This window comes from Rhipicephalus microplus, chromosome 3, assembly GCF_043290135.1.
Source record: "Rhipicephalus microplus isolate Deutch F79 chromosome 3, USDA_Rmic, whole genome shotgun sequence".
Classification (NCBI taxonomy): domain Eukaryota; kingdom Metazoa; phylum Arthropoda; class Arachnida; order Ixodida; family Ixodidae; genus Rhipicephalus; species Rhipicephalus microplus.
The window spans coordinates 136,166,468-136,310,646 of record NC_134702.1 but is presented as its reverse complement, the minus strand read 5'-3'; the positions used below and the strand labels follow the sequence as shown (position 1 = coordinate 136,310,646).

At 43.7% G+C, this 144,179-nt stretch overlaps 3 protein-coding genes across 9 annotated transcripts in view; all 3 read left to right on the top strand.

The window, feature by feature from the left end:
* Window positions 1-13,103, top strand: part of LOC119171278 (uncharacterized) — a 19,452-nt gene extending 6,349 nt beyond the window's left edge. Inside the window, exons 2-5 of one of the 5 annotated variants that reach the window (XR_012894381.1) lie at window positions 6,952-7,001; window positions 7,612-7,654; window positions 8,102-8,191; window positions 9,554-13,103. Coding sequence is in view for 3 of the 5 variants with exons in the window: in XM_037422202.2 (XP_037278099.2) it covers window positions 7,826-7,914; window positions 8,102-8,191; window positions 9,554-9,620 (246 nt within the window). In the remaining 2 variants the exon portion in view is untranslated. Of the gene's footprint in view, window positions 1-6,951; window positions 7,002-7,611; window positions 7,655-7,691; window positions 7,915-8,101; window positions 8,192-8,470; window positions 8,594-9,553 lie in introns of those variants that run through there. The other 4 variants (XM_075890302.1, XR_012894380.1, XM_037422202.2 and 1 more) reach the window with 4 other exon arrangements.
* Window positions 13,104-30,107: 17,004 nt separating this feature from the next.
* Window positions 30,108-94,091, top strand: LOC119171335 (uncharacterized). 3 transcript variants are annotated; one of them, XM_037422205.2, is made up of 4 exons: window positions 30,108-30,253; window positions 83,353-83,411; window positions 84,636-84,731; window positions 93,501-94,091. In XM_037422205.2, exons 1-4 carry the CDS (start codon window positions 30,184-30,186, stop codon window positions 93,885-93,887), a joined length of 612 nt encoding a protein of 203 aa, XP_037278102.2. In that variant the 5' UTR covers window positions 30,108-30,183; the 3' UTR covers window positions 93,888-94,091. The 3 variants fall into 3 exon arrangements, with proteins under 3 accessions (XP_037278102.2, XP_075746416.1, XP_037278104.2); XM_075890301.1 differs by lacking the exon at window positions 30,108-30,253 and adding an exon at window positions 31,613-31,687; XM_037422207.2 differs by lacking the exon at window positions 30,108-30,253 and adding an exon at window positions 71,116-71,261.
* A 26,773-nt stretch (window positions 94,092-120,864) lies between these two features.
* LOC119171359 (uncharacterized) lies at window positions 120,865-127,518 on the top strand. The gene is made up of 4 exons (XM_037422214.2): window positions 120,865-120,970; window positions 122,957-123,003; window positions 123,951-124,040; window positions 126,584-127,518. Exons 1-4 carry the CDS (start codon window positions 120,904-120,906, stop codon window positions 127,226-127,228), a joined length of 849 nt encoding a protein of 282 aa, XP_037278111.2. The 5' UTR covers window positions 120,865-120,903; the 3' UTR covers window positions 127,229-127,518.
* Window positions 127,519-144,179: the final 16,661 nt, after the last annotated feature.

Below are 144,179 nucleotides of genomic sequence, written 5' to 3'. Positions count from 1 at the left end.
GAAGCAGGGCTATAAGACTTCGTCTTTGTCGGCCACATCCTTGTCATGTACTAAACGTAGAAATAAGACACAGTGTCTGTATGCTAGGCCACCTGTTCTTATTCTGGTCTTCGTTCTCCTTGTCTTTACCGACAAGTGCTTGTGCTTGTGTTAATTGTGCTTGTGCGCCATTGGGCCGGTTTTGCTTTACGTTCCTACAATACGTGAATTGATCGGGTAGGTGCTATAGATGAGCAAAGCAGCGTGTTTGGTATTGGCTGAAATGCGATGCTCACCCAATTCCCCTTTCTGGTTTCATTATTGAAATGGGAAAGATCTACAGTAGTGGTTTGTTTAACTTGGTGAAAAAAATATTAGAAGTGTCGGATATTCTTTTGCCATGTGTAAAATATACTGATAGGGCTTCATGGGTTGCTGACTAAAGTGTTACACTACTCTACAATACACCTGAAGGCACGCACAAGGTCACACAATAAATTGAGTTTTAATGTCGTAGATTGGCAGTAAAACTACGACTTGAGCAGACATCTTGGATGTGCAGCTATCAGCCATGTAAATCTTTAATTCTAGCCTTCCTGAATTCGCAAAATCTGGGGTTGTGGTATCTCGCCTTAGTACCACTTCGTTGTAATAATATCTGCAGTCGACCTTGCGTTCGGAGGTCAAAAACAATGAACGTGGACCACTTATTTCAAATGGCGCTCTCTAGTGACAATATTTTGTTGTCCGCCAAACTGTTTGACTGAAAACTGCAAGCTTCCCTGAACACATTATCAGTACAACCGCTCAGAAAGCTAAAAAGGAGGGCTCGGGTTGTCATTTCTAAAAGGCCCACAGGAACATATAAAAGAGGTGACAGAAAAATGGTGCTGTACTTTCTAATCGGCTCGATTATGCAGAGTGCTCAAAGACGACACGTTCGTACCCCCTGTTAATCGCACAATTGCTTTGATGAATAAAGCTGAATAACCTAGACCAAATGGAAATTAAAGACGGCAAGCTTTCTAATAACCTCGCAGTGATGTGTGGTCTGCATGAAGCGAATAATAACGTGATTGCGCTCAATAGCTCTTGTCGTGGAAATTATGATTTTGGCGTCAAAGACGTCAGATGTGCGCTGCAATTCGCGAATTCAGTAATCGAAAAAGCACGAATGATTCAAACAATAAAAATCACGTGTCCAAGCCGGAATCAAACCTCGGCCATCCCCTTGATAAGATTGCGTTTTTTCACAGAGCTATTTGAGTGCTTGAAAACTACTTCGGAAGCAAACCCTATGTGAGTGTCATGTAGTGCTAGAATTCCCCTTATTTAAGAGCACTATTGAACCACGCGTCACACTATGTCAGTGTCGCACAGTGATTGAGTGATATATTGGGGTACCCATTACAAAGTGCTGTAGAGTACTTTATCATGAGCGCCACTATCATAACCATCACAATCCTCACCATAATCTTCAGAACCAACAGCATTAATGAATTGCTCGAATGTATACGCACTGTAATTGCAATAGGGAAGTATTCTATGTATTACAGTTTAAAGTGGCGAAACCTGACATGCACTGATGTTCCTCTCCCCAAGTCACGATTCATGTGTTAACCGAGATGGAAGTTGGGCAAGCGTATGAGACGATGCGAATGGGATCCAGTGACGCTATTGCGTCAACTCTTAAATAGGAACCCCACGTGACCTAACGTTTTCGTTGCTACAAGACTTGCATTGCAGTTTTTGAAAGCCACTTTGCAAAGTTCTAATTAATGTACCATAACAAACATAATACAAGATTAAAAAAAGCATTGAATGCATGTCTATGCAAATAACACGTTCATAAGCGACACATAAGTCGTGTGTACATGTTGCTTTTTGTGTCGGTATGAATGTCTGCTAAACAGCTCGCTGCGTTAAAACTAGCTGACTGAACAGTGACAAAGGCAAAGCCAATAAACCTACTCAAGCGTTCCTAATGGGTTAGCTAATGAGTGTAAAAGTTAATATTTTAGTCGTTGCTTTTGTAGCACGGAAGTTTTTGATGCCAGTAAATACAATTTTTACAATAAAGCTTAGTATGCCTCTCTTAGATAAATACTGCAGACCTACAAATATAAGTGAACAATAGGTCACGTTGTCTGGTAATTGCGGTGAGTTTTTCAACACTACCAAAGCTTTAATGTGCCTATTTTTAGCATTGTTTGTTAGTTCCTAGTTATTCTTGAACAGTCTCAATAGCATGAAACCAGTTATGTATGCAGCTACGAGTATACGTCTATTTATGCCAAAATTTCCTCTACTTCACTCATTTGATTAGCACTATCCCGATAGCGAAGCAAGAGCGGCAATATACAACGCTCCTATGTACGTCAAAGTACCCTACTCGCGAGGTGACGTCAACACATTGTTGAGATCACTCATGTGCGAATACGCTGCCACTTACTGGTCGCTACCAGATCACCAGAACAAGCGCCTGCGGGAAACAGACCCCGGTATGACTTTTCGTCTTCCAGATAAAATCAGCCGAAGACATGCTAATATACTGCACCGAATTCGCCTGGGCGTCGCCTTCACTCGCCACTACACCCACCTAATCGGCCGTGCGGACAGCCCAAATTGTGAACGCTGCCAAGCGCGCGAAACGATAGCTCACATATTTTGTGACTGTGCATTATACGTGGCGCAAAGAAAAATGCTAACTGCAACGTTGGCAAGCATTGGACGAACACTATTAAGTGAAAGCCACATATTGTCAGCAATGAACGACCAAACAGTATCAAAAACTGCTACAAAGGCTGTTCTAGACTTTATAAAAACCACTGGACTAGAAACTAGACTGTAGGGTACTATGCTAAGTGGCTACTGTACATACGCACCACCTCTTCTTGTCCCCATCCTCACCCTTCATCCCACTTTCCTTCCCCTTTTTCTTATCCCCTGTGTAGAGTAGCAGGCTAGAGCGAACTAGCTCAGGCCGACCTCTCTGCCTTCTAATAAATTCTCACTCACTACACTCACTCACTAGCACTATCCCCCATGACTGGGAACTCTTAGAAACTGACTGTTCTGTGTTAATAATTTCTGTGAGCGCACTCGATTGAGGGATTGATTGATATGATTTATATGTGGGGTTTAACGTCCCAAATCCACCTTACGATTATGAGAGACGCCGTAGTGGAGGGCTCCGGAAATTTCAACCACCTGGGATTCTTTAATGTGCACACAAATGTGAGAACACGGGCCTACAACATTTCCGTCTCCATCGAAAATGCAGCCGCCACAGCTGGGATTTGAACCCGCGACCTGCGGGTCAGCAGCTGTGTATCTTAGCCACTTGACCACCGCGGCGGGGCTCCCATTCAGGGAGAACAGACAAATAATGAAGGCGATTGGGATAAGAAGCGTGTTTATTTATATTGGATCAATTTGGATTTCTCAGCAGCACTATGATTTCTACATTAATCTTTCGTCTCTATCTCTCTTTTCCGCTTTAGAAAATCAGTACTCCCAAACTTTGTGTCATAATCATAAACGGAGGCGTCCCTACTCATGCTTGTGAGATTTAGACATTTATTGAACAAGTTAAAGTGAGTTTTACCTGCTTGCTTCTCTATCATTTTATTAAGTCTCTCTGTAATAAAGCACGTTACTAATGAAGATTGATTATACGCAACGTGGTTTTGTGCATTTCAAGTTTGAGGTGAATAGACAACGAATAAACCGGACGTCGGTACTACACGGTGCCCCGTGGTGGACCATATTGTACTAGGGTGCATTTAATGCCAAATCAACCAGAGTTTTCCTTATCTTCACGACTATGGTAGAAAGAATTTCCACAAGCTTTTCAAAGTTTCAAGCTCCTGCTCGTTTATTTCCGTTGCTCACAATTTTCTCGCCAATCCACGAGTCTTATTACAGGTCAGCCAGTCTTCCTTGAGCGCTTACAGGAGACGATTGTCGCATGGGTATTTCAAATGTCGCACTCGTATTCTATTATACAGTATTATTTGATGGAGATAATATAGGATTTAAAACATTGTTTAACTTTCTGGTGCTATTTTTTAATGTCTAGCGCCACCTGTTGTGACGTGTGAAGTTCTACAAGATTCGTGACTCCGCTTTTTGTACCTCGAGCTTAAGTTAGAACCTCAGCGTTTCTGTTGCTCTTATGCAGCACATGCAGAAAAAAACTTTGTGTCATTTCAGTCAGCTACACTAAGCTTTTAAGGAGATCAATGATGAGGGCTTGTTTCACAAACGTTTTGCGTAAGTCGTGCGTGCACAGCATTGACACAAGCTTTCTGAAGCAAACTGAGCACCTGCCTTTGCAGGGTATCCTTCCCACGTGCTATCAGCCGTAGCAGAAAGTTTGTTTGCAGGCACGAAATGTGCCGACAGAGTGCAGGATCAAGTGCCAACTCCTAGAAAGAGAACCGCAATTGCACCATACATGCATGGGGTGTTACAAAACCCGGGAAACTTCGCCCACCATTGGGACGTGAGGCTGGCACTTACTGCCCCCGAGAAACTCTCCGGGTTGTCGGTGAATGCTTTCCCCAGCGGCAACGACATGTATGAAACAAAGTACCGCCATCCTTTTGAGTAGTGTCAGCGAGGAATCGAGTATTACACGCCACTCTCATGGGGCAAGTACTACGTCAGACAAATGCGCCTGTGTCTCAAGCATCACTCCGTAGAGCACCGCAAGAACTTGTCAGTGGTAGTCTGCAGTGATTTAGCGATACACTATCGAGTCATTGGCTGCTGCCCCTACTTCGAGGATAGCACTGTCTTTGCCAGGCATGAGGGGTGAATTGATTGTCAGGGAAATTTTATAAGCAGTAAAATTCTAAAAACTATGTGACAGATGTTTCAGCAGTATCTCCTTTTCCTTCAACAATATAGGATATAAGTTACCTACAGCGCTTAACTTTTTAATAGTGTTTAAGTCCCTGTTTTATATCTTTTAAATACTTATTTTACGCTTTTTGGTATTTTAGATATCTTATATTTTTTACTGTGTTGCTAACTTCTTTTCTCTGGCTTCAACGTGTTTGCCAGTTGGTTTAAAATAAATAATTGTGTTCCCTTTTTCCAACACTGGTGGAGTACTTGTTGGTTTAAAATATTCGGACTACACTGTCACTTTTCATTCGTTAATTTAACGCGATTGCGTTAAAAAGCTTGTTTCGCCGGCGTCGGTGTCTGCGTCATTGGTTGTGGATGAAAAATCATCTTTTGAGTGAGCGATAAATTGGAAGAGATGCAAATAAAATTAATTTTAAAAATTGCCACTACGAGTGAGTATCAAAAACCGGGTCGTTTCCTGTAAGAAAGTGTCCTACCTCACAGCCACGCGTCCGCTTTGAAACAAAGCGAAAATAACTTCGTGTGCTTGGAAATACAGTGAACTTAACTTTCATGCTGTAAAAACACGTGCATCATGAATATACTATTCACAATACAACATGTAATATTGCACTATTTATGCGTGAAAGCAGCGTTCACTGCAATCGGACGTCGGAACATGTGAATATTATAGTGACTTCATTGTTCGAAGCTGGCCACCCACTACCAAGGTCCCCACGTTACTGCGGCTATTCCCTTAAGGCCACAGAAAGGTTGCATAACAGGTTAAAAAATATTGCACTTCATAATTGCTTGTGGTTTAAAGTTTTCTTTTCATTACAGAGTATGCAGCCATATGCAAAAGCTCCATTGACACAAACCACTTTCAATTTTATTGAGCACGTTGTATCAATCTACACTTAGGCTTCTCGAGCAACATAATGCAATGAAATATATGCAAAAAGTCTTTGAAGTACGCACTAAAGACCGACTACTTCTTTCGCATTAAGCTATTGAAGCGAAGCCCAATGGTCCCCATTTTTTAGTAAGTGGCTGTGGGGAGGCTCTTTATCACCTCTTTTCACCATGTTATCTTATTGTCGCTTCGAGGCATTTCAAGGAAAAAGCCTTGCGTTCGAAGTGACTAATCAAAGTTGTTAATTCAGCGCTGTGTTGCTTCTTGGGGCTTTCGCCTTTTCGCACTAATAAATTTATCCAAACTCTACGCCACCGACCTTATCACAACGATGCCAAGTTTGGAGGGCAATCACAGCTGTCATGACTGTCGTATCGAGTAACAGCTGCCTCTTTCGTTTGTCTAGCTAGCGACCATGTGCGTTCACATTAACCTTTCCAGTAAGATACGTTTCTAACAACGCAGTAATCAGCAATCACCAATCTAAAGGTGCGTTGCGACCTCACCACAATAGAGGTTCGCATGTTTGGCCACGACTGGGCTGGTTCGGCTAAGTGAGTGACGTGACGCGCGTTCTAGTCTGGCAAGTCCTCTATTCTAGCCTGGCAAGCCCTCTAGTCTGGCATGCCCTCTATACTGGCAAGCGAAATGCACAGACATGTTACTCGATGGCTTCCAAGAGATGCATAAAAACGTGGGATCTGGGGAACCTGAAGCCCCGCGAACAGAAAGTGAAAACCTAACCAGCTTTGCTCATTCGTCGTACGTAGGTAAACGGTCGCATCAGCAGTTGTCGTACAAGTCGGGGGCCCACAAACCTTTACGCCCCAAAGGTTAAGTAGTTTACACAAAATTCAACGCCATTGGAACAACCCATTATGTTGCTTGCGTTCGCACTAACGATTCTCACCGAAGATTTGCACGTAGCACGCGTAGTCTGAAGGAGAGAGTATGATCCGAAATGCCGGTAGTATTACGCCTTTCAAGCACCCGATTTGTATGGTTTGCGTTTACCATTTACGAAAGCCTTGATATACAGGATTGATGTGTTTTTGCAAAAAAAATATTTCAGTGTCTTTTCAGCGTGAACTTTTATAATACTGCAACTGATCTATAATATTGCAACCACCAGTTTGAATATAAACACAGACATCAATGATGCCCTTCAAAAGTGATGCTTAAAGGTCTGATATTTACAGCTCGGCCGATGGAAGAGTCTGGTGGTGCCAAGTGCAAGAGAGCATTGCTGGTACGTGAATAGAGAGAATGGAAGCACAACTTAAAATTTCTCAACAACTGCACGTAGTATGTGTCGCTGCTCATTCGTATGCTTTATAACGGCTTACTTGGAACTTCTTCTGTTGCCTTTCTTCAAAAGAGGTGGTAATAGTTCACAGCCGTGATAATGAAATAAAATTTTTGCTGCAACCAAAATCCAATGGAAAATTGTCGATGAAGAATTTTTTTCCTTTCCAAAAGTTGCCAACATTTTTGTGATGAATATATTCGCATAGGGAGCCTTAAACGTACATTCATAAAAAATAATACTGCATATAGAAAGATCATAGGGCAGGAATAAACAGAACGGCAACGTTTGGACAAAACTGTGAAATGTCTCGAGAAATATTGTTTAACCACACAAGAATTTTCATTTTTGACTGTAGCGTTTCAAGTAAAATTACTTCATTTACAACAATATAGGATGAATTTCTTGTTGGTGAAACACAGGCATGGTTTTCATAGTAGTGTCTGTTTCACGGAAGTAAGATATTTGACGGGAACAACCACAATACCGCTTGACGCATCTCTTGCTGGTAGTCACGGTAGTTAATTTTTCTTTTTTTTTGTTTTCTTCATAGTTCCGTAGGCGACAGGCTGTTGTGCTTCGGCCATATGAATGAGGTATCCTTAAACTTCTTGAGTTCTATTCAATGATACGTTGTTCTAAATAAAAGTTTGGTGAGAGAGTATCAACAACCTTTTTTATCTTATTATATTTTGTCTTTTCGTATCGCATCTTGATGAATGTTCAGTTGATGTGAAAACAAGTATTTCCGTGATGTTGAACGCCGTATGATTTGTGACACAACACGGAAGGAATCGAGAAGTCAAAAGACAGAGAACGATAAAGAAGAGGCACAGAGGATGACTGGATGTTATTGGTACATAAATTAATTACTCTTGCATTTTCCTAATATTTTGGACAACCAATTTGTTTTTTCATTCTTGTAATTTTTGAATTTCCCCGCTTTTAATAAACGTCGGTTTTTTGGCCAATATTTCTTCGTTATAAACAGCTAAAATTTGAAAGTCCTGCAAACAAGCAAACTGTCTTGACGGTGTGCGCAGGCTGAAGGATCTTACACGAGATTTTGCACCTATATGTCTTCTTGGTGGCCTCCCCGCATTGAAAATGAACCTGACGGGATTCCTTGTGGCGTAAGTATTTCGGCCACTATTCTCACGCTTTTACAACCTAAAACACACGTTTTCACTGGAACTTATTATTCGATTTTTATTTACCCAACTTGTTGAACATGTCCACACTACTTTGCGTGAATCTTACCAGAACGTGTTAGAGCCTTTTCATTTTAAGTACTTTTCGATATGCATCAAACGTGATTGACCAATTGCGTTTATTCAAAAACTAACTTTGCTATCAACAATAATGCCAGAATCTTCTTTGTCACATGAAAAATTCATCGTGATTTATTGCAGTTCAGATTATTGGACGACCTGCAATTTCATGCGCCGACGTCATTGAAACCACAAAGCCACGCCATATCTTGAGAATCTTTGAAAAAAACCCCGTACAAGCGGCACGTCGGGTAAAGTCTCACGGTAAAAATGTCACTTAATGTGGTGAAAAAGTAGAATAACGACCAGGCATCACGCAATGTGAACTACGGGACAAGTGTGTGGCTTTCAACCTGCTACAAAGTCATCGGCCCTCAATGATTATTGTCCGCAGCCACATCATCAAAGTAAAATAATGCCGTACAAAAGCGCAGCGGGTTCCTCACGTTTCCGCGAAATGACCACTAATGCCACTGTGGATGCATCTCTACGTCGCAAAAATTATGTATACTGCAGTGGATAGTTTGCAAGTTTACTTCTATTAGTAGCGCAAAGAAAATAAAACCAGGTTTTAGTAAGGCCAATCTACCAGCTTTCACTGTAACTGGGTTGCGCCTGCCCTGTAAGCCTGGCGTTTCATCAAGATAGCGTGCGCCTAAGCTCTAAAAAGATTCAGAATATTAATGTAGGTCTGGATATCTAGCATCCTCTTTTTTTAATTGCGATCAAGATGCTTGCGGATGTTCTTATATTGAGAAGATACCAATTTTTAAAATTTAGTGACAGTGACCCTCCTGTAACTTTGTCATACGAACTCAGCGTTGAGACAGAAATGCTTTGCGTAGCTAAATAGAAATTGGGGCGAATACTAATCTAAAATTTTATAAATGTGTTCCTAAATATTGAATTAGGGCAGCCATCAGTATAGTGCCAGTTTATTAAATTAATATTGACAAGAGACGTAGCAAGCACCAGAAAATGAATTCAGGAGCACATAGAGAGCAGTTTGTCATGTTTGAACGAATTATTATTGGTATGACTTATATGGAGCAGTGAGCATTTGCGCATTTTTTTCACCATATTACTTCTGCAGTCTCTCCAGGACAAAGTATGTTAACTTACGATCATGCAGTGTTAGTTCACTTGCTTTTATTTAACTGATGTATATTTCGTCTTCATGAATTTGGAATGACACGTTTCATAATTTACCGTTTATCCTTACAGTTATTGCCAAGCACCAGGAAAAATCACGTCTGCCAACACGGAAAATGTGTTCATGTTGACGATGTAACATGTCTACCAATTGATGAAAAAGAAACATTTGTGACAAGTGGCACACCTGAGCGGCGGGTTCCGGTGGCTTCCACGGAACGTATAGTTATTAAAACAAAAAACAGGACACAGCATGCGAAAGAAGATAACATAGCGGAGAATGTCTCAACATTAAACACCACAGAGAATGCAACCAAATTAAGTACGGAATACGATGCAACAACTGGAAATGCAGTGAACGAAAATTCAACTGAACGCAAAACAATGAGTGTTGGAACGGAAAAAAATACACTAATATTTGGAACACAGCATTCCACCACAGCATCTGTATATACAAGAATTTGGGGGACGAACGAAACAACTGAAGATACAGCGACCAATATGACGACAAAACATGCAATGAAAACTAACACACAGAACACAACGAATACACCTACAATGACAGATAAAATGAAAAATGAAATCATGACAAATTCAACACAGATATCAACAACAAAAATAACAATTGAAACTCTCGCAACAGAAAATACCACAGGTTATGAAGAAACAAAAGGTACGAAAAATAAAGCCACTAGAGTCTTTACATTACAAAGTGCAGCGATTTCAAATGTGACCATGTACTCATCTCCTAGGTATCAAACGGATAAAGCAACGCCAAACAAAACTGACCACGCAGAAACCCAGAGTGAAATGGGGCATACCACTACAGAAAGTATGACTAATGGTACTCCTGATTATGGATCCCAGGATGATAGCGTAACAAATACGACAGGCAGGACAACATTCAAAACTGTAGCAGAACTTGTAAAACCAGAAGAAGCAAAAAATATTTCGACAACAAGAAATGCTACCACTAATGCAACAAGAAAGCCCTCAGAAATTTATGAACAAAAGGAAACTTCAGAGGCGCACGGAAAAGTGGAACTTGCAACGGAGCATTCACTCAATTATACAAGATTAGGGAGTTTGACGAATCATACAATAACAAGAATTACAATGGAGTCTTCAACAGCAGACGTTACAGCGAAGTACGCAGCTCAAAATACAACTGAGAATGCCCCGAATGTTTATATAACGAAGGTGACCACAATTAGAATTCAAGAGGAAACTGCACAGACTGATAATACAAGGCAGGCTTCAATAACAGAAAGCTATGCCGAGAATGCAACAACACATAATGATTGTACAACAGAATATACACCGACGCAAAACACAACACCATACGTCACTACAAGTTTTACAAGTAATGTTGCAACAGTAGAAACAAAAAAGCAATATGGAGGAATGAAAAATCTGACAGAGAATGCAACAAGAACAAATAGACTGCAGCAAGAAAAAGAAAGTGTTGTGGTGAGTACCACAATGAAAAACGCAAAGGGTGAGCTAACGACAAATATTACAGTGGAGTATCCAACAAAAACAGCAGTGCATGATTCAACAATTGAAAAGAAACCAGCCAATTCACGTACAGAAAATACAACTACGCAAGATACAACAAAATATAGTACAGGGATTGCAAAAACAGAGACTAATTTTTTTATACCGACCAATAATACTGCAAAGAATTTTGAAAAATATGCAACAGAGTATGTAACAGAAAATACAACAAAGCAAACAAAGATGGAAAGTGTCATAAGGGATGGAGCAACAAAAAGTATAGCGGCAAAGTCAACAAGTCACAACGAATTACAGACAGCGACATCAAAATTTGCAAATGTTCACAGAAAAACATCTCATACGAGAAACCATGCCACAACTGCACTTACGAGCGAATACAAATACACAGACACTGAAGGAAGACTGGGGAATGCTAAAAGTGAAAGTGGAACAGAGCCTGCAACTTCAGAGTATACAAAGCTGCATAAAACGAAAATTCAAAATGTTCCAGGAACTGCTACAACCCCAACAACTAAGCAGTACTCAACAATTAAAAGCACAGCAGGCCCTACAACAATCGAAAGTACCCCAGATTATTCAAGAATTGAAAGTGGAACACAGACTGCCGCATCAAAGTATGCAACTGAGCATACAAAAATGAAAAAAGCGACAGGGAATGCAAGAGCCCCAACTACAATAGAGTACACAACAACCGAAAACACAGCAAGCCATGGAAGAAGTGAAAAGAAAACGCAAACTGCGCCATCAAAATCCACAAATGTGCATGTATTAATAGAAAATGCAACAGGAAATGCCTCAATTTCATCTGCAAGAGAGTACACAGCAACCAAAAGAACAGCGGAATATTCAACAACTGAAGGGGGAAGACTGACTGCAGCATCGAAAAATACAACTGTGCACATAACAATGGAAAATGAGAGAAGGAATGCCACAACCTTAATAACAAGACAGTACACAAAAACTGAAAGCACATCGGGGCATGCAACAAGTGAAAAAGGAAGACAGGCGGCGACATCAACATATACAACTGTGCAGACAAAATTAAAAAATGTTACAAGAAATCCTACAACCACGAGGGCAAGAGAGCATACAACAACCGAAAGAAAAACAGGTAATTCAACGAGGAAATTCGACAAAAAAACTGCAACATCCGACTATACAACCCTGAATGTAAAAAGAGAAAATTCGACAGGGAATGCCATCACACCTAAAACTAAGTACACAACAACTGGAAGTACAGTGGGCAATTCAACAAGTGGAAAAGTAAGGGAGACTGAAAGAGCTGATTATGTAGCTGTGCATAAAGAAATAGAAAATGCGACAGGCACTGCCACAACGCAAAGTATAACGGAGTACACAGACACTGAAAGTACAGTGGGCCATTCAACAAGTGGAACACTGACACCAGCATCTGAATATCACGGTGTATTACACCGTGCTGAATATACAACGTTGCATAAGGAAATGGAAAAAGCAACAAGAAATCTCACTTCAAGCACAAGAGTGTTCAGAACGACCCTTAGTGCACCGAGTAATTCAACAAGTGAAAGTGGAACACCAATTACAACTTCGGGGTATACAACTGTGCGGCAAGAAATGGAAAGTGCTACAGGGAACACCACAATAACAAGTACAATAAAACATACAGCAGAAACTGGAGTAGAGAATCCAAAAGCTGAATATACAGTTGTAATCGCTACAAAAGAAAAGACAACAGAGATGGAGCCAACAAGCAAAAGGGCAGCCATGATTTCAAGAGCCCTCACTACTAAGCCTTGCTCCACTAAAGAACCCAGCACTCTGGAGGACACAACGACCGTGAATGAAGAAGTGACGACTGACTTCGCTGAAGATAAAACTGACAGTCGGACTACAAGCACCGTCAGTGAGTCAGACACTTCACCCAACCAGCCCACTGAGGGTAGTCGAATTGAACCTAAGACATTAGCGTCTTCCCATAGTACCGTAAGTGGATCATACAGTTACCTTCTCAGTAGTCGCATAAGCAATGTGATATTTCTCTGTGTCCTTGGCCTTTGCGCAGGCAATATAAGTGCCTTATAGAATCTGCCACGCAAGTGCCTAATAAATGGAAGGAAATTTTCGTCGTTGTTTTCTTGATTGAGACTCGTCAGGGTAGTGTAGTGGTCATGGTGCTCGAGTGCTGACCCGAAAGTCACCGGATCCAATCCCTGCCACGGTGAGTATGCTACGATGGAGATGAAATGCTCCAGCCCCACGTACTTTAGTTTAGCAGAACGGTAAAAAATTGCAGATAGTCAGAAGTTTCAGAGAACCACCGTACAACGTCCCTCATAATAGTAGCGTGGTTATGAGATGTAAGAAGTTCACATTATTATTGTTCTTTTTCTGGTGCTGGTACACTAATACAATGTGGCCATAATAAAGTATGAAGGGGCACTTGCTATTTTTAGCATAGTACGAACACAAAAAAAATGTGTGTGATGATGTGGATTGTGTGGCCCGTGACGGGGCGAAGAGGGAACGGCAGTTCTGCTCTGCGGTACGCCTTGGAGGCAAAGACGAGGAAAAGGAAGCGCGAGCGGGGCGTGCGGCTCGGGCAGTTGGAGCGTGACACAGTTCGAACGGCAGCTGCTGGTCCGCGGTTCGGGTCGCGACATCGCTTAACCAGGAATCCGGCAGCCTTGCGGACCTGGTGAGCTGGCTTCCTGCTTCGGGCTGCGTCACTCAACCAGGTGTCCGGCAGCCTTGCGGACCTGATGAGCTGGCTTCCCGCTCTGTGGCCGGCGCTGACACGGGGACCAGCAGCATAGTCTGTTCGTGGCCTGAGGTCCTGGGGCCCGAGTGGTGGCACGAGGTGGCCGCGGCTCATGTTGGCGACGGGCCATTAACCTGCACTGCAGTGGCCTGGTGATCTACCGGCCTGCAGCACCACCATCACCACCACCACCACCTCACCACGGTCAAGGCAGCGTGACTGCACAAGGAACACCGGTGACGACCGACCTCGCCGCAGCGGCAACAGTCATAACGGCGAGTAGGACAGTTCGTGTGCCGAGGCGCGTAGGACGTTTGGCATGTAAATAAGGAACGCTATAGTGCGTTGTGTGTGAATCGTGAGAGTTATCGGTTGTGTTAAAGTCTGTGTTGTGTTTACAGAGTCACCTGACTGCCGGTTGATTTATTCCGGATCCTGGGCCCACATTACACCATAACAATGTGAAAAGCACGCTTACAGTAAAGTCAGCCTTGAAACAATACTTGATTGTTTTCGCAGTATCTCATTGACAAAAGTGTTCCTGTTTTTACATTGTATGGAACAACGAAAACGTTAGTAATACTATGTGAGTCATAGAAACATGTGTAATATAAAGGCATATAAACTTCTGGATTTCATATTGGTCCCTGTAAGGTGACATTGTGGGCACCCCAATCCCTTTCTTCGATTTTGCATGTCGACATTTATGTGCTGCAGTCTGGATTGCTGGATTTTTTCATCCAATTATTTTTCGAACCTGCCTGCGCAGTCTTGGCTGGTGTGAAAGACTGAGGGCAACGCACAATGGTTCGGCAAGACCGGGAATTAAAGAAGCGTCCTTTCATTCCCTAAAAGCTGGTCGTTTATGGTCACTGGGAGGGTTGCTGTAGCCCCAAGTGTGGGTCAAACTATTTATTTTCTGTAAATAGTTTTACGTGTACATACAGTTTTGTTTGCCTAAACGTTCAAAGCCGAAGACGTCTTCTTCCGCGTGAACGTCTCGAAGACCACAGCGGTCTCGATCACCCTGCGTGAACTTCCGAAAATAACCGGTCTCAATTCTGGAAAAGTTCAGATAAAATAGATCTTTCTAACAATCACAGCATTCCCCGTGAGCCTGCGGAGCACAATAGGAAGAGTGTGTACCCCGAGTGAGCCACGTGTTCCGGCGCCCACTGCTCCTTGGCTTCATGCAAGCACGAAGCGAAAAGAACGCGATGCTGTTTGTTGCGTAACATGAAATCTCCAATTTAGGTATGCTCGAACACAACTGTATGGTTCTCTGCACATGAATTGCGGAAGGAATTATGCAGTCAGTGTCAGTGTAGGTATCACTGGGTGGATGCACGTCGAATGCAGCAGCTGAGCGGCAGGTGAGCTGGTGCGTACTGACACATGTTGTGAAGGCTTGCTATCGTGAGGAACGTGAGCTGTAAAACTGAATCTATACTTACTCTACAATTAACCGTGCTCAACATGGAATGTGAACTTGAACACTGAAATCATACTTATGCAACGGTGAACTGTTCACGAGCGGCCATGTGCTGTGACATTTAAGACTATCGTGGTTTCATCGGACACTTTACACCAAATTGCAGTGAAGCTTTTTATAATTATTTGAAGTTTAATGCCTATTACCGCGTAGAAAAAAGTGTTCATTTTAAACGGCCTAAGCACGAAGAGATGAAATAAAAATTCACTTGAGAGGTACCCTGCTCTGCAATGTGGTGTCTGTTCATAGATTCTTATGTGTCACTAGTGAGCCCGTTTGATGGCAGTACAATCCGCGTTCAGCGGAAGCACTGTTAAATATCACGTCGGTGCATTCCGATATTGTTTAATGAAAAATTATGGCGTGCTTACGCTTGTCATAAAAGAAAAAAAAGCTTTGCCAAATAATTTCAGCAATGGTTTCCTGCTGCAAACTGCTCGACTAGAAGAGGCATGGTATCCTGCAATCATATTTTATCGGTTCGTCAAAAGGTCATTCACATAAAATAATAAAGGGAGGATGAATACGGGTGTCCTTCAGGCAGGAAGAAACTAGAAATAATGCATTTATTTCATGTATACATCAGTTGCACAGTTCGAAAAAAAAAGTTGGGTAGCGATACGGGGTGAGTGCTGTGTTTCTCAAATCATAAGCTTAGCGACATCTGTTCCCTAGAGCACAAAAGGTCAGATTGGCATCCAGTGTGATTAGAAAAATACTATCAGAGGCATACCAACAGTTCTTTATTTTGTTTTTCAGGATGTCTGACCACTATTCTTTTTTTGTGTTCTTATATCTATACAAGGATCACACTGCCTGGTGTATTGACACGAACCTCAGAAAGCATCTAAATTCATTTCATTAGAGCCATTTCATCGCACCTCGCGTTCAGTGAGGCAAATATAATTTTATCTCTGAAGGCAGAGTAATTTTGCCATTCACCATGATGCCAGCGGCGCTCAAGTGGTCGAGTGAAAATATCTTATTTCTTGAAATTCCGGTGATTTCTAGACAACATTTCAAATACCGAAACCTTACAGTTTGCTCGCCAACAGTGTCAATGGAGAGTGCTTCTTAATTGATCAAACACTTGTGGAACACTCTAACACCTTTTATGTAACCAAGTTGTATTCTTTTTTTATTTATGTCGAAGATGTTCTCCGCTAATGGGTAATAATAAAACAGATGCTTCTGAGCTGCACACTTGGTATAACTGTAGGAAAGTGGAAATCGTAGACAAGCCGCCGCAAATAAATACTTAGGATAGTCAGTGAACCACGCATTGATATGTCACGTTTTGCCAAGTTCAGTTCATCTGATACGCGCTTCCACGGTGCAAACGGTAAGTTGAATTGTGAAGCCCGCGTGCTCATTGGCACGGCTGCACACACTTTTACAATGAGTGCTCACAGGTCACGCTCCTTTGCTTTGAAAAGGTATATTTACTGCCACACTGCAATAAATATAGGCTTCTTGTATCGCAAACACATAGCTCTTAAGCGCCTGTGCAAGTGTTTCTCTCAGTCGGCGCAACGAAGCTAACGAGTTATATAAACAGGATAGTACATAGCGAACGTGCAGAGAAGTGAATAATAAGTCAGAACGGTAGAAAAAACCCTGCTTTGCGTAGCAGACGGATTCAGTGCGTGCTTTCTCCTACGGGGCGACGAGGACGTGCGCACAATTCAGTTTTGTCACCTCCATACAGCGCGTTGACGTGATTATTGAGCAACAAGGAGGTCGATGTGGGGCACGTCAGATGCTTCAAGCACCGGCGGCTTGAAATCAAAAGGCGATACTTGAGTCATTAGACAGTAGCTGCAATTATTGCTGAACTTGTCACTGGTGAGTTCTGACGAGTTGGCACAGCTTGATTACGCTTCGGATGACGTTGCCCATTTTCTTTAGCACGTCTAAAGAGGTACGTGCGCTATGTTTACACCTTTTCCAGACGTATCGGTGTGCAGGGGATTTCGGGACGTCTTTCGATACGGATTTCGTTACACCATTTGATACTCATCAAGGTGGACGGATAGTCTTTCCGTTTTGATTACTGCTTTGACTCATCGTTATTGCCTAATTATAATTATTGACAGTTGTCTGGACAAAAGAAACCACATTAGTTCTTCCAAAACTGTCAATACTATTCAGAAACGACATTATCTTAATATGGTCCAAATTGCCCCAGAGTTCCCTTTGAGAGCAGTGTGCGTGGGGCTGACGGGACTATCAGTACATGTCCTTATACGAGAAGCTTCGAATACTTCGAGTAATTCATGAGTGCGTTTGTTTCGATAATCTGGTTGATCAATGAAATTAGAGCCGTGAGACATTATCGTATTTTGATGTACAGTGGGTTATGTAGGAGTGACCTGTTCATTGCCTTAACAGGAAATCACTACGCTGGTTTTAGCAAGACGCTGTCCTGTCATCTGTAATAGTCTTTCCCCTCCTTCGTTGCAAAGGCGGAGCACATTAAAGGCCCCACTTGTAAATCCTTGCACTCCATATGGCGTGATACCACCCACAGCAAAGAGCACAATGCAGACCAGAACAAGGCCAGCAAAGCTCAAATCCAGGTGAAATTGAAGGAAAGATGTCTAAATTATTATAACTGAAAGAAACCACCAAGAAGTAATCTACATTGTCAACTTTGAATTGGTAAATGATTTTCAGCCGTTTGCTGCTCACTACTTTGCCACAGAAGAGACCAGTGCATAGCATCACTGATCAAGGGATTGCCCCTGCAGCAGCGATTTCCCGGTGCTGCGTCGCTACATAAATTGCGCGAGACAACCTGACGGAACCGGCTCGAGATGGCGCGTATCCTAACTGCCATTAAAAAGAGGCAGTTGATGAAACGCAACCTAAAGTAACGCGTATAACATGTACTTAGTTTGCGAATATGCCTAGAAAAATTATACTCGCTCCGAATAGACCCATCACGCATTCCTGAAACATTGGCGTCATCGACGTTCTGGTAAACGGAGAAATCGGAAGTCTACGTAGGAAAATTGCTGGGTACCCCTGCACGTACTTCCTTGGGTGTCAAAGCAGTAAAACTTTCATGCGCTTTTTCTTTAATGCACGCGCAATCACGACAACTTGTTCAGTGCGAGCATTCTTACTGGAAGTCAAGCATTTCCAGTGATCAGACAATGCAGGCCTAAAGTATACAATTGACACTCCAAATAATGATAACACAGGGCAACCCACTACTACCTTTTAAATTGGCCAAGTACAACGAATAATGTATCGTCCACGGAGCGAAAAATCTTTGGTTGGTTGGACTTATAACTGCATAAAAACTGGTTAGCGAACGTCGGATGATGTTATTGTGCGCAAAATTTTATGTCGCAATTCTATGTTTCGCCCCGAAGCTGTGGTCTAGTGGCTAAGGTACTCGGCCGCTGACAAGCAGGTCATGGGAAGAAATCCTGGATGTGGTGGCTGCATTTGCGATGGAGGCGGGAATGTTGTAGGCCCGTGCGCTCAGATTTGGGTGCACGTTAAAAAACTTCAGGTGGTCGAAATTTCTGGAACCCTCCAATACGACGTCTCTCATAATCATATGGTGAATTCGGGACGTTAAACCCCACATATCAATCAATTTTACGTTTCCACCACCCAAGCCCATGAACTAGGCAACAATACATATCTTATCAATAATTCGTGTGAATGCCCACTAGAACGCGATTGACGGCTGGATCTCGTTACGTAGCACTCATGAAAACGCCTCAGTAATCACGCCATTTTGCATTTCGTCACACATTTGCCCTTCTCTCTACTACTCATCAATGGCTGGTGTACTCCTGTTTCGGTACTGCTGCCTTGTTGCATATGGTAAATCTTTCTCTTCATTGCCGGTGCACTCAGTAAAGAAACTGCAGTGATATGTATAATGAAGATGAAATTTTTTTGCTAAATATATTTTATTTCAATGAGATACTAGAACAGAAACTCAAAAAGGTGATACAAGGTCCGAACTACGGGGAAATCTGATCGTTCTCTACAAATGACAATGCAGTGTTTTCCATCCCATCTGAAGGTCTCTCAGCGTAATGACATATATTAAGCTCAATTATGAAAAAAAAACAATTGAGTGAGCCGATATTAACAATAGAATCGAACTGTACGTTGTCCAGGAGGGTATTTCGCATATATATATATATATATATATATATATATATATATATATATATATATATATATATATATATATATATATATATATATATATATATATATATATATATCTGTTCTTCACAAGATAATGCATGAGAATAGATTGATAATACCTTGTCCTTTATTGGCTTTTCTGCGTAAGAGAGGAAAATCGTTCACCTTTTGGGTGCTATAACTGTGACTCGTACTCATCTGCTCTATTGCGCGTTCTTGTTTTATTATCAACTGATAATTGTTCTTCAAGATATCGTCGAAGTGACGGCACAATGATGGAGCACGCTGCGTCAAAACTTAATATAATGCCTCTCTTTCCTTGTGTTCACTTTAGCTGCTCAAAGGAAGCGAAGGCATGGCATTAACGAGGGTCTCGTACTGGCAAACTTGGTGTCATTAGGTTGTATACGAGAGACGATTGGTCAGCTGCCCGCTCGTGATTAATTCACGAGCTACGTGACGCCACACATGCGCATAAAAGGGTGTTTCACACTCACCGCTTGGCTTATAGATGGCGCTGACTGACACTCCAACTTCTAAATTCACATATAAATCCCCCCAAAAAACTGGATGGAGGGATGACCGCTGTGATAGCTCAGTGGTTAGAACATCGAACGCATTATTCGAAGGTCGTAGGTTCAATTCCTACTCACGGCTGGGTAATTTTTCACCCACTTATCTTTCTTCTTATTTACATTCCATTTGTTCTAACTTCCCCTATACATTCCTTGACTTTATTGTCTGTTAGATCTCTCTCTCTCTCTCTCTCTCTCTATATATATATATATATATATATATAAAGATATATATATATATATATATATTTATTTATTTATATATGCTGTCCCACATAAACTGAGTCAAAAGTTTGAAAGTAAAAGGCACTTAGGAGGTGCATCGAACCAAACGCATACTACTCGCACTAGCATGAAGGGATTTCTCCCAATATTAAATTTTTATTATTTCTTATTTTCTTTTCTTTAATTAGGGGCTGGAAACCCAAAATATGAACACTGAGATGTCGAGCACTTTCAGAAACTACCGACTGAATTGTGTTCCTGTATGATACGTCTCACGCTGTTATTTTTTCCATGTTGTGACCGTAGTCCGCGAATGTAAAAGAAAGCCATGTGAAGGACCGCGAGCGTACTGCTATAGTGCTGCTATACGCTTTTTTTACAACACGGGAAAATAACAGCGTTAGACATATCTTACAGGAAACAATTTAGTCCGTAGTTTCTGAAAGTGTCAGTGTTCTTTTGTTCATATCTCAGTGTTCATATTTTGGGTTTCCAGCCCAAAATAAAAAATTGTTAATTATAATTATTGAGTATGGGGAGAAATCGCAAAGTGGGGTTCTTGTCCTCGGCTGCGAAACCCACCTTGCGGCATTTGTCACTGTCCGTCGCAGAGCTTTCTGCAAAATTTACTGAGAAGTCGCTGTTGGACACAAATGCACCGTCACGGCAGTGCCACTCAGGAACTCAGCATCTGAGAGGGAGAGAACGCTGGTGCAGGACGCAGCTGTAGCGTCGGGATGGGGCTCTCGACAATAGGGGTTATCAAGGCAAGGAAATCTGATGGAGGCCCAAGCTGCACTAGTTATGTTGGCCGTCTCGCAGCCCTGAGTTATAACAGACGATGGGTAGGCAGAGAGCCAGTCGCAAGTACTCGAGAGAAAGCGAAAGTTACATGTGAACATCGCACACCATTCAGACCAGGACCACTGCCTGACCCCTTCGTATGCATGTCATGCTTTGGTGGCATCGCAAAGGTGATCAAAGGCAACCCACCATTTCCGCTGGTCCCTCAAGCCATGGCGCTTACCAAACGAGTTGATGGTATTGATTGAAATGAATACGTCGTCCTGAAAACCTGGGAACTCCGGCAATTCCAATACAGCCGTAGAAGGCAACGTGGTTTGGCATAATCCGAAAAATCTCCTGCCGAAACGTACCAGCGTTTCCGCGAGCCAGGATATGTCGTCCGCATGACGTCCGTCAGGTGGTTGTGCAACGAACCCGGTCTGGAGGTCGTATCCGCGGACGGTAGGGGCACCGGAACCCCCGGAGGCGGTCCAGGACCGGCTGTTGGGAGACGGCAAGCTGCTCAGCTGTTGCGGCAGGTGTGTGGCTGCGCGGATGATCTGCGCTGCATCGTCGGGTGAGCCAACCTGATAACTCCTGGTGACTGCCGCATAATATGTGGTCCTTGCAGCATTCAGTGTAGTGGCGATGTCCTGAATCGTCAGAGCGGAGTGCGCGGTAGCCACGGCACTCACGTTGGCAGGATCCATGGTCGAGGACGCGTGGATGGCGTTCTTTGCCATGGACAGGTGTAGTTGGGAGCCGCCCAGGAGGCCTAGACGCCATCCCCGAACAGTGGTAGCAGCAGAGCAGGTGAACAGGTGCCGAGGAGGCCTCTACGCCGTCCTGTGCTTACCACGGCTGGACGTTGCTGGGTCTTGCTTGCTGGCTTGGTCCTTTTTCGTGGCTCGCACCCAATAAGGGGGATTAACCAAGAAGCCGGCGGTTAATGGAAGTGAATACCTTAAGATTACCCAGGCTAGGAAAATTGGACTGCTTTGTTTTCACTTGGCGAAATTATTTTGGCACATTGTGGAAAAAGTGAAAAAAAAAGAAATAATTTTGTTGAATAATTGAAGTGTAACCGTTATATGAAACTCTTCTCATGAACGAGAAAGCGCGGGTGCGAGACTTCGTCTTTGTCGGCTGTGCAATTGTCATGTTCTAAACGGAGAAATAGGCTAGACAGGAAGTTCTTTGTTTGTTTGTTTCTTTCCTTCAATAATTGGCACGTACCCACTTTGGAGAATCGGCCAAGAAGGCAACGTTGAGACTTTTAGGTGTTAATTTAGGCAAATGTCGTGATTCAAATAAAAAATTAAGAAATGAATTTGCAGTGGTATGTCATATAATCAATTAAAAATACAAGTAGCAGGCTAACCAGATGGGAACATTTTGAAAACTTAGTTATACTTCGCTCTATAGAAACGACGAAGAATTCAAAATACCAGATTGAAATTCTGGTCTTTGTTCTGCTCGTCATCGCTGATAAAGAACTTGTAAATATATATATATATATATATATATATATATATATATATATATATATATATATATATATATATATATATATATATATATATATATGCAGGCATGGTGGTTGATTGGCCGTAGCGTTGCATATAGTCAAGTAGATCCTCCGTGAGCGGTCACATCGTGCTTTTTTCGACGTTTTGACCTAGAGTCTGGCCTTCATCAGGATTGAAGCATTCATCAGGAATGATCAATTCTGATGAAGGCCAGACTCTAGGCCGAAACGTCAAAACAAACCACGTTGTGACCGCTCACGGAGGATCTACTTGACTATATATATATATATATATATATATATATATATATATATATATATATATATATTTATATATGACACTATGATGAATGGGTGACGTGGCCTGGCTCTTAGCTATGTTTATTCCGTTCTGACTCCTTCCTCCTCTGCTTCTACCAACCATCGCTTCATATCTTACATGATTCCCCCTCCCCCCGAAAGATGGCACCGTTTATAAGCTACAAAAAATTGAAGAAGCCAATGAACAGACAATGTCCCAATTCGCAGTATCACATCCCGACGAATTCCACAGTCTCATTAAATCTTCAAGCCCCAGGGAGCAGTCCGGTGAACTCTATAACAACTCTGGTGGGTGTGGCTGACTGTTGCGTTCCGGACAGAGTGGGATACACGTGGACACTGACAGTACTGCTAGAACTCTTGTTCGGCAGACCAAATTTAGAACGCCTTTGCATCGGCAGCTCGGATGTCATCAGGGTTGTATTTTTCGCCGTGAATGGTGCAATCCTGATGCTTCTTGCTTGTGTGCTTCTTGATAGACTGTGAAGGAGTGCCTGAGTGCTTGCGGTTTGCAAGCAGTGCTTCCACATCTTTCTCGGCGCTTTCTGTGGTGTTGCAGTCGGCGGAATAGCAGGCGCTGGGAGCGTTTCTGGCGACTTTTCTTTGTCCGAAAGTGTCTGGCGTCTTGTTGGTTTGGAGATCCTATTTTTCGATGTTCTTCAACTGGTGAGTGTGCTTCCGTTGAATTTCGCGTTCGTCGATGCCTTCGTTGCAGTCTATTTTATTGTGGCATGAGGTTGCGCGCTTGGCTATGCTTGCTTTGCTGAAGCTGCTCAGGAGATGGCTGTAGTGACAAGCCTTCCGGAATGAGACATTCATTTACTTTGAGGTTTGGCACGTCCTTTAGACAGCTGATGCATGGTGAACAGGTTTCTTGCTTATCGGTGATGGTTGGTGGTGCGCCATCATTGCTAGCCTGCTCTTCAGAGGCTTCTGTGACGTGGTTGATTACGGACGCTTCTGAAAGACAACTGTATGCGAGGTTTGATGTATGATTTGCTTCTGAATTGGTTCGATTCTTATACCGGTGACCACTGCATGAGGGTACCACATGTTACTTCGCATCACCAGGTTGAAAATTCAAATTTCGGCAAGTCTGCGGTGCCGTGGAAATGAATTCTTGCGACAAAAAACATTCAGAGTTGACAGATAGTTCATCAGGGGCTTCTTCGCGGCTCACTATGAGTGGTTCGTGCGCCTGGAAGCATGCGACGTTCGATGCGTCTGAGCCTTCTGTGTTAGGAGTTTCTGGTGGCTGCGCACTGGACGGCAACACCGCAACAGGGGTGGTTCGGTAAGGTTTGAGCTGTGAATGGCCCTCTTTCTGTGCAACTAACGATGCGAGCTGTTCTGGCGCATGAACCTGGGTGGTAAGTCCAGGGCTTGGCGTAGCATCGTCCGAGCTCCGCAGCTCTGTCCCGACCGTTGTGAGCGTGCTAGATGTGAGGTGGACATTGTGAGTCACGAAAGAGCCAAGCGATGGAAAAGCAGGAGGCGGGCCAAGTCTGCGAGATGAGGAGTAAGCTGCTCCAATGCGTGAAGACAGATTTTCACTCTTTGAGTCATCTTGGCGTTGTTTAGAATTTTCCCCATGTGTCAGCTGGTCTACCATGAACAAGGCGTCCTTATGACACGAATAGTGACCGTTAGGAGCCTTTGAAGAGCTGCGTCGTAGAAAACCAGATGGTGGACCATGTACGCGAGACGAAGCATGAAAGGCATCAGTAGGGTGAGCGACATCTCGTGTCGTATGTTGGTGCCACGACTTTGGAAATGCCGACTTTCGTGAAGAGAAACCTGGTGGAACGCCACGTTTCTTGAGGAAAAAGCGTGGACTGTGATGGTCGAGTGTGGTTGTATGCAGATGGTCGGTAATGAGGAAGTCCTTGTCATAGTCATTAAAACGGGCAATCATCTCTTCCCTAATCTTTTGCCATGATTCGTCGTTTTCGAATATGTGTGTCAGGTAAAACTTGAATGTCTCACCGGAGATGCAGTCCGTGAAGTTGGTGATCATTTCCCGTTCCGACCATGATGCAGCGGTTGCGTGGTGCTCAAACAGGTCGAACCAGTCCTGTACAGGTTCATCGTCCGCTGATACAGTGTACTTGGGGATGGGAAGGTCGTCTGAAGGTGCTGTCATAATGCTGGTCTTGGTGTAGTGTTGGGATGTACTTTCGTGGTCCACGTTCGGTCACTGCGTTTTGCTGAGACGTTCGGAGATGGTGGCTGGTTGATGAAGTGGCCGCCAGGTCTTCATCCTGTCGACTCGTGTGACGCTATGATGATTGACAGACGTGGCCTGGCTCATACCCCATGTCTTGTCTTGTCTTGTCTCCTAGAAGATCTTGGCTCATACCCACATGGGGGATTGGCCACACTGTACCTCATAATAGATCATTTTTTACGAAGCTTGCTAAACAAATAAAGAGAAATTAGATAGGAACAATAATAATGTTCCTTTGAAAAAACGTGAAAAATTGCAGAATAATGCAATAAACCAGAATATATAAAACAAATTAACAAGAATGAGGAAGGCGGAAAAAAAATTGGATATATCTGACAGTACCACTAGCAGCGTATCCTTCCGGTTGCTTGAATGAATTTATGTAGCGCTGACAGAATAGCACTGCGGCCCACACCCAACTGACTGGCTCCAAACGATAATAGGGTGGATGTATTGACTGGCAATTCGAGCATACCAATCGGTCTTTCAAGAATTATTCAGCGCAGTGAGGCGAAGCGGCGGCATGTGAGAAGAAAGTGAACTATTGTTTCCGGTTCATTGCAAACTACACATAGGTTAGTTAATGAAAATCCTGATTTGTTGAGATAAAAGTTTAACAGACCATGTTTATTCCGTTCTGCACTTCTTCCTCCTCTGCTTCTACCAACCATGGCTTTATACCTCACATATCTATGGAACGCTTATTTTTTAAGGGGCTGACTTGTATCAGTTAGGCAGCTGCTATACATGAGCAAAACAATGTGTTTGGTATTGGCTGATATGCTCAACTAGTCCCGATTTCGGTTCTTCATTATTCAAATAGGCAAAATCATCAGTAGTGGTTGGCCTAACTTCGTGATAAAAAGTTTTCAGGTTGCCTGTCGGTCTGTACATCTGTGCGTGCGTCCATTCGTTCGTCCATCCATCCGTGTGTCCGTCGATCCATGCGTGCGTCCGATCGCGTTTGAGAATGCAGAGGGTGCGCAGGTAACACTTACGAGACGCGAGCCGAAAAAAAAAAACCGTGCGCAAGCGTCTTCAACCTGCCCGCCGCTCTGCTTCGTCCATGCGCCACTAACATCCGCCAAGTACGGCGACTGTCTAAGAAACTGAGGGAGGCACTCCTCTTTCACACACTTAGGAAAAAACGCGCGCAGCAGCCAATCGAAGAGTAGTGGCACTTTGGAGAGTAGCGGTATAGTAACGCCATATGGAAATCAGACGTGAAATTGTGATCTATTGTACTGTTCGGAAAATACTGCCGGTTACGCCTGACACGTGACAAGGTTAGACTAAGAGAAGCTTCGCCTCTAAAACACATGTCAAAACCAGGATCGAATAAAACCCTCCCTTTGCAAAGCGGGAGCTTTTTCACAGAGCTACTTCAGTCCTTAAAACTTCTTCGGAAACAAAGCTTATACTAGTGCCATGTAGTGAAAAAATCCTACCTTACATAAGAGCACCACTCATCGAGGTGTCACACTAGATCATTGTTGCATAGTTATTGAGTAGCATATTGGTTTACCCAGTACAAAGTTCTGTGGTGTAGTTTACCATGATCATCACCTACATTATTATCACAATTACCACCACCATCTTCCCAACGAACAGCATCAACGAATTGCTCAAATGTATACGTACTGTTCTTGCATTAGGCAAGTATTGTCCGTGTTGTGTTTAGAGTCGCCAAATCCAACATGAAGTAATGTTCCTCTCTCCAAGTCATGGTTGTTGGGTCGAGTTTTCGCAAGAGCATGAGATGATGCGAATGTTTCCAGTGACGCTATTGCGTTCTACTGTTGAATGGGAAGCTCACCTGTTCTCAATTTTGCGTTGCCACAAGACTGGTGTTGAAGTTATTAGGAGCCACTGTGAAAATTTACAATTATAGTACAGTTCGCTCAGGAGAATTTCAAAACAACCCGCGGCTTAAGAAGAAGCCTTGAACGTGCTTCTATGGAAAATTCCACGTTCATAAGATTCAGAATAGTGGGTATGTACTGTTGTTTTTGATTGAATGATATGTGGGGTTTAACATCGCAAAACCAACATATGATTATGAGAGACGCCGTAGTTGAGGGCTCCGGAAATTTCGACCACCTGGTGTTGTTTAACGTGCACCCCATGTTGCTTTTTAAATGCGAAGAATTTCCTGGCGAACTTCAACAACTTCGAGCGTTGAAGTTCGCCTCTATCTATCTATCTATCTATCTATCTATCTATCTATCTATCTATCTATCTATCTATCTATCTATCTATCTATCTATCTATCTATCTATCTATCTATCTATCTATCTATCTATCTATCTATCTATCTATCTATCTATCTATCTATCCACCTGTGACTTTTAGCTCTACTGGCTATTTCAATAAAGGTATTGATACAGAATTGATACGGAATAATTTGACGGTATGACAAGCATAAGTGACGAGTTATAACATAGGCGTCATGACATGTGTGTCATGAATGCCATGATTTACAATTCATGGTCTTGCTGCTCTCGCGGTGGTTTCGTTCACATACGTATTGCATAACTGGTACGGTATGACATGACTGGGGGACAAACATAGGTGAGAGACCCTAAAGTGGAAATCATGATATGCATGTATTGTAAGTCATGAATACGTGCGACGCACATGGTGTGCTCGTGGTTGTGTCACTAGCTTCACATATACAAAAATTGAAATTACGGCACGTGAATGGATGACGGGGGTAATGACACGTCCAAACATAATAATCATGACATGCGTATTATGTAAAGCATCACTATATGCCATGCTCTTTATGCGCTCGCGGTTGTTTTGCTAGCTTCAAATATACCAAATCTAGTATTACGTGACACGAACGGACGACTCTTGTAAATGTCACGTACAAGCACAATTATCGTGACATGCGTGTCATGTAAAACATGACTACATGCGAAACTCATAGTGTGCTCGCAGTTGTTTCGCTAACTTCACATATAATAAATTTGGTGTTACATGACGTCAATTGTTGAGAAAGGTAAATTAGACGTGTAATTAAGATAATCATGATATGTGTGTCTTGTAAAACATCCCTACATTCTACACATGTAACTTGTTCGCGGCTGTTTCGCTAGCTCAACGGGACCAAAATTCAATTCATGGTACGTGAATAAACGACGAGGGTAACACACACGTTCAAACATAATAATCTTGGCATGGAAGTCATGTATGGCATAATATACATACGCCTCGTGAGGTCGTGCTGATTTTGAAGTAACATAACAACAATTTTCATTCGTGCTTCGCATATCACCGATTCCCGCTGTATTTGAGAATTGCCTTTTTTTTAACTGGAATGGACGACTGCTAAACCGCTGCCTGTGTAAACACTGGCTGGCAGAACCTTAACAGCGGCAAAGCCAAGAAAACTACTCGCACATAGTTATTGAGTGTAAAAGTCATTGATTTAATCCTTGCTTTTGGAACACTAAAACTTTTGTGATAATAAATACAAATTTTCTCAGCAGAGCTAAGTGAAGCGTTTTATAGATTAAAACTCTACGGCTACAATGGTAGGTGAACAATCGGTTACGTTGTCTGGGTATTGCTGTGACTTTAGGAACACCACCTACAAATGTATGCATTTGTCGCAGTTTTCATTAGTGTCGAGTTATTTCTCACACAGTCTCTATTGCATGAACCAGTTATGTATAAGAGTACTTGTATACACTGCGGCGGCTGCATTTCCCATGATACCGGAAATGTTGTAGGCCAGTGTGCTCATCTTTGGGTGCACGTTAAAAAAAACCAGGTGGTCGAAATTTCCGGAGCGCTCCACTACGGCGTCTTTCATAATCATATGGTGGTTTGGGGACGTTAAAACCCACCAAATAATCAATACTTGTATACCTGTATATATGCCGAGATCTCGTGTATTGCGCTCATTCTATTAGTTCTGTCTCGCACGACTATTGCTTAGAAATAAAAGCTGCGTGCTCTGTGCTTTTATTTTCTTCTAGCGTATCCCATTCAGAGAGAGAAAATACATAGAATGAAGGGGATTGGAATAAGGAACATGTTTATGTAAATTTTATTACTGCAGAATACTCAGTAGCACTAAAATATCTACATGAACCTGTTGTCTCTACGTCTCTCTTTCACCTTCGAAAATCAATACTCAAGGACTTTGTCTCGCACAAAGTCGCATCCCTGCTCATGCTTTTGATATTTCAGGATTTATTGAACAAGACCAAAGGGAGCTTTACTTCTTTACCTCTCATTTTAAGTGATTTTATTGATATGTGAGGTTTAACGTCCCAAAACCACCATATGATTTGGAGAGACGCTGTAGTCGAGGGCTCCGGAAATTTTGACCTCCTGGGGTTTTTTAACGTGCAGCCAAATCTGAGCGCACGGGCCTACAAAACTTCGCCTCCACCGGAAATTCAGCCGCCGTAGCCGGGATAGCCTCCCATTTTACTAAATCTCTATGTAATGAACCACGTTACTTATGAAGCAATATTATACAAAATGCAGTTTTGGGCATTTCATAGTTGCGGTGAAAAGACAGCAAATCAGCAGGATATCGGTGTATAGGTGTATAGCAGGAGAGCAGGACAGCAGGATAGCGGATATATTCATCATAAAGTTTCCTTGCTAAATATATTTAACTCAGATGAGATACTGGAAAATAAGTTCGGGAAAGTGATACAAGGTCTAATGTACGGTAAAATCTAAACATTCAATACAAATGAAAACACCGTCATGGCCAGCCTAGCTCAAAGCTCAATAATCAAAAAACAATTGATTCAGCCGAAGTTAACAATGGCAAAGACCTTTTCATTGTTCTGCAGGTAATTTCATATATATCTGTTCTTCTCAGGAAAACGCGCGAGATTTTGTCGATAATACTTTGTCTTTAATTGCCTTTTGTGCTAAGAGAGGGAAATCGTTCAACTATTGGATGCTGTAACGACGATTCGTACTTATCTGTTTCATTGCAACTTATCTTGCTTTATTTCAGACTGATGATTGTGTGTTCAAGCTATCGTTGAAGTGGTGGCTCGGAAATCCAGCACATTGCATCGAAACTTATGCTAAGACCTCATTTCCCGGTCATTCACTATAGATAACCAAAGGGAGCGATGGCATGGCTCAGTTTTCTCCCGACTTGGATTTTCGTTGCTTCTATAGCATGCACAGCCGTGTCAAAAGGTACGATTACTTTTAGTATGCGCATAATCTGTTTTCGATTTCACTTTGTTAGGGCTTCTGGTTAATGGGTGAAATTCACATATTCTGGCATCAAAGCCATCTGTCATTTGGAGTGATAAACTGTCTCCATGAGCATGAAAAACACTAGCCAAGGTTGAGTATGGTGCCATTTAAAAAGACTACAAAATCTTATTTTGTCCGTGTTGTGTTCTCAAAGCGTAAAGTTTAAAGCATTGTGCTTGAAACATGTTCTATATTTCAAGCCAACGGCAAAAAATAGTGAACAAATTTTACAGGTAAAGAGAATGTGCTATTTCAGAGAGAATTTCTTGCACTAAAAATTTGTGATTTGCTGACGCCTCCGACTTTTCGTGAAGTGTGACTTTTCTAAAGTTTTCCCTAAAAGAGTGTGACAAGACCATGCTAAATTTTGTTGTGTTATGGTTTATTCATTGTGTTATTTGTATATTTCTGTGTGTTATTTGTTGTGTTATATATTTATTTCTGAAAACATTTGCGACAGATTGAGCGGCCTGCGTGCCAAACTGTATTTAGGAGCAGAGGCCCCATGTCAGGCTGTATAGCCTTTAGCCTCTGCTCCTGTTCCTGTAAGAATTTCAGGACAAATACACTTCAATTCAATACAATTCAATCCAATTCAATAATCATCAAGCGTTATACCACGTGGCGTTTTGGTGCGACCATCGAGTCTCATAGAAGGGCGCTGATCGACCCAAGACACGAACTACTAAGCAATACTAGTACGAAGAGTATTTCAAAGGGGTGACTTCGCATTTGCTACAAAGCAAGGCGCTCAGCAAAGTTCGGGCATTGACCCTGAATGTGAGGAACGAGAACTTTAGCGACGACACATGTCGGCTGGTAAATTTCCGCGTTAAACACTAGCGTTTCTTTCTCGCTTGGCGGAAAGATTCGCGGGTATACATTTCCTGTGTATCCATTCAGGTACCGGCAAGTCGCGCTCGTTCAGTTTCTTCTTATGCGCGCGAGATTTCTCACGTTTGTGATTGAACCCATACGGAAAGCTGGTAGTTTCTGTCGCGTTTTTATGAGATGCCACAAACTTGACTGAACGTAAAGAAGGTAACAGCAGTTCTATGAAGTTCCAACGATTGGCATCAGAATGCCTGAAACAGACGACCAACAGGCATGGAGGGTGCACAGTTCTGCGTATGTAAACGCGTGTTGCATGCGCTGGCGGTTCTCGTTGGAGTTCACGTGTTTTGAGAAATTGATTATGGTGCACTACGTTCTGTGTAACTCTAGAGTTCATTCCTTTATCACTGGGGAACCGATCACTGAAAATTTTGTGTGGTTCAAGGCTGCTCGTGTTCACGCAGATGTAAGTGCTGGAAACATGAATGCACGTATGCTGCGTGGTGAACTATTCTGTACAGTTCTGGATCTCTTCAGGTAAAACGAAAAGTTGCCTGCACCCTTGCAAAGAATGGAAAACGCCTTGCAGTAACGCTATCCATTCAGGGAGCCGAGTGAAGAAAGCTACAAAAAATACTAGCACACACCCCGTTTCTAGCACGTATTTGGGTGTTCTAGCACATATCCGTAGCGACCAAATTTTATCTGAGTTGGTTTAGTTCGGTCGTACATGAACTTTTGATTGAGACGAAGTAAATATTAATCATTAAATGATTACCTTGCCTTCGCAGATTGCACGATAAAACATCTACGATTGGAGTACTTCATTGCTATCAATATTCCCAGTGCAACTGAAAGTCTGCCCAGAAAATGATGTGTGCAGAATGGTGTTGCCGACATTGCAGAATATCTTACAAAAATTTACTTATCGCGTATAGTAAGCATGCTTCGATGCATGCAGTAAAGTAAAAAAAATGTTCAAGCAATAACATAAAAATGAATCCCATAGGCATGAAGTCATAGGCATCGACAAAGAAATTTACTCAGCAAACAAAGCAAAACAAAAATGTAATCATGACTGTACGAAAACACGCTGCATATACCTATTATTGCTTGTTGTAAGCGGAACCCTCCTTGACCTGTCAAGCGCACTTCAACCCGATGAGGACTACGCCATCTACGCTTAACAAAGATTAAAAAATACTGATTTCTTTTCCAACCAGATTTGTAATCACAATATCGCGTTTTCGAATAATAGTACATCCAGTGGTGTGGCGAGAGGCCATTGATTCAAACGGTCACTGTACCTGTCGTTATTTACAGTACTTCTTGCAGTACTGCCCCGCCGCCGTGGTATAGTGGCTAAGGTACTCGGCTGCTAGCCCGCAAATTTAGGGAGTGAATCATGACTGCAGTGGCTGCATTTTCGATAGACGCGAAAATTCTATAGACCGGTGTGCTCAGATTTGGGTGCACGTCGAAGAGTTCGAGGTGGTCGAAATTTTTAAATTCCTTCACTACGACGTCTCTCATAACAATAAGGTGATTTTAGGACGTGAAACCCGAAATATCCATAAATCATTCTTACAGTACTTTTACTTACTCTCTTCACAAACAAGCGCATGAAGAAAGAGGAATATCATGACTTGATATACATGCATGTGCACCATCTGTTACACTACCGCCGATTGTGACTTTACAGAGAAAAGTTGATATCTGTGCCCCCACCCCGTCGAGTCTGTGTGAATCCCCCCCCCCCCCCCCGAGAAAAACTTCTCGCTACGCTCCTGGTGACACCTGTCAAACAAAATGCGTTAAATCGACTCCTTTCACTACATGGCTTTATGTAGTGTTTTTTTCCCGAAGCAGCTGCAAGTAGCATCGTGGTTTTGTGGTAGGACACCTTTTTGCCGCGAGAGCGGCAGCGGGTTTATTCCTCAATGTGATTGAAATTTTTATTCTTTATTTTATTTGTCTCTTTCTCGATGTTTCTAACACTACCAACGGTGCCGACACTGACGGCGGAATTTTTGCGACACGAGCTGTCTAACGCCATCGCGTTAATATGAGGGCAATCCGCACAACCGCCAGCACTCCGCTAATGATGGACAGCGAAGCAGCCGTCAGAGCCGGCTTCCTCGCCCCTCTATATATGCCAGCGCCGTGGCGCTGTATGTGTGAGTGGCGTATGAAGCTCTCCCATTTAGTGACGTGGCAGTTTCATGACCAGAAAAAAAGTAATAAATTACCATGTTATTTCTGAGTGAGGTTCTGTATTGCGTCGGAAATGGCCTCACCTTCACAGGTTGCTGATTCTAGATTTCCCCGAAGTGCACCTCGGGAACTCCGCCTAGAAGTGTTCGAGGATGTACCTGGGCTTGGTTTATGATAAATTAGTGGCACTTTCGACCGCGACTCACGCTGTTGCTGGGAGTGAAGAACTTGTCACGTTGACTGACACTATTCGATTTCAGATGGACATTCTTCATTTCTTGGCCATTGAGGGTTTACGCGAAACCCCTGAAGTCCTGCTGGCCGGTGTTTTCACATTCGGTAAAATTTGCCAGCTTCGCCGATGTGATAATGAAGTGGTATTCGATCAGGAGTGTGCCATATATACACTATTCGAAATTTCACCTCCGGCAGGGGTGGTGTGAACTTTGTGGCTGGCGGCCGGAACGAAAGCAGGTGTGGAGGTTCCTCTCACTGCCACAGCATACGAGCGTTCTGGCTGCACAGGTAATGACACCTAATGATGTGTTTGCGGCTGTGTGCCTTAATTCCTCGCGAATCACCTCCTCCAACGACGCGACCGGTGCCGGGCTGCCGTTCAGCGATTGCCTCTGCAGCTCTTCTGAAACAGGATCAAGTATCGCAACATGTCAATGCTACATTCGAAGACCTCGGGAACTGCGTCTACAATTGCATTGTTCACATCGCAGTTGTAGTACCTCGTCCACCATTGAAGGGTTCTTTTCACTTCCATCGCCTTGGAGTCAAATCCGTGATGGTTCTCTGAGAGCTTGCTACCAAACCAGCATAAATCTCCTGTTTCACGCCCCGCATCAGATGCCGACGCTACTTAACGTCGCTCATATTTGTCGCTCATAAACAAGCTGGGCACGTCTCCGACATACGTTGCCGCACTGTAGTTCTTTCACCGATTCCTTGATTGCAAAGCAGATTCAGCTCTTTTTGTGTGGACTGTGTCCGGGTAAGTAACCAGGAGCTCAAGTCGGAAATTGTTCAAAGCCCGAAGGGCACCTTCTTGCTTTTTGAACCACGTTCGTACATTGTCTTGCAACATGATATAGATGGGGCAGAGCTTCTTGTCGTCGTTCCACCCCTTGCAGTCAACAACACACTCAAAATCCTTTAGCCAGTCTTTGGCGACTTCGTAGGAGTCACCATGAACACGCGTTCAGGCGTCCGCGCCTGATCAAGGACGACGTTAGTTGTGGCACTCTGGCACGTAATCAGTACTATTACTGAAAACAGCTGATGCTATGATTGGCTCTGGAAACAGAGGAAGTTCGGGAAGCTCACCACGCTGACGACAGCTGGTGGGCTGGTGGACAGGCATGAACTCGTTTGGTTCGAGTCGTGGGCGCTTCAGGCTACTCTATTTACCTTGAACTGGGTTTAGCATTCAGGCAGCCCCCGAATAACTGTTTGATACGGGGCAAAAATATGCCTGAAAAGTAATAAAAGGGGCGTGCAGTTTTCTATGCAAGAGACTAATGAAACAAAGATCAGTTTTTCGAGAGTTTCTTTGGTAGTTGACATTGACTGTGTCATCGTAGACAGTCTTGCATGCGCTCTCACTTGTCTTGCCGGGCTGTCCGAAATTTTGGGGATGGCACTGGCTGTGTAAGAGTGGTTTTTGAAGGCATTGATCGCCCTGTTACATAACGCGGTGAGCGGCAGCAGATGAGACATGTGGCATGTACATCTTCCACGTCTTCAAGCCAAGCTCTCGTCTGATTGCGTCATCAATGGCCACTACTTTGGCATCGAACGCTCGTGACACATATTCGAATTCAGCAGCCTTGTTTCTATAATCAGCCTCGATCAACGAGACATCGTTGAACGGGATGGGAACGTCACTGCCAACAAATATCTGGGCCAGGGTGCGAGAGGGCGGGACCGTTGAATCTGGAATCGTGAATGTGGCGACCTTGTTGCGGATTAAGTTGTTGTCAGGTAGCAGGGAACTTCGCATGTGGCGAACATCCGCAAGCTCGGCTAATGACTGTGGTGATGGTCGGGCTGATTAGGAGTCGGCTAATGCCGCAACACCGTAGGCAGATTCAATCAAGCACTGTCACGCTGGCCAGCTCCGAAGCAGGCTACCTAGTTCTTGTGACTTGGAGGCAGCTTTGGTTCGTGTCGTTCCCAGTTGTCAAGTGGGTCACAAAGTGTAGTTCTGGTCCTGGGCTGCAAAACCCACCTTGCGGCCTTTGTCGCTGCCCGTCGCGAGGTGTTCCGGGAAGCTTACTGAGAGTTCGCCGCTGGACAAAGATGCACCGTAACGGCAGTGGCAATAAGAAACTTGGTATCTGAGCGAGAACACTTGTGCAGGATACAGCCATAGTGTCGAAGTGGTTAATGGAGGCGAAGTGGAGGCGTTGGATGTGCGCAGAAATGCGCGAATTCAGTAATCAAAAAAGCACGAATGATTCAAACAATAAAAATCAAGTGTCCAAGTCGGAATCAAACTTGGGCCATCCCCTGGAAAAGATTGTGTTTCTTCACAGAGGTATTTGAGTGCTTGAAACCACTTCGTAAGCAAACCCTATGCAAGTCTAATGTAGTGCTGGAATTTCCCTTATATAAGAGCACTATTGAACCAGGCATCACACTATGTCAGTGTCGCCCAGTATATAATTGATATATTTTGAGTGATATTTTTGAGTGATATTTGATATATAGTTGAGTGATAGATTTGGGTACCCATTACAAAGTGCTGTAGAGTATATTATCATGATCGCCACTATCCTAATCATCGCAATCCCCACCATATTCTTCAGAACTAGCAGCATTATTGAATTGCTCTAAAGTATACGCACTGTAATTGCAATAGGCAAGTATTCCATATATTACAGTTTAAAGTGGCTAAACCTGACGTGCACTGATGTTCCTCTCCCCAAGTCACGATTTATGTGTCAACTGAAATGTGAAGTTTGGCAAGCGTATCAGACAATGCGAATAGGATCCAGTGATGCTATTGCGTCTGATTCTTAAACGGGAACCTCACGTGACCTCACGTTTTCGTTGCTACAAGACTGGCATTGCAGATTTTGAGAGCCACTGTGAAAAGTTCCGTTTAATGCACCCTAACAAAAACAATACGAGACTAAAAAAGCATTTATTGCACATCTATGCAAATACCAGGTTCATAAGGGACACATAAGTCGTGTGTACATGTTGCTTTTTTGTGTCGGTATGAATGTCTGCTAAATCACTCGCTGCGTTAAAACTGGCTGACAGAACAGTGACAACGGCAAAGCCAATAAACCTACTCGCGCGTGCCTAATGGGCTAGCTAATGATTGTAAAAGTGAATGTTTTAATCGTTGCTTTTGTGGCACGGAAGTTTTTGATGCTAATTATTACAATTTTTACACTACAGCTCAGTATGCCTTTTCTGGACTAATACTGCACAACTACAAATATAAGTGAACAAAGGGTCACGTTGTCTGGTAATTGCGGGTAGTTTTTGAACACTACCAAAGCTTTAATGAGCCTATTTTTAGCATTATTGGTTAGTTCCTAGTTATTCTTGAACAGTCTCAATAGCGTGAAACCGTTATGTATGGAGCTGCGAGTATACATGTATATATGCTAAAATTTCCTGTACTTCGCTCATTTGATTAGCACTATCCTGTACGACAGCTAACACTTAGAAACTGAGTGTTCTGTGGTAATAATTTCTGTAAGCGCATCTCATTCAGGGAGAAAAGACAAAGAATGAAGGCGTTTGGAATAAGGAGCGTGTTAATTTAAATTGGATCAATTCAGATTTCTCAGCAGCAGTATTTTGTGTACATGAACTTTTCGTCTCTATCTTTTTTTTTCGCTTTAGAAATCAACACTCACAAACTTTGTGTCGTAATCATAAGCAGCTGCGTCCCTGCTCATGCTTGTGAGATTTACACCATTATTGGACAAGTTAAAAGTTAGTTTTTATCTGCTTCCTTCTTTCTCATTTTAATAACTATCTCTGTAATAAAGCACGCTACTAATGAAGCTAGATTATATGAAACGTGGTTTTGTGCATCTCAATTTCGCGGCCAATAGACAACAAATCAACCGGACATTGGTGCTACACGGTGCCCCACGGTGGGCGATATTGGTAGGAGGATGCATTTCATGCCAAATCAACCAGCGTTTTCCTTATCTTCACGAATATGGTAGAAAGAATTTCAAGAAGCTTTTCAAAGTTTCAGGCTTCTGCTCGTTTATTTCCGTTGCTCACAATTTTCTCGCCAACCTACGAGTTTTATTAAAGTTGAGTTAGTCTTCCCTGAGCGCTTACAGGAGACGAATGTCTCATGGGTATTTCAAATGTCGCACACGTATTTTATGATACAGTATTATTCGATCGAGATAATATAGGATTTTGAACATTGTTTAACTGTCTGCTGGCGATTTTTTTAATATCTAGCGCCAATTTTTGTGACGTGTGAAGTTCTACAAGATTGGTGCATCCGCCTTTTGTACCTCGAGCTTAAGTTAGAACCTCAGCGTGGCTGTTGGTCTTATGCAGCACACGCAGAAAAAACTTTGTGTCATTTGAGTCAGTGCACACTAAGCTTTTAAGGAGGTCATTGATGAGGGCTCGTTTCACAAACGTTTTGCGTAAGTCGTGCGTGCACAGCATTGACACAAGCTTTCTGAAATGAAACTAAGCACCTCTATGCAGAGTATCCTTCCCACGTGCTATCAGCCATAGCGGAAAGCTTCTTTGCAGGCACTAAATGTGTCGACAGAGTTCAGGAGCAAGTGTGCCAACTCCTAGAAAGAGAACCACAATAGTACCGTACATGCATGGGTTGTTACAAAACTAGGGAAACTTCGCCCACCGTTGCGACATGAGGGTGGCACTTACTGCCCCCGAGAAACTCTCCGGTTTGTCGGTGAACGCTTTCCCCAGGGGACACGACATGTATGAAACAAAGTACCGCCATCTTTTTGAGACGTGTCAGCAAGGAGTCGAGTGTTACACGCCACTCTCATGGGGCAAGTACTACGTCAGACAAATGTGCCTGTGTCTAAAGCACGACTCTGTAGAGCGCCGCAAGAACTTCTCAGTGGTAGCCTGCAGTGATCTAGCAATACAGTGTCGAGTCGTTGGCTGCTGCCCGCACTTCGAGGATAGAACTGTCTTTGCCAGGCATAGTGGGTGAATTATTAGGGAAATTTTAGAAGCAGTGGAATTCTAAAAGCTATGTGACAGATGTGTCAGCAGTATCTCCTTTTCCTTCTGCGATATAGGATGTAAGGTACCGACAGCGCATGACTTTTTAATTGTTTTCAAGTCCGTGTTTTATAAATTTTAAACACTTGTTTACCCTTTTTGAAATTTTCGCTATCTTATCATTTTGACTGTGTTTCTGACTTGCCTTCTTTGGCTTTAACGTGTTTGCGAGTTGGCTTAAAAGAAATAATCGGGTTCCTTTTTTCCTACACCGGTGGAGTACTTGGTGGTTTAAAATATTTGGACTTCACTGTCACTTTTCGTTCATTCATTTAACGTGATTGCGTTAAAAAGCTCGGTTCGCACAAATTCCGGCGTCGGTGCCTGCGTCATTGGTTGTGGATGAAAAATCATGTTTTGAGTGAGCGAAAAATTGGAAGAGATGCAAATAAAATTATTTTTAAAAATTGCCACTTCGAGTGAGTATCAAAAGCCTGGTAATTTCCGGTAAGAAAGTGTCCTACCCCACAGCCACACGTCCGCTTTGAAACAAAGCGAAAATAACTTCTTCTGCTTGGAAATACAGTGAAGCTAACTTTCATGCTGTAAAAACACGTGCATCCTGAATATACGATTCACAATAAAACATGTAATATTGCAATATTTATGCGTGAAAGCAGTGTTCACTGCAATCGAACGTAGGAACAAGTGATTATTATAGTGACTTCATTGTTCAAAGCTGGCCCCCACTACAAAGGCACACACGTTACCGCGGCTATTCTCTTAAGGCCACACAATGGAGGCATAGCAGGTTCAAAAATATTGCACTTCGTAATTACTTGTGGTTTAAATTTTTCTTCTCATTACACAGTATGTAGCCATATGCAAAAGCTCCATTGACACAAACCACTTTCAATTTTATTGAGCACGTTGTATCAATCTACAATTAAGCTTCTCGAGTAACGTCATACAATGAAAAGTATGCACAAAGTCTTTAAAGTACGCACCAGGGACCGACTATTTCTTTCGCGTTAAGCTAATAAAGCGAAGCCTAATGGTCTCCATTTTTTCAATAAGCGGCTGTGTGGAGGCTCTTCATCACCTCTTTTCACCATGTTATCTTTTTGTTGCTTCGAGGCATTCCAAGAAAAAAGTCCTGCGTTCGAAGTGATTAATCAAAGATGTGAATTCAGTGCTGTTTTTTGCTTCTTCAGTGTTTCGCCTTTTCGCCCTAGTGAATTTGTCCAAACTCTATGGCACCCACCTTATCACACCAAAGCCAAGTTCGGAGGGCAATCACAGCTGTCATAACTGTCGTATCGTGTAACAGCTGCCTCTTTCGTTTGCGCACCTAGTGACCATGTACGTTCACATTGATCTTTCCAGTAAGACACGTTTCTAACAACGCAGTTATCATCAATCACCAATCTGAAGGTGCGTTGTGACCTCACCACAATAGAGCTTCGCGTGTTTGGCCATGACTCTGCTGGTTCGGTTAAATGAGAGACGTGAGGCGCGCTCTCCTTAACGCCTGTCGTACATGCCTTCTAGTCTGGCAAGCCAAATGCACAGAAATGTTACTCGATGGCTTCCAAGACATGCATAAAGACGTGGAATCTGGGGAACCTAAAGCCCCGCGAACGGAAAGTGAAAACCGAACCGCCTTTGCTCATTTGTCGTAGGTAACGGTCACATCAGTTGTTGCCGTACAAGTCGGAGGCCCAGAAATCTTTACACCCCAAAGGCTAAGTAGTTTACGCAAAATTCAACACCATGGGAACAACCAATTGTGTTGCTTGGGTTCGCTATTACGATCCTCACTGAAGATTTTTACGTAACGCACGTAGCCTGAAGAAGGGATTATGATCCGAAATGCAGGTAGTATTACGCCGTTCAAGCACCCAATTTGTATGGTTTGCGGTTACAATGTACCTCCACCACGCGTCACCTGCCCGCAACCTGCGGGTCAGCAGCCGAGTACCTTAGCCACTAGACCACCGCGGCGGGGCTATCGAGGCGTCACACAAGATCATTGTTGCAAAGTAATTGAGTGGCATATTGGTCAGCCCATTACAAAGTTCTCTGGTGTACTTTATCACGACCATCACCTACATTATCATCACATTTACCACCACCATCTTCCCAACGAACAGCATCAATGACTTCCTCAAATGTATACGTATAGTACTTGCATTAGGCAACTATTCTACGTGATAGAGTTTAATGTCGCCAAATCCAACGTGCAGTGATGTTCCGCTCTCCAAGTCATGGTTGATGTGTGGTCAGAGATGTGAGTTTTCGCAAGTGTATGAGATGATACGAGTGCGACCCAGTAACGCCATTGCGTTCAACTGTTCAATGGAAAACTCACCTGTGCTCAAGTTTTTGTTACCACAAGACTGGTTTTTAGGTTATTGAGAGGCACTGTGAAAAGTTCCAATTATAGTGCAGTTCGCTAACGAAAAAATTGAAAACTACCCGCGACTGAACAAGAAGCATTGAACGTGCTTCTATGGAAAACGCCACGTCCAGAGAATTGAGAACAGTGGGTATGTAGACGTTGCTATTTGATTAATTTATGCGTGGGGTTTAACGTCCCAAAACCAATATGATATTATGACAGACGCCGTATTTGAAGGCTCCGGAAATTTCGACCACCTTGGGTGCTTTAACGTGCACCCCATGCTGCTTTTTAAATGCAAAAAAATTCTTTGCGAACTTCATTGACACTGAGCGTATTTCTATCTATCTATCTATCTATCTATCTATCTATCTATCTATCTATCTATCTATCTATCTATCTATCTATCTATCTATCTATCTATCTATCTATCTATCTATCTATCTATCTATCTATCTATCTATCTATCTATCTATATATTTATCTATCTATCTATCTATCTATCTATCTATCTATCCATCTATCTATCTATCTATCTATCTATCCACCTGTGACTTTTAGCTCTCCTGGCCATTTTGATAATGGTATCGATACAAAATTTGATACGGAACAATTTGACGGCATGACAAGCATAAGTGGTGATTAATAACACAAACGTCATGACATGTAGGCCATGAATGCCATGATTTACATTTCACGGTCTTGCTGCTCTCGCGGTGGTTTCGTTTGCATGACATATTGCATAACTGTCACGGTATGACGTGACTGCATGAGAAACATAAGTGTGAGACCCCAACATCAAAATCATGATATCCATGCCATGTAATTCATGAACACACGCGACGCTCATGGTGTGCTCGCGGTAGTATCACTAGCTTATACAAAACTTGAAATTACAGCACGTGAATGAATGGCCAGAGTAAATGACACGTGCAAACATAATAATCATGGCATGCATATTATGTAAAGCATCACTACATGTCATATATCGAATCACAAATCAGTCACATATACCAAATCTAGTATTACAAGATGCAAGAGGATGACTCTGGTAAATGTCACGTCCAAGGACGACTATCATGACATGCAGTCATGTAAAACATGTCTACATGCTGAACTCATAGTGCTTTCGCAGTTGTTTCGCTCACTTCGCACATAACAAATTTGGTGTTACGTGACGTCAGTGACTGACAAAGCTGAATGACACGTCTAATCATGATAATCATGACATGCGTGTCATGTAAAACATCATTACATGCTACACACATAGCGCGCTCGCGGCCGTTTCGCTAGCTCAGCGGGACCAAATTTTGTTTCATGGTAAGTGAATAAACGAAGAGGGTAAATGACACGTCCAAACCTAACAAACTTGGCATGGAAGTCATGTATGGCATAATATACATCCGCCTAGTAACGTCGTGCTGATTTTAAAGTAACATAACAACATTTTTCATTCGTGCCTCACATATCACTTATTCCCGCTGTGCTTGAGAATTGCCTTTTTTTTTTACCGGAATGGACGAGTGCAAACCGCTGTCTGTGTTAACACTGGACGACAGAACAGTAACAGCAGCAAAGCCAAGAAAACTACTCGCACGTAGTTCATGATTGTAAAAGTCAGTTATTTAATCCTTGCTCTTGTAACACTAGGCTTTTTCATGCTAATATATACAAATTTTCTCAACAGAACTAAGTGAAGCGTTTCAAGGATTAAAACTCTACAGCTACATTGGAAGGTGAACAATCGGTCACGTTGTCTGGTTGTTGCGGTGAGTTTAAGAACACCACCTACAAATGTATGCATTTGTAGCAGTTCTCGTTAGTGTCGAGTTATTTCTCACACAGTCTCCATAGCATGAACCAATTATGTATGAGACTACGTGTATACTTGTATATATGCCAAGATTTCCTATATTTCGCTCATTCGATTAGTTCTGTCTCACACGACTGTTGCTCAGACCTGAAAGCTGTGTGCTCTGTATTTTTTTCTTCTAGCATATTCCATTCAGGGAGAGAAAAGATATAGAATGAAGGCGAGCGGAATGAGGAACAAGTTTACTTAAATTTTATTATTGCAGAATACTCAGCAGCACTCAAATGGCTACATGAGCCTGTCGTCTCTATCTCTCTCTTTCGCCCTCAAAAATAAATACTCAAGGATTTTTCTCACAAACAGTCGCATCCCCGCTCAAGCTTTCGAGATTTCAAGATTTATTGAACAAGATCAAAGGGAGCTTTACTTCTTTGCCCCGCATTTTACTAAATCTTTCCATAATGAAGCACGTTACTTATGAAGCAATATCATACACAATGCAGTTTTGGGCATTTGATAATTGCGGTGAAAAGACAGCAAATCAGCAGTATATGGGTACTACATGGTGCCCCGTGGTTGCCCGTATTCATACAAAGCTCCATTTCATGCCGAATCAACCAGCGTATTTCTGATCCTCTCGAATGCGGTTTAAAATTTTCCACGTGTATCTCCAAGTTCAAAACTTCTGCTTCTTCGTTTCCATTGCGCAAAATTTTCTTGCCGAATCATGAGAGTCTTTGAGAGTTTAGCCAGTCTGAACCAGTTGTTGCCTGAGCGCTTACAGGAGACGAATGTCGCACGGATACTTACATTTATATACTATTATTGGGTACTATTTTATAGAGATGCTATAGGATTTGCAACAGTATTTGAAGTTCCACAAGATTCACGCATCCACTTCTTGTACATCGAGGTTAAGTTGGAACCTAAGCAAATCTGTTGGTCGTATGCAGCACACACAAAAAAAACTTTGTTTCCATTGGAGTAAGCCTAGTCTAAGCTCGTAGAGAGGTCAATGGTGACGGCTTGTTTCAGAAACCCTTTGCGTAAGTTGTGGCAGCACTGCATTTACACATGCTTTCAGAAGCAAACTGAGCCTCTGGCTCTGACAGGATGCAATTCCCACGTGCTAACAGCCGTTGGGGTAAGCTTGTTCACTGGCGCTAAACGTGCCGACAGGGTGCAGGATCAGGTGCCCACTCCAAGAAAGAGTAAAGTGGTCTTGCCGTAGCTGCTTAAGTTTCCACAAAACCTGAAAAGTCTACCCCAGCGTTGCGAGATGAAGGTGGCATTTGTCACCCCTGAGAAACTCTCCAGGTTGTCGATGAACACTCCTCCTGCGGACAATGACGTGTGTGAAAAAAGCGCCTCCATTCTTGTTTGTCATGTGCGAAAGGAGTCGAGTAGTCCACAACACTCTCACCCGGCAAGTACTACGAAGGACAAATGCGTTAGTGTCTTAATCTCCGCCTCACAGAGCACCATAGGAACCTCTCAGTGGTCTTCTGCAGACATTTACGCATACACTCTCGAGGCTTTAGCAGCAGTCCGCATATCGGTGGTAGCACGGCTTTGGCTAGGTATGGCTAGCTAATTGCTAGAGAAGTTTCATAACCAGTCGAAATTCGGAAGTTGCTTGACAGGTGTGTATACAGGTTCCTATTTTCCCCTTCCAATAAGGAGGTAGGCTGCCTACAGAGCATGTCTTTTCAATAGTTTTTAAGCCCATGTTTCATATATCTTCAATACTTCATATACCTTCTTGGCATTTTATTATTTAATATTTTAGTGCCGCTGCCGTGCCTTCTCTTGCTTTAACTTGTTGGCCCGTTGGTATTCGAATATATTGTCATGTTCACTTTTCTCGTCCATCTGAGCAGTACTTGGTGGTCTAAATTGTTTCGACTGCAACGTCACTTTTCGTTCACTATTTTTCCGTGGTAGTATTGAAGAGCTCGTTTGCCAGAAATTCCGGTGTTGGTGTTGGCATCATTGGTTCTGAATGAAAATCATCATAATGGGAGGAATCGAAATTGTGAGAAAGATATAATTATAATAAAAACTAAAGATTGCCAGTTCGAGTGAGAATCAAATCCGGGTTATTTGTGTGGTAAGTAGGTGTCCTACCAGGCAGCCAGGCGTCTGCTTTAAAATGTTGGGAAAATAACATCGTCTGCTTGAAAATGCAGTGAAAGTAACTTTTAAGCGTTACACACACGTGCGTCCTGTTCATATCCTTAGCAATATATCATGTAATGTCGCAGTAATATTGCGCTGTACAAGCTCAAACTGCCATCGGGCGTCGGATCATGTTCACCGGGCGTCGGTTTCAACCATAAAGACTTCATGGTTGAAACCCAGCTACCCACTACAAAATGAACACACGTAACTGCACCTCTTTCATTGTGGCCACGCAGTGGGTGCATAGCGTGTTCGAAAAGATTTCAAGCGCATAATTGCTCGTGGTTCAACGCACGCCAGCTATTACACAGTTTGCAGTTATCTGCAAAAGCTCCATTGACACAAACCACTTTCAATTTTATTGACTACACTGCAGCAATCTCTAATATAAGCTTCTCGGGTATTATCATACAATAAGAAGTATGCACTAAGTCTTTGAAGTGCGAACTAGGGTCTAAATATGCCTATCACGTTCAACTATTGAATTGAACCTTAAGGGTTCCCAATTTTTTTTCAGCAAGCGACTGTCTCGAGGTTCTTCATCACTTGTTTTCACAATGTTATCTTTTTGTTGCTTTGATGCGTGCCAAGATAAAAACCTTGCTTTCAGATTGATTAATGAAAGTTTTGAACACACGCTGTGTTGCTTCTCAAGTATTTCTTCTTTTTACGCTGCCAAATTTATCAGAACAATTTGGCACAGACCTTATCGCAGCCAAGTTAAGTTTTGAGGGCAATCACAGCTGACATAATTGTGGCATCGCATAGCAGCTGCAACATTCATTTGCGTAGCTAGTGACCTTGTATGTTTGCCTTCACTTTTATAGTAAGATACGTTTCTTACGTCACCCCAGCCACCCCTCTGATTGTGCGTTGCGTCTTCACTACAACCAAGGTTTGCATGTTTGGCCAAGGCTGGGCTCTTTCAGCTAAATGAGAGACTTGACGCGCTCTCATTAACGTCCATCGCGTATATCTTCTACTCCTGCAAACAAACTGAATACCTGAGGGCTTTTCTGAAATGCATGAAGACGTGGAATCTGGGGAAGCTTAAAGCCCCGCGAAAGAAATGCGGAAACCAAAGTGGCTTTCCCTACTGGTTGTACGTAACGGTAACATCAGTATTTATTTGTTGATTGTTTGATTGATTGATACGTAATGTTTGACGTCCCAAAACCACCATATGATTATGAGAAACGCCATAGTGGAGGGCTCCGGAAATGTCGAGCACTTTGGGTACCTTAACGTACAATGAAACCTAAGCACATGGACCTACAGCATTTTCGCCTCCATCAAAAATGCTGCCACCGCTGCTGGGATTCGATCCAGCAACCTGCGGGTCAGCATCCGACTACCTTTACCACTAAACCATTGCTTCAGGGTGCATCAGTATTTGTCACAACAAACGTTACGTAGTTTATGCCCGAAACGTTAGGTAGTTTACGCAAATATCAGCAGCATCTAAACAACTCAATATGTTCCTTGCATTTACTCTCACAATTTTCACCAAAGATCCGCACATAATGCACGTAGTCTGAATAAGAGTGTACAATTAGAAAAGCAGGTAGTATTACATCTTTCAACGCTCAATTTTTCTGGTTTTCATTGACAGTGTACGAAAACCTTGGTCTACAGAGCTGTTGTGTTTTTGCAAAATTGTAAAAAATTATTTCTCCAATTTTTCAGGGTACGTTTTTACAATTTTGTTGATCTTCCTTTCATGTGTGCTATTCTTGAGACGTCGTGTGTTGTTTTGCAACCGCCAGTTGAAAAATATCAACAGAAACATCAAGGATGCCAGGGAAAAGTGATGCTTAAAAATATTATATTTAAAGCTCGGACGATGGAGGACTCTGAAGGGGCCCAGTGCAAGAGAACGTTGCTGGTAGTTGAAAAGAGGGTATGAAAGCACACCTTAAAATTTCTCAAACGCTACACGTAGCTTGGGTCGCTGCTCATTCACATGTTCTAATACGACCGACTTAAAACTTCTTCCATTCCTTTTCTTCCAAGAAGATGATAATACTGCGCAGTCGTCTTAATAAAATAAATTCTAGCAGCAATCAACATCGGATAGAAAATGTCTGATTCCGTATTTTTTTTCATTTTGTTCTGTTCTCTTGAATAACTAAAAGAATAATTAATTGCGATACAAAAATAGGTCTGCAAAACAGATTTTTTCATCGAAGCAATTTTTCTGCTGAATGTTGTACTATGTGCCTTCCTACGCCAAGTTGTTCGTTTACTTTTTTTGCGACTCCAAATTTTGTGCGAAAGGAGAGTGCTAGCACTAGGTATTCGAGCTAACCTATACTAACATGCATTATAAAAAATAACAGACATCTAGTAGGTCATTCAACATTAATGTTATTACGATGCATGGAGGTAGTAAAATACACTAGGGTGAAGAGATTTTGAGCTCACGCAGTGCTTTTTGGATACCTTCAAGCTATATAATGAAAATGTTGATTGTCTACGCGAACATAGGAAGTACGGAACATAGGAACATAGGAAGTAGGCATACATGCAATATTTTGTGAGGAAATGTTTGTTGCTGTGAATGCGCTATGAATTTAACTCAGGCTAGTGAACACATTGTCCTCCAAATAATCCATAAAGTTTTATAACTTGAAGCAGTTACTGCTGAATATCGTTCTTCCTTATTACAAGAAGGCCTTTCTTACTTGACAATTACAGTTTTGGAGTGTTTGTAATTGTTAACTTTGTTTTTCACCACAAGAAGTTATTACCTGTTCAAGGATATTCCACCTTCTTTATAAAAGTACATAAGTGTTTCGTGAAGAATTTATTCGTATTAGGAGGCTTATAGGCAGATTTGCTAAGAGAAATGATACTAAAGGAATAAATGGAGTGGTAACCTCTGGACAAAGCTGTGACATATTTAAAAAAATTATCTTTAAACTTACACTGAACATTTTGTTTTTAATTATTTTGTGACGTAGTATTACAAGTAAAAGTACTAGCTTAACTCAATATAAGGAGCACGCCGCTCTGGTAATCCACACAGAAGGTTTTCAGGGTGAATTTTGGTTTAAGCAAGTAAAATACTTGATGTGAACAACCACGATACCGCACGACGCATCTCTTCCCAGCAGCCACGGTAGTTCATTTTCCTTTTTGTTTTTAGGGGCGAAGCTCCTTAGGGCGTGGGCTGTGCGTCCCCTGTAGCCTGTATGTAGCCACCTCTAGTTCAGTTCTTGCAGTGTTCACTAGATGGCGGTACCGTCCCCTGTATGTAGCCAACTCTAGTTTAGTTCTTGCAGTGTTCCCTAGATGGCGGTACCGGCTCCTGTATGTAGCCACCTCTCGTTTAGTTCTTGTAGTGTTTACTAGATGGTGGTACTTGTAGCTGATGATGAAAAGATGCAAGATGTTATAAACTAGAAAGCGGTACTTGTAGTTGATGAAAGACGCGAGATCTTATAAAATAGGAATGATGTCACATATGGTGCGTGTCATTGGTTGAAGGCAATCGTTCGATTTAGTGCGGCGACGTACGCTAGGGGGAGCGATGTAATAAAATCGAGTGGGCAAAATGTACAGAGGATTCATGGTTTACCAGGTTTACCTCCGGAGCTTCGCCCACTCATCATCATTCACTTCGTGGATATGGCGGATAGGCGACAAGCTGTTGTGCTTCAGCCATATGAATGAGGTCTCCTTAAAATTATTGAGCTCTATTCAATGATCGGTTGTTTTGAATAAAAGTTCAGAGAGAGAGATGTCCACAACCTCCCTTATCCTATTATTTTTCTGTCTTTCCATGTCACATCTTGACGAATGTTCAGTTCATGTGAAAACAAGTCTTTCAGTGATGTTGAACTCAGTATCAGTTGCGACACAACGCGGAAGGAATGGAGAAGTCAAAAGACGGAGAACGATAAAAGAGAGACAAACAGGATGACTGGATGTTATTGGTACATAAACTAATTACTCTTCCATTTTCTTATTATCTTGGACAACCAATTTGTTCTCTTTCCTTTTCTAAATTTTAAGTATACCGTCTCATATTAAACGTTGGTTTTTGGCCAATATCTCTTCGTCATAAACAGCTGAAATTTAAGAGTCATGCAAACAAGCAAACTGTCTTGACGGTGTGCGACGGCTGAACGATCTTACACGAAACAATGTACCTACGTGTGTTCTTGGTGGCCCCTCCGCATTAGAAACAAACCTGGCGGAATCCCTTGTGGGGTGAGTATTTTGCCGACTATTCTCACGCTTTTCCAACCTAAACACACGTTTTTACGGGCCCTTCCTTTTCTATTCTTTGTTTACCAAGCCTATCCCACATGTATACACTACCTGGCATAAACCTTTCACGAATGTCTAGAAGCTTTTTTATGTTCAGGACATTCTGGTGTGCGTCCGACGCGATCGAGGGAGGAGGCGAAATCAACTGTTTTGAGAAAGAAGGCGCGGTACTCAAGGTGCCTCCATGTGAGCGGTGACCCTTTAGGCCCGGGCAGCAATATCGATTAAACAACAGGTTTTATTCAAAGACTAATCCACCATCAAATATACAGCCCGAATATTTTATCTACAACTAAAAAAACCGACGTGCTATATCGCATATTAGATAATTGGACGACCCGCAACTTTGTGCGCCGACCTCATTGAAACCGCAGAGCTACACCCATACTTGACACTATTTCAAAAATAGCACCATCAAATATATAGCCGGAGTCTTTTACCTCATATCTAAAAAAACCGACGTGCTACATTGCATATCAGATAATTGGACGACCAGCAACTTTATGTGCCGACCTCATAGAAACCGCGGAGCTACGCCAATATTTGGCACTAATTCAAAAAGACCTAGTTCAGGCGTCATGCGGGGCAACAAATTGCGTTAACAAATGTCACGTAGAGTGGTAAAAAAGTAGGAGAACGACCAAGCTTCACAGAATGCGAATCGGGGAGTGTGTGGTTTAAAGCTTTCCACCTATTACAAAGTCATCATCCCTCAGTGTTCTTGTCATCAGCCACATCATCATATTGCAAACACCGCCTTACAAATGTGCAGCTGGTACTCCACTTCTCCTTATAATCACGAATAATGCCAATGTGTGTGCTTTCTTACTTCACAAACATCGTTATGTACAGCGTAATGAATACGTTACGAGTGTACATCTATAAGTAGCGCAAAGAAAGTTTACAACAGGCTCTAGGAAGGCCATTCTACCAGATTTCAGTGTGACTCTGCAATGCCTGCCCTGCAAGCCTGGTGTTTCTTCAAGTTAGCCTGTGCCTATAGGCTATATAGAATTCACATTATTATTGTAATATAGCTACCTAGCTTCCGCTTTTCGTAAATTCAGATAAATTTCTCTATGGGTGTTTTTTTATTGCGTGGATACCGTGTTTATTAAATTAGTTACACTGAACCTTCAATCGTTTTGCTATGCGAACTCTACGTCAAAACAGAAATATTTTGTCGGAGATAAATTGAAATTGGTGCTAATACCTAGCAATAATTTGATGACTAATTTCTGCATTATTGAATTAAGGCAGCCTTTAGTATCATACCAGTGAACACAATGAATTATCAACAAGAGGCGTAGCAAGCACCAGAGCACAAAGTCAAGAGCACAAAGAGAGGGGTTTGTTATGTACGAACGACCTCTTAGTGATCTGTGTTAAATGGAACAGTGAGGATTTGCGCTATTTCCTTCACCATATTACTTCTGCATTCTATTCAGGACAAAGTAGGTTAACTTATGATCATGCAGTGTTAGTTCACTTGCTTTTATTTAACTGATGTATATTTTGTCTTCATGAATTTATAATGACACATTTCATAATTTACCGTTTATCTTTACAGTTACGGGCAACCACCAGGAAGGATCACGTCTGCCGAAACAGAAAATGTGTTCATGTTGGCGATGTAACGTGTCCACCAATTGACAAAAAACAAACATTTGCGACAAGTGGCTTACCTGAGCGGAGGGTTCCGGCGGCTTCCACGGAACGTATAGTTACTAGAACAAAAGACAGAACACAGCATCCGAAAACAATTAACACGCGGAGAACGCCACAACACTAAACACCACAGAGAATGCAACCAGATTAATTATGAAAGACGATGCAACAACTGGAGGTGCAGTGAACGAAAATTCAACTGAACGCACAACAATGAGAGTTTGAACGGTAAAAAATTTAATATTATTTGGAAAACACCATTCCACCACAGCATCAGTATATGCCACAATTTGGGGGACGAACGGAACAACTGAAAATACAACTAACAATATGGCGATGAAAAATGCAATGAAAACTCACACAGAGAACACAACAAATACACCCACATTGAAACACAAAACAGGAAATGAAACCATGACAAATTCAACACAGCTACCAACAACAAAATTATCAATTGAGACACTCACAACCGAAAATGCGACCGAGTATGAACAAACATAAAGTAAGATAAATAAAGCCACCAGAGATTTTACTACAGAAATGGCAGCAAATGGAAATGCGACAGAGTACTCAGCTCTTAAATATCAAACAGAAAACGCAACGACAAAGAATACCGACAGCGCGAAAACGCAAAAAGAAATGGGGTATGACACCACAGAAAATACAGCGATTGCTATTCCTGATGATGCGTTTTAGAACAATACTCTAACAAATAGAACTGACAAAAGAACGTTCAAAATTATAGTAGAACCTTCAAAAACGGAAAATACAAAAGAAAATGCCACTATAAGAAATGCTACCAAGAATGTAAAAACAAAGCCTAGACAAAGTTACGAGCAAACAGAAACTCCATTGGTGTACACAAAAGCGGAAACTGCAACGGAAATTTCAGTAAATTATACGAGAATAGAGAGTGCAACGGTGAAGGCAACAACAAGGGCTAGAATGGAGTCTTGAACAGCAGAAGATACAACTAAGCACGCAACTCAAAATACAACGGATCATATATCCATTGAATGTTTAACAAAGATGGCCACAATTAAAATACAAAAGGAAACTCCACAGACTGAAAATACTACGCAAGTTACAACAACGGCAAGTACGGTCGAGACTGCAACAACAGATGATGAATGTACAAGAGAATAAACACTGACAGAAAACACAACACCATACGTCCCCATGCAATATTCAAGTAGGGTTGCCACCGCAGAAACAACAACGGAATATACAGCAATAAAAAATGCGACCAAGAATGCAACAAGAACAACTACACTGCATCAAGCAAGAGAAAATACCGTGGCGAATACCACAATAGAAAATGCGAAGAGCAGGATAACCGAAAAATGTACAGTGGAGTGCGCAACAAAATTGTGGTGCGCAATTCAACACATGAAAGGGCAACAGTAAATTTGACTCCAGAAAAGACAACTGATCATTATTTATCTAAAAATAGCACAAGGAATGCAACAGCAGACCCTAATGTTTTTATAATTGGTAATACAGCAAAAAAACTAAAAAAACTATGGCACAGAAAATGCAATAGGAAATGCAAAAAAGTACACAAATATGGAAAGTGGCACTGAGGTTGAAGCAACAAAAAATGCAGTCGATCATACAACAACAAGAAGTAAAGCGGTTATTTAAAGAAGTGAAAATTGAACACAAATTGTCACATCAAACTATACAAACGTTCACAGAAAAATGGTAAATGCGTCAAACAACGCCGCGACATCAATTACGATCAAATACACAAACACCGAAAAAACAGCAGGGAATGCAGAAAGTGGAAGGGGAACAGAGACTGAAACATCAGAATTTACAATGCTGCATAGAACAAAAATAGAAAATGCACCAGGAAATAATACAACACCCTACAAAACAGTTCTCAACAATTAAAAGTAGAGCGTGCCATACAACAACCGAAAGTACACCGGGTCATTCAAGTATTCAAAGTGTAACACAGATTACAACCTCAAGACATTAAACTGAGCATAAAAAAGTGGCAATGCTTCAGGCAATGCTAGAGCCGCGACTACAAGAGAGTACACCGCAACCAGACGTACAGCGGGCCATTCAACAACTAAAAGGAGAACACAGACTGTGACATTCAAATATACAGTTGTGCATGCAAAAAGACAAACTGCGAAAGAGAATGCCTCAAACCGAACTACAAGAGAATAACCAACAACCGAAATCACAGCGTGTCATACAAGAAGGACAAGTGAAACAGAAACTGCAACATCTAATTATATAACCCTGCATGTAACAACCGAAAATGTGACAGGGAATGCCGTGACCTCTAAAACAAAGTACATAACAAATGGAAGTACAGTGAACGGAAGTGAAAGCGAAGGAGTGAGAGAGACTGAAGCAGCAGAATATGCAACTGTTCATAAATAAATAGAAAATTTGACAGGTAATTCGACAGCAGGCCATTGAACAAGTGTAAGGGCAACAAAGACTGCAGCATCTGAATATGCAACTTTCCCTAGAAAAGTAAAGAAAACAACAGGAAGGGTCATTCTAGGCACAAGAGGCTACAAAACAAACCATAGCGCACCAAGTGAGTCCAAAAGTGACGTCGGAACACTGATTGCAACATGTGAAAAATAGGCAGTGCTACAAGGAATGCCACAACGAAAAGTACAATAGAATATACAACAGAACTCCAGTACATAATTGAAAAGCTGAATTTACAATGGCCAGTGCAAGAAAAGACAATAGAGATGGAACTAACAAGAAAGAGGGACGGCTTTATTTCAAGATTACCCACTACAAAGCTTCGCTCCAGTGGATAAACCAGCACCCTGGAGGACACAACGATAGCGAATAAAAAAGAGACGAATGACTTCGCTGTAGGCAATTCTGAAGGTCAAATTACAAGCACCAGCGAGTCAGACACTTAACTCTACCAGGCCATAGAGGGTAGTCTAATTGAATCTAAGACATTAGCGATTTCCCGCAGTACACTAAGTGCATAATACAGGGATCTCATCAGCAGTCATATAACCTGTGATCTCTCTCTATGTACTTGGCCTTCGCGCAGGCAGTATATATGCCTCATAGATTGTGCCACACAAGTTCCTAATAAATTGAAGAAAATCTCCCACGTTGTTTTTATAAATCTGCCAAGCAAGTTTCTATTAAATTGAAGAAAGTGTATCCACGTTCTCTTCTTGATTGAGATTCCTCAGAGTGGCGTTCATTGTGCTTGAGTGCTGACCCCAAAGTCCCGGGATCCGATTCCGACTACGGTGACTTCGTTTTGATGGTGGTGAAACACACCAAGCCCGCGTGCTTGAAATTACGAGCAGAGTAAAGACTGCCAGATAGTAAAAATTTTCGGAGAATCACCCTATGGCATCCCACATATTCGTAGCCAGAGTATTGGCACAATAATATTGTTCTTCTATTGGGTGCTGGTACAGTAATACAATCGGCATAGTAAACTATGAATGAACTCCGATTATTTCTTAGCACTGCACGAACCCAAACAAAAACATGAAAGTCCTGCTTTCAGTGTAATCAGGAATGAAACAACACATGAGTGGTTTCTCGGTATTCTATTCACAAAGGTGCTTAAGTTTTCACAGGGTCTAGAACAATGAAAATTTAAATAATACTATATCAGTCATAGCAACGTGCGAAATATAAAAACTGCTGTATTGATTATTGGTCCCTGTAAGGTCACATCGTGTGTGCCGCGCTTTCACCCATCGCCTTTTCGTGTTGACATTTATGTGCTGGAGTCTGCACGGCTCGATTCCCCCATCCACTTTTTCCACGAACACGCCTGCATGGTCTTGGCTGCTGTCAATGACCGCAGGCAACAGGCAGTGGTTCAGGAAGACAGGGAATAAAAAAAAACGTCCTTTTATTCCGGAAAAGCTTGCCGTGTATAGGCACTGGGTGGGCTGCTGGAGGCCCCACTGCACGCAGATTTATTGATTGATATGTGGGGTTTAACGTTTCAAAATCACTATATGATTATGAGAGACGTCGTAGTGAAGGGCTCCGTAAATTTTGATAACCTGGGATTCTTTAGCGTGCACCCAAATCTGAGCGCAAGGGCCTACAACAATTCTGCCTCCATCGGAGATGCAGCCGCCACCCCCCCTGCACGCCACCCTGTTTTTGTTCTATTAATAGTTTCACGTGTACACAAAGTTTTGTTTGCCTAAACATCCAGCGCTGAAGACGTCTTCCTCCGCTTAAACGTCTCGAAGACGGCGGTGGTCTCAATCTCCCGGCATTAATTTAGCTCAAACCGCTGGTTCGATTTCTGGCAAATTTCGAATAAAATAGACCTTTAAAAATTACACAGAATGCCGAGCGAGCCCTCTGAGCTGTGTACGCCGAGAGAGGCACCTGTTCCGGCGCCCGCTGCTCGTTAGTGTCATGCGAATACGAAACAAATAGAATGTGTCCCCGTTTGTTGCATAACATGAAACCCTAAGCATGAGATACGTCCGAACACAACTGCACGTTTCTCTATGCATGAAAGGTGGAAAGAGTGACGCAGTCAGTGTAGGTATCACCGGGCGGATGTACATCGCATGCAGCAGCTGAGTGGCATGCAAGTTGATTCCTTCTGACATATGTTGTCAAAGCGTGCTATCTTCAAGAATGTGAGCTGGAAACGTGAATTCATACTTACTCAACGATTAACAGTTCCCAATGGGCTATGCATACGTTTATGACCGTCGTGGTTTCATCGGGCCTTTAACACCAAACTGCAGTGAAGTTTCAGATAACTATTTGATGTTTAGAGACAATTAATGGGCTGCAAAAAGGGTACATTTTAGTAGAAGTGATAATTGAGCGAAATGAAACTTATCTATAATCGTGCCGCACACCAAGGGAAACACACAAGAGAAGGAAACAGGACAAGCGGCGCTGAAAACAGAACACCAGCGCTTGTCCTGCTTCCTTCTCAAGTGTGTTTCCTTTTGTGCGTTGCCCAGTCATGTACACTTTAAACGGCTTAAACACGAAGGGACGAAACTAGAATTCACCTAAGAAGCACCTTAATCTGATAGTCTGTGGTTCTTTCATTGATGCTTCGGTTTAACTTCTGAGCATGTTTGCTGGCAGTAGAATTCGCATTCAGTGAAACCACTTTTGAATTTTGCGTTGGCGCGTTCAAATATTGTTAAATGAGGGATGATGTGCACACGCTTGCCATTGAAGAAACAAAAAAACTTGACCACATTACCATAGCAATGATGTTCAGCCTCGAAATGATTGCCTCAAGGAGGCCTGGTATCCTGCATATCATATCGCATCGGTTCGCCAACAGCTCATATGCATCGAAAAAAAAGGGGGATTAATGTGGATGGCTTTCACCCGTGAAGAAACTAAGAATATTGCATTTATTTCATATATGCTTCAGTTGCACAGTCTGAAAGAAAGTTACGAACCTATACGGGGTGAGTGCTGTGTTTTCTTTATCATAAGCTCAGTAAAATTTGTTCCATATAGAGCACAAAATATCCCTGGAGTGTGCAGTGGGCCGAAAAAATACTATCAGAGGCATGCCAATTGTTCTTTCAATTGTTGAGCAGGAGTCGCTGACCAAATGTCTTTTTCTTTTTGTTCACGTATCTATACATTGGCCACACTGCTTGTATTGACAAGCTTTTCAGAGATCATTGGAATTCATTTTAATAAAGGTGTTTCATCGCGCTTCGCATTGTCAGTCACGCAAATGTACTTTCATTTCGGAGGCACGGTAATCTTGCACGTTATCATTAAACAGACCACACTAGTTCAGAAAAATATCATCAAGAACAGCACGCTTTGTATAAGCCAAAGTTCACTCTCTTTGCAACACAAGAAATTTAAATTTACTGATTGACAGTAAACCAGTAATTTGGTTGTTTTCTTTTGTGTGCCTCTTTGTGACATCAGCGATGCACCCCATTTTCGTATATACAATTATAGCTGCGGCAATGAATCAGTGGTAGCATTTAAGTGTCGTTTCAATGCTGGCATAAAAATTTGCAGTGTCCACAACACCCAAAAAGACCAGAACACCGTCGTCGTGGTCTTCTGTTTCAATGACAGACTGAGAAAAACAGTCGGTATCAAGATGTTCTCAACCCGACTTGTTGGCAACGGTGAAGTCGAGCTCCTGGATATAAATACTCCAGATAACATGACGGCCAAATTTGTCTTTCAAACTATTGAACCAGTAAAGCGAAATGTTATCGCTGATAACGGTGAACGAATGGCCGTACAAATTTGGGCAAAACTTGAGAACTGGACCTGCCATTGCGACGCATTCTTTCTCCGTCGAGTACTTGGCTTCTGTTCAGTGTTCGGGACAGTGCCCTACTAGAATAGGCAATCATTTTTTAGCTGTCATCATGCCACTGTATGAGTGCTCCTCCAAGACACACAACACTTGTGCCTTTGTATAAGATGTGGGTGGTGCGTCTCCACCGAAATGGGTGAGGACGGTAGGCATTCGCATACGCGAACGAAGCTCGTGAAATTCCCGTTGGTGGTCTTCCCCCCACGCAAAAGAGATATTATCTCTAGCCAACTGGGTCAGTAACCATGCGATGTGCGGAAAATCGGCAATGAATGGCTGGTAACAGGCACATAGTCCCAAAAAACATTGAACAAATTTTTGGTTTGAAGGGGGTGGAGGGGGGGGCAGCAATGTTATTTGTATCAGGTCGCATCCTTTTGCTGCTGACGACGTGACAATGTAATTGAAGTTCATGGAAGCCGAACTAACACCTTTCATGTGTCAGTGTAAGGCCATCCAAACGTATTGCTTCTAGACTTGCTAAGTGTTCCTCGTACGACACAGAAAAGAAAATCACGTTTTTAGTGCACACCAGGCTGGCCTGCATTTTACTCCTAACAATGCAGTATCCTTTCTGTGTTGAAACTTAGTTGAAGCAGAAAACAAACCGAAAGCAAGTACTTGAAACTCATAAAGTCAGTCGTGCTTGGCACAGGCGGTGTTATCATGTTCTGTCTCATTCACTTCAATTTGCCAAACGACGCTTTTCAAGCTCGTGCACAAAAGGTAGCATCGTTTTGTAACCTATCTAGGGCACTGCTGGAAAGAAACACTCTTGTTTGCCTTCATACTACATTGTCCACTGCTATTTCTACTATGTCTACAGCTATTGGCTAGCAAATAATTGCGAAAAAACCTGCCTATTTCAGATCTATAGTCGTGGTAATAAATTATCACCAATTATTAACACTCTCAATGCTGACGCTCTTAAGACCTTTAGTACGAAGTGACTACAGCGCTGTCGCTACTGTCGCCCATCGGAAAATCAGCCGATAAGCTGCACGGCAACCTCGTTTATTCCATTGCCCCCTTCTAGTATACACTGTATTATGTGCATTGACGGATTACCGTAATGAGATAGGCCTGAGTTTTGCGGTGCTCTGTTTCAGGTGACTCAACCGGGCCGAGTACACATTGCTATACATTGTAAGAAATGGATAAGGCTACAGTCCTCTTTTATGGTGATTCCGTTGTTGTAGATAGTGTTAGCCTGGGGGCCTGGACGACTCCTGAGTTGCCCGATCAGCCAATCGGAATGTTCGTAGAACGTCACTTAAACAAGTCTCTTAAACTTAAGCTGTAAAGCTGATATTTCTTATTTAAATGTCAGAGCTTTTCCGAAAACACGATTTTCCCATTAGACTTGGGTAAAAAGCCTATTGTTTTTATTTTGTATTGTAAGTTTTCGCCGCAATATGCATGTGTATGAAAATATTCCGATTTGCAATGACTTTGTTAGAGGCACATATGAAGGATATCATCTGGCTTCCCCAATATTCCATATAATAATTACAACAGCTAGCAACTACATAATTACCAGAAATATTAATACACCAAGACACGTAAACCTACACTTTTTGTATAACACCCACAAAGGCAACATGCAGGAACTTTCGCCACTTTCCAGTGTAGCGGTCATCGAGGTATGCTAATACAAGCGCTCAATGCTTTGTAGGGTACTATCGGCGTAAAAAAAGAATCTGTAAAGCGGGAAGCATTCGCAGCGGTATGTGTTTACGTGTGAAGCAGTGCTCCGAAAAAAGACACGAAAGGAACGAAACGACAGCGCAGCCACTGCACTCGCAACTATTTCTTTTTGTGCATACTTTGTGCGCTGCTTGACATGTAAACATCAACTATTCCCAACTCGCCCATCTTTCTAAATTACTGAGCAGTGGAAGAATGCGCACCATGCAGCTCTCGCCTTAGAGAGGCGCGCATAAGCGCATGCAGTGTTGCGAAACTGGTATACGGCGCGCTCCTCAGTGGTGGTGTTTGGAGGGAGTGCAATATTCTATTGTCAATGCTTGCCACTGGCCGGGTTTCGTTTGACTTCGATAGTAGTGGGCTGAAACCTATGCAACCGTACCATTGTCCCACAGGTCACTCATCACATGACATTGATAACGGTCCTCCGGTGAAGTGGACCGGCAGGAAACGACTGCGATAAGTGGCACTCCAGTGGCGAGGGCGTATATTGCTCTCGGCTGTCACCACCCTAAGCCCCTATAGAGGAAAATCTTCCTCATCAGTGCTTATCATTTCAGCTTCAAAAGACACTAACGTCTGCGGGAGGGCATTGATAGCACTTGCCTAAACGTACCGTGCTGTGACCTCATATAAGTGCAATCTCTATTTCGTTCAAAACTAAGCCGACTGAAATGTAGTACATGGTGTACATTCAGCTCATTTCAAGAGTGAATTCTATTAGTAAGGTTTCTGGTACTGTTTATTTGTATCTTTGCAGCTCGTGCAAGTGTCATTGTAGACGATGAAAAGATCCTTTTTCTTAATTGTAAAAAGTCGTTGACCTATACATCAGTGACAATTTTTCATTTTCGCTGCTTGTCAAATCTGCTAATAACATGACGGTGACCTCAACTCAGAAGTAGCACGTGGTACCTTTATTAGCTACATATTCTACTGGACTATCTGTGTTTACGAGATCTCACACATTTTATTGGACCCCCTGTGTATGAGAAACCTTCGGATTGATGTTTTTTCTTAATATTCTCTGTGCGTGTACAAGTTCGAATTCTTCATTAGTGTAAACGCCTCCCGATTAGTTAGTGACATGGCAGTAAACGACTGATTGTGGTTGTCAGCTTTGCAAGTCCACCATAGTTCACGTGGTGTTTTAAACGCGAAAACATGAACGTGTATACTAATAAATCTTGTCTTTTTACTTTGACAGACCAATGTCTTCGAGCGCTCTTAAACAAAATGAGTGAAAGACCGTATTGCTCATCGTCGGTCAGTGCAGCAATAAAGATAAGTGGGCTTCTGTTTCTGAAGTAACTTCAAATACTTAATCATAACATGGAATTTTCATAACCCAGCTTCTATAGTTCCTGTGAGTACACGGCAAAATGACTACGCGCAAAACATCTGGCTGGTTGGCCTTCCCTTGTAAAATCAATGAAGGCCCTGTGTTTAAAAATTCGAGATGTGGGTCTATTGCCCTAATGATACTGCGAAAAAACAACAGGGTAAAATGGTAATTTTTAATCAATAATCAGGTTATGGAGAGCACCGCCACGTCACTAGTGGCGTCATCCAGAGATCCTGCTTGCTTGACAATGCTTTGTATCAGCTGTACGCAACACATTTCCTAGAAGAGAAGAACAAGAGTGACACAAAAAGAAAATACCGAGAGATTGCTGGACCAGTACACAGTTACAAGAAGGTTTCCATAGATCCTACCTTGACTTTTCCGTTCTGTTATCGTTTTATTATAACGCACTTTATTTCGTTGAAGTTCTATGTTATATATTGTTGTCAAAAGGTATGTGCTCTATACATTCTGTACTTTAAACTGTTGTTCATTTTTTAGCTTACTTCTGCTTTTACCTGCTTTGTCTTTCCGTACTTTTAATGCGCTACATATTTCCTATGGCCGCGACAGAAAGAGGTGATGGTACCCTGGACGCAGAACGGATGCACTTTTAGCTAGCTCGCTCCCAATAAGATCTTTCTTCCGACAATAAACCATTTAAACGTGTAAACACGAAAAACAAGAATACTGACATACAACACTTCGCAAATCTTACGCAATAATAATCGATAATTCTGTTTAGCACTTCAAAAATGTAATAGGAGATATGAAATGAGTATATATGAATTGTGCTGGCTGAGAACAAACGAGGTGCAGCCTATGTTTCTTGCCCATAACTTTTTTTTTTTTGCGCTAGCACACGGAGACGTATAAAAGCACATCTGCTGCGATGCGAGACTTCGTTGTCAGTGACCGATATAGTAATGGTGTATAGACGAAGAACGATACCGGGAGCTGCGCCCGCTGTTCAGGGTTCTACTCTACTCTACTGAGGAACGGTTGTTGTCCTTGTATATGATTCTCTACAATGTTTTTATATTAGGTGATAGCCCTCAGCTGAAAATCTGGACGTATCGAAGGCTCGATGAAGTGCGGCGCCTTCGTTCTCTAGTACACGCAGGCTAAAAAACCGCAGGATGTCAACCGCATGTTTATGTGGAAGAGCGATTCGCGCTTTTTCTTTGGTCTTTTTTTGGACGAAGGATCAATGCCGGCTTCGGCGGCTGCATTTTCGATGGAGGCGGAAATTCTGTAGGCCCGTGTGCTCACATTTGCGTGCACGTCAAAGAACGCCAGGTGGTCAAAATTTCTTGAGTCCTCCACTACAGCGTCTATCATAATCATATTTTGGTTTTCGGATGTTAAACCACACATATAAATCATCCAATCCTTCTTTTTTTTGAGGGTGGAGGCAACAGCACCTTGTGTTGGATAAGTTAGTCGTCTTTGTTGAAAGTGAGTAGACAGGAGCTCATTCAATGTATCCTGTCTAGTACCATTTATTTTCATGCGACGTCATTATACTTGCTGCAACAGTTGCAATAGGTAATCATATGACAATGACAACGAGTAATAACATGTAATACACTTCTACCGCAGTGACATCAAAGAGCTCATTTCGTAGAAAATCTGGTATCGGTGTCGGCGTCGGCGTCAGTGGTGGTGTCAGCGTCGGCGTCGTTGGTTGTGATTGAAAAATCGTCATCTTATGCGTGTCTGAAAAACGGAGAAACAGGCACATCCAGGAAAAATAGGAAGAAATTTTGGTTCAACTGGGGCTCAAACCCAGATCCTTTTTTTTGTGGCAAGCAGATTTTACACCATAGAGCTAAGTGTTTGCTTGGAAATGGAACGAGAAAAACTTCCTCTGCTTGCAAATGCAGGGAAAGCAACTTGTATACTTTACAAACACATGCTTCCTGTATACATACTTTACAATGCAACCTGTAATATAACAGTAATACAAGTGTGGTACAAGCTTACATAGCCATCTTGCATCAGAAGATGTGATTATATTTGGTTTATGGTTTAAGGCAAGCTAATTACTTCAAAACGCCCACACGTCACGGCACATTTTCATTTAAGGCCAGGTAGTGGGTGCACATCAATTTAAAAGAACAACTAGTTCACACGCACAATGTTTCGTGGTTTAAAGCATGCGACCCATTACAATGAATGCAGCCGTGAGTGAAAGCTTCACTGACACAAGCCACTTTGATCTCATTACGCACTACGGCAGGACATTGCTATCATGGTAAACTCTGTAAAGAGAAGGCTAAGGGTGCCCCATTTTTATTACACAGTGACGTATAGCTCGGCATATATATTGATTATTGATGTAGTGAAGCCCAATGAAAAGGACAGCAAAGGAAGACACACTGGTTAGCCTCTTTTTTGTTGTCCCGTTCATTGCACTTCAATTCACCAATATTGCATCACCGACTGGCCCAAACATTTACTTTTCTAAAATTAACTGATGCGCTCAATCAGGAATAAGTTGTATGTCACGGCCACTTCTTATATGCTAACACAATTTACTTTCAGTTTCGTCACAACTAAGAAATATTGCCCCGATCCTCAAGGACAAAGCGTCTATCGCAACGTCAAAGAGATGGAACCTAGTCATAAAGTTTGTAGTTTTACGTCCGAAATCATGTTATCATCATGAAGCGTGCCAGAGTACAGGGCTTCTTTATTTCGATCGCCTCGCATTCTTTGGTGTGCACTGATAGGGAACCGTACACGGGACTCTATCATTTCACCTTCACCGAAGTGCAGCCACTTTGGTGAAGGTTTGGCAGCAGTGGTTGTGGCAGCGTGACTGCTTCCAACTATCCACTTGAATTCAGTACTGATCTACTGAACCTGTTGCCTACGGCTGATCGTCGTATGCTGTTAGCGTGTATTCAAGTAATACACGTGTCACGTTTGGCTGCTTCGCTCTCGTGGCTGACTTGCTGGGCTGGCTTTAACTGCACTTCTGAACCTGCGTACTCTGCACTTGCGACGCCTAGCGGAGACAAGAGCCTGTATAAGGACGTGCTCTTGGACGACGGTGATCATTTGGCAGCAGTGGTTGTGGCAGCGTGACTGCTTCTTACTATCCACTTGAATTCTGTACAGATCTACTGAACCTGTTGCCTACGGCTGATCGTCGTATGCTGTTAGCGTGTATTCAAGTAATACACGTGTCACGTTTGGCTGTTTCGCTCTCGTGGCTGACTCGTTGGACTGGCTTGGACTGCACTTCTGCGCCTGCGTGGTCTGCACTTCCGACGCCTAGTGCAGACAAGAGCCTGTATAAGGACGTGCTCCTGGACGACGGCGATCATTTGGCAGCAGTGGTTGTGGCAGCGTGACTGTTCCTAACTATCCACTTGAATTCTGTAGAGGTTGGTGCTTTGCCAGTCCTTTCTCTTTTTTGTGCTCAGTCATAGCCACTGCCGCTGCTGCCATTTTGTGTTGTGATTGCATCTTGTCACTATGCCTACAAATGCTGAATTGGCAAGGGAGATAGAAGCTCTCCGCTCTGAGGTTTCAGACATGCGAAACAGCCTTGAGGCATTCAATGAACTTTATGAATCAGTCAAGGCAAGAAATGAAGCTCTCGCGAAAGAAAACAAGGAGTTGAGGTATGAAAACAAATCACTGAAAGATGACTGCAGGCTGTTCTCGCAGTGGCTTACTGGCGTTGAGCAGTATTCACGGACGAACAACGTCGAAATAAAAGGTATTTCAAAGACAGATGGTGAGAGCTACCTCGCTGTTGTGCAGGCCATTGGCGAAAAAGTTGGCTGTGTGATTGCCCCGAGTGATGTAGATATAGCGCACCGTGTACCGAGAAGGCAGGGCACGCATATTATTGCGAAGTTCTGTTCAAGGTCGAAAAAAACAGACTTCTCTGCTAAAGCAAGAAAGGAAAAACAGACTTCTCTGCTAAAGCAAGAAAGGCAAGACTTAATACAACATCTATTGGGCTTTCAAGGAATTCAGTTGCACCTATCTACGTCAATGACCACCTGACACCAGAAAATAAGCGACTTTTCGCGCAAGCCCTTGAGCTGAAGAGAACCAAGGGATGGAGATTTCTCTGGACAGATAACTGCATTATCAAGGCCAGGAAATCGGAAGCTAGTCGAGTACACCACATCTCTGGCGTGGGAGATCTTGCCGTATTTAAGTAACTTGTGATTGTAAGCCCCATTTTACTATACTATAGTTGCCGTTCAAAATGGACGCCATCATATTTTCACTCAAACGCACCAAAGCACTTCTCAAGGACAATACGTCTGCACTGTCCCTGATTTATTTTAACATCAGGAGCCTTCATAAACACTACGATGACCTTAGTGCTTTCTTTTCAGTTGTCGATCATACGTTTTCGCTCATATGCTTATCAGAAACTTGGTTGACTTCACATGACGGCCCCCTGTATGGAATCCCTGGCTACACATCAGAATATTGTCATCGTAAGAGTACTCGTGGAGGCGGTTCAGTTATTTCGGTTGAATCATCTGTGCCTTACCGGCGGCGACTTGATTTGTCCTTAAGCACACCACTTTGCGAATTTGTTTGCATTGAAATTGACTGTCATTATTTGTCGATGACCAACCGTAATACCATCATTATATCACTTTACCGATACCCTTCTTCATCCTATGCATAGTTTCGCGCTGAACTTGAGCTATTGTTAAACAAACTAATTGAAGAGAACAAGAACACAGGTATGTGTGGTGACATAAACATTAACATTGCTGATCAACAGAGCCAATCCTGTTCTGAATACGTACGTTAATTTCTTAGTTGCGGCTTTTCGTCAGTAATACGTGCTCCAACTAGGTACGATTCCAATACACTGATCGATCACATTTTGGTCTGTCTGCCTACTGAAGACATTAGAGCAGAAGTATTGGATTTTGCTATCACGGATCATTATCCGATATTTTGGTGTTTCAGTTCTAAAGAGATTCGCCGTAGTAAAAATAACGTGCGCACTACTTTTGATTCAAAAACCTTTGTAGACACCATTCGAAAGACTAACTGGAACGAAATATATGACGAAAGTAACGCCGAAACTGCATTCAAATTTTTTTCAGCTAAGGTAAAAGAATGTATTAGTCAGTCGTGCTCTGAAACCATGATTAAACAATGGTTCCGTGCACCTAGGAATCCTTAGATTACTAAGGCACTATTGCATTCTATAAGGAAAAAGGACAATCTTCGCAAAAAGGTCAAGGCAGAACCATTCAATAATTCACTCAAATGTCGGCTAAAAACTCATTCCAATATTCTGGGAGCTGCCCTAAAGCACGCTAAACGGGAATACTATCAAAGTAAGATTAGAAATAATTGTGGCAACACAAAGCAGAAGTGGCAACTAATAAAAGAGTATATGGACAGCAATTAGCCTAAATCGCACCCAACTGCTATATCTGTTAATGAAAATAGATATACTAATTCTGATTCTATTGCGGAGGTTTTCAGCTCTCATTTCAGCACCCCTGTGAGTATTAATACAAACACTCAGTCGGAACTCTCACTGACAAGTCTTCAATGTTTTCCTCAATCTTTCTTTTTGTATCCCACAGTAGAAGATGAAGTTAACAATATCATTTCATCATTAAAGAATACTGACCCAGAGCTTGATCAAATCTGCTCTTCTAAAATTAAACTTGTATCAAAAGAACTTTCCCCAATCTTAGCCTATTTAATCAATAAACTTTTCGCGGCTGCTGTGTTTCCTAAAGGCCTTAAAGCAGGAAAAATTATCGCCATTTTTAAGAAAGGTGATCGCGAATGCTGTATCAACTATCGCCTGATTTGCGTTTTACCTTTCTTTAGTAAAGTCATTGAAAAACTAATTTGCAACCGCTTAATCAAATCCCTATCTAAATTCACCATATTATCTGATCACCAGTTTGGCTTTCGTTCAAGTATTTCGACTGAAATTGAACTGATAACTTTCACTGACAGGATTAAAATAACAATTGATGAAGGTCTTCTTTTTGGAGCGATGTTTATTGATTTTACTAAAGCTTTCGATACAATTAACCACGTCATCCTATTTCATAAGCTTGACTGTTACGGCATATCTGGACCACCCCTTCAGCTCATTAAAAGCTATCTTGGTGATCGTACGCAGGTTGTTAAGATAAACCAGAGTTTTTCATCTCCAAAAACAACTAACATTGTCGTTCCCCAAGGGTCAACCCTGGGACCCCTCCTGTTTTTTTTTATATTTATAAATGACTTACCACTTCGTCTGAACCACTCTAACACTTTTCTCTACGCTGATGACACTACTATTTTTACCGCCCACAAGGATCCACTCACGCTACAACAATTGCTAAAGGTCGACCTAAATAACGGTCATTCATGGTGTGTATCGAATCTGTTACTCATCAATCCATCAAAGACTAATTTCATGATATTCCATTCCCCGCAGTTGTTTCCAAACATCGCTTCATTAGCAGTGGCGCTTGATGGACACTTCATTCATGCATGTTCATCTACTAAATTCCTTGGTGGGGTATCAGATAAACAGTTGAAATTCAGTGAGCATGCGCAGGCCTTAATTCAAAAGGTGTCTCTCTCTCGGTATTCACGTGATCATCAAAACATGACCTTACTTCTCCATTAAAAATCCTTTTATCTTTATATTACGCATTCATTCATAGTCACCTGTCATACAATGTATCATCATGGGGAAATACATATTGGTCCCATGTAAATCATCTAAAACGATTACAGAAGCAAGCTTTGAGACTCATTACTTTCAAACCATTTTCATCACCATCAGCAAGCCCTTTTTAGCAACATGAACATTTTACCTCTGCATAAACTCTTCAGCTACAAAATTCTAATGATCATGTTTCGTATCCTTAATAATGAATTATACATTTCCAGTTTCTCTGGTGTTACTCTTGCAAATACTAACAACACGAGGTTTTGAGGTTTTCAGCTAATCGTAATCTACTTCTACCTGAAGTACATACCAACTATGGTCAAATGACGGCAATATTTTTGCGCATAACGCTGTGGAACATGCTGCCTGTTTATCTCAAATCATGCTCAATTTACTTCTTTAGTAAGCGCTTGAAGGTCTTATTGTTAAATGACTTATGACTTGAATGTTTTCTTTTGGGTTTCTTTGTTTCAAGCACATTGTCACTATTGCTCTCATGGCCCTACGTTTTTGCACCATTTTCTTTTAAATATTGCTGTGATTTCGTCACTGCTTGCTGACTAAAAAGCTAATCCTCTTTTTACTTTTTGTTAGAAGTTCCCCCTGACAGTTTTTACTTTGGGACCTCCGATTGTTCATTAGCCATGCAAAAAATGTATGTATTTTTGAATGAACAACAACAACTCACCGTGGCAGGGATCAAACACGTGATGGCATCGGGGCTCACTCTAAATATTTTTCGTAACTCTGTGCCATTCACTGGTTCCTCGTAGAGACTTTATGAACATTATGTTCGCGCGAAAAGAAAACATCAGAAAAGGAATGGCCTATGCAAAAGCGTTTCATGAAATTTATCTGGAGAAAACCAAAAAACCGGGTTTTCCAACAGTCGTAATGTATTCCGCCATCAGATATGCAGCATTTATTGCTTGTTGCGGTAAACAAAACTGAATCTGCACGATTAGTAGGATGAAGCGAAAAATATTATTCTCACTAATATTTTGAATGAACACCACAATAGCGAAAGAGAACAGCTGCTCCATGCGGCCGAAATATGGTCTGTTCTACCCCATCCGCTTTCCATGGAGTGATTGCGTCGTCAATATGTACTTTGCTTGCTCTTTGTCAGATGCTGTTGACACGTACTATTGTAAGCAATAAGTACAAAAACACGCACGCTCACGGCAACAATCGCTCGGAGTCCGAAAAGAGGGCGGTTCGCAGTGGCCGCTGCCACAAACAAATTGAAAAGGGCACCGCACTTTTACGTACCAGGGACACTTCCGACTTGCCCCTGTTGATACCAAATAGGAGGTTATGTCGTGTTAGGCCACAAAGAGTAAGGTGGTGTGTTTTGTCTAGCATCGCGCAACATAGTCCCGTTAGTCCCTTTCAGACCAAGGTCTTTGACTGAACATGGTACGTAATATGATTTTTTTATAGTTAAAGGCATTCCTTAGTGTACTTCGCCCGCTGCGAGTGTATATTTCTATCTATCTATTTATCTATCTATCTATCTATCTATCTATCTATCTATCTATCTATCTATCTATCTATCTATCTATCTATCTATCTATCTATCTATCTATCTATCTATCTATCTATCTATCTATCTATCTAACCAGCTATGAATACTTTTGATTGTTTTTTTACACTGTTTTCTTGTTCGGCTGTGCCTTTCTCACTTTTATACTTACCTTTGCCTTTTCTTTCAGCTCAAGGCAGCCAACTGGCTTGCTGTCTGGTTGACCGGCCTGCCATTTCTCTTTTGTATCTTTCCCTGCTTTCCCGACTCTGTCGGTAAAGGCGTTTCAACGATAATCAGTATATGAAACCATGACTGCCTGAGAAACGTTAATGACCGGAATATAAAAATCATGACTAACTTGTCACGGATGGTATGCTTAACACACCTAGGCTTTGTGTTTTTCAGTTGGTTATTTACCTTGATATTAATAAAAATTTATATAGTGTGCGAGCTATGCCTAGCAACTCTATTCACAGGTGGTTATATCCAATAAAATTTTATGTTGCATGTCATGTGAAATAATATTTATGCGAAAATGCATTAGTACGCTAGTTAGAGAGAATCCGTAGTGAATATTTTAACACGATAGGGTTAAAGAGCTCGAGAGCGAAACATTACCATATTGTGCGTGATAGAAAATTTGAGAAAGATACCAATTAAATAAATAATAATTCATTGTGGGCTTGAGTGGGTATAGAAATCGGGTGTCTTGCGTTGCAAGTAGGTGTTCTGCCACACAACCACGGGCCTTTTTTAATGCATGGAATCAACACCTGTAGTTGTAAACTACACCCATCATAATTCCTCATATTAGAATGGGCTTAACGTATACAACACCTGCCTTTATACAAACAATTAAAGGTATTGAAAATTCAGGCAAACGTCCGGAAGGGGAAATCACTCAGGAGCGGGATCAAAAGTTTCAGCGATACTGCAAAAACATTTCCACTCTAGGCGATATCTACATTCTTTGTAGAAGAAATAATGCATCATGACCATATAAACTCGAACTTGGCAGTCGCTAAGCACGTCCAGGGAAAAGATCATTCATAAGGGCAGCGCTTACCATTGCTTTGTCGATATTGCAGAAATTCTCGAACTAAACCTGCTTTTAAAAGATTCGCAGTATCACCAATTTTTTCCCAATTTCCACAACTGCAACACCTAAGAAACGCCTGTTATGACATAAATGAAAGAAAGGTGGTAACACAAATGGTTTCGAAGGACTGCTAAAAAGAGTGGCACATGTCCTACAGGTGAAAAAACCACATTTCCAACTGTCGCACAAACAATTGCGCCAGGCTGAGCTCACCCTTTACAAGCGGAAGAAAAAAGTTGCCTTGTCTCATGGGTTCCCATGAAGCGCACTAAACAAAACAAGCAAATATCCTGCGAAACGCTCGAATGTGCACCGGAGTTCAGTGCTTGTGAATGCAACAAAAAGAACTTCCTCTGCTTAGAAGTGCAGCGACATTAACGTTAATGCTTTACAAACACACGCGTCCTATATACATGCTTCACAGTGAAACATAAAATATAGCAGTAATGATTCGTGGGACAAGCGTTGCTCATTACGGGGCATCAGAGCACGTGATGTTTATATTGACTTCATGGTTTAGAGCCGGTCACCCATTGCAAAAGACCCACAAGTCACTGCGCCTATTTTTTTCAGGCCACGTGGTGGGTGCATAGCAAGTTCGAAAAGATTTCACGCTCTTAAGGCTTGAAGTACGCACAAGGGACGTGATATCGCTACGTTCATCTCTTAGAGGTGAAACTCAAGGGTTCCCAGATTGTTTCAGTGCGAAACAACACCACCAGCATGAGTGAGAGGGCAAAGCGCTCTCTGCTGTCGTTCTTTCGTGCGGTGCCGCTTTCACAGTTCCGGCAGTCTTCATGTACGTGAAAGATTTACGACAGAACGTTGCGCACACCACATGGTAAAGCAGATTGAGCATCGGGCACGAAGCTGCTGTCATTGATTTCCTGGTTTGTTCAGCTACTCAAAACTGCGCAAAACAACACCACCAGCAAGAACGACAGGACAAAGCGCTTTCTGCTGTCATTCTTTCGTGCGGTGCCGCTTTCGCAGTTCCGGCAGTCTTCATGCACATGAAAAATTCACGGCAGAGTGTCGTGCAGACCACATGGCAAAATAGATTGATAATCAGACATGTAGCAGCTGTCGACATGCAGCAGCATCGGACATGCAGCGCTTCCTGGTTTTTTCACGTATGCACATCGCTTCTCTGAATAATACATAGAGACAGGTTCATATCGATAACCACGCATCCGCCACTATACTATCAAATGTATAAACTGGTGGGCAAGGATATGTTTTACGACTGTACCACTGGTGTTTCAATGACGTATAAACGAGATGTTCCCGAACAAGTGCATATTCGTTCAGTTAGTGTGGCGCTGTGCTTCGAACACAGGATTTTGCAACAGCGTGGCTAGCGGTGAGGTGGAAGCAAACTAGATGAAATGCCTGTTTTTAGTCAGCACGTTAAACCATTCGTCATTGTGGTTGCGCAAGTCACTTGTCCCCTTACGTGCACACCTGTGGCTATTTCAGTAAAAGCTAGCTGTTGCTGCATGTGCAGCAATAGCACCTGCCACGACCAAGGGTGGGTTGAACTATAAAAAGGTGAAGGAAACCACATCAACTTCAGTGAATACAAAGAAGAAGCAGTGCCAGCAATGAGGTTACAGGTAGCGCTCGCCTGTCTTGTCGCAGCCTTCACTTGCTATGTGAATTCTACAACAGGTATGCTTAGACGTTGTCAGTGTATTTACACACCTTGTAACACTCACTTGTCCCACGTGTGAGTCTGCGTCAGTCTCTGGACGATGCTTAGTTTTTTCCGAGAATCCTGTTGCCCGGAATATTACACTGGGCAACAGAATACCGCTCAGTTTAGTCCGCAGGGTTGGGCGGGAGACGAATCACAATTTTACAAACTGCATCCACAGTGTTGAAAGGACTTTGTCAGTAGAGATAATAAACAAACAATATAAAAGTAGAAACTAATTCGGATACAGTTATTCAGTCATTTCTCCTGAAACTTGTTCCGTGCCCATAGACGTCAAAAGTAGACTATGCAAGAAGTGTACATTCCAAATTCAATTTTTAGGTTTCATATCTCACCATATCATAAGTTAAGATATCAGTATGTACCCATGTTTAATAACATCACCAAGTAAACAGCGCCTAAGGACTACATGCATCAAAAGCAGTGGTCCATCAGAACATTTTTTTTGCCGGGACATCACCGTAGTGACTACGTTTGCGTGTCGGGCTTCATTTATTACCTTAGCATCTTCATTCATTACCTTACAAAATGTTCATTTAATACCTTTGCAGCGTTTGTGTTTGAATGTACTCATATGTGTGCTGTGGTGATGTTCCATAGAAAGAACTGGTATTCTTTAATCTGTAGGCATTCAGCAAGGAGTAAAGCGAAGAATGCTTGTTCACCTTTTCAGGTTAATGGCGCTCATTCACAGCCTTTTTCCACTGGTATTTCCTATATTTGCCAAATTGAACATGTGGTAATAATATAACACATATGAACATGTGTTAATGATATTCGCACAATCGCTCGCGAAGCGAACTGAACATAGAACAAACGTACCACGCACTATTACTTTATTTGGGTAAGTTTGAAATTCTCGTTTGATTGGATTATCTTTTTTCGCATACGCTGGAAGGAAAATAGGGGGAAAAGAACGGCAGGGATGTTAACCAGCCTATAGGCAGCTGGTTTGCTACCCTGCGCATGGGAGTGGGATGGGGGAGATGAAGGATAGAGAGAAGAGAGGAAAGAGAGACACATGGCACATTCGGCAGCACACGCGCACACACTCAGTCATAGTCCAGTCTTGTCTTTCGTGGTGTGTGACATTGCTGTTACAGGCACTTGTTCAAGTCCGTGTCGCGTAGGAATTTCAACAGAGCTTTCGTCGCCTTCTGTTGCAATGTCTTCTCTCGCGCACTTGACAGAATAGTGTCCACAGACATTTGGCTGTTGTCAATGCGCACAAAAGCGGACGCCAGTGACTGTCTCTGGATTTCATAGAACGGACAGTCACACAGGATGTGGTGTAGCGTCTCTTCACAATGACAGGCATCGCAGAGAGCGTTGTCGGCCATTCCTATGACAAAGGAATAAGATTTTGTAAATGCCACTCCTAGACATAAGCGATGAAGAACGGTGGCTTCTCTTCGGTCGAGTCCAGTGGGCATGTGGAGAGCCATCAAAGAGGACAGGTGGTGTTGAGGATTCGTATCGATGCTTTGTGGGCACCATAGTAAAAACGTGATTTCACGCGCAAGTCGTCGAAGATTACTGGCAGCATCGGTCCGCGAAAGTGGAATGGCTTCTTCTCGTGTTCCTTCAAGGGCTGCCCGCGCGGCAGTATCGGCATGTTCGTTCCCTATGATGCCGCAGTGACTTGGCAGCCATTGAAGCGTCACATGATGCCCTTTCTCGTGTGAAGTGTGAAGAAGGCATCGAATTTCGAAAACAAGCTGTTTGTATGGCCCGCGACGCAGTGCTGAGAGCACAGATTGTAGGGCAGCCCTCGAGTTGCTGAAAATCGACCATTTTTGTGGTGGTTCCCGATCGACCACACAAAGTGCAGCGCGCAAAGCAGCTAGTTCCGCTGCTGTAGATGCTGTGAACTGGTCAGTCCAAAAGTTGATGGTAACACCTCATGCTGGGAAAACTACTGCCCCTGCCGAACACTGGCGGTTCATGGAACCATCGGTATATACATGTATGCTGTCTGAATATTTCTCGTGCAAAAGAAGAAGAGACAGTTGTTTCAGCACGGGCGACGAAAGCTCAGATTTCCTCTGGATCCCTGGTACACTAAGAGCACTGTGGGTCGAATAAGACACCAAGGGGGTATGGATGGTTTAGATGCAGGAGTGAAGCCCGAGGGAAGTTTATCGTTGTATTTCACAATCATTTCGGCGAACGATGCTTGGCGCCTCTCTGAAGGCAACAGTGCAAGGTGATGACAGGGAGCACGTGCGAAGTGTCTGATGTGCGTTCTCAGGACTTCTACAACATTGTGAGTTTGTATCGGATAGTCACCAGCAATTGCAATTGTTGCTTCTGTTGACGCACATTTGGGCAGACCAAGGCACACTCTCAGCGCTTGGGCTTGTACTGCCTGTAGGACACGAACATTGGTCTTGCAGGTATTGCTAAGCACGGGCAAGCTATATCTGAGGAAACCGAGAAACAGGGCTCTGTAGAGCTCCACCAATGCGTCTACTGACATCCCCCACGTTTTTTCTGCCAGGAACCTCAACAGTTGGGAAATAGCGGCCAGGCGCTTCTTCATATAGGTCACGTGCGGACTCCAATAGAGGTCCCTATCAATAATGACTCCCAAAAACCGATGAGTTTTGGCGCAAATAATCGCTCGCCCGCAGGTTGAGATGACATAAGGGGTGATTTGTTTTGCGAGTGAAGGCCACCAGCGCGCATTTTTCTGGTGATATGCTCAGACCTTGTTTTAACAAGTAGTTGGCAATCATAGTTGCTGCTTTTTGAAGCCGGGAACGTATCTGAGGACGTGTGACTGCCGAAGTCCAGACACAGATGTCGTCTGCGTATATTTGAGATTTTATTGGTGCTTGGCAAGTATTCAGCAAGGCCAATTAGTGCAAGATTGAATAGCGTCGGGCTATGAACGCGGCCTGGAGGAACACCCCTGGAAGTATAGCGTCACGTAGTTGGGCCATCTTCTGTTAACACAAAGAATGATCTTGTAGCCAGGTAACTCCAAATCTACCGAAAAACTTGACCACCAAGGCCAACCACCACAAGAGCACCCAAAATGGCTTCATGTAGTACATTATCATTAGCGCCTTTCACATCTAGAAACAAAGCTGCAGATAGTCGCTTACGGGATCTTTCGTGCTGAACGTACGAAAATAGATCAACGACATTGTCAATAGAAGAGCGGCCGCGTCGAAAACCAGCCATTGAATGCGGATAAATCTTGTAGTATTCAAGATACAACTCCAGGTGGCCTAGTATCATACGTTTTATTATCTTCCCTACGCAGCTGGCCTGTGCAATTAGGCAGTATGAGGTGAGTTCGAGTGGGGATTTGCCTTGCTTCAAGATGGGTAACAAGCGGCTTACTTTCCAGTCATCAGGAACATTGGCATCCTGCCAGGAGATGTTGTAGAGGCTCAACAGTTCTCTCCTTGCACCTTCCCCAAGGTTGCACAAGGCTGGGTACGGAATACCATCTGGGCCCGGAGAAGTTGAACGCCTGCAGAGAGCTAGTGCCGCTTTGAGCTCCTCCATTGTAAAAGGGAGGTCCATGTGGTAGTCGCGGGAACGGGGGACGTCACCTCTCACTGGAAAATCTGGACGAGTGGCTTGGTTGGCGATCTGTGCACAGAAATCTTCTGCGACGTCGATGTCTTGTCTCCTCTGAAATAGCGCGAGCGCTTTGAATGGAAAACGCTGTTCCGTAGGATGACGCAGACCTTGCACCCTTTTCCAAATGTGTGAAAGCGGCTTGCGAGGGTCTAGTGACTGGCAAAACGTTGTCCGTCGTTCTGACGCTAATCTATCTATGCGACGCCGAATCTTCTTTTGCATCCTCCTGGCTGCCTAAGATCGTGAATTGATTTTGTACGCCGATACCGGCGCTCCGCCCGGCGTCGCAGTGCTCGGAGTTGCTCCAACTCTATATCTAAGTCGTTTCGTGTGGAAGATATCGTCACCGTGCGAGTGGCGTTTTGCATTGTGCTCTTAATTGTTTGTTCCAACCCAGATCGTAGGCTATCGCTGTAAGCATCTTCCATGTCAGATTTGAAGTTGGTCCATTAGACTGCTCGAATGGTCGTCCATGAACCACAACTAGACAAGACTTTGATGTTAAGGTAGATTGGATTGTGATCACTTCCTCGTGTCTGAACATCTGGAAACCACTTGACGTATATCGCGAGGGAGTTGGAGACAAAAGCAAGGTCGAGACAGCTGCCGTATGTCAGCCCTTGAAGAAAAGTGGGGCTACCATTGTTCAGGAGAGTAAGGCCATAGTTGTAGGCGATGTTTGCTAACCTGCGTCCTCTTGCATTTGTCCGCGTACTTCCCCATGCGTGATTGTGCGCATTGAAATCACCTATGAAGACCCATGGTTCAGGACACCCTCTCAAATTATCCACTAATCTCGTGGAATCGAGATTATTCGACGGCAATATATAAACGCCTATGAGAGTACACATGAGTTTGTTCTTTTTCACAGTGATACAGGCATGCTGATTGTCATCGTGAGGTGCAATTGGTTGCACAACATACGTCAGTTCACGACGAACAAAGACGATGATTTTGCTGCACGCACCGTTCGTTGAAGACATGACGGCTTCGTACCCCGACAGTCTTATTCATTTCGACAAATTGGGTTCACAAATGACGATGATTGGAAACACGTTGGTAAACACAAACTGACGAAAATCTGAAAGGCGTGATTTTAGTCCTCTGGCGTTCCATTGGATGACGAATGCAGCCTTGACTTCTTTACAAAATGATGAGGTGTGAGTAGCCATCTTCCTAGTTGAGAGATTCAAGCACTGGGCTTAGGGCGTCCAATAATCCAAGTGCACTTCAAGCAGATGGTGTCTTCATGCCGACTAATATCGCTCGGATGGCTTCTACGAGGGAACGCAGCACCGAGATCACTTGACGATCAGTTTTAGGCAAATCTTCCATGGCTGGAGATGGCTCTGGTGTGGCCACAACCTGCAAAGGTTCCTTGGCAGAAGAGCGCGTCGGGAGCGTGGGCCATTCCTCCAGAGAAGGAGGCTTCTCTGTTTCTTTCGTAGAAGTGGTGGGCCCTTTCGTGGCGCTACTGAATGGAACCGCTGAAGAGTGGGAAGTAGCGTCTCGGGAATGTGCCTTCGTTGGACACTTTCAATGATGCCGATGTCGACGCCAACGCCGGACTACTTCGGCTGCCTCCCTGTGTGACGAGTTGTCTCGGGCCATTTGTCTGAGAACCGCGCGCTCCTTTTGGATTCGAGGACAGTGTTTCGACTAGGCAGCATGAGGACCGCTGCAGTTGGTGCACTTCAGAGTAGTCGCCCGACAGGCGTCTTCAGCATGAGGTTCAGCGCAGCGGGGACACAGTCGTAAGTTGGGGCATACGCCCTTGACGTGTGCTAGCCTGAAGCACTGATGACATTGAAGTGGCTTTTAGATGAATGGTCGAACTGAATGTCGGAAATGTCCAACTGTAACGTGGGACGGTATGCAATCTCCCTTGAAAAACTCTTTTACGCAGCACGTATTTCCAAGGCGCCGACTTGTATAATGACTGCTCCCTCGTTTGCAGGCTTGATGAGGGTAGACAAGTCAGCAATAGGAATGACAATGTCGACGTCTTAAATTACACCGACATATGATTTATCATTCACCGGGATAAATGGGCGCATTTTAATGCCGCCTAGTTCAGTCATTTGCTGCAGCTGTCCTAGCGCACTCACATCGTGCACGTCTATGGTGAGAATGTTCTTCTTTGGGTTTACTCGTACGTCCTTAATTTGATGAGGCACCGCGAAATCGAGAGCAACGGGAAGGGCTCGCCTGTTCAGAAGCCGTAGGTTGCTTGGTGGCACTTTGGGCATTGTCGTGATCCCACCGCTGATCACCAGTTGTTGCGATCCCGGGGTGCTGTGGTAGCGTGGTGTAGCTTCGGGTTGAGGAAACGACCGCTTACAAGATGGGGATACGAAAAACAAACAAGGTTTATGGCACTAATTACAAACATTTACAGCATGAGGTTAAGAGTTCACAAACCACGAGCGTGGTGGTTAAACCTTTTCTTGGTTCAGAGCCTTCACAAACTACGAACGTGGTGGTTGAACCTTTACTTGGTTCAGAGCCTTCACAAACTACGAACGTGGTGGTTGAACCTTTACTTGGTTCAGAGCGACGTCCTGCACTCTGCGGCGCCGTTATAAGTCCTCTCGGGCTCCTCCTTCTTCAGTGGAACACCAATCACATACACACACAACAGGTGAGGGGTACGAGCAGGCACGGCGCACGTGAACAGCCAATTTCGAGTCAAGATCACTGCACTTAAAGGTGGCGCCAGAGAGTCTCTTGCTCGTCGTGTATGTCGCTGGTCGAGGGGTTCCAAGCTTCGGACAGCAGACATCAAACGGTCCGCCAAACGGTCCGCTCAATTAGCAGGGCACTTTGTGGCGGCGGTCGCCGTTTCTACAAAGGAAGACGCTGTCTTTGTTGTCCCCTCTGGAACGGCTTACCGCTTCGTGGCGACGTGACGTCTCATCCGCCGGCTAGCAGGGACAATGCCTGGCGGGCATAGGCATTCGGCGAGCCGGCTACTTGTTTGAAGATTAAAAGAGCGCCGCTCCCCCGTCATTTCTGGACGCTGGTTCCGAGAAAACTGGGTTCTAGGCGTGGGAACGCTGCCCGGCCACGCTTCTCAGCGACAGCATGGCGCCTACTGATGCCGGTCATAACAGCTTCCCCCTCGACAGATGAGTCACGGAGGGCAGCAGTCAACACTGCTGCTCGCAGGGACGACGAAAAGGTCAGTAGTTGAATGCCAGGAACTGGCCTTCGCTTGTGGCATGGTCCGGGTGATTGCCGAATCTTCGACACTGTTTCTGGATTGACGCTCGACCACATGCACAAGCAAGTACTCGGCCCCCTTCGAACAACCAAGCCAAAAGAGGGATGGCAAACCAAGTTTCTTTACTAGCTTTAACAAAAAGCTCACACTCAAAACTCTCAGGATTCACTTGTGCTGAGAAATCAAACGTGCTATCTTAAACCTTCTCATAATAAGATGCACGACAAAAAAAAACTAAAATATCAATTTTGATATATAAAGAGCACCCCAGAATGGTTTAGAAAGAGCGACGGAGCACGCCAGCGTTTCCATTCAATTTGCCCTTTTCCTAATGCCAAAATGATATTTTCGAAGAATCAAGCTCCGCCTCACAAGGCGACTGTTCTTCGATGTCATGGTTTGCAGCCAAGGGGACAATGGCCTGTATCTACTTTAAATTTAGCCCTCCCCTGAGATAACACTGCCACTGATGAATGCTCTACACAATGCAGGCGCACTCCTTTCCTGAAGCGCAGTACGTTATCTCACGAGAGCCCAAACTCTGGCTCAAGTAGAACGCATCATACTCGTTGCCACTGTCGTCGAGACATATAACGGCAGACTCTTTCTTTTTGTCGCTGACTACTTACACGGCCCTGTCCTGCTGAGAGCATCAGTCAGGAACTCGGATTCAGTGAGCGCTAATTTTGTCCGAACGTCCGTCTTTGTTTACGGCCGCCCGTAATTGTCTACCACTGAGACATAAAGTTCACCAGCCTCCCAAAATCTTAAACTACACTGTGACCTAACGGTCTACCTCAACGTTTAGGGAAAGCTTGATAATCGGCTCATGATCACTAGATCAATCATTCTTCAAAGAAGACAATGACAAAAAATGTAACAAACACTGCCTTCTAGCAGGTTTGTTCAGTTAGTTACCTGTCTTTGCTAACGCATTTGATTGAAAAAACCACTGAGTTCTTCTGAGCATTTTCAATTACTCTCAGTTCTACAGCGTTGCAAAAATTCATGGCACTACTAACCAAAAGCTTAATCCTTAACAATTTGTTTAAATTCTTTCAAACGTTACGTTGTAACACAACGTGTACAACACAAAAATAATGCTAAGTGCAATACTCATCAAAAGCACCTCACAATAATGCACAAGTTTTATGCTAAAATCGTGCCCCAATGGCTCTCAATTCTCATAACGCGCAACGACAACTGCACTGTGTTGCGCCAAACTTAACCATTTTACGAAATCATCTGGTCTATGTTAATATCTTCTTCCTTAAATGCCAATTCACGCCACATCCACATGACAGTAAAGGCATACGATATTAAACTAAACCTTTGAAACACTAAAAAAAAACAGAACAATTTTTTTTGTTTTTACCTTCTCGGTATATTCGTACAAATGATTAATGGACTTCAATTTTCAGCCTTTAGTTCGGCGGTTTTCCCTTTCAAAAATTTACACCGCTTTACATTACTTACAAAATTAAAAGGCTCAAATCTGCATTTCCAATGCAAAACTGAGTAACAATATTTGACACGCCTGTGCAAAAGTTACTCGAACTGACCGTTCCCCCTTTTCTCATGGTTCCTTTATTCGTACACGATGGGGTCGCGGTCCCGGCGGTTTTCGAGCACGCCAGAAGCTACAAAATGCACAAACTCTAAGCCGTGCACTGCCGTCATACCTCATTTTCCACTTCTTCCTGTTCCCCTCAGGAATGTGAAAAGGACGCCAGAAACAGGGTGGAGACAGGGGACATTGTCTCTTTGTGCTCGCCCCGACGCGGTTTTTAGCCACTCTGTGCTTTCGACTTTGATCCTTCAGGCAAGGCCGCTTTCCCGAAGTTGTCGAACGCAACCGCGCTTTTCGTTGGGGTAACGCACCTCGTTTCCCCCCTCTACACCTGGCTTGCCGCTTGTACCTCTCGGAACGCCACCATGGACGTTTCCTGGAACGGATTAACGGCCTACCCTCTCGTCTTTCTTGCGACTGAGTGGGGCCTGACCTAGGCTTGCACAGTGACGAACGCTTCTGCTTCTTTCTTTTTCGGCGATGTTTTCTTGCCTCCTTTCTCTCGATGCCATCATCATGTCGCGTCGGGAACTGAGTGGTTGGGAAGCTTGTTGGAGCTAGTGCTACATTTTCCCCCACGCTCAAACATTTTATACTCGGTGTCACGACGGACTGCCGGGCCAAATTATCTTTGTTAATGCTGATGAAACCATTAACTGGGCCCTCTCCGATGGCATCGCTGCACTCCTGAAGCTTCGCGTTCTTGCAATCATTAGCCACTGCACTAACCATATCTACATGTGAAAATTTCGAGACGTCCTCTCGAGGCATGGGGATGGTTTCCAGCTCCTTACTGAGCCCATTAGGGCTGCTGGCACACACCTCATCCCCGCAAGGACCGTCTTTTGATACTGTCTCTACCTCGAGACTGGCCAAGGGCTCGTTCTCGACATGCTCTAGATTGACGCCTTCGAGAATTCGCGGGCCCTTTTCTGCCGCAATCTGTGTTTCTAGCGCTTCATGACGCGCCACAACTTCCAGCGCTTTGTGACGCGCCTCACTTTCAGACTCCGGTCTGATTCTTTCTTTATTTTGGCTAACAGAAGTTCCGAATCTTCTGATTAGCTCTGATTTAACAACTTCGTAGTTGTTCGCGTGCTGCTCACTGAGTCGCGCAACAACATCCGCTGCCTCGCAGGGCAGAACCGTGCGTAGCTTCTGAGACCAGGTGTCTCGCTCACACTTAAGTTGACTACACTTTCGTTCAAAGAGTCTAAGATACAGGCCCATATCCCATGATACCTCATATGGCTGCATGTACCTAGACATCTCGAACTCTGCCTCATTTTCGAGTACTCCTTGCTGGCGTCCCAACCTCATACTCAACTCATAGTCTTGTTTGAAAAACTTTAGCTTGAGGCTTTCTCTTTCGTCTTCACTCTTTCCTTCCATCTGAGCTGCTCTTAGTTTTCTTTCGATGATGAGGTCCCATTCTTCACTTAGTTCCTCATCATCAGCCCCCAAATCATTAATCGCTTGAATGATTATGGGTTTTCGTGCCAAACCCTTTGTATCGATCCCCAATTCCTCACACAACAGCAACAAGTCTGACTTCTGCAGCTCCCGTAAGTCCATGATCGTACTGAGTGCTCGCTACTTCCAAAATAACTTTCCGAAACGGCGAAACTGAGTCTTTCGGCAAAGTTAACTACCAGTTCTAAAATTTAACCCTCTTTTAGAACCTGGTTCACTCAAAGGAAAAGCCAAGCACTCACCCATACGTGATCCATGTCTCGAGCCAACTGCTTCTCTTGGGCCGACTGTTGTTGTCACTTGTAGCTTCGAATCCGACAGCTGCCAACCAGTTGTCGTAACTCGGGGTTCTGAGTCGTATCCCACCGCTGCCACCAGTTGTCGTGATCCCACCGCTGATCACCAGTTGTTGCGATCCCGGGGTGCTGTGGTAGCGTGGTGTAGCTTCGGGTTGAGGAAACGACCGCTTACAAGATGGGGATACGAAAAACAAACAAGGTTTATGGCACTAATTACAAACATTTACAGCATGAGGTTAAGAGTTCACAAACCACGAGCGTGGTGGTTAAACCTTTTCTTGGTTCAGAGCCTTCACAAACTACGAACGTGGTGGTTGAACCTTTACTTGGTTCAGAGCCTTCACAAACTACGAACGTGGTGGTTGAACCTTTACTTGGTTCAGAGCGACGTCCTGCACTCTGCGGCGCCGTTATAAGTCCTCTCGGGCTCCTCCTTCTTCAGTGGAACACCAATCACATACACACACAACAGGTGAGGGGTACGAGCAGGCACGGCGCACGTGAACAGCCAATTTCGAGTCAAGATCACTGCACTTAAAGGTGGCGCCAGAGAGTCTCTTGCTCGTCGTGTATGTCGCTGGTCGAGGGGTTCCAAGCTTCGGACAGCAGACATCAAACGGTCCGCCAAACGGTCCGCTCAATTAGCAGGGCACTTTGTGGCGGCGGTCGCCGTTTCTACAAAGGAAGACGCTGTCTTTGTTGTCCCCTCTGGAACGGCTTACCGCTTCGTGGCGACGTGACGTCTCATCCGCCGGCTAGCAGGGACAATGCCTGGCGGGCATAGGCATTCGGCGAGCCGGCTACTTGTTTGAAGATTAAAAGAGCGCCGCTCCCCCGTCATTTCTGGACGCTGGTTCCGAGAAAACTGGGTTCTAGGCGTGGGAACGCTGCCCGGCCACGCTTCTCAGCGACAGCATGGCGCCTACTGATGCCGGTCATAACAGCATGAAGATGATGACGTGCGGCCAGCGCGCAGGCCTTGACTGCACAGTCGCTGTGCTTGCAAGAGCTGATGCTGCTGTATTCGCCGTCCTTCTCTTACCGCGGACAGGTATAAATCTGTCATCGGATGTGTCGTCTTCCGACATACAGTAGAGATCGGTGTCCTCAGTGTCACTGCGAGAGCCAGTTCGCTTCCTTGTGGTTGACGGGTGTGAGGACCTGTGACCAGGCGGGCCTCTGGCATGCTCCACGGCCATCACCGGAAGAAGGGGAGGCGAGGCACCTCAAAAGACCGATGATTTCACTAAAAAAATACAGAACACAGAAACAAGCGTTCTTCTAAAGAGACACATCTTCTTCTCCGCATACGCTGAGTGTCTGCTGTAACTATGATAACCTAACTTACCATATTCACTGGTCTCTCACTACCATTTTGTCAAATCAGATGAATATCTCCGCCTATAATGCTGCTTTTTGAAGATATTAGGGTGTCGTTTTACTGCATAATCACGCAATGGGTAACTTTATTTCTGTATTTTTATTCTTTCATTTCGCCCTGCGTTGTTAGTTTTGGAGCCTTTTGGTTTCGTTTGTTTTGCTGAAAACATATCAATTCATATAATGCTGCATGCACGTCCAGCAGAATTCGTACTGTTAAATGAGACGATGGCTTATTTCTTCAGCCACTGTGTGGCTTGTAAATATTATAACATTTCAGCGTGCAAAACGAAATTTTACACCATGTTTGAATGAAGAATTGGAACATGGCATCAGAGATTATTTTCGCTCAGTGCTTACTAGCCAACGGAAACTATGTGCCTTGAATGCCAGACAGTTCAAATTATTTGCCTTGATCGATGTTGTCATGCACCAAAGTACCCATATGTTTAGCGTGCCAAGGTCACGCTAAGTTGTTCAAAGTTTTTTGTTATTTTATTTAGGAGAGCAAGATGGAGATCCAGAAGAGGGCAAATGCACCCGAGCTTTTCCACTACCACGGGTGAGGGCGAAATTATTTTTGAAGATTGACAACTAATAGGCTTACTTGAAAAAATTGGCGTTATATTTCAACATTGAAAATTTAGTAATACTATATTTTCTGTATGATCCAAAAAGATGAGTGAGGCGTACATATAAAACTTATCAACTAATTAAACTAGCTAAACTACAGTAACAAATCACGTAAGCGAAAAATGAATCTTCAATCATTTCAATACTGACCCAGCAAGCTTCGAATAACCTTATTTAGCGATACAAATATTTAGTAAAACCGGAATCAGAATTGTTATCAAAGAATATGTATCATCGACATATGTATCACAATAAATTTCATCCCACTTACTTGTATAACGTGCTCATAATGACAATACAGAAGAGCAAAGAAAAAGCGCCTGAATTAAAGTAAGTAGAATTCTCGTTTCTCAAAAGATGTACCGAGTACCGAGGCCGACCCAGCAACCTGTATCTGAACCACTCAAAGCAGTCATGTATTATATATATATATATATATGAATAAAAAGAAGACACACGTCGAAAAACGGAAAGGTTTCTTTAAGTTTCGGCCGTGGGACCAGTCTTCGTCAGACCGGCCTTCGTCCCACGGCCGAAACGTAAAGAAACCTTTCCGTTTTTCGACGTGTGTCTTCTTTTTATTCATACTATTTACCGGCGTTCAAGAATTTATTCGCTGCAATTATATATATATATATAGATATAATTATATATATATATATATATATATATATATATATATATATATATATATATATATATATATATATATATATATATATATATATATATATATATATATATATATATATATATATATATATATATATATATATATGGGATATGGCACAACGGGAGCGTTGTCAACAAAGATAAATATATTTATTTCCCAACTGTTTCGGGAGGGGTCCTCCCTTTATCAGGAGATGAGTTAGCCTTATCTCATCCCCTGATGGAGGACCCTTCCCGAAACTGTTGGGAAATAAATATATTTATCCTTGTTGACAACGCTCCCGTTGTGCCATATTTTATACCTTCACGAAGACTAACTGGCTGATTAAATGATTACCCCCACTATATAAATATATATATATATATATATATATATATATATATATATATATATATATATATATATATGCGAAGTGTGTTTTTGTGTGTTGTGTGTGCGAATGAATAACGGTACCTATATAATATTTCTCTGTGCGCCCAGCTGCAGAAGCAGAATTCCTACCGGGTGAAATGCAGATATCTGTGTCGAGGGTGGCCACGGCGCTTTCAGGCCGAGCCTGATGGAATTACTTGTGGGGTGAGTCTGAGGTTTGTGTTAAGCGTACTGTTTGTTAGGGGCGCAAGAAGCAGAATACGAATAAAACATGAGTAAGGCAGTAGAGAAATAGAGAGAAAGCAAAAAGAAAAAGACACATGGAAGTTAACAAGACGAGCGTCCTGTTTAAAACCTTGCACTGAGCATAAGAGAACTATAATTAAAAAAAGAAAAGGAGAGGGAGAGAAGGAGAGTACTGCACGTAAAAAGAAGTACAGTCCATCCGCGTTCACGTGGCGGGAAAATCGGCGTTGGAATGATTTTTTTCGTTCCGAATTCGTAGCGTTGTTTTCCGGTAGTTCATGGGCCAAAGCGAGTGAATTTTAGGGAGGTTTTGCCGCTTTTGCTCCCTTCGAGGCGAAGTGTGTCCGCCATTTAACAGTGCCAAAGCCCAAGAAAAATGGGGCATCCTGGACAGTTTTCAATGTGTAATTTTGGCAGCCAACAGAACCTACCCAGAGCTGTGCTAAGATGGACGAGGGAACGTTTTGCGTTATCGCCCAATTTATTTTCTTGCAACACATTGTCGATGGCATCTTGTATAACTCCTTTAAACCCTTGAGTGTGATCATAATCTAAGTGCCTATAAAAACTAAATGGTTAAACAGTCTGTCCATTCAATCATATAATCACTTTTGCTCAAAATTACAGCGGCACCGCTTTTCTCGGCTGACTTTATAACAATATTGAAGTGTTTAGACAGTCCAAGTGACGCAATAGCTTTCCTTTCTTTTAATGAAGTAATAAACTTTAACGACTCTTGCTTTTCGAAGGTTTTGAGGGCAGCGCGTTGTACAGTATCAGTATACATGTCTACATATTGGTCAAGTTGAGCTGAAGGGCACATGTGAGGAATCAGCAGGACGTCCAAATATGACATAGAAAGCTTCAAGAAAAGGTAATGCTTTAAAATTTAGCACACATTGCCCACAGAATACGAGAGCAGCGGCTACATTTCTGATCAACTTCAAATTTTAATAAAATACTTCTAATATCATTTGTAGGCAGCCAAACACATAACTAATTTTGACAACGTTGCTAAGTCTCAAGGACACATTAGCTAATTTAAGCCATGGGCAGCAAAGGCAGTCCAAACAAGCTACACGCTAGAACACAATCTTGATTTCTTATTTATTTTAACGACCATATAGTTTGGAGCCCTTTCGCAGACTTGCAAATAAATAAGGTGGGAACATTTTATTTTCAAAATTCTCGAAAATTAAGTACTATTTGGAGACCTTAGCTACAGTTTCGTCCAACATTTTCTTCCACTCTCGAACAAAAACGGAATCCTCTTAACAAGTTTTGCGTGATTCTTGTTAGGTTTACTGAAACAGCCAGCTTTTCAGCGCAAACAAAATTAACGGCAGCTTGCCAGCAGGAGTGTCCTAAAATTAATTGTTATTGTGCGTTATTCATACATTTAGAACAATGTATAGAACTCCTCAGATACTTTCCTCACTGCTACGCTTTACTTGTTACGTCGCTTTCTGCCGGCTAAGAAAAATAGCCCCCATGGGACCGAATGTATTGTGAACACTGTTGTAATGACGCAACTGCAGAACCGTTATATTCAAGACACGTCACGAAGTCCGCCCCTCGCCGGCCGAGTGAGCATAAAATAAAGCGGCCATGTTTCCTTTTAAATAAGCTTGGTATACCTTGACCGCATCATTACCCGTGTGTGTGCCGCAAGAGACACGCATAAGAATTTTCGGCTGCCCCGAACAGAAACATAGCGTGCGAAATTCGTGTTTCAAACCTAGCATGCATGTCGTATTCGATTTTGCACTTCTTTGTAGCACTACTGACTGCAAGACTTTCAAGGTTGACGTGTTTCGCTGATGCATTGTGTATTGGCTTGGGCTCATCGTCATCTGTCTGAGGCATGGCCGGAGGAGGTTGCCCAGTTCGCGGTTAGACTCATCACGCTGGACCGAGTTGCCTGTGCTCAGCTTTCAGGGCCGAAGCACCTTAGAGTATAGACGAGAGCACGCCTATCTTGAACTCAGGCGCTTTCAGTGGTATACCCTCGCTCCCAGAGACGCCATAGTTTGTTTCCAACTGCCAAGACGCACCTCGCTAGTATGGCAAGCAGTGGCTCTGGAAGTTTAAAAAGCTAAAACGCGCTTGTTAACGCTGCGCCTGCATGTAAAATGTCATCTGGGTACCACTGCGCTGCCATCTGATGCGACAACAACCAACGCAAGAAGAAGGGATTGCTAAGCACTGCCTGTGACGTTCACAGCGCATCGTGGGAATTGTGCCGATGCGGTGTTTTGCGATTGCACAAATTTCCGTCCACAATAAAAAAGGCTGAGCTTCACCGCCTTAAGGTGCACTATGCAGGAAAAACTACGAGCCCTGTAAAGTGTACGAGTAAGTATATTCAAGCGTGACTCCAGCTGTTTCACAATAAAGCAGCGATTTGCGGGCAGTATGCCTGCAGTATAATGCACAAAACTATTGCCGTACTCTTCCGCAGGCCGCATATCGAAAACAGTATATACGTATTACGACTCATGCGTGGATGCACGCACCGCGAATGTTTAGTACAACCGTAGTTGTCTACTATCGCGATGAGTGAACGGTGCGGAAAGTATGACTTTTGACCCAGTCGAACTGCGACATACCTTGACTGTCACTATAGGCCAATCACCATGTGCTTTCAGCCGGCGTCACCGTAGCATTTTAAAATCATGTTCTGACAGGCTCTTTTTCACCGCGCGTACGTGTGTTCCGAGTGCCCGGCAGGACTGGGAATCGATACACATGCGGTGCATAAGCGTAAATTGGAACCAGATTCTAGCGCTTCGTTGACGCCGGCTTACAGCACAAAATCTGCTGCCTTGTTACAGCAAAGGCACGCTGCAGTTCGACTGGACGAAAGCAACGCTTTCCGCTGGTCGCGTTTTCTTCAATTACAATAGTACGTACCTGATGGAGCTGCTTCCGTAGTCGGCAATGCACGTGCTGCAGACATTTCAGGCTGTCGAGAAGGGTGTCCTCGACGTTTCACATGACATCAGCATAAAATTCTAGCACAGGAAGAGCGCGAAACATGCTTACAGCCGGACTCAATATGTGAAGTTTCGCATTTGATTTGCAGAGCGTCTGCTTCCCTGGCAGTTGAGAGTGTTGCTTCGATGCGATGGCAACAGACGATGTCAAGGGCTTTTCATTGTGGCAGCAGGCCTGAGCTCGCTGTGTTCTGGTGTATAGGCTTGTCTGACGTTGTGCGTGTTCCATGGCACGGTTACAATGGTGACGGTGATGACGATGCAATATACGAAATTTAGGCTGGGGTTACATTGGGTGATGATGCTGATGATGATAAAAAAAGCATGCTCCAGAGCACACATTCTCTTTCGGTCATGGATGAAAACAAACGTAAGCATGCTTTCTGCTGCCAAAAGTAACGCCGACGCATACAAGCTACTTCGGAGACGAGAGCTCGCAAAGTAGCGGCAATCCGGCGACGCTGACAACAACCTGCTACTCCGGAGGTAGCAATGTGGCATGCAGTGGCTCAAATTCTACGCAGACACCAAGCTACCACGGAGAGTATAGCTATAGGGAAGCAGCGGAAAAACAGCAACCCCGATAAAAAGCAGCCGCCCTAAAGTTGAGGGCAGAAGCAGTGGCTCTACAGCTAAAACACCATGCTTATACTCTACACACGTGTTGTCACTCCCTTACATGCGCTACTTGGCAATGTCATTTTTGATTTGTGGTAAAAAACAATTCTTAATGCCACTCCTCATGACTCTCTTTGTAGAGATGCGTGGATTTTTCCACTCCTACAACTGTTTATGCCAAAAGAACCGCACAGCTTTATTACATATCTGTATGGCATCGTTCTCCGATTCGTGATCATGTACTTCGGCTAGATGGTGACTGAGTGGGCCAATGCGTGTACTAGAGAAGAAAATGAGGGGTTGGTGTAGCAGCGGTAATTTTCTTCGACGATTGCTTTCGGGGATAGTGACACTTTCGTGAAGCATTCAACCAAGCATGGTGAGCCATGTTGGTACAGGACTAGATTCAAACGCATCCAGTGGCAATCGATTGAAGGCGTGCTTAAAGGTAATCACTTACCAGGTACTGATTCATAGACACTGCATTTATCAAGAGTACGACACTACAGGTGCGCGAAAATTTTCTCCTCCTGCTCAGGCATGAGTAAGTGCACCAGCTAAGTTTGATCGCTGTGTACAAGAGTATGCACTGAACTAAAACTGTGCCCTACAAAATACTTCTTTTCCTCCGTGTCCTTTACAGTAGTATACTTCTCTGAGAAGTCGGTGCAGTTGTTCCGGGCACTGTCACTCGCCTAAGCCGATAGCTGCCGCCCTTGTTTCCACACTTCGCAGCCCGGATATGCGTCTATTCATTGAACCAAGCACCGGGGCAGGCACGGGCTCCCTTTTTTTAAACCACGCAGGGAGGCCATGAAACCCATCACTGCGCAAAACATGGTTCTCTTTATATTATCAATTATTTCTTGCACGATCTCGAAATTCAACCAGCCAGGATTTCTGAGGCAGAGTCCTCACCTAATTAGAAATGTTCAAAAACGGTTCACTGGAGCCTTCAAATCATTTTTCTGGTCATGAAGCGGAGGCACGGGGCGGCGCTGCGTTCTCTCTGGGGGCATCGGGCAGACGGCGTCCGCATACTGTGGAATCACGATAAGTGACATCCGGTAAGAGCAAAGAAATTTGTATTTCTCTAGCTCATGCCTCGAGCCTTGCGGTTATATTTTGCCGAGGCCGGTTAGACGCGCACGGCATTCAGTCACATTCCCTGTTTTGCTAGTCAGTCACGCGACAAAGTTTTCAAAAACTTCGTGAATTTAAAAGTATACCCACGACTACACTGCATGTACCACGACCACTAGTGTGCTGAACACACACTTTAGTTTGGCGCGAAGTGCGAACACACTTTGTAGTCTGGTGCGAAACGCCACATGCTGCATTTCGCACCAGTCACTTTACCCAGACTCCATCGCGTCTGCATCTCTTCTTGATGAAGGGACGCTGAGTGTGCCCGAGCGTGCATGTTTAAAGCCGACATTGCTCTAATTTACGCCTCATCGTAGCCCGGCAAACCTCTGCGTCACCAACTTCAGCCACCGAAGCCTTATCATAGCTGGATCCCGCGAATGTGGTGTCGGAATATATGAAGCAAAAATATCTTATATTCCTAAATGTCACTATATGGAACTCTGGTGCTAGTGTCTATGGAAGCTGCAACGAATGGGGCTTCAGCATGTATAGGAATTAGGAGTTGTATACAAATTTGCCGAGTCCTCGTACTTTACGATCCTTTTGACTTCTAGGGGCTTGAAGCTGCTTTGTGACGCAACAACAATCAGCAATAGTTTATTAGTTCACTTCACCACTTCGATGTTTTAGGCTCAGCAATTTGAATCGGGTCAAGGTGTTCAAAAGGACTTGTTGTTTTCTTCGAAACAAAACCGAAACCAGCAACAAAACAAAACCACAAGTGTGATCCGCCATCCGCTGTTTCGAAAACTAGGAATATCCGTTTATTACCCATCATTCTCATGGTCGCGGAATGGTCGCAGTACCAGAGTCCCCTCTAGTTTTTTTCAGGCATTTATGAAACTTAGCTCTTGATGAGGAAACGTTGCCGCCCGCGATCCTATGCTGTGACGCGATTTCTAAGGAGCGTTAGGGGGAGATACCATGACATTGGTGCTGAGAGAGCGTGAGAGGGAAAGGTGAAAGCTGGCGCCATTTCTCGGCATAGATGAGTGGACACGTGTAGGAGCCAATAAAGATTTTCGCCCTAATATGTGAGGGCAAATGCAAGGGCGGCATTTGCACACGCTGCTGTTTAGCAGACCTGATCTTTGTCAACTTCATACCTATCGAACTTGCCATAACGACACATCTCTGCATGACTAACATAAAGAACAGGTGACAATAAGAAAATTGTGAATCGCTTGTCATACCATGATCAATATCAAGTTCATCGTGCATTAGGCGCAAACTTGCTAAGTCCAAATATACAAAATTTGGCATTGCACGACGGGCTTGTGAGACGAAAGTAAATAACAAACTCTGATGTGAAAATCGCGAGAATATTGTCATAAAACACATAAATTGCATGGTTCACTCATGGCACGCTCGCGGCTAGTTTGCTAGCTTTATATATACAAAATTTGATTTTACATGACGTGACAACATGAGGACGATAAATGACAGAAGTTGAAACAGAAATCACGAATCCGGAGCGCACGTCGTCTACCACCAGACCACAACTCGTACTAAAGCAAAAAATCATGACATCAATATTATGGTCATCATGATACATCCCTTGCTCATTGTGTGCTTGTGGCCAGTTCGATAACTTCATATACACCACATTTGGCATTGCTTGACGTCACCATATGAGCAGCATAAACGACAAGTGGCCGCATGAAAATCGTATGTCGTGTAAGATTGATTTGCATGCCACGTCCATGGTGCGCTTGCGGCTATTTCATTAAGGGATATATAAATAGAATTTGGTATTGCGTGATAGGTCTGAATAACGAAATCAATGAACAATATGAGGCACCAATGGTACGAACAAATGACGAACCATGCAATGTACAAAATGATTTACATACCATGTTCATGCTGCGCTTGCGGCCTATTCGCTACCGTGATATAGGTACTAAAATAAATTTAGAATTTGGTGAAAAGTCTTTATCAATGAAATAAATGAATTTCGATCAAATAAAAGTAAACAATTTGGCTGTGACAGGTTGGCCGCATTCAATTAGCGTGTGGCGACCATCTTGCCGTGCAGGGACCATTGTGGTACCAGTACTAGGTCAGACCTGAAGTCGCTAGGGGCCTTAGTCAGACCCGGCTTGCACGCATTACGCGCTTGTGTGACTCTTGTTTCAATGAAGAGGAAGCCACTAGAACGACCAGCAAAGTGTTACGTGTAATTGTTTTCGAAAGAAAGCAAACAAACAAACAGCAAGGTAGATAGCTTTAGAGTACGACTGACTCGGACTTCAACGGCCATAATAATGTTCACCCAAATAAACAGGTTCACCCAAATAAACACGTTTATTTTTTAGCCTGTGTGCCTCAGCATCCCCACATTTCTGGTGGAAGTGCTGGGTACACATCTCCTCCAAGGCAATACACATATGTCATGTTCAACATTGCCCTGCCGCTGTGGTCTAGTGGCTAAGATACTCGGCTGGTCACCGAATCGAATCCCGGCTTTGGCGGCTGCGTTGTCGATGGATGTGAAAATGCTGTAGACCCGTGTGCTCCTATTTGGGTGCACGTTAAAAAACCCCAGAAAATCGAAACTTCCGGAGCCCTCCACTACGTCATCTCTCATAATCATATGGTGGTTTTGGGACCTTGAATTCCACACATCAATCAATGAAATCTCATAGCGCTCATGGTGCTCTCACGTCTGTTTCCCAAGTGGGCTTTGGTATTGTGTGACTAATCTTTATAGCTGACATAGGTGACCAGTCCTAACATGTAAATCATGACAACTGCGTCTTGTACAATAGTATTGACTAGCCAGTGCATGACACGCTCGCGGCTCTCTCGCTATCTTGATATGCGCCAATATTGGCATTGTGTGACGTGGCCGTATGATATTAGATGACAGGTGTAACAGGAATTCTTGATATGCACAAAATCTACGGCGTATATGACATGTCATGCTCATGGTGCACTCGCGGCCGTGTCAGTAGCTTACTATGCACCGAAATTCATAATGTGTGATGAGGTTGTATGAAAACCTGAATGGCAGGTCCTAACACGTAATTGATGAAGTGCTCGTTGTGTACAGTATAATTTATTTTTTGCTGGCTGCTTCGTGTTAGACCGAATGCAACAATGCGTGGAATTTCTCAGGTTTTAATGCTGCTTGTGGTAAGCTTGAGATCTCTTTTGATCTTTCTACATGTAGACTGTACGCATGCTTTGGAAAATTGCGCCTCCTATTGCTCTCAAAGGTGTAGTTGAAGGCCGTCTTTGAAGTTAAGAATCAGAATTACAAAAAATTTATTTCACATCAAACAAAGGGACAACTACTTTCTACATACATACAAAAGGAGGTGCCGTGGTTATATGTTGACTTTGTGCGTCCTGTGTGTAACAAGATGGTGAATCATACAAACCAATCGGCTTACGAACAACCGATCTCGATTAACAAAGTTATCCTAGACATCAAGGAAACTAGTCGCAATATAGCGTTCTTAAAAGGCATTTAACAAGAAAATAAATATGGACTAGTCAATGAGAGTAACAAGGACAGCGATCGTCTGAAAAGTGGCGGGTAGCGCTGTTCAAAAGAAACCACCTTCTATAATTTCATTATCTCTTCTAAACTTAAACTACCTTTGCTTACTACGCAGTAAGTTTGTTCATTTTGTGCATTCAAAATTTTTAAACATTGCCCTGGTGCCCGGTTATGCTTAGACAAACTTTATGTATTGTGAAATAATGCCTTTTTATAGAAAGAATTTCTCATTAGACTAGTCTTCAATTGGTTTGACTTTGTTGACCTCTTCGTAGATCAAAAACGTAATCAAAAGTTTCTGAAACATCTTTGTGCCCATGCAAGTTCGCCTGTTTATGTTTACCACGCTGTAAAACTTTAGATCGGAGTTCCTATAAGAAAGCACCTTACGAAGTCATCTTTTTTTTATGAACTGCACTAACAAAAAAGCTTTTAGCAATTTTCTTTTCTTTATTGTAGGTCTTCGGAGGTTTTTCTAACAGACGTTACTGCAGTGGCGGAAAGTGTGTAAGACGTAAGTCGGTACAAGGAACTACTACTGATGGAGGTCTCCCCGGCATTTCATCTACAACCAGCACCCGGACGCCACCGCAAATTGATACGAGTGGTGAAACCAACAACAATGCCGGCCTCTCGCCTACAACCCAGATGCCTCCAGAAGTTGATACAATTGATGAAACAAACAACTATTCCGGCACTTCACCTACAACTAGCACCCTGACGCCTCCGCGAATTGATACAAGTGGTGACACAAACAACAATGCCGGCACTTCACCGACAATCGGGACGCCTCCACAAGTAGATACAATTGATGAAACCAACAACAGTTCCAGCACTTTGCCTTGAAGCAGATCCCGGATGACTTCACGAATTGATGCAATTGAATGAACTAGTAATAATACCATCACCTCCGGTGACGCTACAATCAAGGAGTCTAATTACCCGCAGTCTTAAAAACGGGCATCTACAGAAGAAAATGGTGGCTCAGTCTACTAAACCTGCATTCGAGCCACACAGATGGAGCAAAATAAAATTATTTTTCATTCTCAACTTTCTATTGTGAGAGTTCTGTATGCGTTAACAGCTTTCCACAGCTTTACGAATGGATCCGCTAAACATGATTTTCTCGCAACAACATATGTCTGCCGCGGTGTTGTAGCGGGTACAGTGTTCGGGTACTGATACTACGGTCACATCTCCAATCCCGGCCAGGGCTATCGCATTTCAAAGGGGACAGAATGCTGGTGGTTAAACTTCTGTGTGATATTAGTTCAAGCTGAAGTACTCCAGGTTGTAAAAAGTTCCGGACACATCTGCTACGGCGTGCTAATAAATTATATCTTTATTATTGTACGTAAAACCAAGGTATTATTATTTTTACGCGAAACCGAAAGACACAGAAAAAAAGCTTTGATGACAAGCGTTCGCTTAAAGTCCAATCAAAGTTTTATTAGAGGTTGAAAAGAATTGGCCCTGTATTTGCGTGCTTGGCTGCAAGTGTCGTCGTAAGGCGATAGTGTGGTACACAGCACTTGATCGGAAGAACTTATGTGGACCAGTTCTCTGTAGGCATCGTCACATTCTTTTGTCCAGCAATAGGGAATTTTCTTCTGAGTCAATCTTGTAACGCAGTGACTTTTCAAAGCATTATCTTGAATGAAAGCTCTGAAATAGCCCGTGAATCCTAGAAATACACGAGGCGAGTGTATATAATACAGCTTTGCAAGATTTGTAGTATGAGTTACCTCCTTTTCTTTCGTGTACTTCGTTGTTTCATCAATGACTCTTGTTGATACTACTCTTGTTTTATCAATGACTGTGTTGAACCTCGGGGTCGGACAAATTATCTACAGAATATGGCTATTCATCACTCTTTAGTCCATGCGGAGGCACTAAGTACCACCTTCTTTTCTAACACTGAGCAATGGTGATGGCAGAGGCAATGGTAACACTAATGATTGAAATATTTTGGCATCTAACATATTTTAAAGTTTTTCTTTGAGCCATGGTTTCTTCACTCGCGTCAATTTATATGTTCTTTTTTTCGCAACTACTTTCTCGTGAAGCTGAATCAAAACTTCGAATTTAGTTGTCACCGGTCGGTATCCCCTCAAGCAAACCAGTTCAAACTGCCTTCATCAAACTTTTGATGAAAAATAAACAATATCATTATTAATAAATCACACTGCCTTTGCTAGGCATTAGCAGATGCATCTCTTTGTGCCCCGGTTCCGCTTTATCAGCCTCTTTATCAACAGACACTATTTCGTCAAAATGAATATAAAGCTTCAACAGCTTCATACCTGAACTGGAATGAAGCAAGCACAGCGTCTAAAACCAGTGCGACAACGACTGCAGTATTAGAACAACGTCAGCAGTTTTAGATTGGTACAGAAGTTTCAGGGGAGCCCCCTCACAAAACGCTTTCTCGTTGCCATCATACCTACGTACAAGAACAGAACTTCCCCGGAATACATTGTGAGCATCAGTATTGCTTCTCTTAGGAATAGAGGCTGTTGCCGCACAGCCTATCAGTGCTCCTAACTGATGTCCATTGACCCGAAGGTCTACACGCAGCAAGCTTGCAGAAGTGACACTAACAGTCTCGTTTTTTTTGTCTCAAGGTCAGACTGAGAACGCTCTTTTTCTAGTTTTTCTTCTTTTTTTTACTCTATGTGAAACGCATTGCTCAGTCATAAACTCCATCTCGGTAGTGTGCAACAACTCGAGGTCACGTGCCCAATGTGAAGACAACAGTAGCTGTGCACGAAACTCCCTGTTTCCTAATAATCCTCTCCCTTAGAAATCTTGGTGTGACTGCGCTGGCATTCGCAGCATGCGTCCAATGGGAGGTCACAACTTGGAGTGAGCGCACCGATGTCTCCCCAGCTTTTGGTATTCTCGCCTGAATCTGTAATTGGCGATTCCCGAGGTAAGCCGTGTATGACAAGCAATATAACAGAACTTTCTGGAAAATTCGGCTCTGCAAGTAGGAGCAATCAACGCTTTTCAAACATACTCAAACACTGGTCTCGACCTGTAGCAGTGAAAAATGGCTTGATCTATTACTCCATTGGGCTGCCACAGATTGATGAGAAAAAGCTTTCCTTCTATATGATCCAGGCATGCTATTTATGTCTCACGTTGCGCATTTCATACCAATCTCGTGCGACCAAGGTAAAAGCTAGAATATATTCTTCATACTTCACTCATCTGCTGTGTACCAGTGGTTCTGTCTACAGGCGTACTCAATGAAAGTAATCCATGCTTCTGGTTCTCCTAACAAATTGTCAAAAAGTTGAAGTTTCACAATCCCAACAGGACGATTGTCTTTCAGGCTCATAACAGATAAAAGAGCCTGAATGATATCATTTTGCTGGCAAACATGTTTCCGCTGAGCCTAAAACGCTTGGAGAACATCGGACAGGTTTGCATGACATGTAGGTTCCAACGCAACTAATTTATCTACTTTAGATGCACAAGGCACTTCAAAAGAGAGATTTGAAGATTTATCTTCACGGAAATTTTTTTTAAAGATTTCGCTCAGAGACATAGACGCCTTCTCGAGAACTGAAGTGATCAGCTCAGCTGTCGTCATGTCGACAGGAGGATCTGCTGACGAATATTTCGTGAGCACGTTCTTCGTGAAGACCAAGCTGTCCATGGCTGGCTGAACTAAAAAGGCAACCCACATTTAGATCGTCAAGGCCTGCTGCGTTAAATTGTAATAAAACTCCACCTAATTACTGAATACAAGTTACGCTGTCTTGTTCTGCTGAACCTCTATATTCTTTTCACCCCCCACTGCTCCTTGTCTTGTCCTATTTCGACTTCTTCTTTAAGGTGTAGGTCATGTGGCTTGATTCAATATGTACAAATGTTGTATACACACATGTATGTTCAAAAGTCCCGCATGTCTTATACAAATGGTTGCGCAAAGTTTAACGATGCCAAAAGCCACGCGGTCATTAGGAACACCAGAAGCGGTTACCGATATGCACCGTTTGTGCTTGCGTGGATGGCAGCCGTGGATAGTGCTGCGTAAATAAGCTTAACTGGATGGCGCTCAAGTACACAGTTCCCTTTAACATGATGCGATGGCTGTATCATAAGACTACATATGTATTTTTCATGAAGTTATATATAGCCAGCCCGGCGACCTTGACTGACGTAATACGAATATTGGAATTTCATAACCACTTTTTTTTTTGAAGCAGTTTTGATACAAAACGTGGTTCCGGCAAAACACTTGATTGCCGCTCAGTAAGATTGGCGGTTTGATTATTGCTGGATACCTGATACTCATTCTTGCTGTTCGGCAGTGCTACACCACCAATATTAGTTTTTTAATGTTGTCGCATAAATATACAATTGTCTGTTTTCGTCATTTCATATTAGATATAGGCTGTCAATCCCCTGTGGCGCATACCCGCATACCACGGCACGTGGTACACAGGTATGTGCCACGCGTGTCCGGAGGATAAGGTTTGACGACGCATGCGATGGGATTTGCACATTATGCATGCCCAGTGAGATATAAATGTCAAAGTCTTTTCTTAAATTGATGCCGTGCTATTTTCGTGTGTGTTCTTGACGCTTGAGCTTTTTGCGAGTTCAGTTCAGTTCAATGAACTTCACTTCCGCAACGGTTGTCGCTGTGGCCGGAGCTATTCTGCCATGGACACATCGTTCGAGGAACATCTTCCGAAGAAATTCCTAATATTAGCTCTCGGTGAAGCCAAGGGTGTCTTTGATGTGTCTATACGTTTTACGGGTGTATAGGGGTATCAGTTACGAGGTCGATTAAATGCTCATTAGTAAGAGCCCGAGTCACTGTGATAGGAAGTGGTGAAGTCAACATAGTGGCACAATACGTGTTCAACTGCAGTTACCATGGAATTTACAACCTGACATCAATCCTGCCATGTTTCACGCCCAAGGTTCATGTGGAGTCACTTCAGGTAGTTTTTTATGTTACTGGAGGGAAGACCATATGTGCGAGGGACTCTCCGGCAACTGAAAAGCCTGCGAGCAGCCTGTACACGATGATTTTTGTTTGAAAAGGTATCTAGTACAAATTGGACACTCGACGTAAACATTGTTGACAGCACTTTCTCCTTGCATCGATTCACAACACCCCTGCAAGGATGCGTAGTTTTGCGTTGTATTAAGGCGACCGTTTATGCTCCAAGTTTTGCCTCGCATATTTCCTATAGAACGTTTGGCACTCCCTCATTGAGAATATTCTTGGTCCATATTAGTGCAGGTAAGGCTCTGGCGGCTAAGATGCCTTGCATTATAAAAATGTTTATTTGTCCCTTCCTGATTTGCTAATGTTCAACTGTCGGACAGCGTAGCTGACTCCGCTTCTTATGAAGAAGTCGACGAGCCTGAGTAGGTTCGCCTCCTTCCACCCCGCATTAACAGAATACCAGTACCTCAAGAAACACAGAAAAAATTAACACATTCCAAGTCTCCTAAGGTGCCCCCTCTGTAAACAAGGCTAGCGCCATAGTATCCAGATGAGTGCTACGATGTGCCATTGATGTAACTTGGAACAGATCTTTGGGTAAGTTGGTAATCTATTATGAGAGAACCGTTGTGAAAAAAGTATACTTCTTCCACATTTCTCACGCGGTTTCCCTCATAAAGTACTATTAAGTGTCAAATTAGAGCTCACATCGAGTTGTAGAGTTATACACTCTTCACAGGAGGAGGTAAAGAACGCGGCGATTGCTTTTGCATTCACAAACCCTTTGACCCCAATCATCAAAGATTGCGAAATCGATACTAACGCTTATAACATTGGTAAGTTCTTCGTAGAAGGGAAAAAATATTGCGAGTAGGCAAGAATAACGTTCCCAACGATTTGATTAGTATAACATGGGCACCCAGCCACAGCAAACTCCCGGGAACAAGATCGCCAACGAGCTCACCCAAGGACTGACGCACCAGGCCACCGCACAGTCATACGACCTCCTGTCCAAAAAGCGGCACCTAACGAGACACAGAAAGCTTCTAGAACCACACAAAATTAGCAACAAAAAGCTGCCTTTGCTCATAAATTATCGAAACAAAATGTAATCTGGCGAAAGGGGCATACAGTCACCGTACCGAACTCATATTTACGAAGCATATTGTATCCCCAAAGGCACTTTTAAAGTGCAAAAACTTCTAACGCATAGTCACCCTTGATATAATTATTGGGCCAACGCAGCTATAAGTGGTTTACATCTGAAAAAATTTGTCATGCAAATTCTCGCCCCACAGCGAGGCAGAAGACGAAAAAAAATTATCTGCCAAACCCAGGCCGCTGCCAAAAGCTATCTAATTTTGACTCACGTGTAGTGAGGAAGCAGACGTTGAGGAACTGCGTCGAAGTCATATCACCGATGCTTTTGTTTAAGTATAGTGATGAAGTCATTTCATCTTTTTTCTGCCTAAATTTCTTCAGAAATTTCGGAAAGCGTTTGTAACGTCCACTCCGCAACATGTTCTTTGCGTACAATTATAAACTACACTGTGTCAAAGCCGCCCGATTTCAAAAGTGATATTTTATTCTGATAGGCCATATCTTGGTGTACCGAAACACTACTCTGAGTGTGTAACACTTGTTGCCTGGCCAGGGACATTCTGCATTTCCCGCAAGAGGATTCTTTCGAAATACGCTACAGTAGTGCACTGTGACCACGTGCACTGTGCGCTCAAGTTAACGTACTCGTGCATAGAAACAGGATAATTCAGGGCTCAGTAACGCACGTACTCTTTACCCCCGCCATCCTTACTCCGGGTCATATCAGCGTAATTTCGGCTTGACAACCTAGATAAGAACTATCATTCTCTTTAGAGGCCAGATTCGTCGCGGCATGTCATTGTTATTTTTAGCAGTTGCGCATACTAATCTTTATTGTGAAAAAAAATTGATGTCGCGTTTACATCAATGAGGACAGAACATATTCAGCAAAAAACAAAGCATTGACAGGCAATTCTCCAACTCTTCCCAACAAATTTTTATTTTAACTGCAGAACTTCTTTTGTTTCTTTTTAAAGCACTCACAGGCTTTGCGCTGACAGTGAAACTTACGCGGAGTGCACCAGTGTTTTTCTACCTATTGGCAGCAATGCGTAATATGTATAAAAAAAACGCTCGCAATGGCGCGCGTCTTCGCAAACTCCCCGCGCCCAGTACACGTGAACCGCTAAAAACACCACATAATTTACGAATATTTGTGAATAAGGAGTCAGAAAACACAGCATCATTGCTGTGTAGTCGTTAGCAGAATAACCATAAATGCAAGCTCCACCCCCAGTATTGCGGCACTGCAGCCTTTCACCTGCGTAAGGTTGTCAAGGTTGCTTTTGCTATCACCAGTAGTAACGTTTTCTGCAATTGTAAATACTAGGCATATGAGTTGCTAAACGTTGGTTGTACAAGGTTAAAATACTATGTTTATTTTGAGCTGATATCACAATGCCTGCTGAAGTTTCGAAGTAAATTCAAGTTTTTCGACAGAAAACCAGAGACTTGAACATATATCTATAGGTGTACAAAAATAATGTGCCGAAGTAACGCTAAACAAGCTTCACATCCAGAAAGCAAACTTTATTGCATAAGACATCTGGTAAAAAATGCCCCCACCTCCCCAAAGTGAATCATCAGGAAATTCGCATGCATTTCTTGCGCCAAGAGAGGGTACCTTTGTCATCAGACATTAGCCTTTCCAGACTTATGCCATCGCCTTGAGAGCCGCCCAGCCAGCGAACGGTCGAGAAAGGGCAGAGAGAAGTCGGAAGAGTGAGTTGCAGGGAAAAGATAGGACGAACGGCGAGGGAAGGGGTGGTGAAGCACTAGACCTACTCTCTCCTACATTCTCGCACCGCATGCTCCGTTTAATAGGGGTGACGATTAGTGCGCGTGCCCGCAGCTGTTGCTATCAGAGAGGAAGTGAGAGCTGAGAGATAAAAGCGGACACAACTCTGGACGCCACGGATGACGACGGATGCGCGACATAGCCCGACTAAGATATGCATTCACATTTAAGATTTTTTTTCTGGATGGGAGAAAGGTGACGTGGGCAGAGTGTGCATTTATTGTTCGGTTGTAACCATCGATAATTAAAACGCAATTTCGGAAACTTATACTTTGCCTTTAAAAGTTGAACGCAGTAGAGACATTCTGTCCCTAGGGCGTACTGCAAACACTAAGAGCATGATATATTTTCCAAGTTCCTATCCATCCACAACGTGGCTTTAAAGGAAGAGGCGCAGCGACATGATTGTTTTGTGTATTGGGTGACTGGCTTTAAACCATGAAGCCATTACAATATTCGCATGTTATGACTCCTAATAGCAATGTGCGCTTGTACCTCGCATTATTACTGTGATATTCTTGTTGTATTGTGAAGCCTGCACACAAGGCGCGTATGTTCGTAGAGCTTGAAAGTTAGTTTCGCTGCATTTCCAAGCAGAAGAAGTCATCTTTCTGCGTTTCCAAGCCGAGGAAGTAACTTTCACCGCATGCAAAAGCAGATGCGTGGTTGCTACACAAAGCAATCAGTATTATCAAGTGCTTTGATTATTGATATGAATGCGTCGGCATTTTACAAATAGATCATAGAATATTGTTTGCTGTTTTAAACCATTTTTATCTTGGTTCAGCTAATAGCCAAGGAATGGCCCTGGTGTACCGAAATTACAAAAGATTTTTTGTCAATAAGGGGCTAGTCACCCCCATCAGTGTGCAACGTTAGGTTCATTAGGATTGCGCCCTCAGCCTCTTGTTCTTTTGCTTGTATATTGAGCCGTAAGCCTAAGAATTCTCAATGACTCTCGTTTAAATAGATTTCGGCTACAATCTTGTCCTTTGGAACATTTTTTGTGGGTTTCCTCAGCGCCTTGGGGACGGCTTTCAGCTCTACCATAGTAAAGTACCGCGTACTCTAAATTGTTAACCACTTTTTCTAAGCGCACAGTCTTGTGAAGTCACGCTGCTTGGTGTGGCAATACGCCAATTTTTCAAAGGATGTGAACATTTTTCTTTTCACCGGCTAACGTATTAAAAAAAGGCTGTAGACACTGTTCGCGATTTTAGCCATGTAACTGGGAGAGGAATTAACTGGTGCATATGTCTCGGGCTATGGCACGGATCATGGCATACGAAACTTGACCGCTTTGCAACATGCCCTGGGCAACAGTCCTGGGCAAGTTTTTGGGCGTCCCGCTCGGCGCGTATCGAGACAGTGCCCAATTACAAATTGATAAGACCTAGTGAGAGGTACGCAGAAAAAAGCCGCAAGTGGACTCGCCAATCTTTGCCAGAGCCACCGTCTGTGTTCTGTTCTTCATTAGCAAGCTCTGGTACGTGATGAAGGTGCTGCGCTGCTCTGAAACTAAGGTTCACAAATTTCAAATGATCTTCATCGGATAATGTGGGCTTCCGAGTGCGGACGATGCAACCCTACCAACTTGATTCGACGGGTTGGAGACGGGGGCCTTAGATTTGGTCACTTCTTTTTGCTACAACTTGTGAACCGATTTCTCGTTTTTAGAGACGTCACTAAACCTTTTTACGTACGTTGTGTCAATTACGAATAGATAGATGTCTTCCTGAATATGTAGTTAGTATCGAAGGCCGTGTGGGAGAGATTGGTTCCTTCTATAAGAAAACGGTGTGTAGCATAAGGCTTTTTCTGTGAGATTTTTTTAAAAGTACTTGAGAAGTGGTAAAAGAACAGAACTTTATTTTTCATTGTGTGAAAATGTAATCTCAGTGCCGCTCCATTATTTTTGTACAATGGAGGATCGGGCGGGAGAGTTTAAAAAGGCGAAGAAAATACACGTCTAGCCGGGGCTAAGAGTTTCTTTTTTAAACTCTATTCCGGCACAGTTCCAGTAGAAGCTTTTTGGAGCAAAGGGAATGTTATCCCCATGAAGCGCGCACTGCATATTTAGGCCCCTGAATCAATGGATAATATTTTTCACACTGTTGGGAAGGGCAGTGTTGACGCGTGTAAGCAAAAAGTCTTTCCGTTGGATCCGCATAGAATTCGGTTTCAAAACAACGACAACGATGACGGTGTTAACAGTTCTAGGTCGATGGTAAGTACGGGGGGTTCTCTATGGGTTACCGGCTTACCGCTGTCATCCGCATAGCCGATCTTCCCCTGTGAGGGGGCGCATTAAGAAAGATATAAAGAAGGTTTATTTACATAATAGCTGAAAGATTAAACTGTACAGAGATTCCACATAGAATCAGCTATGTGTAAAGATTCAGCTCTATTTCCACGATTATTTACAAAATGTCTTCGGCTTATATAGCCCGTAGTTCCCTTACATGGAGATCCGAAGAAGGCGAGGACCACTCTTGCCACAAGTCAGGTGACGTGATGTCTCAGTGGTCCACCCTCCAGAAAGGGTGCAGAAATTGGGCCACACGTGAGAAGAAGAACGTAGGTGAAAATGTCCAATGGTCATCACGAGTGCACCACAAAATGACGCACCCGGCCCACGCCTTGAGGGAACTGCAGGGCGAGGAGGCAGAGTCCGGAGGAAAGTTGCGCTACTTCGGGTAGATGGCCGCTGGCACGAACGTCAGCAGCAGTCTACGGCTGCTTTCAGCTACAGGCATTCAGAACTCTCTCGAGCATGTCAGTTCAAACGCTCGATCATTGAGAATGGCCCCCGCAGGGGTGTCTGCGTAAGCAGGCGTTTGGTGTGTAGCGACACCACGGACCCCAGCTAACGGGGGAGTTTCGACTCCCTTTCACGCCTAGCCATGCGTGGCTTTGCCGTGTCCGGGGAAAAGGGGATCCTGGGGGTTGAGCCAACCCCGGGTGATTGGACCTTCAAGGCCCCCCCAGCAGAGGCAACACACTCCTTTGGCCCCGGCTTCACTTAGACGGCACCCTGTGCTGTCCCACCCAGGGGAAATCGGCAGTCGCCTTTTCCTCTCTCTCTTTCTCCATACATCTTTCTCTTTCTTCCCACTTTTTGTCTGTCCTGTCTACTCCCCTTTTCTATTTGCTTCCTTGTTCTCTAGCGACAAGGGTTAACCTTGTGTGGCTAACCACCCTGAGTTAAGCCATATTCGGTCATAGTCGTGGTATACAGCTGGCATGGGCAGGTCTTGCACGTGAGACCCTGTCCCGTCCCCTCGTTGGGCTCCGTGGTGGGTGGCTGCTACTGCGGCTGAAGCACACACAAACTAGACGTACTCTCCAGTCTTTTCACCTGATTGCCAACCTCAAAAGAGGACGCACACCAATGTAACATCAAAATTTTTCACTAACAACCAGTGCAGATTCCCAAGATTTCATATGATTCACAGCGAGCACGCAGAAAGAACAGCGAGGCGTGTCTCCCCCTTATATGTATTCAGAGCCCTAACCGACACCTTAGGGCAAGGGTGTAAAATCAAGAAACTAGCCAATGGTGACATTCTTTTGGAAGTACTGTACAAGCACCAGTGTGAGAACCTTTCAAAAATAACTGCCTTCGAAGACATTCCAGTGTCTATAACACCTCACCGATCACTAAACACTGTCCAAGGCGTCATTTCTGATGATGACCTCAAATATGTAAGTGAAGAAGGACTTCTGGATGCACTGAAGGACCAAAACGTCAGAAATGTGTATAGAATGAAAATCAAACGAGAAAAAAGGGAAATACAAACAAAGCACTTCGTTCTCAATTTCGCATCCAGCATAATACCCAAAACTGTGGAGGTTGGATACACCAAACTCAAACTACGCCCATACATACCAAACCCGTGACGCTGCTTTGAGTGCCAACAATACGGCCACGGCTCGCAGGGCTGCAGAGGCCAAAACACATGTGCTAAGTGTGCCTCTCACGAACACACTTCCGAAAATTGCGAAGTCGAACAACACCACTGTGTGAACTGCAAGGGTACTCATCTTGCGTATTCGCGTGCTTGTCCAATATGGAAACAAGAAAAAAGCATTGTTACTCTCAAAGTTAAGGAAAACATCAGCTTCAGAGAAGCGCGGAAGCGTCTTTCGTTGATAGAAAGTAGAAGCTTTTCCATTGTGCTGCAAAAGGGTGTGGCAACACTGCGGCCTTCAGTGCTTGCCCAAGGCACACCTAGTGACGTCAGGGCAGGGCACCCAGCCCCCAAAGCGGACGCAGCTCCCGCAGCACCACTGCCTCAAACTCAGGCTGTGCGAACCCTAGGGTCAGCAAGCTTGACTCAAAGCCTCTCTGCATGCGGTGAGGCTAAACGAGAAAAAATTTGTACAATCAAGACGGACGTCAATCATGTCAGGCGATGCGATGGACACAAGTCAGGGTAGTCTTGGACCGTCGACGTTAGAACGACGGCGGGACTCCTTAGATCGGATAAAAGACAAGCTCAGAATCACTGGGCCTGATAACAAAATTTAAGTTTTACACTATCCGTAACATACAACATGTCTTTTATACACTGGAATAGCAGGAGACTCCTACATAACTTAAAAGACACAAAGGACATACTAGCCACTTTCTCACCAGTAGCCTTGTGTTTACAAAAAACTAATCTAGGTCCTAAACATAGAAACATCTTGAGAAACTACAGTGTATGCCGGCATGACCGAGAGCAGGCAAGTATGCTCTCAGGTGGTTTTGCAATTATAGTCAAGAGCGGAGTACCAGCGTGAGAACATAAACTTACAACCATAATAAAAGCTGGTGCGCCCACCATACACACATTTAAATCGATTACATTGTGCAGTGCATACTTGGAGCCACATCTTAAAATATCCATTTCTGATTTAGAAGACTTTATAAAACAGCTGCCAGAGCCATTTTTGGTGGTTGGAGATATTAATGCACCTTCCGTTTTTCGGGGTAGTGAAAAACCTCATACTAGAGGCCAAATCACTGAAAATGTTTCATTGATCAATAACATATGCTTACTTAATACAGGAAACGCCACCACTGCTTTCCTAGCTCAAGAGAAATGAGCTGCATAGACTTATCTTTGTTCACCCTCTGTTTTTATGGATTTAAAGTGGGATGTACTGAACGACCCATATGGAAGTGACCATCTGCCCATACTAATCAGCCAAACAACAACACCTCAAGTCATTCAACAAAAACCGCGATGTTTGAAGCTACATTTAGCCGAATGGGGCCTGTTCCAAGAAAAGGCTTGCCTGGAAAAAACTAGAGACAGAAGGCCTCAACATAGATGAACAAAACGAATGTATTACAAACTGCATCGTAAGAGCTGCCCGGCTATCTATCCCTCAGACATCTGGACTCACAAAAAAAATCGCAAAACATGGTACACATACGAATGCAGAGAAGTTAAAAAGAAACAAAATAAAGCCTGGGGGACCTTTCGCAAGTACGCAACACCGGAAAACTTTGTAAGTTTTAAAAAAGCTAGAGCCAAAGCCAGATACAGATGTTGCAATGCTGAAAAAGCATCGTGGAAAAAGTACAACTCTTCCCTAAACAGCACCACCACATCAAAGGAACTGTGGGAACGGGTCCGGAAGATAGACGGCAAGTTTTCTCCGTACACTGTACCGTTGCTGACGCCTCCTGACGTACAGACAAGTATTGAAGAACAGGCTAATATTCTAGGTGAATTCTTCTGTGCTGCTTCCAGCTCGTCACATTATACACAATCATTTCTGAAACACAAACACTCAGCCGAAAAACAAAGACTTCCAACAAGTGGAAACACAACCGAACCATACAACTGCCTATTTACTTCTCAAGAAATACGCACCGTATTGACAGCAGGCAAAAAAACTGCACCGGGACCCGACGAGATACACTACAAAATGTTAGCCCATCTCTCTGAACGCGCCGTAGAAATACTTTTAACATTCTTCAACTAAGTTTGAATATGGTGTGGAAAATTACCTGAAGCCTTCAAGAAGGCCATCATCATCCCTTTTTTGAAACTGGGAAAGCTACCAACCAGTGCTAGTAGCTACAGACTGAAAGCTCTCACCAGCTGTCTCGTAAAGTCCTTCGAAAGTGTTTTTAATATCAGGCTGTCAATCGTCTTAGAATCACGCAAACTCCTCGATAATATTCAGTGTGGTTTTAAAAAATCATGCTGCACAACCGATCACCTAGTACGACTCGAACATGCCGTCCGTGAAGCCTTCATACACAAACAAAATTGTCTGGCCGTCTTTTTTGAGTTAGAAAGGGCAAACGACACTACCTGGAGGTTTGGAATCCTCCAGGACCTGGCTGAGCTAGGAATCCACGGAAGGATGTTGAACTGCCTCAAAGACTTTCTATCTAACCGTTCATTTCAGGTACGCCTAGGTTCAACACTATCGAAAAGTTTCACTCAAGAAAATGGAGTACCGCAAGGGTGCATTCTAAGCACAGCACTATTTGTCACAAAAATGAACTCGATCAGCAAAGTCCATCATGTACTTACTCTACGTTGACGACCTCCAAATAGCTAGCACATCCTGCAACACATCAACGTGTGAAAGACAAGCGCAGTTAGCGATTAGCAAACTAACAACATTGGCAGACAGAAATGGTTTCCGCTTTTCTGCACAAAAAACCATGGCCATTCTATTCTCTCTCAAACGAGGCATACAGACAGACCCTACCTTACACCTAAATCAAACCGAATTACCATTAAACAAAGAACATAAGTTTTTGGGTATAGTATTCGATAAAAGGCTTACATTCCTTCCACACATAAGAGTAAAGAAAAGCATCCCCATCTCTCAACATACTGAAGTTCTGTTACGCAAACGCTGGGGTTCAGATAGGACAGGCATACTACAAATTTACCGCTCTGTTGTACAATCCTCCCATGATTATGTTAGTATAGTATATGAATCAGCGAGAAAATCCTATCTGAAACAGCTGGATCCGGTACACAATCAAAGTTTGCGCCTCGCAACAGGTGCATTTAGGACGTCACCTGTAAAAAGTCTGTATGTAGAAGCAAATGAACCACCACTGGGAGAAAGAGTAATCATGCTCACATAATCATGCGTTCAAAAAATCCGATCAATGCCCAACCACCTTTGTCACGCTATAGTAACTCAGTGCCCATCCAGAACACTATCTACTAACAAACCCCAAGCAATTAGGCCGCTCCTCCTCAGATTCCAAGAGATGTGCTAAGATTTAAATATAAAGGACACGTTGCCGATGATTGCTCAGAGACCCAATGCACTCTCTCCTTGGTACTGCCTCTCCTCAGTGTTCGACTTCACGCTGACTCAATTTCAAAAAAAAGGAAACCCCACAGGAGCATATACTACACGAATTTATAGCAATTCAGGCAGAATATGCGAGACACACAACATTTTACACCGATGGAAGCGCGGTAATACACAATCACTGAGAACATACAGTTGAATTACCGCAAAGTGCATCCGTATTTACCGCAGAATGCTACGCTCTTTCAATAGCAATGAAAAAAATCAAAAATGAAAACACCGAGAAAAGTATAATATACACAGACTTATTGATTGTACTAAGAGCCTTTCATCCGAGGAAGGCGTGTGTACCAATGATAGGCGACATCCTACACAACATAATAACAGTTATAGAACAGGGACATAACATAAAGCTTTGCTGGGTACCGAGCCACATCGGAATCTGTGAAAACGAGAAAGCAGATGAAAGTGCAGCAAAAGCATGACGTAAATATATAAAGAACGTCAGCATTCCCAACAAAGATGTCTTAAAATCAGTAAACCACAAACTAAGGAATGCGTGGCAGGCTAAATGGCACCCAAAAACGGAAAACCAGCTTCACCTAGTTAAACCCACCTTAGAAGAATGGAAGTCCTGCTCACACGAAGAACGGTTCGTAGAAGTAGTTTTATGTCGTTTACGCATTGGACACATACACCTCACCCACAGTTACTTACTGGCAAAAGAGGACAAACCTCCGTGTCGGAAATGTGGAGGTGAGCAATTAGTAAATCAAATTTAATGTCATGCACTAAACTAGAAGAATTATGGAAAAACATTTTATCGTATTTTACAATCAACATATACCTCTTCATCCTGCAATGTTTTTAGGTGAAGACGCGCTTTTTGATAACTCAGAAGTTTTTAGCTTCCTAAAAGAAGCGGGTTTTTAGACAAACTCTAAACTTATACACTGCATCGTCTAAATACACAAGAACACCTCGTAGGGCTTCCCACTTTTAAGAAGACGATCGAGGATTTTTTTTGGACCTGGTTGGTATCCTCAAGGCCCTTGCCTATGCTAAGAATCGTCGAGGCATCCCAAAATTTTAGAAGAATCATACCATGCGTTCGGTGCATGATGGCCTAAGCTGGCCATGTACCACAAAAACCAAACCAAACCAATGAGAACGGCTTCTTCGACGCTTGCCCACGTTTCCGGACTGTCGGTGCGTTTGTGGTGATTTCGCGCCGGCTACGACAGCCGAGTCGAAAGGTTGACTGTAAGAGAACTGCCACAGTGGCACCGCCTCACGCTGCTCGAGCCCGTTCAACAAAAGGTTGTCTCACGAAGTTTTCGTTGAGATCCGACCACAACCTGGAACCTCTTCAGGACAGCGTCTAGCCGACTGAGTGCCGATGGGGCTGAAAGAAACCTAGCAGACCGGCTTACGCACAATGGGGTCTGCCCAGAAGAACGGCTGGGCCAAAGGTAACAGCTCTTCCGTCGCCCGGAAAATCTCGGCTGGCCAGCACTCCCAACTGCTGGGCACAAAGAGAATGACTGGTGACAAGGACAATGGCTTGGCCAGTTACCTCCAGCTGCAAACCTGCAAGAAACTCCCAAACCACCTCACAATGATCGACACCAGCAAAACGAACCACACAACACAATACCATGCTGAAATCAAGTGCATTGCAAACGCTTAAAACCCTCCAGGCTTCTCAAAACACCAGTAAGTTCTACTCGCAAGTTTTGACAGACTTTTGTGCCACCACAGTTACAACGATCATGGATGTGACGATGCTTTACTAAATATGGAACTGTTTGCCATGTAAGAAAAGCACACAATTGCAAATATAATTTGGCCCCGGACAAATAAACAACCTCTGTCAAAGCTGACCTCCTACCATCAGCACTACTATGTTGCAACTAACATCTGCTATCTGATCACTAACTTAATAAACACAACCAACTACATGCATTTCACTCAAATGCTGCCAGACACTATACAAAAGGTATCTGTGCGCATTCTCTATTATCTCAAAACATACTTTCTAAACGATGTCGCTCCTACCTACTTGTGATAAACCCCGGCGCAAATGAAAACTCTCTCACAACTGAATAAACGATGTCTTATAAATTACTTTAACGTATCCCTAACTTCCATGTTCAGTAAAGAGCAACGCTCAGCTCAAGAGATCACAAGATCCCCAAGCACTCACTAAAATAAGAAAATGAATGTGATAAACCTTTTGTACTACACGCTCATTAGCTGAATGTAGCTTCATGTCAGCGCATGTTTTTAAAGAATGCACAGGACTTCACTATGCGCCCTAGCACGACATCATACTCTCATCCGAAGAGCGCTACCACACTAACACACACCTAACCATAGGTAAATCTCTGTAACCTAGACACCACTAAACACACATTTGAACGAAATTGTTAACAAAGACAACATGCAATGGAAATTAACGCTAGATGGCATATAGGCCATGAGCACCTAACAAAACTTGCGTTTTGCGCTAAAAACACTGTAGCAAATGTTTTTCAACCGTGAGCATTTTGAAAATCGCTTCTCGTTTTATTCTAAAACGTTTCTTATAAATGCTCATCTACTCTTTCAAGATGGTGTTCAAAAAGGGTATGAAGCATACGAACTTCGGCTGCGCTCGACCAACGTTACCATGTTTCAAATTCAGCGGACGTACCAAACTTCCTTCACAACTAACGTGCTCTTAAATTAAATAAAAACTCCTTGCACGCAGTCGGCTGACTGATGCGCATGACTGCTTTGATATAACGCCTAATAACGTAAATCAAAACCCTTATAATGCTCATAAAAACACAGAAGGAAAAAACTGTAGCTAAACAAAGTAGCCGTGGAGATGACTTAGGAATATTACTTTAGAGCCAGAAATATACAAACATACATGTTTCCAAGTAAATTCTTGTGTCCCACTCTCCAGCTTGAAGCTGTTCTTCGCTCTTCAATCGTACACGTGCGATCACGGTCCTGGCAGATTTTGAGAATGCCCGACACCACAACGTGTACTTCCTACAAGCTGCACAGTGCAGTCACGCCTCATTCGCAATTTCGGCCTGCTTCTGTCAGTTCGGCCGAAGGGACCCCTGCAACGTGCTGGCAAAAGTGGCAATGCCCTATTTCGGCTTGCACCCACGCGGAGATTAGTTACTCTCGCATTTCTTCTAGGACCCCTTCGACAATCACATCCCCGCAAAGCGGTTAATCTCCGGCGTGAATTTCGTCGCGAGGATGCGCGCTCTGGCCTACCCTTCCCCCCCTGGCGCCTTATTTAACGCCACAAAGGTCTCTTCGTCAAACTGGCCGATGAGCTACTTTTCTTTTTCTCATCTAGCTGCTTGCCACCTCTGTCATCCCTTTGCTTTGTCACGCGCGTACGTTTCAATCTTTTACGGAGACGTTTGCGACCGATCTTTTTCCCAATACTAGAGGTTTCGCTTTGGGTGGCGTCTTCAGTGGAATTACAACTCAATGGCGCTTCTACACAGCCTTCCATACCACTTCGGCACTTTGATTTCTTAGCACTGTTGCCATGACGGGCCGATTCACCTGTGCTAAGCCTGCACTTGCGCGCACCCTGAAACGTGTTGTGGATAGAACTTAAATACCGACGCCTTTTACGTGATTTCCTTCGCGAACCAACTTTTCTTTTACTTTTCGTCCAGCGACTCGGACGCATGTAGACCGACTTGGAAGTAGATTCCAAATGTCTGGAACTACTCGCTGCGCTCAAAGGTTTCAAGCCTTCTTATAAGCTCGTAATACTTTTTTTTTTGCAGCTTTCCGGCGTCTCTTTCGTCTGCGCCGCTTCTTGAGGCTCGTTTGCAAGCTTCCCGATAGCAACTCGAGCTTGTCAACTCTCTCACAGCTTTCGTCAGCTGTCTCACCCACGCAGTCTGAATAACTTCCGACAAAATCATCTCTTTCGCACTCTAGACTGGCGGACAGCTCAAGACAATTCGCAACAATGCATCTGTTTCTCTCTGAACAATCTCACTCGCATTCCTGGGAGCTGTCTGCAACTGCACTGTTACCGTCGCTTTCTACATTTGCTGCTTCTCAGCTATGGTATTCTTGCCTACTTGGACATCGTTTGCAAGATCCACCGTCACGACAACTGCAATTGAAGTCTGTACCAGATTGTCTACAGCTATCCTAGCTGTTTCGCTAACATTTAACTGGCACAGCACCTCGTCGCACTTGCTCAGGCCTTCGTTGGCCTCTCTACTTAGAGCAGCATCTTTCGCAGCTCTCACGTTTGGTTCATCTTCGAACCTGCTGCGGTTTTCACTCGTGCAAGCTTTCTTTGTAGATCTGCACTGCACCTCACTCATTTGATCCTCGAACTTTTTGTGCGCTACACTTGCGGGTGGCTCAAGCTTCCACCGCGTTGCCTCAACTTTCTGTTTCAATAGTTCAATCTCTAAGTCGAGTGCTCACTCACGCTCTTTCACATCTCGCACAAGTTTTTCTCTTTTTCTTGTTCGCTCGCACACCAATTTTCGTTGTTGTAATCACTTCAAAGCATTTAGCACGTATTCAATATCCTCCTCACGGGCGTTTTGCAAAATTAGCTCTGCAATTTGGGACCTGCCCATTCATTCCTTAACCGTAATACCTAGGTCTTCACAAGTGTACAACATACTATCTTTTAGCGGTGTCTTCACCTCCGTGATTGTCGTTGTACTTTGGTTCTGCATCTCACACATAATTTCGTGATCCCTCTAACTCACGGAACCCTCACAAATAGGTGATCGCCCTAACTCACACACAATCCAGCCTCTAATGAACTCACACTCACAAAATAAAGCCTGGAAAGTCAAAGCAAAGACCAAGCACTCACCACAGCACAGCGCAATGTCGTGAGGTCTATCTCAATGCTGCTAACCAGTTGTTAGGCGTTCGAGGTCGATAGTAGGTACGGCGGAATCTCTTTAGCGTAGCTGGCTCCCCGGCGTCGTCCGCATAGCCGATCTTCGCCAGTGAGGGGACGCGTAAAAGGAAATAGAACGAAGGTTTATTCGTATGATAGTTGAAAGATAAAACTCTACAGAGATTACGCTGAAAATCAGCTATGTGCAAAGATTCAGCTTTGATTCCACGAATATTTACAAAATGTCTTCGGATTTTATAGCCCATCGTCCCCTTATATGGAGGTACGAAGAAAACGGGAACCACTCATGCCACAAAAGTAGGTGACGTGATGTCTCAGTAGTCCACCCACCAGAAGGGATGCAGAAATCGGGCCACTCGGGAAAAGAAAAACGTGGGTGAAAATGTGCAATGGTCATCACGAGTGCACCACACAATGACGCACCTGGCCCACGCCTTGAGGGCCCGCAGGACGAGGAGGTAAAGTCCGGAGAGGAAAAGTTGAGTTCCTCCGGGGAGATGGCCACTGACACGAACGTCAGCAGTGGTCCATGGCTGCTTTCAATTACAGGCATCCAGAACTCTCTTGAACATGGCAGTCCAAACGCTCGATCCGTGAGAACGGCTTCTTCGACGTCTTCCCCCGTTTCCGGACCGTGGGTGCTTTTGTGGCGATTTCGCGCCGGCTACGACAGCCGAGTCAAAAGGTTGATTTCAAGAGAACTGCTACAGTGGCACCGTCCCACGCTGTTTGAACCCGTTCAACAAAAGGTTGTCTCGCGAAGCTTTCGTTGAAACCTCACCACTACCTGGACCCTCTACAGGACACCGTCTAGCCGACTGTGCGCCGATGGGGTTGAAAGCAACCTAGCAGACCGACTTACGCACAATGGCGTCTGCCCAGATGAACTGCCGGGCGAAACGTAGCAACGCGCTGCGATAAGGTGCAATCTAGCTCCTGGTCCTGCATTCTTTGCGGAGATCGAGAATGGCGGGTTTCTATGTCGGCGATGATGCACGTCCCGCACGAGTCTTTTTTCAAGAACACATAGACTAATTTCTTTCTATTGAAAATTTGGCAGATCCCTCGTACAGTGTGAATCGATGATATATGCCAAGCACGAATGAGGAAGGTTGTTATTTCACTTTAAAATAATCACAACGTTACGAGGTGGACTTGAATTACGCCGTACGTGACTTCCGTGTCATGATTATCATGTTTGGTTGTGTCGTTTACTTTCGTAATCTATTGACGTGATGCCAAATTTAGTATATGCGAAGCTAGCGAAACGGCTGCGAGCACGCTATGAACATGCTATGTTGTCATGTTCTTGCATGACACACGTGTCATGATTATCATGTTTGCACCAGTCAAATAATTTTGTCATACATTGACGTCATATGTGGAGCAAGCGAAACGGCCGGAAGTGCATTATGAAGGGCCCCATTTACTCAAACGTGACGTTGACGCGCACGCACGCTGTGCACAGCGATCCTATACGTTAGCAAAACGCAAGAACTCTTTGGTCTCATGTCAGGCGCGACCGGCACGACCAGCGTCTATCGGCCTGGCCCGTTGGCAACCGGCGCAAAATGCGACATGCTGCATTTCGCGCCGATACGTTACCCAGACAGCACTGCGCCTGCCTTTTTTGTGACGGAAGGACGCTGGACGTTCTGAAACGCGCATGCGTAAAAGCAACGCAGCGCGCGCCTGCGATACGGTGAGACCGGCGCCTCGCGCGGCAACGCCGGCGGGACGCGACGAAACGAACGCCGGCGCAGACGCTCACCGTGTCACGTCTAAGTGTATTGGTGTCTTGACAGCGGCGTGAAGTATTGTTGTCACATAACCCACATCTCATGATTATCATGTTTGCACCCATCACATACCTTCGCAATCAATTCACGTCACCTAATACAAAGTTTGGCATATGTGGACTAGCGAAACGGCCGAGAGCGCATCATGAGTGTGGCATGTAGTCATGTTGTTGCATGACATGCACATCATGACTATCATGTTTGGATATGTCATTGACCTATGTCGTCCGTTCGAGTCACGTAATACCGAATTTGCTACATCTGATGCTAGCGAAGCGGCCGCGAGCACATGACGAGCATAGCATGCAGTCATGTTGTTACATGACACGCATCTCATGATTATCATGCTTGCACCAGTCTCACACCTTTGTCATCCATTCACGTCCCGTAATACCAAAATTGGTATAAGTGAAGCTAGCGAAACAGCCGCCAGCGCATCATGAGCGTGGCATGTATTCTTGTTGTTGCATCACACGCATCTCATGATTATCATGTTTGCACCATACACATCCATTCGTCACCTTCGTCATCCATTCACGTATCTTAATACCAAATTTTGTTTATGTGACGCTAGCGAGATGGCCACGAGCGTATCATGAGCATGGCAGGTAGTCATGTTGTTACATGACACGCATGCCATAGTTTTCATGTTAGGGTCTGTTGCTTGTGTTCGTCATGCAATCATGTCATACAATACCAGCTCTGCAACATGTCATGCGAACGAGACCACCGTAAGAGCAGCCAGACTATGAAAAGTAAATCACGACATTCATGACATACATATACTGATCCTCAAGTAATGACAAGTAAATATTCTCGTCATACAGTCATGTTATGCCATACCAAGTTTGGTTTCGATAATAATTCAAACGGCCAGGAGAGCTAAAAGTCATAGGCGGCTAGATAGATAGATATGCTCAAAGTCACCGAAGTTCGCTAAAAGATGCTTCGCATTCAAAAGCTACACCACTCAATCAACTACTGAGAGTAGAGCCTTTTCTGAATTTGACCGAATATTAGCTTGACGATACCAGCACCATGCTGGCCGGGAAAAAAATCTCTTTGTGCGCATTGTAACTTTGGGGGTTTTACTATCAGTGTATTTTGAGTTATGTATGGGTAGTAAAAGCAAGTAATAAAAAACGCGTAATTGCATGGTAGAACACCCACTTTTCCACGCAAACGACCCTGGTTCGATGCCCAGTCAGACCCAAAATTTTTTAATATTTATTTTTATTTCCATGTTTCTCATTTTTTAGGTCACGCACACAATGATTTTTTCGCTTACAACCAACGATGCCGACACTGACACTCTAATCTCTCTGAAACGAGCTATATACGCTATCATTTGAAACTAATTTTGTCGACTCCCACACCTTTGGTTATTTTCAAGGTTTGAGATAATAAATTTTAAATATAAGTGCTATAACGCTGTGATGAAAAACTTAGTCACAAGGCCGTAGGTCGAACAGGATAATCAAGTGCTGCCTCATACGAGTGTTATTCATAGCGCCTATTCAGACGCGTTAGCTCTACCCTTCTGCGAAAAGCAACGGGGCGTAGAAAATTATAGGCCTATTACCTTCGATGAGGACAATAGGATATTTCCAATACTTCATTGAGTATACCACAAAAAAAATGAAATGCGTCACGCGTGGTCTGTCTGCTGAACTGGGTTAACGAAGAGCCCCTTGCATGCACTGCCGTACTGGAGCAATACAAGTTCCTTCGATGCTTTTTTGTTTCGAGGTTTTACTGAACTCTAAAGAGCCTACTCTGGCACACATTTGCTCACACTGTTAAAAGATAAGACCCACAGTGCTCATTGTCCTTCCCCGCACGATGTGCATTGTTCTTTCTCCTTGATTGTCCGTGGCATTGTAGTATTATTGGGCTAGAAATCACTTCCTGCCCCTGGTGAAACAAACGTCAAACATCTGTATCACCTCTCCAGCTTTGTATATGATCGGATTTCAAGATGCCGGTACATTTCCACTGAAAATTTTATGATGTTGATTTCTTGAAGAAGTCAAAAGATTTTTATGGGAAAAAGAGGATGGAGTAACGTACGTGGCATTCATCACGGATTGCTGTAACATCACGGTGAACATACATACATACATACATACATACATACATACATACATACATACATACATACATACATACATACATACATACATACACACACACATACATACATACATACATACATACATACATACATACATACATACATACATACATACATACATACATACATACATACATATTGTTTGCTATTGAAAATCGTGTCGTGAGAAACTTCCACTTCGTCATTTACTGAGGACGTCAGTACTTTGAAACAATCTGCCTGCTTCTAGACAGTGCTGCTAATACTGGCCGAAATATCTCATTGATTTTGGGTATATAATACGGTTAGACTTTATTAACCAGGATGTGCATGAAGTTAAGCAAGTGTCAGTCTCATTGTATTCCTTCTCACAAAGAGCATCTTTCGTAAGATATAATGGGGTAAAGCTGTAAGACAAGATGGGTTAATTGCAACAAAAGGTTTGAAGTAATGAATATTCCTTTTTATATTTAACAATTCATCAATAAATGTCACAGCAGAAACTTTTCTTTGAGTAAATGTACGTGCTGCATAACTATCACCATGTCGCCACAGTTCAAATGAGTGTTTTAGAAACCTGCGGGGAAAAACGAGACGCTGCGTGGAGCAAGCCATGATAGTGTGAAAAAAATTCATTTCTCCCGTTTCTGCAGTAGAAAGAGCTTAAATTCTCTCTGTGGGCCATTACACAGTCCTAAGAAACTCAGTCCTCGGACTCCACGCATTCACTCTATACGTCGCACAGTGTTGTGTTGCTCCAAAAGCCGTTTCCGAACAAACACCACCAGACTTTCCTTGCGCCAATGTTCTTTTGTCGAAAGCTTGCACCTCACCGAATTATTGAACAGTTAAAGACAAGATAAGTTTGACTTACCTTCACCACCTCTTTTTGCACTTTTTACGGAGGACTGCTTCGCAATTTCACGCCTTTTAGGTTTGTTTGCCGGTTTTTGCGAGGTAATGAATTTAAAACTGTGGGAGATTTTAATTTCTAAGCGATTGTTTTTTATATTAGAATATTGAACAAACGCTGTTAAAGCTGAACCACAAGACAGTGTTTGTGAACGACTTGACTTCGTGACTCCGCAATTTTTTATGCACGCCTCGAGAGCACACTTGGGAGCCCGCAAAGGGGGGGGGGGGGAAGTGGTTATGTTGTAAGAAGGCAAAGAAAAGAAACGTGAGCCCCGTAACTGTCTGCTTCAGGGAGCGACACCTCAAAAGTAGCTCACCAACGATGGGGGTGAGGAGAGATTAAAAGGATAGGAAGAAAGTAGTAGAGACAGAGAAACTGAGATGAGGTAAGCGTGAGAGCGACGACATATGGAGGAGAGATAGGAAAGATGCAAACATGGTCACAGGAGTCCGAGGACGGGGCACCACTTGCGAGAGCTCTTGTGGGCGTCAGGAGGTGGCGGAGAGAAGGTCCAGTCGGTCAGACCTACACTGTCGTCGGAGGTCGGCGTCAGGAGATGACGTAGGGCGAGCCCAGTCGGCCAGAGCTACGCTGACGTCGGAGATTGTGAGGGCACAACCGGTCGGCACGGAATCCAGTCAGCGAGTCCCCGCGCGGAAAAACTACGTTACTGTGCTAATGAAGGAAGTCATGCATTGAATGACAATCAGTGCTTTTTCATGCCGTTTTCCTCCAAGGAAGCTCAACACGATATTAAATGCGAAGCATTTCTTATCGAGCTTCGGCGCCTTTGAGCGTATCTATCTATCTATCTATCTATCTATCTATCTATCTATCTATCTATCTATCTATCTATCTATCTGTCTATCTATCTATCTATCTATCTATCTATCTATCTATCTATCTATCTATCTATCTATCTATCTATCTATCTATCTATCTATCTCGCCACCAACAACTTTTAGCTCTCCTGGCCGTTTCGTTAATGGTATCGATACCAAGCTTGGTATGGCGTAACATCACTGTATGAGGAGCATATTAGACTAGTCATAATATGAAAATCATGGCATGCATATCATGAATATCATGATTTACATTTCATTGTCCTGGAGTTTTTGCGGTGGCTTCGTTCACGTGGAATCTTGCAAAACTGGTATAGTGTGACATGATTGCATGGCGAAAACAAGAGACAGACCCTAACATGAAAATCATGATATGCGTGTCATGTAAAAACATGACAACATGCCAAGCTCATGATGCGCTCGTGGCTGCTTCGCTAGCGTCACATATACCAAATTCGGTATTGCGATACGTTAATGCATTAAGAAGGTATGTGACTGGTACAAACATGATATTCACGACGTGCGTGTCATGTAAAAACATGACTACTTGCCACACTCATGATGAGCTCGGGAACGTTTCGCTAGCTTCACACATGCCAAGTTTGGCATTACGTGACGTCAATGAATGACGAAAGTATGCGACTGGTGCAAAAACATGATTATCATGATATGTGTGTCATGTGAGAACATAACTACATGCCACAGTCAAGGCACCAATACATTTCGACGTGACGCGATGCGCGTGCTTGCCGGCGTTGATTTCGTCGCGTCACGCCGGAATGGCCACGCCAGGCGCGGTCCTGCGATATACCCGCGGGCGCTCCACGCTGCATTTTTTTTTTTTTTGGCTTATCCGCGCTAGAGCGCGTCCGTCATTCCTCCGTCACAAAAAGAGGGAGATGCAATGTTCTCAGAATAACGCATCGGCGCCAATTGCAGCATGTCGTATTTCGCGTCGGTTGCCATCGGGCCGCGCCGACAGACGCTTGTCGCGCCGGTCGCACCTGGCATCAGACGATAGAGTGCTCGCGTTTTGCTAACGTTGCGCTGTCGCTGGGCACAGCACGCGCGCGCGTCAATGCTACCTTGGAGTATATTGGGCCCTTCATGATGCGCACGAGGCCGTTTTGAGGGCTCCAAATATACCAAATTTGGTGTTAAGTGACGTTCAATAAATGACAAATGTATATTACTGGTGCAAACATGATAATCGTTACACGGGAGTCATGTGAGACCATGACAACATACCATGCTCATAGCCTGCTCACAGATGTTTCGCTAGCTCCAAATATACTAAATTTGGTATCACGTGCAATGAATAGATGACGAAGGTGAAAGACACATTCAGACATAAATATTGAGACACGAAATTTGTGTACGGCATCATTTAGCTCTAACTCGCAACGTTGTGCTGATTTTAAAATGACAAGTCAACCTTTTTCATTCCTGCTTCACATATCATCAATTTGTGCTGTACGGGGGACCTCCCAATTTTTAGAGACCGTATGATTGGAGATGCCCCGCCCGCGGTGATATAGTGGCTAAGGTACTCGGCTGCTGACCCGCAGGGCGCGGGTTCGAATCCCGGCTGCGGCGGCTGCATTTCTGATGGAGGCGGACATGTTGTAGGCCCGTGTGCTCAGATTTGGGTGCACGTTAAAGAAACCCAGGTGGTCTAAATTTCCGGAGCCCTCCACTACGGCGTCTCTCATAATCATATAGTGGTTTTGGGACGTGAAACCCCACATATCAATCAATCAATGATTGGAGCTACAGTGAAACCTGACAGAATTAAAGTATACAACCAGACTCGTTTCTCCAAGTGCTATATGCTATTGGCCCGAAATTTCACGCCGACGTTGCTGACGTTGAGAAGAGCTAGGAGACGTGATTTATTATCCGATTGCGTGATTTCGTTGAACGAATGAGCAGAATAGGAGTTGTCCTACTCCAGTGCCAGTGCGTCTCCCTCTGTCATGATTTCTTTGATAAGCTATCTGTTGCAACACTTGCAACAATAGCATACGACTATAGACAAAGGCTTTTTCAAATATAAAAATGCCTCAGCCTCCGAATGATGTGCACTTAACGCATTCACGTAACAGGGTCAGGAATGAGGTTTCAAGTAGCAATTGCCCTTGTTGTCACGGCATTCGCTTGCCTCTTTGCGCCCTCAACAGGTATGATTTCACGTTATAAGCGTGTCTGCACATCACTTGTTTTTTCAATGTAAATGTATCAATGCTTTTTCTATTATTAGTGCTAAGTTCTGTTAAAGAATGATTGGTTCTGTTGGTTCAATTTAGGATATTGGATGAGCATATCGTTCTATAAATGATGTTCGTTTTATATAGGAGAATGTTTTTGATAGTATTCACGAATGCGCTAATGTAGGGTGTGCTACATATCAAATAATAATTGTGAAGATTGTGGATTCCAAAACAACATTATGATTATGCAGCATTCTTTAATGAAGAGTCCCGAAATGGTTAACCACCTGGCGTTTTTTTTAATCCGCACCTAAATCACACACGTGCCGCTTGCGTTTCGCCTACTTCGAATGCGGCCGCCGCAGCCAGATATGCGAATTTTTCGGGCGTGTGGGTTTGGGAAAGTGATCCTCTAGACAGCTGCTTTAATTTTTGTTGCACGTTAAATAAAAAGCCGAGAAGTCTTCGAAATTCGGGGATTCTAACATCGAACACTTTACAATATTGATATACATTGAGGTAATGTTTCAAATGGCGTGCGAACAGTTTTTTTTTGAAACCACATTGTCGTGCATAATATTGTCTCCAATGAAGTTTTTCTTGTAATAATATCTATAATTTTCCTCGCATTCCTTTTATAACACACACTTTGCATTGTGTAACGATTCGTGTTTTTTTTTTCATTTGAGAGTGGTATTTCTTCGCACACATTCAGGCAGGTGTCAGTTGTGTTAGGTAGGTGTGAGTTCCTGCGTGTTTAGCGCTATCAGGTTTACTCACTAATTCTATCGTCTATTGTATGCGTGTAAAACCGGAGGTTATCCAATCAGCTGTATTACATTATTTTTATTACTTATGTCGCAAACCCCTTCTCTATGCCGATGCTAACAAACTCGCCATACTTTTCACGCGTTGGTAACATCTCGTACGCGTGCACCAAAAAACAGGTCCGAGGTATCGGTATTACCATGCAGCATTGTATATAGATTACTTCTTTCTATTGATTCGATGGTGAGTATTTCTGATATATCGAATGATATGTGAAAATTGTTAACTTAGCATGTACGAGCCATTAGTTCTTCCTTCTGGGGAATTAGATGTATCGGCAAGCAGTATTATTTGAAGCTTTTATGGCCTTTACTTTCATCTTAGCTCCCGTGATGCGCTACTCGTTTGAAATTATCTCTTTCTTGTAGAATTAATTTACTTGGTTTGAATCATAATATTTTTTGTTTTATTGTAAGCATTCAATATTAGAAGTTCTCACTAGCCGCATAAATCTTTGGATACATTAATGCTGGTCAATGTTTATCGTAGCCTTCTTGGCTGCTTCCAGATATTCCCTTGGCGTTTACAACGTAGAGTGAAACCACAGCCTGGCGAAGGCCATGCAGGAATGCCCAATATCTAGTGGCACAGATAAGGTGTCAAGCTATTTGTCGCAATACCTTTCCGTCGCTCGTACTGAGTGGCGGGAATACACGGTGCGGTGGGTGCGCAAGCTGTATCCGTCAGTGGGCATGGCCGATAAGCAACTGCGCAGATGGTGTTCGGTGTGAAGCCAACGTTTCAGCTCGAGCTCTGAGAACGTCACCTAAAAAATGGAAATCAGGCAAAAAAAGACAAAAAGTGTAATGTTTTCGAATATTTAGCCTGCCATGGCCCTTAACTTCGCCGAATGAGAAGGTTTTTTTCCGTATAGTGACCACTTATATCCTGTGCATCACTATTCTACCTGGCGGAGGCTGTGATTGAAAACTAAAAGAAAGTAAATTTACACAATTTGAAAAAAGCGGAATAACGTTTTATACCCTAATTTACAGTGAAAATTGTAACAAGCGAGCATGTATTCTTCTTCACGCAGTGATGTCTGCAGAACCTGCAGCCCAGTCATACATATACGTATACCATTTTGAAATAGAGCAATATTGAATAAAGGTTTTGTTTTATGTTCAGGTCAAGACGTCGAGGGGAAATGTCGCCGAGCGATTCCACTTGTACCGGTAAGAGCAAGGACTTATGTTAGCACGGACGAATCATTAACTATACAGTCATCAAGTCGGTGCGAATTTTTGTAGCCTAAGCATGACTACTTCAATTCTTCTTTTGCAGTGAAATTGAGGCTTCACCGTTAAAACATACTTTGACATGCTGTATTAGCAAGAATCGATAAAACAGTTTATTTCATTGTCTTAGCAACGACAGATTGATAGAATGATTGACTGACATAGTAATCGGTAAGGTAGTTTGTAGGCGGAATGATAACTTGGTGCTGATAGAGACGAAACTAGCCACCTTCAAATAACTCTACTGACGCTTTGCCAACTAAGTCATTTCAGTTGCCATCCCCCCCCTCCCCTATCGAATTTCTGGGGTATATATGAGCACATAAATGACAGTGTTGTTTAAGTGCCACTAGTAGCAATGAGTGAATCTGTGCAACACTATTTTCTACCTGTCGGCCACACATAGCACGTGATTTTGTTACGACCTGGCCGCTGAAAAAAACATTCATCGTGTAATACCTTAAGGGACCGAGTCTGCCACAACAGCACTTCCGCTATTAATCAAAGAAAATTAGAGGATGTCCCGTATACTTTCGTTGACATCATTGCATGTTATTTCTCGCTAATGTTTGTCTAACAAAAAAACGCGTCAAAATTAGGCTTTTTTTTCTATACAGTTAAAGTACTAAATAAATAAATTATAACAACCCATATACTTTTTCCCATAATGGTCAATTAGTGGTCATTAACCCCTTGTTATAACTTTTCATCGCCTCAAGTTTTGTTTTTCGTAATCTTCTAACTCATTGAATTTCGGGTTAGTGTATGACATGCGAGTGAAATCCTTGTGTGAGTGCGTTGTGGCTTACAATTCGTTTTTCATCATCGCACTGCTGTTTTAGTAGCGTATCATCCGTTCCAATTTTACATCTATGCTCGTACAGTGGAAAGCGTCCTACAGGACGACCTGCAGATACCTATGCCTAGGGTGGCCAATCCGGTATGACACCGAGCCCGACGGAATTCACTGTGGGGTGAGTGATACGTTTAACATATAAATCGCACTGTCTATACCACATATATCACACACACACACCCAAATATATAAATATATATATCGTATATAGAACGTTAAGAACAAGCTGTCGTCTAAAAAATCCCATGCACAGATTGCACACATGTGTATATGTATATCGGCGAGACCAGACGAACACCGTAATGACATGAAACAATACAAACGTGACCTCAAGCGCTATCAACCAACATTTTGTATTGACGAGCCATGCCATGAACTGCGAAGTCGCTCCCATCATCGCCATGGAAAGGAATTATTTGCACGGCTTCATCTCAAATTTTTCTTTATTCGAACCACTGCGCACGGGCTAAATAAATAAACAAGAGCGCTAGTATTGTTACGCCTGCACATGCGCCTTGCCTCGAACGTGTGATTAGAGGACCTTATAAAAGGCCGCAGTTTCGTCGCAAGGGTGAAGAAATGAATGCGATAGCAACAACTTGGAATGTAACGCTGAAACGGCTAGCAGATCAAAACGTGCAGCGCAAAGCTAAAGCACAAATGACGCACAAAAACAACACACATAGGACGAGAGCTAACAAACAAGGTTCACAGCTTGACGCCTAACGCGCTGTTTAAATAACGACGCACAAAACGCAAAGACAGGTACAGATACGAGTACGAACTAACGAGTGTCCCAGTTTTTACGCTGCTGTGTTCGAAAAGCGCACTGTTTTCGCAAATGGCGCCTATCCAGCGAGCGAAGTGACCTTTGTGGTGTAGGCAACTAAACGAAATCTGTCCGGAGATAGGTCAAGGCAGATTCTCCCCCTCCTCTTCCCTGAGGATAAGCGCGCACGCACAAACAGCTTACCCCCCTCCCCCGCGCCCATCTGCGAGGCAAAACACGCGTGGGAGATAAGCACGTGTCGGCGCATCGCGACGAGCTGGGTGCTGAGCTTGGGCGACTTTTTTTCTTTCTTGTGTTTTCATGTATATAGTACGTATACAAATATATACGTTGCATGACGGTGGCGGCGACGGCAAAAACTAGCCAAGCCAGTCCACATAACTGCTATTTGAATAATAAGCGAACTTGCCAGCCATGATCCATAGTGAACAAGACTCCCATGTGAGAAACGAAACATCTTGACAAAACCTTGTTTTGACGTTGGTCGGTAGTGTGCTTCCTTCGTTGAAGGCATTTCCCGGACAGGTGGGATCCTGCTGTATCCACAATTTCATAATAAATGATTGTAACTATTATTTAACAATTCCACAAACAGGAGGGTCGCCCCGAGAAGGCCCTTTGTAATCGAGAAGACGCGCAAAAATCGAATATGCGTCATGACGCATATTGGATTCCCACCACCATCTCCTCAAGTGTCGCATATTTTGATGGCTTTCACTAGCGTGTACACAGTTCTTTATTAAAAGAGGGCTCGCTCGCAAGCAAACCCGGATCTGTGAACTGCGTATACAAAATGTATGTAGTTCATATACATCTTTGTGGTGCATCGAAATGTAAATGTATTTTCAGTTTTTGTCAGCGAGATCCAGAGGCTAATACCAAGTTTCAGAAACTTTTATTGGGCCAATGCTATCAACATTCAAAAAATGGGTTTTGAATTCGTGGTGTCACTCGCGGACATATGCATTAATAATCATATTGTGATAAAAAACCTCATATAACGCTCATAGTAGCAATGATCAATTGGTACTATTCCAGTCGGCTCATGTTCACGCGCATGTTGTACATCTGATATCCCAGCAAAAGATTTTTAATAATGAAGTCGTGGACTGTTTCGAATTCATTGGTATATTTGCATAAATACTGCGAATAAACAATGTTCATGACATCTCTATAGCCACTCAAATTATCAAGGTATTTATTACCCTTCTGCGGTGCTGTTGTCTCGTGGTCACAACGGTATCCTTCTGCTTAGCTTTTTCGAGGTGAAGCTCCTTATGAGCTAGCCTTGTGTTCCGTGGCGGTCACAGTAGAGAACCATTGTTTTTGTGGAAACGTAGGTGAGACAGACATACAAAAAGTGTTTTACAGTGGACTTCAATACAGACATCGCTTCCTTCTAAGGTACGAGATCATTGTTCTCCACAAAAATGCCCTATTGAAAAGAGTGGTAGGAGTTGGTCTCTCATAGAATAAACCTGTCGGTGAAATGAACCTGTAACAAAACGAACATGCTGATCCCTGCGTACCTCAACACATTACCATTTAAAAATGGTATCAATTACTGGCAAGATGGTGAGCTCTCATATTCATTTTCTAGGTATGTCCTCTACTTCAACAACTACTTTATACTTTCTCAAACCTTTGAGATGACGGGAACGCGAAATAAAATTACATTTTTATGTGCACTGTATGTCCCTCAGTTTCGATTCTGTGGGGAAATTATCGGGAAACGTATGGCCACTCATCGATAGGATATCCAGAGCTTCTTCCACTTCTCAATATTCACCTCTTCTTGATGCTTGAGTTTTTCATCATGCCCTATCAGCTGTTGGAATACACAGTTTCTCGGCCATGTTATTTCCATGCAGGTACTTGCACCCATTATCAGAACACATGTCTGCCGTGATGGAAAATGCGTGGAGGCTGAATCCGCTCAAACCAGTTCTTCTGCTGATGAAGAATACTTCAGGATTGAGCCTTCGACCAGTACCGAGGTGCCCTATAAAACAGAGGCACCCCCCAAAACCGAAGCCAGCACCGCAGCTCCCTATGAAACCGAAGCACCCCTTAAAACGGAGGTACCCCAAGCAACCAGAGTTTCACATGAAACCGTAGTGCCCCATGAAACCAGCCCTGCGGCTCCCCATGAAACCAGCCCTGCGGCTCCCCATGAAACTGAAGCACCCCATGAAACGGAGGCACCCCAAGCAACCAGAGTTTCACATGAAACAAGAGTGCCCCATGAAACCAGCCCTGCGGCGCCCTATGAAACCGAAACACCCCATGAAACGGAGGCACCCCATGAAACGGAGGCACCCCAAGAAAGCGGGTTTTCACATGAAACCGTGCCACCCCACGAAACCGTACCGCCCCATGAAACCAGTCCTGCCGCGTCCTACGACACAGAAGCACCACAGGAAATGAAGGCACCCCATGAAACCGGGGTTTCAATACATACCGAAGCGCCTCTTGCAACCGTGAATACCCATAAAACAGACGCGCCCGAGAACTGAGGCGCCGTATCTCACTGATAAGGACACCATTCTGGGTCGTTCTTCAACCTCTGTCGATTTTTACGTTATACTGTCCACAGTGTCCACAGAATGGTTTACAACTGAAAGTGGCGATGTAGAGTAGAACTACCGACGCCGACTCCAGGCTTCATTACGTTGAACGACACCTAATGTCATTTAGGGTTCCGGTGAAGAAACCAAGGCTCAAGTGAACGAACTTTGATAGAAATTCAAATACAATTTGTGGTTCCACGAAATAATTTTCAATAAATACAAGTTTGCAGCTTGAATATGTTTTGTTTTTTGCTTATTGCTCTGCGCACCATACGCACAAACTAAGTCCCCCTTTGTTTTATCAGTTTTAACATCAAGATTTACCTTTCCCAATAAGTTCTGTATCTAGCCGGTTGTGTTAACTTAAAATAACTAATAAAAATTTCCTGTTCCCTCCGGCTCATACTAAATATGGACAAAAAACTTCCGCTTTAAGTGCGATATCCTTTTCGAATGCCTTACCCTCTAGCATAGGCGTTGTACTTCGTTTCTTTTGTTCAAAAAGTCCGTCAAAGTAACCATACACGTGATCGTTTACCTGTTTGACCGATATGTTCTTTTTATGCCATGTTGCGTGTTATGGCTTGATATGTGATGTAAAAGTGTATTTTGATATCCGTATATTGTAAGGATTTCCTATTGCTCTGTATAAAGTTTACCGTCATTTTGTATCGACAAAATGAGGGTCCCACTGAAGTCTCTGGCTCAGGGACCCTCGTCTATATATTTTAGATTTTAAAACTTGTTTTTGGAAATAAAATAAAGCTTGAATAATAAACCTGAACAATGCATGGATTGCCTTACTTCGTGCTCAATGTCCACCAACACAGACGTGTCTTTTGAAGATGATGGTCTTTCTTGGGGACCTTCGACGCATAAATTTTTATCTGTCTGTTTGTAAATTTGTCTATTTGTCTACTCTTAACCGCATCGGATATTTGAAACGGCCGACCCCATCCGCAGCGCAAACCAATGTTGCTCAAGAATCAGCTTTCATACTTGTGGAATGGTCAAATAAAAACCAATTATTGCGCATGTCTAAAGCACCGTAACCACACGTATACAATCTGCACGTGCATCTCTTACTAGAACAGGCATACATAAGTAGCTTTAGAGACCGTAATGCTTATCACGCTGCGCTGACCATGCAACACTTGCACGAAAAGGCGAGTGTTTCTAACGCTTTGCTAAGACGAAACGGTGGTGGCACCTACCCGTCGCCTTGCGTTCTACACCTTATCACGTCTGAGACGGTCGTGGACACCCGTCTCTGAGCCACGCGCTTCGTTTTCCAAGAAAACTGCCAGAGGGCACTCAAGTCTCACGTGTAACGTGACTTGATGCGTTCGTTCTCCTCCGCTGCACGCTCGAGGCACTCAAACGCAGCACCTCCAGAGTACCATTCACCGATTTTCTTCCGCAGAACATCAAATAAATGTTTTGTTCAATCTCTCCACACGCAAAACTATCGTCTTTTGACATTTGCGGAATAACATGCAGATATGTGGCCAATTTTTTTTCTTAAAGAAAGCATGAGCGAAGCAGTTGTCAACTGTTCTATATCTCCTACATAGACACCACATTATGATAAGTGGGAAGGATTGTATTCTTTATTACATCCAGTCATCCTTGAAACACACAAAATGCTTATGGTCCAGAAACAGATACACAATCATCCAGTTCTCCGCAATGCCATGGGCGAAGTAGTTGTCTACTTTCCTAATATTCAACACATGCACCACAAAATTCTAGGGAAGTGAGATAGAATTTTTTAATAAATGCAATCATTCTTGAAGCACACAAAATGCCTATGGTCCAAAAACAAGTACACTATCATCCAGTTTTCCGCAATGCCATGAGCGAAGTTGTGAACTTTCACATATGTTCGACACGCGCACCGCAATATGCTATGCAACTGGAGGGATAGTATTCTTTAACAGACGCAACGATCCTTCAAGCCCACGAAATGTTGATGGTCCAGAAACAGATACACAATCATCTAGTTCTCCGCAATGCCATGAGCGAAGTAGTTGTCGGCATTTTCAAGTCTACAACACACGCACCACAATGTTCTAGGCAAGTGGGATAGTATTTTTCATTAGATGCAATCATCCTTGAAGCACACAAAATGCTTATGATCCAGAAAAAAATACACAATCATCCAGTTCTCCGCAATGCCAAAAGCGAAGTTGTTGTACACTTTTCCATATGATCTACACTCGCACCACAGTGTGCTAGGCAGGAGAGATAGTTTCTTCAACAGATGCAATCATCTTTGAAGCAGAAAAAATGCTTACAGTCCAGAAACAGATGCACAATTATCCAGTTCTCCGCAATGCCATCAGCGAAGTATTTCTCAACTTTACCATATTTTATACATACGCACCACAATATGCTAGGCCGGAGGGATAGTATTCTACAATATAAGGAATCAACCTTGAAGCACACCAAATGCTTATGGTACAGGAACACAATCATCAAGTTCATCGCAATGACGACAACTTTTCTAGAGCCCCTTGCTGGTGCTTAAGCTGTGTTCAGAGCACGTCACTAACGTGAACCTCGTAAGAAACGTGGTTAGCAGGTGTGTCATAGCATATGATAGATTTTTATTGCAAAAATATTGATTAATATGTGGGGTTTAACGTCCCAAAACCACCATATGATTATGAGAGACGCCATAGTGGAGGACTCCGGAAATTTTGGCCGAATGCGGTATTGCAAAAAGAAGATATTCTGCGATGCAGAATTGTCATTGCTAGGTTTTTATATGCGAAGCTTTTCTTAGCGGACTTTGGTGCCTTCTAACGTATCTTTCTATCTATCTGTAATCTATCTATCTATCTATCTATCTATCTATCTATTTATCTATCTATCTATCTATCTATCTATCTTTCTATCTAGCCGCCTACGACGTTAAGCTCTCCTGGCCGTTTCGATAATGGCATCGTTATCAAATTTCGTATGGCTTAACAAGACTCTATGAACATATGTGACTAGTCATGATATGAAAATTACGACATGTATTTCATAAATGTGATGAGTTACATTTCATGGTCCGGCGGCTCTTGCGGTGGTTTCGTTCACATGTCATGTTGCATAACTAGTATGGTCTGACATGATTGCATGACGAACACAAGCGACAGACCCTAACACAAAGATCATGACATGTGTGTCATGTAACAACATGACTTCATGCCACGCTCACGATGCGCTCGCGGCCATTTCGCTAGCGTCATACAAACCATACTTGGTATTACATTACGTGAATGGATGACGAAGTTAGGCCGCTGTGGTAGCTCAGTGGTTAGAGCATCGAACGCGTTATTCGAAGGATGACGAAGTTATGTCACGAGTGCAAACATAATGATGAGATGCGTGTCATCTAACATCACGACTACATGCCACGCTCACGATGCGATGGCGGGCTTTTCACTCGATTCACTTATACTAAATTTGGTATTACGGGACGTGAATGGATGACGAAGGTATGATACTGGTGCGAACATGATAAACATGAGATGCGTGTCACGTAATAGCATGACTACTTGCTACGCTCATGATGCGCTCGAGGCCATTTCGCTAGCTTCATTGTCATCATCACCATCATCATCATCACCATCATCATCATCATCAACCTGACTATGTTTTCTGCAGGACAAAGGCCTCTCTCATGTTCCGCTAGTTAACCCGGTCTTGTGCTTGCTGCTGCCAATTTATACCCGCAACCTTCTTAATCTCATCTGCCCACCTAACATTCTGTCTCCCCCTAACCTGCTTGCCTTCTCTGGGAATCCAGTTAGTTACCTTTAACGACCAGCGGCTATCCTGTCTGCGCGTTACATGCCCGGCCCATGTCCATTTCCTTTTCTTGACTTCAACTATGATATTCTTAACCCCCGTTTGTTCCCTAATTCACTCTGCTCTCTTCTTGTCTCTTAAGGTTACACGTACCATTTTCTTTCCATTGCTGGCTGCGTCGTCCCCAATTTAAGCTGAACCCTCTTCGTAAGTCTCCAGGTTTCTGCTCCGTAGCTAAGTACCGGCAAGATACAGCTGTTATATACCTTCCTCTTGAGGGATAGTGGCAATCTACCTGTCATATTTTAGAGTACTTGCCAAATGTGCTCCACGCCATTCTTATTATTCTAGTTACTTTATTCTCGTGGTTCAGTTCCGCGGTTATTACCTGCCCTAAGTAGACATAGTCTTCTACAACTTGAAGTGCACGATTACCTATCTCGAAGCGCTGCTCTCTTCCGAGGTTGTTCTACATTACTTTCGTTTTCTGCAGATTAATTTTCAGACCCACTTTTCTGCTTTCCTTGTCTAACTCCATAATCATAATTGCAATTCGTCCCCCGAGTTACTCAGCAATGCAATGTCATTGGCGAAGTGCAGGTTACTAAGGTACTCTCCATTAACTCTTATCCCTAACTGTTCCCATTTCAGGCTTCTGAAAACCTCCTGGAAGCACGCTGTAGATAGCGTTGGGGAGATTGTGTCCCCCTGCCTTACATTCTTTTTGATTGGTATTCTGTTGCTTTTTTGTTGTTGTTCGCTAGCTTCACATGTGCCAAACCCGGTATTACGTTACGCGACTGGACTACATAGGTAAATGACATATCCAAACATGATATACACGACATGCATGTCATGTAACAACATGACTACACGCCAGACTGCTTATGCGCTCGCGGCCATTTCGCTAGCTTCACGTATACGAAATTTGGTATTACGTGACGCCTATGGATGGCGAAGGTTGTGACTGGTGCAAGCATGATAATCATGAGATGCGTGTCTTGTGAGAACATGACAACATGCCAGAGATTAGGAACCAACGCATTTCGACGTGACGCAGTGTGCGTGCTCGCCGGCCTTTATTTCGTCGCGTCACGCAAGTCTTGCCACGCCAGGCACTGGTGCTGCTATATACTCGCAGGCGCGGGCCGCGCCTGCATTGCTTTGGCGCATGCGCGTTTCACCGCGCCCGGCATCCCTTCGTCACGAAAAGAGGGAGACGCAGTGTTGTCTGGGTAACGCAGCATGTTAATGCAGCATGGAATTGCAGCATGTCGCATTTCGAGCCGGTTGCTGTCGGGCCACGCCGACGGACGCCAGTCACGCCTGACGTCAGAGTATAGAATGCTTGCGTTTTGCTAACGTAGTGGCACTGTGCCCAGCATGCGCGCGCGTTAACGCTGCATTTGAGTATTTCGGGCCCTTATCTTGCGCTCGCGGCCGTTTCGCTTGTTCTACATATACCAATTTTAGATTTACGTGACGTCAATGGATGAAGAAATATCTGACTGGTGCAAAAATGATAATCCTGACTTGCGTGGCATGTAGGAACATGACAACATACCACGCTGATATCACAACATACCACGTTCGCTAGCTCCACATATAGTAAATTTAGTATCACGTGACGTGAATAGATGACGACGGTGAACGACGCTTCTAAACATGATAATCACGACAGGGAAGTCATGTACGGCATCATTTACTTCCACGTCGTAACGTTATGCTTATATTGAAGTGACATGTTAACATTTCTCCTTTGTGCTTCGCATATCATTGATTCTCACGGTAAGTGGGATCTGTCAATTTTTTGTGAAAGTATTTAAACCGTTGTTTTATGCAAATATAGGATGTGATTAATTTGTCAATGATGGTATAGCTTAAACCGTGCGTTGGTATGTGCTGAGTTAATAAAAATTATCATTGACCACCAACTGCTCTTTCAGTACTCTTCATTACCATTGTTGTCTTCTTCATCTTCTGCTTCACTCCCAGAACACACGTGCCGATTTATTTTATGCGGGATGCAATAAATCTGATGGGTGACAGCATCATTGCATAGAGAAATAAAGGAAAATATTGGCAGATAAATGAATAAATTATTGGGAGAAAATCGTATGACGAGAAAAAGTTTGATCACTGGTATTCTCGATCGGAAAGCAAGTGTCCTAACTACTTGGCATGCAGTAGTCCCAGCAGAATGTTTTGAAGTGTTTTAGGTATAGTCGATAATGTATAGTGATATATAGTGTGGTATATTATAGTATGTTATAGTATAGTTCAACAAATATGTATGAAAAGAAAGAAATGGTGACGGAGAGCAAACAACAAGTAGAGAACGAGTGCAGCGAAGCTGAGAAAAATTGAGGACATAGTAAAAGAGAAGAAAGGACAAATGAAGAAACACATCGAAATAAATATTTTCATGAGAAGATATAAAACAGAGGGGGAATAGCAACGGAGGATATTGAAAACCAAGGGGTCAGACATGGAAAGGCCCGATAATTAATACCTAGGCAAGCCATTACGCGCGACGTGTCTACAAACTCCGCAGTGATGCAGCGTTGCTCAACTTAGTCGAAGCTGCGTGGATTTTTTATAGGACATAAGCTTTCAAGGGATATGAGTCTAGTTAGGGCTGTATTCTATGAAATTTTGGTGAACTCTTACTCATTTATTGGGTATAACCTGAAGCGTCATGTTTATACCTTAGGTACACATTCAAGAACTTTAAGCGATGGCAATGTGTATCTTCGAAACGATTAACACATCTTGTGTTAAATTTATAATACAAATTCGACTTGCAAGAGATCCCGTGTATACCTTTATACTCACTGTTACAATGAACTAAACTGAACAATGAGCCATTGAACTTTATAAGTCTTCTTGAAACTCTTCTTGAAAAATGAATTAACATAAGACCAACACTACAAATATCAGACGTATACAAGCCAAGCGTAATTCAGGATCGCTGAACCGCCAGTTCTTCTGCTTCTGATGAAGGAGGGCTGACCATCACGTTCATAAGTGTGTGTACATATATCACAAGCTTGAGCCGCTTCGCATGTGCATCTATCTGAATACCACATAATAATAAAGGTACAAGTAGAAAAAGGAACGTAACCGAATGTGCTATAGTGGCTAGACATAATACATGCGCGTGTCAGCTGAAGAAGTATGGTATTTCATGGGCTGAGCGTTTCTTCAATGCCGTCTAAGTGATTAAAAATTTGTCAGAAAAAAAAGAAATGCTCGACTTCGCAGAGGGCAGTTGTGCCTCAAGGAATCAATATCGAGTAGGCCTGACCAAACAGCGAGCACTCTCATTCGAAAATCAGCAATGCACATTTCAGTACGTAGAACGTACGCGTTTATAAGTTTGCACGTGACAAATTGTTATGACATTCATTAACGTCTAGTGGACATCGATCGTTAGAGCCTCTATGGAAAATGTGGCCGCCGTGGTCAGGGTTCAATATGACGACCTGGACGTCGGTAGCAGCTTAGCATCATAGCTACCATGCCTGCATGGACGCTATTTGTATTAAGCGTGAAGTATTTTGCACTTATATACGCTTTATAAGGTTCCCTAACGGACTCTGCAGTCCACTTATCTCTATGGAAGGTCGAACAAATATGAAAAACGGAGCTGAATAGCGGCTTCATCAGTAATATTTATTTTGTTAAAAAATAAACGTAATTGGTGCTTACGAGTAGTCCAGCAGTACACCACGTGTGCAAAGCCAAGCAAAACAGAAATTTAAGAGATGATGAAGACTTCATTAAAAAAGTTCGAACAAGGAAGGTTGCGGGATCTATGCGGAAATGTGAATGCCACTACGAAATCGCTGATATTGAGCACCGATAACGAGGCTTAAGGTCCGTGTTCAAATCCAGCAAGACCATGACATGTTCATTTCTTTATGCAATAATTTCTTTAGAGCGACGTTCACCTCACGTGGTGGACGGGCAGACGCATGCATTGTTTTGCCGTTGAATTTTCACAGAAATGCTAGTGCATTTGATGGCCCACTCCATAGGACAAGATGTAAAACTGCTATGCAAAATTGTGCACGCAAGAAAAATTTGTGCTCCACGATAGTTTACTGCCAAGCGCGAGTTCCAATAGTCGCCGTAAGCTAATCTGTGGCTGCTTCATACGTAGACAAACATGCATGCTGAGAACCTAAAAGACGCCCTGTTGATGCCACCCGAAAATGGGTAGTAAGTGGGTAGTAGGTGAAAGAAATGAGTATGAAAGAAAAGAAAATAAGAGGGTGTCACCATAGAGAACAGAAAAAAGTTCTTTTCTCTATATGGTGTCACTGGTGTTTGCTCTGGCCACACGGAACGGGCACCTTCTTTCAAAGTGTAAATTTTTCGCTGAATATAAGAATGCTGGCTAGATGGAGCACCATCGTTCGTGGCGGTGCAGACCACTCTCAGCGCGTCATATTCATTTCTCTTCGCCGGGAGCTCACGCAGTGAGTACACTTGTTCATAACTTGGCCGCATGTACACTCCGCAAGCTAAGGCAGTAGCGTGGTGGACACGCACCGCTGCTGCAGCTCGGGCTCCCCGCCAAGACCCGGCGGTGACAGCCCGGGCGGCCGAAGCGAAGAAGGCTCAACTCACAAGGAAACCTGGAGCTTCGAGTCCTGCGTATAAAATGTACGTATTTCATGAAAATAAATACAGTGCATGAGATTCAAAATAATAAACATTGTGTACTTAATGTATATATAAGAACTTTAGCATTCTATATTTGATGGTACCACATGTGAGCAGAAGATTCGTGGGTTGCCCAGTCATATCCGACCAAGCTCCTCTAACATCATTCACTTTGTTGACAGAGCGGTGATTTTTAAAGACGGTAGCCTTGCTTGGGGTACTTTAATGCTAAAATTTCGGTCTGTCTGTCTGTCTTTCTGTACACTTGTCTGTTTGTCTACCGTCAATATACTCCGAGCGGCACCAAGCGATTCCCTAAACGGCCAACCCCATCCGCAGCGCCCACTAATATTGCTCAACTTTCGGCGTTCATACTTGCGCGATTGTCAATTAATGATCAACTATTGTGAATTTTGGGGCACCATAACAACATGTCAAAATTTTGTATGTGTGGCAATATACTAGAGAAGGAACACATAAGTAATTCTAAAGACTGTAGCGGTAATCACGCTGTACCGACAGTGCCACGCGATGCTCAAAAGGGCAAGTGTTTTCACCGCTTTGCTAAGCCGACATAGTGGTGGCACCTGCCCATCGCTTTGCGTTCTACACCATATCGCCTCCGAGACAGGCGCGCACACTATCCTTCGTTTTTGAAGATAACTGCCAGATAGCGTTCGTGTCTAACATGCCTGATATATGTGAGGTTTAACGTTCCAAAACTACCATATGATTATGAAAGACGCCGTAAAGAAAGACTGCGGAAATTTCGACCCCACGGGGTTCTTCAACGTGCACCCAAACTTAAGAACATGCGCCCACAGCATTTTCGCCTCCATCGAAGATGCAGCCGCCACAGGCGGGATTCGATACCATGACTTTGGAGTTAGCAGTCCAGCGCCACAACCACTGAACCTCAATTGTGGGGAAATAGCGGGTTCGAGGAGTGAAGTCAGTTACGTGCGTCACAGATGGCTGGAAGGGCAATCAAGAACAGGACATGATAGTACACAAACATGAATTGAAACCAAAAAAAACGTACAAACAAAGTACACTGGTACAAACCACCACAATCACTATTGGGATGTTCACTCTAAGCCGCAAAGGGGAAAAGGGGTCTGTGGTTTGTCCTTTTTGGAGGTAACGGCATTGCCACAACCATTATTGCCCAGAGGATGAACAATTGGTCCTTTCGGGAGTAACTGCCAGGAGATGATTTGTTTAGTTCTCAGTAGTTTAGAGGGGACGAAATGTCAATGAGTAAAAGTTACCCATTTATGGGAGGAAGTGACTGCTTAGAGACAAACAGTTAGTCCCATCAGTTGTTCGTTTTCAAAAAAAAAGAAAAAAGAAATATTACAATGATTGGCTGAATTAGCGTGAGCTTGGCAGTTGACGGATGCATATAACCACACATACAATCAATACCCAAGATGTATATTCAGAGATAAACTACTGAAAAAAAAGCACGACAAATACAGAGGACTTGAACTCCTGACCATCGGATCAGCAGACGCTACGCTAACCAATATACCGCACTGTGATGTGTGGTGCGCGTTCAAAGTGCGCGCCTTCGAAAAGTGCGCGTCACGAAAAAAAAAAAAACAAAAGGAGAAATACCAGAGTGCACGTGCGGTGCTGCTTAAACAAGAATGACGACGTTAAAGAGCGTCAAGCACGAGGATGCGTGGCAGGACGTGAAGTAAACAAAAGGTAAAACATCCAATGGGCAGCGAACACGGAGATTTCAAGGCCCAATGGCTTGACACCACGAAACAGTAGTATCTCCAATGAGAACGAGACAAGTGGGCCAGAGCTGAAGCAGGAGCCTGGGGAGACCAGAGCAAGGGGAATTCGAGGCAGGCAGTGCAAGCGGAAGGTCGTCACCGGACCGGGCGCTGAAGATGGGCCGTTGGGTTCCGGACCCGAGCCTACAGGACTTCCACCGGCCGGGGCCTCCTGCTGTCGGGTTCCCGCTCCAAAGGACCGTGGCCATCCGGTCCTGAACTCCTTTCCAGGGCCTGCGGACTTTGGTTCCGGCAGGCGAGCTACAGCCGTCGGGCTCCGGGCCCGAGCTGTGCGCCCAGCTGCTTGACTAGGTCGACCCTAGTTCCCGGACGCGTCGCCACCAGCCTGCGTTCTCCCGTCTCCGACGTGTCCACGCTCCTCAAGCCGAAACTATCACGATTTGGTAGGGCTTTTCGACGTGTCGCCAGCAGCCAGCGTTCCCTCGTCCTCGTCCGGCCCATGCACTGACGCAGGAGTCACGGCGTTCCGGTTTCTCATCACCGCCGAAAACCAACTTGTGGGTGAGACTGCACCGATACTCTCGCGCTACTCCCATCACTCAGCCCCTTTCGAACGTTAGGTTTAGTTACTGACTTTGAACGTTCTTGTTGGGTGTTTACAGATGTGTTTCGTCATGTCCAGTCAACTGTTTATTAAGTGTTTTGTTTTGTGAGGAATCTTTGCCTTTTTACTTTTCAATTAAACTTTTTGTGTGTTTCTTGGAAACCGAACGGCTTTGTCCTTATTAACAAAACTCTCTGAGGCTCAGCCCGGGAGAAAAACAAATTAGCAACAAAGAACCCCGCATCACAAATTGGCGTCCGCGACAGCACAAAGTCGTTTGTTTTTCCAGTAGATTTTTTGACGCGGTTAACACGATGACGAACACGTGGGAGTTAATTGAGTTGGCGGATAAAATGGGACTGACGGGAGCGGAGTTTAGAGTATGGTACGAGGAGCGGATGGAGAGGGAGCGTGAGCAACGGGCTGCAGAACGAAAGGCGGCGAAGGAAAAGCTTGAATTGGTGCTTAGAGCTAAGAAGGAGGAGCTAGAGCGCGTAACGCGTGAAAATAAAGTGTTGCTAGAGCGTCAGACACGCATACTGAAGCAGCAGCTCCAATTAGAGAGGGTGGACTTCGAGCGGCGACTCGAGCTTGCGATGGCGAAAAGGGGGCAGCTGGCGATGCAGAAGGTCGAGCAAGCGGTGAATGTTTGCTCCGATAGCAGCGTTTGCTGGAGGGAAGTCGATTCCTGCAAGGTTGGCCTCGAACCTCGCGACAGCCTTACTTCGGAGCGAGAAGCTCAGATAGAGGAAGGCAGAGAGGTGGACAGCCAAGAAGGCAGGAGTCATGAGGAGTTTGTTGAAGCGACGGAAAGCTTCTCTGGCTGGGAACATATTACTTCCGTTAGCTGCTTGGGGACCTCTGAGAGGCCAAGCACCTATGAAGAAGAGCGCCTGGATATGGGCGACCTAGAAGCTGTGGAAAGTGTTGTGGAGCAAAGCTTCGATAGCAGGGAACGAAGAAGCTCCATTCAGAATGAGGTGTGTATCAGAACGTCTCAGAGGCCGAGCACATTTCGGGAAGGGGTAGGGCTACCTCTCAATAGCTCCATGGAAGGAGCGCTAGAACGTCATTGGGAAGATGGCAGCGAATGCCATGAAGGCTCTGATATAGTGGCCACTGATTGTTTTGTACCGACAGAGGTAGCAGCAGGCACCACGTCAATGGTCCTAGACCATACATATATCTCACTCAGAGAGAGAGGGGATTCTAGTTCACAGGATAGCGTAACTGCTATTTGTCCGAGAAAACACGATGGGAGTGCTGAAGCACTCTTCAAAATAAACAGTATCGAATCGGGGGTGGGCTCGATGGTAGGTATGGAGAATGCCAGACAGGGTCTTGAACCTGAGAACGTGATTGGTTTTGAACCTATAATTAAGTCCACTCAAGATGAGCTGTATAATGACCGAGCACAACGGCATCCCTTCTCAAAAATCCAGGAACCTCACACGCTTGTCGGAGCGTTTGGGCTTGCTGAGGGCACCCCGAGCTTGTGTTCATTAGATGGTGAATTAAAAGAAAGCATTTGTGTGAGAGATTGTGGCATTTGGACATTCGTGTCTCAGTGCGTTTCGTGTCGACGCCGACGGCTCGAGACCGCGCCCTGTTCCTCTGTGACCGGTAAGCGTTCATGTGGCCGGCGGGGGCGCAGACACGCGTTTCAGCGAAAGTGCATAAAAGCATGTTTGCCACAGTTACTTTCGAAACGCGCGAGAAGGGCAGTGCGTCTGGTTTGGGACGCGATAACCTGAGTGTAGGGTTAGAAAACCGGTAGCTCTTTCTGGACTTCGACTTTTAGATGCGGACACAAGTAGCTTTGTCCATAGTCGATTTTGTAGTAAAAAGGTTTATTCCGGGTTTCAGAACTTTTAAATGCAATTGGGTGAATCTAAAGTTTAAGTGTGGACATTTGGACGATGTAGCGAACTGTAGCCCGGTGATGTGTTGAACTGCGTGGTGCAAATATGTGGTTTAATTGTGACGTAGTGCAGAACGCGCACTCATCGGCAGTTTTTTTTTTCTAAAAAAAAAAAAAACTTGAATAAAAGGGGGGCGTATGTGATGTGTGGTGCGCGTTCAAAGTGCGCGCCTTCGAAAAGTGCGCGTCACGAAAAAAAAAAAACAAAAGGAGAAATACCAGAGTGCACGTGCGGTGCTGCTTAAACAAGAATGACGACGTTAAAGAGCGTCAAGCACGAGGATGCGTGGCAGGACGTGAAGTAAACAAAAGGTAAAACATCCAATGGGCAGCGAACACGGAGATTTCAAGGCCCAATGGCTTGACACCACGAAACAGTAGTATCTCCAATGAGAACGAGACAAGTGGGCCAGAGCTGAAGCAGGAGCCTGGGGAGACCAGAGCAAGGGGAATTCGAGGCAGGCAGTGCAAGCGGAAGGTCGTCACCGGACCGGGCGCTGAAGATGGGCCGTTGGGTTCCGGACCCGAGCCTACAGGACTTCCACCGGCCGGGGCCTCCTGCTGTCGGGTTCCCGCTCCAAAGGACCGTGGCCATCCGGTCCTGAACTCCTTTCCAGGGCCTGCGGACTTTGGTTCCGGCAGGCGAGCTACAGCCGTCGGGCTCCGGGCCCGAGCTGTGCGCCCAGCTGCTTGACTAGGTCGACCCTAGTTCCCGGACGCGTCGCCACCAGCCTGCGTTCTCCCGTCTCCGACGTGTCCACGCTCCTCAAGCCGAAACTATCACGATTTGGTAGGGCTTTTCGACGTGTCGCCAGCAGCCAGCGTTCCCTCGTCCTCGTCCGGCCCATGCACTGACGCAGGAGTCACGGCGTTCCGGTTTCTCATCACCGCCGAAAACCAACTTGTGGGTGAGACTGCACCGATACTCTCGCGCTACTCCCATCACTCAGCCCCTTTCGAACGTTAGGTTTAGTTACTGACTTTGAACGTTCTTGTTGGGTGTTTACAGATGTGTTTCGTCATGTCCAGTCAACTGTTTATTAAGTGTTTTGTTTTGTGAGGAATCTTTGCCTTTTTACTTTTCAATTAAACTTTTTGTGTGTTTCTTGGAAACCGAACGGCTTTGTCCTTATTAACAAAACTCTCTGAGGCTCAGCCCGGGAGAAAAACAAATCAGCAACAAGAACCTGCATCACACGCACTCCAGTTTTTTTATTTTATGCAGGAAATCATCACCAGTTTGTGGGGAACCGAAAAATACCGAGGCATATGTTGGCACCATCTGGACCCTGCGCCATCTGCCATGTTGTCCAAACTATTATTATTTTTAGATGCGGAGCATCTAATACTCGAGGCTTGTAGTGCGGCGCCGTCCGCAAGCTTCCTCCTCCTTCTTCCACCATCTGTGCATCCCTTCCTCCTCCACACACCGCGTGCGCTTCTCCTCTTCACGAACATTCGCTAGCTGTATAATGTAGCGCGCATGCGCCGTCACGCTTCGAGAACATCGGCAGCTGACGCGCGCGCATGCGCCGTCGCGCTTCGAGAACATCGGCAGCTGACGCGCGCGCATGCGCCGTTGCGCTTCTCCCCCTTCTCGAACATTCGACAGCTGACAGTGCATGTGCCGTCGCGCTGTATATATACTCAAGGTCAGTGCTCGCTCGCTCAGTTGCCGCTCGTCGGTTGGTTTGTACGGCGCGTCAACGTCCGAGGTCGCAATGATCGACGTCCCTTCGACCAGCGCCGGCCAAAGTGGCATCTAAAAGCCATCGTGCTCAAAGTTCGTCGCAATAAATAAACACCGCCCTTTCGCATATGTGTCGTACGTGTTCACTCATTTAACACCCCTCCTACAACCACGTTAACCAATTTAGCCAGCGACCCTAGTAAGTCGCAATTTAACACCCCATTTCACAACCACGTTAACCAATTTAGCCATCGACCCAAGTAAGTCGCACTTTAACACCCCGTTAACCAATTATATGCTCCGCATCCTCCTCAGTGTTCCCCCGAGGGAAGCTGCGGGCAATTTTTTTTACATTATACCTGATCCTTTAGTGTTTGTCAAGCAACCATGTGGTGATCGCATTCGGGAAGATGTAAAATGGGTTGAATAGGCATTTCTGCGCGTGTGGTTTGAGCGCATTTGTGTGCTTAAATAGTGTATGTATACATAAATTTTCCCATGTATGTTCCCGTCACTTTGTCAAGCGTGGTCGGTAATGTCGTTCGGCGAAAATGCCAGTAAATGATAAAGAAAAAAATCCGCCATATCCAAGAAGTGAATGATGATGAGTGGGCGAAGCTCCGGAGGTAAACCTGGTAAACCATGAATCCTCTGTACATTTTGCCCACTCAATTTTATTACATCGCTCCCCCTAGCGTACGTCGCCGCACTAAATCGAACGATTGCCTTCAGCCAATGACACGCGCCATATGTGACATCATTCCTATTTTATAAGATCTCGCGTCTTTCATCAACTACAAGTACCGCTTTCTAGTTTATAACATCTTGCATCTTTTCATCATCAGCTACAAGTACCACCATCTAGTAAACACTACAAGAACTAAACGAGAGGTGGCTACATACCGGAGACGGTACCGCCATCTAGTGAACACTGCAAGAACTAAACTAGAGGTGGCTACATACAGGGGACGGTACCGCCATCTAGTGAACACTGCAAGAACTAAACTAAAGGTGGCTACATACAGGCTACAGGGGACGCACAGCCCACGCCCTAAGGAGCTTCGCCCCTAAAACGAACATGTCTAATAGGAGAACCAAGTTTATTCAGTGGCTAGTGTCAACTCTGCACCATTGTGCGCTCACATAAACTGAGCATCTTTTATGAGTACAAAAGAAATGATAACTTTCCTGCACTCTAGGAGAGAGAATGAAAGATATAATGTTTTACTGAAATGTGTGCTGTCCAGCCGACTTCCGGACATGCACTAGCACCATCGACAGCTGCTGACAGCCTTGTTCGTATAGCTGCAAGATGTTGACTTTCCTCGGAAGGCGAAACGCTTTTGTAAAAAGACGAGGGACGTTTGGTCTCCTACATATTTTATTTGTCCTTGCTCTGTGCTCTGGCATGGTTGTCCGCAGACGCTGTCGTTCTCTCTGGCATCTTCTTCTCCCCTGCTGCCTTGAACACGTGGTGCAGCTGCGGCACAACTTCTTCGTCTTCTTCGAGACGCTGACGTCTTGCCATAGAGCCCCCCATCTAGCGAGGTAGCCAGTGCGCGAAGGAGTGACCCCTATGAGCAGGTTGCAGGTTCTGCCTTTGCGAAGCGTGTTCGTCCGGTTTTCACGGATGGCTTGTTGTCCTCGAGGATGGCGTCAGCGTCGTAGACATCCAGCTTTATGCGGCTATTAGAGACACTGTATTCGCGTTCATTGAGCAGCGGATAGAAATGCTTTAGGTAACGCTTAACAACATTAAAGGGTCCGTCGTAAGAAGGTTGCGCTAGTGGTCTGATTTTGTCACACATTACGAAGGCGTGGTGCAGTTGCGAAGCGCACGACTGATGAAACTTGGGCGTGATGGTTGACGTGCAGGAATAGGTGACACATCTCTCATGGCATTCCTGAGGTGAGGGGCATAATCAGCTACGTCCAATGGTGCTACCGGTTGTGTGTCGAAAAACTGTCTATGACGCTTTAGAGTAGTGCCAAATACCAGCTCCGCTGAAGAGGAGGACGCGTCCGTACGTATCGCGCTGCACAGGGTGAGAAAAACGAGTGGTAGTCACTCCGTCCGAGGTATCAATGATTGGGATGGCATGAGGGAAGCTTTGAGTTGGCGGTGAAATCGCTCAACCATGCCATTCAACACCAGGTGGTAGGCCGTCGTCTTGATGTGGTTGACACCAAGCATTCAGGACAAGGTGCCGAAGAGCACGGAGTCCAATTGACGACCACGATTCGTTCTTATGGTCTTGGGAGCTCCGTAGCGGCTTATCGACACGGTGATGATTGCACGGGTGACTGACTCTGCTGTGATGTCAGTAAGGGGTGGTGCCTCAGGCCACCTTGTGAACCAGTATACGCCGGTTAGCATATACCGGCTGTTTTGCAATGGGGGCAAAGTACCTATGAGGTCCAGATGCCCGTGACTGAACCATGAGTCAGGAGGCGTGAAGGTA

Bases quoted from the DNA above. Each gene is read 5' to 3' on its own strand.
- LOC119171335 (XM_037422205.2), top strand. From the start codon at position 30,184: ATGGCATGGCTCAGTTTTCTCCCGACTTGGATTTTCGTTGCTTCTATA. The intron at 30,254-83,352 runs GTACGATTACTT...TATTTTATTTAG, and splicing joins ATGCACAGCCGTGTCAAAAG to GAGAGCAAGATGGAGATCCA. The intron at 83,412-84,635 runs GTGAGGGCGAAA...CTGTGCGCCCAG, and splicing joins GAGCTTTTCCACTACCACGG to CTGCAGAAGCAGAATTCCTA.
- LOC119171359 (XM_037422214.2), top strand. From the start codon at position 120,904: ATGAGGTTTCAAGTAGCAATTGCCCTTGTTGTCACGGCATTCGCTTGC. The intron at 123,004-123,950 runs GTAAGAGCAAGG...ATGCTCGTACAG, and splicing joins GAGCGATTCCACTTGTACCG to TGGAAAGCGTCCTACAGGAC. The intron at 124,041-126,583 runs GTGAGTGATACG...ATTTCCATGCAG, and splicing joins CCGACGGAATTCACTGTGGG to GTACTTGCACCCATTATCAG.